The following is a 144,179-nucleotide window of genomic DNA, read 5'->3' on the forward strand; positions in this document are numbered from 1 at the left end:
ACGGTAGACTCGGTTGATGAAATATGAATTCAAATCGCTAATAAAAAAAATCACGCTAATTGTGATGGGCATTCAGGGGGCGGGCTGCTAACACGTGTTATGTCGTGGTGGGCATTCAAAGTGTTAAACGCCATCAACAGGGTCCAAGGGTATACCATAATAAACAACAATTTCTCATTAAGTATTTGACAACATATATCTTCTTGTACTAGTTAATTATATATATATATATATATACTAAAAAAAAGATAAAATTATGTACAGAGCTTTGAAAATGTCTCATTCACTGATCTCCAGAGTCATGGGAACACGCTTGAGAGTAGCATAAGAATCTCATAGGATATGCATCCAAATGCAATGAGGTCTTTTCCAAGGGGGATATGCATTTATTACATGATGTATGTGACATCACTTAAATTGGTATAGTGCATCAAGTTTGACCCGAGAGCTCTTATTTTGAAAATAATCCAACCGGATGTTAAACAACCGTGATGCTGCTTGTTTGGCGACCATGGTAGTGGTACAATCTGCACACCCTGGACTAGGAAGAGTCGGACTCGTATAACGACTTGCTTACAGTTGCCTAACAACCACTACCCAACATTAGGCCCAGAGTCACCCCAGCAACAATGAAACCATGCGGGTGGTGACGCTGCAGACAGAGCAAACGTTAACACTACACTGTTGTGTAAACGGGCCTTTCAGAGGCAGTAACGTTAGCAGAGTCCGTCAGTCGAGGCTCTGCAGATTGATTGAAAATTGTATTAACAGATTGCAGAATGGGTACAGTACAGCTCAATACACACAATTGTTAAGGGGATGCAGACCAGAGAAAGACTTTCGTCTTGTTTACATCAGGGTCCCCCATTTTCAATTCATCAGACGAAAGTAGTGATGCACCGATGTGAAAATTGTGGCCGATACCGATAACCGATATTAATATTGCTGTTCTGGCCGATACCGATATTTACCGATGTCGATATCTCTGTATAGAAAACACTTTTTTATGATAATCAAATAAAGAGCTATTTTCCAAAACGCATAATTTTTTTACTTTTGTAACTTATTTTCAGAAATGACTGATATTTTGAAACTATTTAAGGCCAAAACATGTATATAAAAAAAAAAAAAAAAAAAAAAAAAATTTAATATCGGATATCGGCCCTATCTTGATATCGGACCGATACCGATGTGTAAAAAAACGGCCATATCGGCCGATATTATATCGGCGGCCGATATATCGTGCATCACTAGACGAAAGTACACCCAGTGTTTCTGTGCTGTGAGGCGGGGTTCGTCCATTGACTGTACACAATAACGTTATCGTGTCGAATGGCTGAACGTTAGCTAGCTCCATAGCTAGCACGCTAGCTAGCTGATGGCAACAGACTGCTTCGTTATCGAAACATTAAGCTAGCGGTAGCTTCAACATTAAGCTAGCGGCAGCTTCAACATTAAGCTAGTGGCAGCTTCAACATTAAGCTAGCAGTAGCTTCAACATTAAGCTAGCGGCAGCTTCAACATTAAGCTAACAGAGGCTCCAACATTAAGCTAGCGGCAGCTTCAACATTAAAGGAAAACTCCAACATTTTGGGAAATTAGCTTATTTAACATCTTCCCTGGAGTTAGACAAGAAGATACATACCTTTTTTGTATCCGTGCGTGCATTTAGCTTTGGGAACAGTCGCTCCGTTAGCGTAGCTTAGCTTCATTACTGGAAGTGGGGGGGGGGGGGGGGCAGAGCCTGACAGGGTCTTACAGGGTCTTACAGTCACCAAATACAACTCCAAAACGTTCCTGTAAACATGTTGTGACCCGTGTATTCACCACGTGGAGAAATAAAAAATAATTGAATTAGACAATTACGTTTTATAAGCAAATATACTCTGAACTATTTTTTGCCTAACCACTCGAGTCTCTGGGCGCAGTCAGTGGTTTCAACGTGAAGCCCCGTTTGTTGATATTCTCATTCCTTCAAAGGATCCGAACCGATTAGGGCTGACATTCGAAGCTTTTTTTGGCAATCGAAGCTTCGGGGCCGAGCTTCGATTTTAATTCGAAGCTTCGAAAAAAATTTTTAAAAAAAAAATTATATTTTTTTTAATGTTTTTATTTTATTTTTTATTATCTTATGTTGTGGGACTTGTACAGCACTTTCGTAAACTGTTGTTTTTAAATGTGCTCTATAAATAAAGTGGGTTGGATTAATTAATTAAGTAGCCCCTTTCGTGACTGACGCATCCAACAAGGTTTCACTCGGCTGTGTGATTTAATTCAAGGTGGATCGCTGTTGTCGTTTGAACAACTTCAGATTTCATGGGAACTACCAATCCTAGAGCCATATGAAATCCGCGTTCACGGAATCGCGGACGGAATCGCGGAATTGACCAATAAAAATGGAATCAACTGCAAAACGTGGAATATTGCAGAATTTGGCCTAATCTGGACTGAAATTCCGTTTTTGGGTGGAACGCTTGGTGCACACGCGACCGGGGAGGCGGACGCTAGAGCGGGTTACACACAACACAGGCAGTCTCCCAAGCGTCTCGCTGCTTCGGTGTTTACATCGTCAAGAAGCTAATAAATTCCCCAATAAGCCCTCAATTCAGAGCAGAGCAGTATCCTAATGACTTTTATGCCTCCGGCGATAAGGTGTTTTGCTAATTCTGTCAACGTTCCGTTATGTAACGTTAGGACATGATCGCTTCTTGCTAAATCTAGTGCACCCATCCATTTGTTTAATGCAAACGAGTCATTATACACTGCCCTTTATAATCGAAATAAACTTAAATAGCTATGAAACGTTTTACAGTACATAGGACTATAGATGGAAATGATAGCTTCTTGCTAGATCTGGTTGATTGATTGAAAACTTTATTAACAGATTGCAGAATGGGTACAATACAGTACAGCTCAATACACACAATTGTTAAGGGGATGCAGACCAGAGAGAGACTTTCGTCTTGTTTACATCAGGGTCCCCCATTTTCAATTCATTTGTTTAATGCAAACGATTGTCATTATACACTGTCCTTTATAAACGAAATAAACTAAACTAAAGGTGCCTAAATTATGCATTACTATATTTCATCACAATAAAATAGATATAGCTATAGCTACTGACATTGTGATAATGTCAGTAGTAGCTAGCTGTATCTATTGTTTACACTTGAAATGTGTATTTTTATTTTGTCACAATATTATTTGAAAAGTATTGTGTAAAATGTAACTGTATTTCTGAGTTGCAGCACTTAAAAACATTAAATGGACTGTTATATCATATTCAATTGTAGACATTTATTCATTCCCACTTATTAGACACTATTTCTGGTGGTAAAATGAGCATAAAAAGCAAAATACAGAATTCTGAAATATTAAAACGGAAAAAACGGAATTTGGGAAAAAATTAAATGGAATTTGGAAAATAATAAAACGGATTTCATATGGCTCTAACCAATCCCCCAAATCAAGAATGTTTAAGATGAATGAAGTAAGATTTTGATTATTTGAAATATGGCCTGTGTAGACTAAACTATGCACAGAATTATGTCAGTCTACAAGGTCCGGATTCTACATGGTCCGGCAATGTAGACCTTGTAGACTCCACTACAGACGAATTATCAGTGAATGTTCATGCATTTTTAAGAAGGGCAACTTCCACAAAAAAACAAAGAACTCACCAAAACATCTCAGTAGCACCTTATCTAAATGTTATATTTCACGTTGGTAAACAAGCCAACGAGATGGATTCTCCGGCGCTGCAGCTGGGCCCTATTCAGCATGCCCTCATGCGAGAGCAGAGACAGAGCAGAAGAAGAGCGTGTCGCGGATGTCACGTTGGTAAACAAGCCAACGAGATGACGCGCTGTGAGAGACGGGGTTGCCAAACACTGCGACTGTCGTTTTTTTTTTTACATGACTATAAGGTACCCGTCACACGGCGGGAAGACCTCTCAGTGGCACATGCCAAATGTAAAAACTGCCCGCAAATGGCAGGTGGCGGGGTCCAATTTCGCTCCCTGCTGGTATTGATAATATAATACTAACTAGTGCACGCTCGGAGCTAACCGGAGCTAACACAAAACGTTTATTTTGTACATTATCTAACGTTAACACGAACCTAAACTAACTTTAGGTTAGTTGTAACGTTAGTTTAGGTTCGTGTTAACGTTAGATAATGTACAAAATAAACGTTTTCCGCTGCTATAAACGTCGCACTTTTATTTTGAAAACCCCAGAAAGGAAGTCATTATATTTGCTTTACCATCCCGTTCTGTGTTAGCTCCGAGCGTGCACTAGTTAGTATTATATTATCAATACCAGCCATTGGATTACCGTTTTCTAAATTGGGGAGGCTTTTAATCGTCAAGGTAAGAGGATTTTAAGTCATGGTATCCATAAACTTCAATCGGTTCGGATCCTTTGAAGGAATGAGAATATCAACAAACAGGGCTTCACGTTGAAACCACTGACTGCGCCCAGAGACTCGAGTGGTTAGGCAAAAAATAGTTCAGAGTATATTTGCTTATAAAACGTAATTGTCTAATTCAATTATTTTTTATTTCTCCACGTGGTGAATACACAGGTCACATCATGTTTACAGGAACGTTTGAGTTGTATTTGGTGACTGTAAGACCCTGTAGGGAACGTCAGGCTCCGCCCCCCCCCCCCCACTTCCAGTGATGAAGCTAAGCTACGCTAACAGAGCGACTGTTCCCAAAGCTAAATGCACGCACAGAGACAAAAGGTATGTATCTTCTTGTCTAACTCCAGGGAAGATGTTAAATAAGCAAATTTCCCAAAATGTTGGAGTTTTCCTTTAAGCCAGCAGCAACTTCAACATTAAGCCAGCGGTAGCTTCAACATTAAGCTAGCGGCAGCTTCAACATTAAGCTAGCGGCAGCTTCAACATTAAACTAACAGTAGCTTCAACATTAAGCTAGCAGTAGCTTCAACATTAAGCTAACAGTAGCTCCAACATTAAGCTAGCAGTAGCTTCAACATTAAGCTAGCGGTAGCTCCAACATTAAGCTAGCGGTAGCTTCAACATTAAGCTAACAGAGACTCCAACATTAAGCTAGCAGTAGCTCCAACATTAAGCTAGCAGTAGCTCCAGCATTAAGCTAACAGTAGCCCCAACATTAAGCTAACAGTAGCTCCAACATTAAGCTAGCAGTAGCTCCAACATTAAACTAACAGAGGCTCCAACATTAAGCTAACAGAGGCTCCAACATTAAGCTAGCAGTAGCTCCAACATTAAGCTAACAGAGGCTCCAACATTAAGCTAGCAGAGGCTCCAACATTAAGCTAGCAGTAGCTCCAACATTAAGCTAACAGAGGCTCCAACATTAAGCTAACAGAGGCTCCAACATTAAGCTAGCAGAGGCTCCAACATTAAGCTAACAGAGGCTCCAACATTAAGCTAACAGAGGCTCCAACATTAAGCTAGCAGAGGCTCCAACATTAAGCTAGCAGTAGCTCCAACATTAAGCTAGCAGTAGCTCTAACATTAAGCTAACAGAGGCTCCAACATTAAGCTAGCAGTAGCTCCAACATTAAGCTAACAGAGGCTCCAACATTAAGCTAACAGTAGCTCCAACATTAAGCTAGCAGTAGCTCCAACATTAAGCTAGCAGAGGCTCCAACATTAAGCTAGCAGTAGCTCCAACATTAAGCTAACAGAGGCTCCAACATTAAGCTAGCAGAGGCTCCAACATTAAGCTAACAGAGGCTCCAACATTAAGCTAGCAGTAGCTCCAACATTAAGCTAACAGAGGCTCCAACATTAAGCTAGCAGTAGCTCCAACATTAAGCTAGCGGCAGCTTCGCACGACTGATTGATTGAAAACGTTATTAACAGATTGCAGAATGGGTAAAGTACAGTACAGAATACAGTACTCACGCAGTTTCTTCCACATGGCATGGTGACAGGCGACAAATCCTTTCCGAATAGCCGAGCAGACCTCCTCGTCGCACTTGGACCAGAAGCCTCGCTGCTTCTTGATAAACTCCCACAGATAGTCCCGCGCGAACTGCGCCGCCTCCCGGCCTCCGTGGCCGTCGAACACGGCGAAGAAAGCCACCGAGCGCCGGGGCTGCTGGTTGTTGTTGTCGGTCTCGGCCTCGGTGCCACCGGCAGGGCTGCTCCGCCCGGTCAATGGTGGCGTTTCTGTTTGTGTTACACTCTGGTCGTCGTTTTGAATGAACTGCGTGGAGGTCGCAGCTGCTGTCGCGGACGCGGGCACGGACACGGGGTATGTCAGTCCATCTGTGGTGGTACTACAGTCTGAAGGCGCGCTTCTTCCAGCCGCCGCAGAGGGGATGGTTGAGTTATTCTCCTCCGTCCTCTGCTCCTCTTCGCCGGACTCGGGCTCCACCACGACCTCGGTGACATCCTCCATGTATTTCCTGCCTCCTTGGTCGGTAAATACACTCACTCGCATTAACAACGCGTTTTCCATGACTAAGGAATGTGCGGTATTACTGCCAAATGTCGGTATCTAATAGCATACAAAACACAACACGGCAGCAAGTATATTAATAAAGTAGAGTTTAGTGCAGCGTAGTGCCCAGTCTTTGTTTATTTTCAAGCCGTGTAGGGGCATCACGCTCAAACGCACTTACGTCAGAGCAGAGCCGTAACTTCTTCTTCTAAAGTATTCCAGCAGTCTGGACGCCAATACGCATTACTGCCCCCCAGTGGTCAATAGAAAAGCCAGAGAAAGACGTTTGTCTTGTTTACATCAGGGTCCCCCATTTTCAATTCATTGTTATTGATTGTTATTTCCTGTTGAGCTCTTTTGGGAAAATGTTACCTCTCAGCTCTCAGATATTTTCTCTCTGACCATACCTGTTTCTCCTTCTGTGCTGTGAAAAGACTGATTCTGGCTGGCCTCACAGCCGCCAAGAAATTGATCGCCTCACGTTGGATACACCCAGACAGGCTCTGCCTGAAGGTATGGATTCATATAGGGGTGAGTGGATCCTCAGTGGCTCACCTTCAGATGGTGCAGAACGCCGCTGCTCGTCTTTTAACTGGCACTCGTAAATATGACCACATCTCACCGATTTTATCTTCACTCCACTGGCTCCCAGTGCACTTTAGGATTCATTTTAAAATTATTTTATTTGCTTTTAAAGCTCTTCATGACCTTGCTCCACCCTACCTCTCTGAGCTGTTGCAGGTCTATACACCTTCTCGCTCTCTCAGGTCAGCTGACCAGCTGCTCCTAGTAGTGCCTACAACTAGGCGTAAGCTCAGGGGGGACCGTGCTTTCTCCGTTGTCGCCCCCAAAATGTGGAATGAGCTGCCACTGCAGATTAGGCAGGCCTCCTTAAGACCCACCTTTTCTCTCTGGCTTTCGACACCATGTAGCTTGTTGATTTTATGATCTTATTGTCTTACTGTGTTGTTGTTGTATCGTTTTGTTACTGTGTCCTTTGCTTTTAAATATTTCTTTTAAGTACTCTGATCTATTTAAATTTTTATTGCTGCCTATATTTACCTAATGTTTTTTTCTCTGTTTTGGTACTCTTGTTTTTTTTAATCTATTTTTAGTGCTGCTAATAGTTTTTAATATGCTCCCTCTGCACAGCACTTTGTGCCCCTGTGGCTGTTAAAGCGCTTTATAAATAAAGTTGGATTGGATTGGATTGGATTCTCACTTATCTGGATATGATCTACTTGGAGATATCTACGGCACGTGTTGTGGGGGTCAATAAGACTAGTATTGCTATCTGGATGGCTACTGTGGTGAAGCTAAAAGAGCGTATATAGCTGTTTGCTGAATACTGTATTGGGTATGTAACTTGTTAGGGTCCTGGGATGGGTGGGGGGGGGGAGCGAGCGAGTGTCAAGTGCCCACATACTGTATATAATTTGTTATTGTCCTGTGATGTCTTGTTTATTAGTATTGTTACTGTTTTGTGTTGTATTGTCTTGTGTAAAAAAAAAAGAATAAAAAACATTTGATCACAAAAAAACATTGTTATTTCAAAAGCTTGATGGTTCTTGCCCCGACAAAACAAAGATTTAAAATCAAAAGAAGAAAACACCATATCAATTAATACTTTAAACAGTTGTTCTCTCTCTACTTTGTATGTTTCACAACTCTCAAATAAAGGCAATCTCAACATAACAAACAGAACCAAACAAGGAATTAAATAAGGCTAAGTAGCTGAATGGGAGTTGGCTACCCAGGATGGGCTAGGTCGGAGAAGGGGGGGGGGGGGCAATTAAGGGGTACAAGGGCCTTGGGCTTGGTGGAAGGCTTTAAGGCCTACTAAGGGGCACAGCAAACAGAACCTCACTCTCCAGGTCTATAAATCACAGGTGGAACCTCACTCCCCAGGTCTATAAATCACAGGTGGAACCTCACTCCCTCTAGGTCTTTAAATCACAGGTGGAACCTCACTCCCCAGGTCTATAAATCACAGGTGGAACCTCACTCCCCAGGTCTATAAATCACAGGTGGAACCTCACTCCCCAGGTCTATAAATCACAGGTGGAACCTCACTCCCCGGGTCTATACGATGATATAAATCTGGGTTTAATGCATTTTCTCCTGGCTTCAGAATTGGAGTCACCACTGACTGCTTCCACTCTGCTGGTAGACTACCTGTCTCTCACACCATATTGAATAAAGCTCATATCCCATCCAACACAATATCATATAAATGTTTGAACAGCTCGTAACACAATCCATCTTTACCTGGAGGAGTATTAGCCCCGGCCTGAGCTGCGTCTTTCAGTTCTTTGCATGAAAAGAACACATTTATCAGATCACAACTGTCTTCACTATATAAAATGTTTGCATCTCACGTTGTATATTATTTTTATTAGACATAAAACATGTCGCTTATTCTTATTCTTATTATTATATCATGTGCGCAGGTTGGTGGTGGTGCTCCACTTATGAAAATAGGTGTGGTTATGATACAAGCTAACCACCACAGAATGAACCACATCATCAAAACGTCCCGCCCTAGGGCTGTCAGGTGGCGTAGCGGAGATTGCGTTCGTCACCAACGCTGGAGACGCTGGGTTCGCATGTTCGAATCCAGCTCCTGGCGTTGTCACCAGCTTGGCTGGCCGTTCACACTAATACAATTGGCAGTATTAGGGGGTGGGGAAAGCTGGCGGGTGGGTCCTGGGCGTTGTGGACAGCGACCCCTACAGTTCGGTCGGGGCGCCTGCTCAGCGATGGTAGGATCTGGAGAGAGGTAGTGCAGCCTCCCACACGTTACACTCTCCCAGTGAGAATCTGCGCGGCCAGGCTGTCTGCCGGCTGGCTGCACATGCGTCGGAGCCTAGGAAAGCATGTGACAGTCTCCGGCATCTCGGACCAACAGTAGGGGAAAGTGCGCAACAACCAGGAAGGGGGTTGGGAATTGGCATAACGACTGGGATGGGATGGGAGAAAAATCGGAAAAAGGAGGGGGAAAAAGATAATAATAAAAAAAAAAAAGTCCCGCCCTATCCCGCTATGCCGGGATGTCCCTTACATACAGAAGCCGGGATGAAACCAACCCGGCAATTTCACTAGACCCGAAGACGGCAAAATGCTGCATCAGATTTGACCCCCCATTCCACCTTTGTTCCTTTCACATAGGACGGCATGCCGGCATAATGGGGTACGATTCCCGGCTTTAACAGGCAGTGTGAAAGGGGCTCATGATTAAGCTTCCATTGTTCTTTCCGTAACACATCACCTCTCCTCCTCAAGCCTTCTGCTCCCAGTGAGGTGGTGTTATGAACAGCTTGAAACACTTTGACACACATACCTGCTTTCTCTCTATTGCTTACAGCCTCACATACTCCATCAGTCAAGCATTCTAGACCTAACATGTTTATCTGACGTTCTATTTTTCTCTTTTTTATACACAAACACAATTTTTTGCTAAGATAAGATAAGATATTCCTTTATTATTATTGATCCCCTTGGGGAAATGTAATAAGTCTTTATTTGTCATGCAGATTAATAACACACACACACATGCAAGATGGGCAGCATACAGAAACACACACACACATGCATTGAGTCACAGATGAAATGTCTCTCTGCACTTGACCCATCCCGTCGTAGTCAAATAGTGCAAACAAAGGTAGCGATGAGGGTCTGTATGCCCTATCGGTTATATTATATTGTACATTACAATAAATATAGGGAATAGAACATTTTAATCTGAATATATTCTATGAGTAGGAGTAAAAGTAAACTGTATACACAAGATGCAGTACACACAAGATACCCTAACTTGTGTATAGTCTTACCCTAAGACTTACCCTAAGACTATTGGAATAAGCCCCCATGTGGATTATAGATACTGTTGGAGTACCGTGGATATATACCTGGACTTTGCTTCATGGCCAGGCAGCAGGCATGAGCTATGAGAACTATGTGCTGCTTGATGCCTTCCCATAGCTGTGCCCAGAACATTTGGACATTATTGATTGATTGATTGATTGATTGATTGATTGATTGATTGATTTATTGGTTGATTGATTGATTGATTGATTGATTGATTGATTGATTGATTGAACATTTTATTAACAGATTGCAGAATGCGTACAATACAGTACGGCTCAATACACACAATTGTTAAGGGGATGCAGACCAGAGAAAGACTTTCGTCTTGTTTACATCAGGGTCCCCCCTATTAACTGATGGACGAGTGTTGGGAGAGGACCTGGGGATTGGCTGATAACCACCCCTGGGTGCCTCCCCCCAGCTCTCTGCTAGACTTCCCATAGGTACGTGATGAGATCATGGAGACATACCTGGTTGTTATAGTGGAAGCCCACAGCCAATATGGCCGACCTGTCCTGGTGGAAGGCTCCAAACGTGAATGTGCATACTCCTTTCTGCGACGTTGGCTTGAGTTGCATCCTCCAACTTCGTCCTCTACACAGCCATCTATTCCTCCACTGCGGGCGGAGAGGCTACTGATCTGGGCTCCTCAACGCACCATCTACCCCCTCAACCCCCTCCTCAAAGCACCATCTACCCCCAGTTTAGTGCCTTTTGTTACCTCGCTGTATATAGTTGCTGCTACTGATAGCATTCAGTGTTGACCCAACAGAATCACCCAGACTGGGACGGAACCAAAATAGTTTGTCACTAGTTTGTCTCTTATTGTCATGGTTCTACCATGTCAGTGCTCCTGCCTCTCTCTGTTCTCCTCCCGACTCTACCGCTCTCATTATCGCTAACTTGTTTCAGGTGGTGTGTCACGGGGCAGCTGATCTACTGTCTGAAGGCAGAGTGCATCAGGGTATATAAACCCACCCCAGACGTAGAGAAGCTGTCAGATCGTAAACTCTCGTACCATGTTAGTCACGTTACTATGTTCTTGTCCTCTACTCTGTTGCTTAAGTTGTTCGCCTTGTCGTCATCGACCTTGTCCTAATCTCTATTCTCATCCTCTCTCCTACCCTGTACGGTTAAGACCTGGAGTCACTGACCTGCTGGTGAAGATCTGGAGACACTGGCCTTGCTCACAACCTTATCCCAGTGTTTCCCAAAACTTAAATTAAAAAAATTATAAAAAATTAAAAAGAAAAATAATAATAATTTATAAAAAAGCTGTAGATGTGTTGATTCAGTTAGATTTCATTGTGCCATAGATGAAATATTATACCCCTTCTAGCATGATGTCAGGTCAGTCGAATTTTTTAATAAGTCAGTACAAATTAATCAGAATGTTGCTCAATGTTGTGGGTTAAGGTTGAGGGATGGAGGGAGGGGGTAAGAAATGGAGAGTTGAAGGGCGGCTACGTGGCGTAGTGGGCAAGGCGCTCGCCACGAAATCTGGAGACGCTGGGCTCGCCTGTTCGAGCCCAGCGCTCCACATTTGCTTTCAGTTTAGCTGGTCGTCCGTACTAATACACATTGGCCGTATTAGGGGGTGGGAAACTGATGGGTGGGGATTGGGCGTTGTGGACAGCGACTCCTACAGGTCGGTTGGTGCGCCTGCGCAGTAGAATCAGGAAGTGTCGGGGGCAGCGTGAGCCTCCCACGCGTTACTCCTCGCCACTGAGAGATCGAGCTGCGCAGGTGAAAAGATGCGACTGCTGTTACCTCAAGTACCGGAGGGGACTTGTGCTATGTATGACTTAGTCCACATTGCAGCCGGCTTGTGGGAGGCAAGAAACAGCGTTCGTGACAGGGGAGGGTTGAATTGGATGATACGAAATTGGGATGGGAGAAAATATAGAAAATGGGAGAAAAAGCGGATAAAAAAAAAGGAAATGGAGAGTTGAAAAAGGGGTGAGAAATAGAAAGGATAGTAGAACATGTTTGTTCATTTAAAAGAGTTACAACATTTTATGTAGCTTGAAAGCTCACGGTGTTCCATTAAAGATACCAATTGTACACCACAGATACCACACATTTTTCTATGAAAGAGAGACATCGAGAGGTTTTGTTTCAGATTTTTATCATCAATTACTAACGGCCTCGTATGAAACCCTCCATCTAGACTCTGTCTGGAGGAGGGATATACCAGACCTGGAGACAGACTTTGACTGGCAAGAGGCCTGGGTAAATGTACGACTTGCATCAAGGAACCCGGACCATCAACAAATCAATCTTAACTACATTCACAGGACATACTTAACTCCTATAAGACTGAACAAAATGGGTCTTAAACAAGACTCCAAATGCTCCCTATGTACAAATGGGGACGAAGGGACATTTATGCACATGTACTGGGACTGCCCACCAGTTAAGATATTTTGGAAAGAAGTGACCCAGCAATTATCAAATCTCTTGGATCTGGATATACCTGTACACCCCTCTGTATTACTGCTGAATGATGTCTTTGAACATGCAGTACCTCCACAGCTAAAGAGATTGGTTTTATCCGGTATCACAGTGGCTAAAAAGCTGATAGCATCACGATGGTTTCAACCGGAAAAAATGTGCCGGAAGGTCTGGACTCTTACATATCTCGATGTGATTTATCAAGAAATATCTACAGCAAGAATTTTGGGTCTCAATGAATCCAAAATGACTATGTGGTTAGAAGTGGTGGAGAGAATAAAAGCTAGCATATAATGGTAGTGTCTGGTTAGGAACAAGTTATAATGGTTGGATTATCCAATGGGGGGTCCGGGAGGGGGGGGTACGAGCTAGAGCATATGTGTGTAGGTTTTTAGATAACAGGTATTAGGGGTATATCCTGTATAAGACATTTGACTAAATGGTAATTTCATTGGATATGCACTGTAATTAATGCTTGTATATCTTATCGTGTGTTGTCATGTTTGTTTATATGTTTGTTTAAAAAATAATAAAAAAAAAAAAACAAAAAAAACATTTTATGTAGATATATTACGATGTGGTGAGCAACTTAACATTACACTCTGATTATTGCTGTGATGTACTTTTATAATTAAATAAATACATTTCATATACATTTGAAATTCATGGTTTGTTGTGTTCTTTATCAGTAGTTTATAAATGTATGTTATGGCAATACTTTTTTTTTTATCTACTTTTTTCTCCCCCTTTTTTCTGTATTTTTCTCCCATCCCAATTTAGTCGTTATGCCAATTCCCTTCCCTCCCTTCCTGGTCATTGCCCGCAAGAAGGGTCAAAGTATGGGAGACCGCAACAATATGTATCGGTGTGGTGCTAGTCAGCTCTGGTATGGAGGGTATTGTTGTGGAGAAATTAAAGACGCCACTGTCATGTTAAGAGTCATCTCCAGAGAATGTTTTGTAAAAGGAATGTTGGTAACCAAAGAGACAGCATTCTTTTTTCCAGTGTAAGCGCAGTTAACAGACAGTTTGAAGTTGCTGAAATGACAAAGGGTGAGAGACGTAATTACATTTCTCAATATTATCATTTTATTCCCCTGTCTTATCCTTGTTATTATTTAACTTTTGAATTTCATTTTTATTTCTACACCCCACTATCCGCTGGGTGCATACTATGACCTTTATCATGTTTTGTAACAGATTACAGAAATTCAAGAAGCCTATTGGAACGTTAGATTTGATTACAGTAATATATCTGCATTATTTGATCCCACTTTATGCTTTTCTCTTGCTGCTTGTTTTACACAGATTTTATGTCTTATTTTTTACTGATGTAAAGCACTTTGAACTGCATTCCCCTGTATGAAAGGTGCTATACAAATAAAGTTTATTATTTTTTTTATCCACTTGTTCTCCTATTTCTTTTCTATTTTTCTCCCATCCCAATTCCACTGTGCCAATTATTCCCTCCCCTGTCTTGAACGTTGCTCGCATATGCCCCCCACTGGCCGGTTGTAGGGAGGATAGAAGCCTTGCATCACGTGTCACCTCCGGTACACGAGGAGGCAGCCTGTCACATCTTTCCACCTGCCAGCGCGGACTCTCATTGGCGAGGTGTAACGTGTGGGAGGCTCACACTACCCCCGCCATTTCCTGTCTCTGCTGTGCAGGCATCCCCAACCGACCTGTAGGAGTCGCTGTCTACAACGTCCAGATTACCACCCATTGACTTCCACCCGCTAACTCTGCCAATTGAGTTAGTATGACGGCTGGCCCAAGCCGGAGGCAACGCCGACAGCCGGAGTCGAACCCGGTGTCTCTTGCGTTGGTGACTAGCGCAATGTCCGCTGCGCCACCCAGCCGCCCCACTACAAATAAAGTTTATTATTATTATTATTACTTTTTGCTACACAGAGCTTTTTCATGAACGCGCCACACGCGCTTCCGCTGGTGTATCAGTTGGTCCAACGGTGCCGTGTCGGTCCAGCTCTGTGTCGGTCCAGCTCTATGTCAGTCCAGCTCTGCACCCCAGGCAGCGCTGCCATCGCCTTGTCATTATTTCTTTCTTTATGTTCCCTCGCCCCGTCCTTAGCTGTCTCCCCACGTTCATTTTCTTTCCCTACCCCTTGCCCCATTATCCATGTTTACTTAGCACAATTTTATTTTGTTGATCTAGTTCCTTGTGTGTTTCCCCTTATCGCCTTGTCTGCTTGCTCGACACGCGGTGGTTCACTAGTGTCGCGGGGATAGGTTTTGTGGTCGTAGCAGCGGTACCGGGCGCCCCTGTTAATATCAGGCGCTGGGGGTTTGTGCATGCCGTTGTGTAATCATCAGCGTTTGATTGAGTGCATGCTTAGCCCCGTGGCGAACTATAGTATACACAGCATGAGTAAGTACCAACCAAACTCCTTAGTGTGTGACTATCGGGTGTCTGTGTGTGCGGCCAGATTTATTTTGTTTAGTTTGTTTTGTTTACATTTATTTATGATTTAGTATCAGTTAGATTTCCCCGTTTTCTTTTATTTCCTTATTGTCATTTTAGCCTGAAAGTTAGGAGATTTCCTACCAATCCCCAATCCATATTGTGTTTTTTCCACTTGTGATAAAAAGATTGACCTCTGTTACACCTTCATCTGTTTTGTTGTTGTGTTACTTGTGTTACTTGTGTTACTTGTGTTGTTGTGTTATTGTGTTATTATGTTGCTGTGTTACTTCTGTGTTACTGTGTTGCTGTGTTACTGCTGTGTTACTGTGTTGCTGTGTTACTGCTGTGTTACTGTGTTGCTGTGTTGCTGTGTTACTGTGCTGCTGTGCTGCTGTGTTACTGTGTTACTGTGTTACTGTTGTGTTGCTGTGTTACTGTGTTGCTGTTAGGGATGCACCGATATGAAAATGTTATGGTTTGTAACCGACCTCAAACGCAACGGCACAGACAGGTAGTTCAGAGTTAGCCAAATACCAGGGCGTATTTATTTACAGAGTAAAAAAAAGGGTAAAGTACTATTATCAAACAAACAGGGAGACTGCCTTCGGCAGAGTCATCTGCGGCTCTGCAGAATCCTCCTGGTGATAGCGGTGGGGAATTGGCATGTGACGTTGTAGCGGCTCTGCAGATACTCCCAGCTTTAACTCAAGGTGGAAAACGGAGAAAGAGAGATGTATCAGAAACAGTCCAACGAAACACAGAGGCAGTGTGGTTCCCTCCTCCCTTAGCTGTGTCCAGAACCAATTGACAGTGACAGTCTTCAGTGTTCCCCACAACACACAACTTAGCTGAGTCCGTGCAAACAAAACGAATTCTTCAGTGTCTCTTCTAAAAAACATCAGAATAATCCAGAGGGGTTTGGTTCCACTCACCCAAGCGCAACGCGTAAAGCGGGTAAAACGAGGCGCAGCTCCAAACGGGGAACAAGGTTCTCAACAGCGGTTCTCCACAGAAAGGTCCTGGAGAGAAAGTAGACCAGGAACAGCAACGGGGAAAAAGCAGGCAAATGCAGTTGTATTCCAGAACGACCCGACAACGATAGAAGGAAGGTCCAGGTATATAAAGCCCTCTGGGGCGCTAATCACAAACTATGACAGCTGCGTGATGAAAGTGGCAATCGCTCAAAAAGCGTGTGGCGGGGAATGCACCAATCAGCACCGTACCTCAGGAGAGTGTGTGGCGGGGAACGAACCAAACCTCACAGAAAATTTGCCACCGATACCGATACCGATTGTTCAAATAACACAATCGGCCGATACCGATACCGATATTTGTGGCAAAAAAAAAAAAGTTATATTTATTTTTTAATTTATTTTTTTTGTAATTCTTTATTTTTTTGTAATATTTTTTAAATTTTTTTATGAAACTACTGTATATTTGTGTTACAAATTGTGCTCACCGATATGAACATAGGCCTCTTTACTTACTTAAAAAAAGGAAACATCAAGAAATAGCACTATCTCTCTCCCAGTATGGTCTGCCGGGCTGCAGCTAGATACTAGTTCTCCCAGTATGGTCTACCGGGCTGCAGCTGGATACTATTGTCTCAACCAGAGCTCTCAACCAATGAAATTTTGATTGACAGTCGATTCTGCCAATTACGTCACACACCGCTTGCACCCGCCTCTGCTGTTACCACCAATCGGCAAGCGCGTATACATTTTTTACTTCCGCTTTTGTCCGCCATTGATTTTGACAGGTGCTCTACAACAACAACGTTACATCCCCGTGGCCGACGTTTAGCTTTTTTTTTAGCTCCGCAGGATGACTAAACAAGCCATAATGATTTTACTGCAACGAATGTTATAATAAAACAAAGCCTTTCTATACATGTGTCTGATTGAAAACTTTATTAACAGATTGCAGAATGGGTACAACTCAGTACGGGCTCTGAGCAACGGAAGGAACTGAGCTATGAATTGAGTGCTATGCTTGCTACGTGCTATGTTCGGGTAAATAATATGCTGATGTTATTGAACGTGTAACACTAACTATATAACGTTAATGCCACAAAACTGATGCATTTGTTAATCATAAGTAGTAACTTTGATGCAGTAGCTTGTGTGTGTGTGGGCCGGGGGCGGCGTTGTGCAGGTCGCGACGCGACTGAACTTTTGTTTGCCATTTGACGCGACACAAATTGACGGATTTCTTTTTTTTTTTTTTTATTATTATTGCAAAACTAAAATTAATTAAAAGTCAGTACTCAACACATAATCATAATGAAACTAACAGACAAGGTGGCTAAAATGACATGCAAGTACAGAACAGAAAACAAAAAAAATGTCTAAATTGACGGATATTTATCGGCTACTGCCATCGGCACATTCGAGCTTATCGGCAGATAGGCCGATTGCAGTCAACAAGGCACTTATCGGCCGATACCGATACCCGACCGATACATCGGTGCACCCCTAGTTGCTGTCTTGCTGTGTTACTGTGTTACTGTTGTGTTACTGTGTTACTGTGTTACTGTGCTGCTGTGTTACTGTGTTACTGTTGTGTTACTGTGTTACTGTGTTGCTGTGTTGCTGTGTTACTGTGTTACTGTGTTACTGTGTTGCTGTGTTACTGTGTTACTGTGTTGCTGTGTTACTGTGTTGCTGTGTTACTGTTGTGTTGCTGTGTTACTGTATTACTATTGTGTTACTGTGTTACTGTGTTACTGTGTTACTGTGTTGCTGTGTTACTGTGTTGCTGTGTTGCTGTGTTACTGTTGTGTTGCTGTGTTACTGTGTTGCTGTGTTACTATTGTGTTACTGTGTTACTGTGTTACTGTGTTGCTGTGTTACTGTGTTGCTGTGTTACTGTGTTACTGTGTTGCTGTGTTACTGTGTTACTGTGTTACTGTTGTGTTGCTGTGTTACTGTGTTACTGTGTTGCTGTGTTACTGTTGTGTTGCTGTGTTGCTGTGTTACTGTGTTGCTGTGTTACTGTGTTACTGTTGTGTTGCTGTGTTGCTGTGTTACTGTGTTGCTGTGTTACTGTTTACTGTGTTACTGTGTTACTGTTGTGTTGCTGTGTTACTGTGTTACTGTGTTACTGTGTTACTGTGTTGCTGTGTTACTGTGTTACTGTGTTACTGTGTTACTGTGTTGTTGTGTTACTGTGTTACTGTGTTACTGTTGTGTTACTGTGTTACTGTGTTGCTGTGTTGCTGTGTTACTGTGTTACTGTGTTGTTGTGTTACTGTGTTACTGTGTTACTGTGCTGCTGTGTTACTGTGTTACTGTGTTACTGTTGTGTTGCTGTGTTACTGTGTTGCTGTGTTACTGTGTTACTGTTGTGTTGCTGTGTTACTGTGTTGCTGTGTTACTGTGTTGCTGTGTTACTGTGTTGCTGTGTTACTGTGTTACTGTGTTACTGTTGTGTTGCTGTGTTACTGTGTTACTGTGTTGCTGTGTTACTGTGTTACTGTTGTGTTGCTGTGTTACTGTGTTGCTGTGTTGCTGTGTTACTGTGTTGCTGTGTTACTGTGTTACTGTTGTGTTGCTGTGTTACTGTGTTACTGTGTTACTGTTGTGTTGCTGTGTTACTGTGTTGCTGTGTTGCTGTGTTACTGTGTTGCTGTGTTGCTGTGTTACTGTGTTGCTGTGTTACTGTGTTACTGTGTTGCTGTGTTACTGTGTTACTGTGTTACTGTGTTACTGTGTTGCTGTGTTGCTGTGTTGCTGTGTTACTGTGTTACTGTGTTGCTGTGTTACTGTGTTGCTGTGTTACTGTGTTACTGTTGTATTACTGTGTTGCTGTGTTACTGTGTTGCTGTGTTGCTGTGTTACTGTGTTACTGTGTTGCTGTGTTACTGTGTTACTGTGTTACTGTGTGTCATGTACAAAGGTCTAAGGACCACACAGAATAATGACTGGAGCTGGCTGCACATGAGCAAAAGCAGCCTCTCTCAGTAAATGCTTTCAAAACAATGTCCCAGGTAGGTAAAAAAGACACAACACAAGACGTTTTCCAAATAGTAAATTATGTATTTAAATGGAGGTAGGGATTTAAACCTCCTCCATGGTGCACAGGGGAAAAGGTAGGGGAGGACAAACAAGATATACATATAATACAAACAAACACTAACCACACAACCACCTGCCACGTGGTTGGCAATCTGGGAACAAAGAAAACCCCACTCTAACCATGTAGCTCACAGTGTAGGATGAATCTAAAATGGCCAACAATATACATACCCCACACAGGGTTTGGTCCACGCAGGCAGCACATAATCAATAGTCCATACACAGTGGCAATTGGTATAAACTAGCACAATGATAATCCCACACAATAGTGGCAAGCAGAGGCAACCTCACTCCACTTGGTCACTGGCAAATGACACAGTGAGGCACCCCGACGTGTGTGTCCTGTCAGCTACTTGTCCACCCGTCCCTCTCGAAGTGATTGCCCTCAGCTGTCACTCATTAGGCAATCAGCACTCTTCAGTGTAGGGACGGGCAGCACCTGACAGGAGGAGAAGAAGAGACAGCATCAGCTCTCATGTTCACACACACACACATACAAAACATAACATAACACTAATTATACTAATCTGATGTTCACATGGTCTTCCAAATACAGTAATAATGATAATGACCAACCCACGTACGTCACACTGTGTTACTGTGTTGCTGTGTTACTGTGTTGCTGTGTTGCTGTGTTACTGTGTTACTGTGTTACTGTGTTACTGTGTTGCTGTGTTACTGTGTTACTGTGTTACTGTGTTGCTGTGTTACTGTGTTGCTGTGTTACTGTGTTGCTGTGTTACTGTGTTGCTGTGTTACTGTGTTACTGTGTTACTGTGTTACTGTGTTGCTGTGTTGCTGTGTTACTGTGTTACTGTGTTGCTGTGTTACTGTGTTACTGTGTTACTGTGTTACTGTGTTGCTGTGTTACTGTGTTGCTGTGTTGCTGTGTTGCTGTGTTACTGTGTTACTGTTGTATTACTGTGTTGCTGTGTTACTGTGTTACTGTGTTACTGTGTTACTGTGTTACTGTGTTGCTGTGTTACTGTGTTGCTGTGTTGCTGTGTTACTGTGTTACTGTGTTGCTGTGTTACTGTGTTACTGTTGTATTACTGTGTTGCTGTGTTACTGTGTTGCTGTGTTGCTGTGTTACTGTGTTACTGTGTTGCTGTGTTACTGTGTTACTGTGTTACTGTGTGTCATGTACGAAGGTCTAAGGACCACACAGAATAATGACTGGAGCTGGCTGCACATGAGCAAAAGCAGCCTCTCTCAGTAAATGCTTTCAAAACAATGTCCCAGGTAGGTAAAAAAGACACAACACAAGACGTTTTCCAAATAGTAAATTATGTATTTAAATGGAGGTAGGGATTTAAACCTCCTCCATGGTGCACAGGGGAAAAGGTAGGGGAGGACAAACAAGATATACATATAATACAAACAAACACTAACCACACAACCACCTGCCACGTGGTTGGCAATCTGGGAACAAAGAAAACCCCACTCTAACCATGTAGCTCACAGTGTAGGATGAATCTAAAATGGCCAACAATATACATACCCCACACAGGGTTTGGTCCACGCAGGCAGCACATAATCAATAGTCCATACACAGTGGCAATTGGTATAAACTAGCACAATGATAATCCCACACAATAGTGGCAAGCAGAGGCAACCTCACTCCACTTGGTCACTGGCAAATGACACAGTGAGGCACCCCGACGTGTGTGTCCTGTCAGCTACTTGTCCACCCGTCCCTCTCGAAGTGATTGCCCTCAGCTGTCACTCATTAGGCAATCAGCACTCTTCAGTGTAGGGACGGGCAGCACCTGACAGGAAGAGAAGAAGAGACAGCATCAGCTCTCATGTTCACACACACACACATACAAAACATAACATAACACTAATTATACTAATCTGATGTTCACATGGTCTTCCAAATACAGTAATAATGATAATGACCAACCCACGTACGTCACACCTCCCCCCATAAGAGCGAACCCGCAGGGTTAGCAAAACATTATCACTTATCATTAACCAACATCAGATTAGCACTAACAGAACAAAAATAAATAGAAATCACCCTCCATACAGGCCACATGCCCCTATTTTGGGTCCACACGGTCAACCACCACATCACCCAATACCAGATGCATCAGCCGTCGGACGTGGCTGGCACATTCCTCATACCGAGGCCATGACGGTATACTGTAGTCAACCATACGCAAATTGCTCAATGGTGTTCGCACTCCCAACATCAACACCGTGCGTCCTGTAAGGCACATTAGAACACAACACAGCATGTGAAACAACAGTCCTGTCACATCTCAACTCCGACGAGACGCGGGCAGGACTTTTCATTAGCCTATTCACATGACACCAGCGTGTCCTCCTCCGCCGCCCGAGCGTATGCAACATATACTTAGTGGCAGACACCTTTCCTTTTACCACATAAGGTCCTGAGAACCGGGCAGTGAGCACCGTACTAGGTGTGGGCAGCACAATAAACACCTCATCCCCCGCCTCAAAATGCTGCGCCACCGCCAATTTGCAAAACTAATAATGACCTGATAATGACCAACCCACGTACGTCACACTGTGTTACTGTGTTGCTGTGTTACTGTGTTGCTGTGTTACTGTGTTGCTGTGTTACTGTGTTACTGTGTTGCTGTGTTGCTGTGTTACTGTGTTACTGTGTTACTGTGTTGCTGTGTTACTGTGTTACTGTGTTGCTGTGTTGCTGTGTTACTGTGTTACTGTGTTACTGTGTTACTGTGTTACTGTGTTGCTGTGTTGCTGTGTTACTGTGTTACTGTGTTGCTGTGTTACTGTGTTACTGTGTTACTGTGTTACTGTGTTACTGTGTTACTGTGTTGCTGTGTTGCTGTGTTGCTGTGTTACTGTGTTACTGTGTTACTGTGTTGCTGTGTTGCTGTGTTGCTGTGTTACTGTGTTACTGTGTTGCTGTGTTGCTGTGTTGCTGTGTTGCTGTGTTACTGTGTTGCTGTGTTGCTGTGTTGCTGTGTTGCTGTGTTGCTGTGTTACTGTGTTACTGTTTGATTGATTGATTGATTGAAAAGTTTATTAACAGGTTGCAGAATGGGTACTGTTACAAAGGATCAGATTAAACCGAATATATATATTTATTGATTGATATATATTGCATAGTATTTGTATATCGTTTGATATCCCTTGTATATTCCTTGTACATATACACGGAATATCCCTTTAGCCTACTACAGACCATAATATTTCATTCTCCTATTGGACAGCGGTCCACAGGCGCCAGAGCCATGCCTCCGGAGTCAGGTTCAAAGTCACCGTCAAGACATGTCTGTGCATGCCCGGCCTTGCCCAGGGATACGAGACAGAAATGTCGTTGGCACTAGTTTGTTCACCGTGCATATAAATATGGCGCAGGTGAATACAGAAGCGCTTAGTCTAAGAGTTACCCAATAAGTTGAAGCCTCACCCACGAGACTCCGTGCAGTGAAGTATGGCCTGTTTGGCCCCAGAATAGAGCATTGAGACCGCGTGCGAATTAATAACTGAATTGTCAGAGTTTGGCGCTATACCGTCGAGTGCGACATATTTCTATTAAGTCAGTAATAGTCTATTTGTGTATAGTGTATCGTGCGGCTAAAGTTCTACAGTGACCAGCATCACCAACGCTTCCTCGTACCAGCTAGAGTTCTTATCCAGGCTGGGCTGCTTTCATGGCGCTTTCACCCGAGGAGACCTAGACGAGAACCGTGTGGACATGTACACTGGATTAATCTACCCGACGACTACATAGCCCTTTGCGGCTGGATTATATTTGTTTTGGTCCTGTGATTTATGGAGCGGAGAATCGCCGACGCCTGCACGTGTTGGATTTACCCTGTGAGGAGCCAAGTCGAGTCCGCGCCTCAGAGAGCCTGAGGCCGGCTAGCTTTCTTCACTGTGGAGCTACAGTCTACGGAGAACAGCTGTATTCGTCTGTGGATCAAGAGGCTATTGCACCGTCTCCTGTACTTGGAGTCTCTTTAGTCATCGTTGACCAGACTCTCTACTACCGACAGATCCTCTACCCCTGCTGGCTTACAACCAGGGGGACCCTTCCAGTATCTCCCGCTATATATTACTAGTGTACCATAGATATAATTCCCTAAGATTCAGGTTGTATAATTACCTCCTGCGTAACCAGAGAATGGACATTCATTGTTGATTTGCCTACGCACATTCCTTTGCCTTACAAGTGCATTCAAAGTATAATAGAGAAGTATTATGTACCTTTTGCTGCAATAAATACTTAAAGACAACTTTGTGTAGAACCGGTTCATTGTGGGAAGTGTTCATTATATTTATATATCATGTACTGTATGGCCAGTAATTAAAGTACATAAAGCGGTAGTGGTTTAATGATACCATACTTATCAATACAGTCAGGGAATTGTACCCCTCAGTTACAATTGGTCCTTCGAGCCGGAGGGTAACTAGTGTAATATTAATATAGTGGTATTAATATTGACATGGCCTATGATGAACACTCCACAAAACGGTTCTCCTAAAGTAGATCGCCCGCAGCGTAGACGGCAGACACCTCAGTACTTAGAGGATTACGTTGCCAATATACTACCTAGCCTTCTACAGACGGTAAACGCGGAAAAAGTAGATAGTAAAATTATGTCCGACCCTATCGCCCAGGCTACCCCGCCAATAGAGGCCCTAGTGGGTTCTAACGTAACTGACCAAGCTCACGGTAGGGACCAGGAGGGACCTGACACGACTTTACCCCCCGCCAAGACCGAAGAAGTAGTCCCCGGAGAGCTCCAGGATAAAGACAGCCCTCCAGGGATGGAACTCTACCCGCTACAAGAAGAGGAGAGCACCCCGGAGATGGATCTCCAGGACTCGCCACAGGAGAACAGATCTCCAACGAGTACTGCCAGGAGCGGATCACCTCAACCAGCGTCTTCCCCCAGCGAGGCGGACAAGATGCTGGCACAGGCATTCCTCGCCAGCCTAGCAGCCTCAACAGAGCGCGATCGACTCCAAGCACAGACGCTTAGTGAGCGCGAACATTCTTCCATGGAAAGAGAACGCCTTCAGGCGCAGCAACGGAGCGACGAAGATCGTATACGTCTAGAGATTAGACGCCTTCAGACGGAAGAGAATATGGTAAGGGACCGGGCCGAAGCCCAGCGCGCCGCGGCCGAAGCCCAGCGCGCCGCCGCCGAAGCCCAGCGCGCCGCTGCCGGTGCCCAAAGAGAAGCAGAGCGCGACCTCGCTCTCACCAAGCGCGAAGCCGAGCGCGACCGATTACAAGCGCGGATAATGGAGCAGCTGATCACCAGGGCAACACCCCCTCCCTCCGCACGGGGTTCCAGGGCCTCGTCAAGACAAGGGTCAAGGGCACCCTCCCCTACCCGATCAAGCGACCCTGAGCCCGACCACCAGAGAGAGCCTATACCCCCCTCCGAACTCCTTCCCCGACCGGTCCACGCGAGACCCAGCTACAAGGAAGAAACGGTCTACACCGCGGAGAGGCTAAATAGACGACTACAGGATCTAGAGGACCTGCCAGAGGAAGACGAAGAGGGAGAGGAGGAGAGTCAAGCCCGACAGCAGCACAGTACTCCACAGGACCAGGAGGTCCAGTACAGCCCAGGCTCTACCCCCGCGGCTCTGCGCTACAGACCCCCGACTCAATTCACGGGTGAGCTTGACGCACGACCAGCCCCGAGGAATAGCACCTGGATACGCGGGCCATGGTACCCAGCAGGTACCAGCCCACCAAGAGGCGTAAGAGGAGACTCGCCTAGGAGTCCTCTCTTCCAACGCTCACCGATGTGCCAGCCATCCATGGCATCATACATTGGCACACCGACGTTTCCGGACTTCACCCACGAGAACAGAGCACAGTACACGGAGCTACGAATGTGATTAGAGACAATGATGTCCGATGTAGCTGATGAACCGTACAAGTATGCTATCCTACTGAAGCACCTCAAGGTGCCCCGAGCGCACAATATAGCGCTGGCCTATGCCACCTCTACTACCCCATACACAGCGGCTCTAGCAGCACTCGACCAAAGATATGGACGCATATGGGACTACGTAATACAAGAGATAAGGCATATTGACCGCCTACCCCCAGCCACAGACAATCGCTCACTAGATGACCTGTCTATCAAGGTACAATCCCTGGTAGGGATGCTGGGGGCGCAAAGAGAAAAGGGTATGCACGAACTGTACGCGAACTCTAATGTCGAGAGGATTTTAGAGAAGCTTCCGCCCGCCCGACAAGAGCGCTTCAGGCGGCAAAGAGACCACCGTGATCCTAACGGTCCCGAGCCATCCCTCCTAGACCTAGCCGACTTCCTGGCGAGAGAAGTCAACAGCCTACGGTTGGATACGTTCATGCGGAGCACACCAAGCTCCAGAGAGGGACCTAGGAGAGCAAACGATGGCCGAAGATTGGTGACCGTCATGCACCAATCAGAATCAGTACCGAGCAGCAAGAACCACAGTACCCCCTCGATGAAAGAGAAGTGGAAGATGGTGTGCCCGTACTGCGAAAAGGAACACTGGTTGTCACAATGTGACACGTTCAAGAAGATGACCGCCTCCTTGGTATACTATCCTCCCGAGCCCCAAGATGGCGATTTAACTCGTTGCTGCTTAACAACAAGGAATTCATTACACAACTCAAAGAAGCTCTTATAGTATTCCAACGGGAGAATGCAAACTCGGTGCAAGACCCCAGAATAATATGGATGTCGGTAAAGGGAATGATCAAAGACTTCACGGATAGCTTTTCCTCCAAAATGCGCAAGAATCAAAGCACAAAACTGGATGAGCTGGAAACGCTTTACTCAACGTTATTTAATTCTCTGAAATACAACAACTCAACTCGACTAGAAAATCAAGTTAACGTACTAAAAATAGAGATCAATGACATATACAGACAACAATCGGAAATACAAATACGCAGCACAAGACAACAGCAGTACTCCCATGGTTCCAAACCCAGCCACCTATTAGCCATGCGATTAAGAATTAATGCAACATTTGCAGATATAACTACCATTAGAGCACAACAAGTACTTGTAACAGATCCTGTAAAAATAAACGATACATTCAAAGTATTCTACTCCGATTTATATAAATCAGAAATGACCTTCGATCAAAACAAAATGGACACATTTCTTAATCAAATTATTCTCCCTAAACTTTCAGAGGATGACGCTAAACAGTTAGAAATACCGATCACACTAGAGGAACTCAAGAAGGCCATAACCGCAATGAAAAGTGGTAAGGCTCCAGGAAGAGACGGTTTCCCATCAGAAATATACCTTTCTTGTTGGGACATAATTGGCCCCTTATTACTAAATATGATCTTATACTCAGTCAAGGAGGGGAACTTCCATAAAATTGACAATATTGCACTCATAACAGTCCTCCTTAAAAAAGACAAAGACCCCAACGAGTGCGGTAGTTATAGACCTGTAAGCCTCCTCGGAACAGATATCAAACTGTACTCTAAGGTATTAGCCATCAGATTACAAAAGCATATGACGTCTTTAGTTCACCCGGACCAAACTGGCTTCATAGGAGGCCGCCTGATCACTGAGAACATAAGACGTATACTGCACGTACTTGATGCCGACAAGGAGGACACCATACCTAAGGCGATGCTGTCCCTGGATGCTATGAAGGCCTTTGACAGGCTGGAATGGTCGTATCTGTGGGCAGTGCTAGAAAGGATGGGGTTAGGAAAAGGATTCATCGATATGATTAAAGTATTATACAAAGACCCATCGGCCATGATTACAACAGGCACAATCATCTCTGAAATATTTCCGGTATCACGCTCTGCCAGACAGGGTTGTCCTCTTAGTCCCGGACTGTTCAATCTATCATTAGAGCCTTTAGCACAATATATAAGACAATCCCAATCCATAGAACCTATCGTAATCAAGGGCACACAACAAAAAATTTGTTTATATGCGGACGATGTAATATTGTTCATGAAAAACCCCAACACCACATTGCCTCATCTGCTCAAGTTGATTGAGGACTTTGGTGATTTATCGGGATTTAAGATAAATTGGCCGAAGTCGGCTTTCCTTCCACTTAACACCCCTGCAAAAAAAGATACAACCCTCCCAGGACAGATACCGATGGTAAAACATTTCAGATGCTTGGGAGTGGAAATATTCCCTACCATAAGACAAACGGTGAAGCACAACTACACAAAAATCCAAAACAAAATCAAAGACGACCTTGATAGATGGGCAAAACTTAAGAACACAGTACAAGCACGGATATCAATAGTTAAGATGGATGTACTACCTAAAATCAACTTCTTCTGTTCAATGCTACCGTTACCCCCTCCAGAGGGTTACTGGAAAAGATTACACTCCTCCACATACAAATTTATTTGGAATAACAAACCACCACGTATAAAAAGATCCACCGCACAGAGAAATAAAGCAGATGGTGGCATGGCATTTCCAGATTTTTTCCTATATTTTAAGGCGTACTCATTAAGTCCATTGACAACATGGTTTGACTCCCAAGCATTAGCATCTTGGAGAAAAATAGAAGAAAACATAGTAGCCCCACATAGACTGAAGGACATAGCATACACTAAACTACCAATCAAGCACTGTGAACGAAAATTTGGTCCCATAATTACTCATGCGATCCGGATATGGCGTGAATCACAAAAAAAAAATCCTAACCCACAAGAATGGCACAATCATACTCCCTTATTCAATAACAATGCTCTCTTAATTGGAAAACGACCTATAAGATTCCCTATATGGGAAGAGCAAGGCATACACTCATTAGGGGATGTTTTTAACAAACAGGGTTTTTGTAGTGATAAAGAAATACGCAAAAAATGTAATCTCACCAAGTCCACATGGCTTTTTCACAAACAGTTAGAGCTATGTTTGAAGTCTCACAGTGTTCCATTAGACAGACCAATTGAATACCACAGATACCACAAATTCTTCTACTCAAGAGAGACATCGAGAGGTTTTGTTTCAGAATTTTATCATCAATTACTAACGTCCTCGTATGAAACCCTCCAACTTGACTCTGTCTGGAGGAGGGATATACCAGACCTGGAAAATGACTTTGATTGGCAAGGAGCCTGGGCAAATGTCCGACTTACATCAAGGAACCCGGATCATCAACAAATCAATCTTAACTATATTCACAGGACATACTTGACTCCTATAAGACTGTGCCGAATGGGGCTCAAACAAGATTCCAAATGCACCCAATGTACAAATGGGGACGAAGGGACATTTATGCACATGTATTGGGACTGCTCACCAGTTAAGGCATTCTGGAAAGATGTGACCCAACAAATATCAAAACTCGTATCTTGGAATATACCTGTACACCCCTCGGTATTGCTGTTGAATGATGTTTTTGAGTTTGCAGTGAATCCACAGCTAAAGAGATTGGTTTTATCGGGTATCACAGTAGCCAAAAAGCTGATCGCATCACGCTGGTTTCAACTGGAAAAAATGTGCCGTAAAGTTTGGTTTCTTACATATCTCGATGTAATTTACCATGAAATATCTACAGCAAGAATTCTGGGTCTCAATGAATCCAAAATGTCAATGTGGTTAGAAGTGGTGGAGAGAATAAAAGCTAGCTTATAATGGTAGTGTCTGGTTAGGTGCGAGGGATAGTGGAGGTACTTCTCAAGGTGGGGTCCGGGAGGGGGGGGTTCGAGCTGAGCATATGTGTGTAGGTTTTTTTTTTTAGATAACAGGTATTATGGGTATATCTTATATAAAACAACTAACCAAAAGGTGATCTCATTGGATGTGCCCTGACAATTAATGCTTGTATATCTTATCGTGTGTTGTCATGTTTGTTTATGTTTGTTTAAAAAAGAATAAAAAAATAAAATACAAAAAAAAAAAAAGATGACCGCCGACGAGGTGAGTCAATGGATAAAGTCCAACCGACGCTGTTACCGATGTGCGCGCAGTCACATGGCAGCCGATTGCCGCTTAAAGAAGAGGTGTAATCGGTGTGACGGAGCCCACCTAGATGTCCTACACGACAGTAACAGAAGAAAGCCTGCACCCTCAAGCAGCACAAAGGCAAGTGTTATGTACATTGACCCCGCCAGCAGCGGGGGCGCCCGGGTGCTCTTAAAGGTGGTCCGCGTAACACTGAGTTACCAAGATAAGGTCATGGACACTTACGCCGTCCTTGACGACGGGTCAGAGAAGACCCTTCTCCTCGCGTCCGCTGCGGCCCAGCTGGGGCTGCGGGGGAGCGAAAACCAGATGACGATTCGGACAATAAGAAGAGATCTAAAGACGATAAAGGGCGAGAATGTCTCCTTCACTATCACAGCAAGCGGGCAGCCAGAGAGACGGTATAGGATTACTAATGCTTTCACCAGCCAAGAAATAGGCCTGTCGCAGTACACCTACCCCATCGCCAAGCTGATGGATAAATATGTGCACCTGCGTCAACTACCTATACCGCTCATAGACGGTGCCACCCCGACCCTGCTGATAGGCTCCGACCATGCAGACCTCATCGTCCCGATTGACCGGGTCCACACAGGGCCCAGAGGCTGTCCTGCAGCAGTCGAGACCCGCCTAGGATGGACATTACAAGGCCCCCTCGCTAAGTCTCTTAACCGAACAGCAGCCACTAACTGCTTCCACTCCAGAGTGACAGAAGAAGACACCACCCTCCTACAGCATGTCGAGAGGCTATGGACACTAGAGACAATGCCCTCTAAGAACGAAAAGAAAGACATTCGTTCCAAGGAAGACATTTACGCTATAGCACTCCTCGAGCAGGGGACAAAGAGAGTCAAAGTCAACGGAGTGATGAGATACGCAACTCCACTCCTGAGGCGAGAGGGTATGCCTACCTTCCACGCCCCAAAAGAAGCGACGGAGCGGTATCTATTGAACACAGAGCGGCGCCTAGCCAGAGACCCCGCTCAAGAGACTGTGTACCGCGCTGAGATTAACAAGCTAATCACAGCGGGACACATAAAGAAAATCGACATTAAAGAGGCCGATCAGACGACCGAATCATGGTACGTGCCGCACCACAAAGTCCACCACAACGGCAAGGATCGTATTGTGTTCAACTGCAGCTACCAGATCGGATCACAAAATCTGAATAAAGAGCTCTTGCCCGGCCCAACACTCGGCCCCTCTCTACTAGGCGTGTTACTACGTTTCCGCCAAGACAAGGTGGCCATCAGCGGCGACATCAAAGGGATGTTCCTGCAGGTGAGACTAGTGGAGGAGGACAAGCCCCTGCTGCGGTTCCTATGGAGAGAGAGGATCGGGGATGAGCAACCAGCCATCTATCAATGGGAAGTCCTCCCTTTCGGAACCACATGCAGCCCATGCTGTGCTACGTTTGCACTGCAAAAACACGTCGCAGAGGACCCAGCAGCTGATGAAGAGGTCCGACAAAGTGTAGGAAATAGTTTCTACGTGGACAACTGTCTGCAAAGCGTCTCGACGCCAGAAGAAGCCGAGGCCCTTCTACTCAAGCTCCGCGCCTCCCTGATCAAAGGCGGCTTTGATCTCAGGCAGTGGGCCAGCAGCGACCCGCAAGTATTGCGCAGCCTCTCCCCCGAGGACAAGGCAGCAAGCAGCGAGACCTGGATGGCGACCATCCCAGGAGAAGCCCAAGAAATGACATTAGGACTAGTCTGGCGCTTCAAAACAGACTCGCTCCATTATAAACACACACCCCTGACCAAGGAGCAGGGAAGGTCGACTGCACTACCGACCACCAGACGGAGTGTATACAGAACACTCGCCAGACAATATGACCCGTTGGGATGTATTCTACCTTACACCACCAGGGCAAAGATGATTGTAAGAGCGTTATGGGACAAGGACCAGGGCTGGGACGACCCCATACCCGAACACCTTGCATCCACATGGAGAGAGTGGGAGACGGAACTCAGCTCACTCCCAGGTGTCAACATACGCCGCAGCTACTTCCCACCCACAGTGAGGCCGGAGACGTGCCAGATGGACCTGCACGTCTTCAGCGACGCCTCCGAAGTAGCCTACGGTTCGGTGGCCTACTTGCGTGCCCGAGAGGAGGGAGGAGAAATACATACTGCTTTCATCCTGGCTCGCTCAAGAATAGCCCCACGAAAGCAACAATCTATCCCGCGTCTAGAGCTCTGCGCAGCCCTAGCAGGAGCGCAACTCGCCACGTTAATCCAACGTGAACTCACCATTCCGGTGCAAAGAACAATCTTGTGGTCAGACTCCATGACAGTACTCACATGGATCCGGTCTGATTCGTGCAGATACAAGGTCTTCGTGGGAGTCAGAGTCACAGAGATTCAAGATTTAACAGAAGTAGCAAGCTGGAGGTATGTGGACACAAAACACAACCCAGCTGACGTCATCACCCGGGGAATGTCCCTGGATGACCTCACCCGTCACAACCTATACAGTGACGGGCCAGAGTTCCTCAAGCTCCCGGAAGAAGAGTGGCCTACACCCACCCCACGGGAAGCGAGTAAAGAGGAGGCCGAAAACAAGAAATCTATGTTCTGTGGATTGAACACACTCGTCTCCACAGACCCCGACATAGACGATTGCCTCACCCTAGAGAGTGCGCAACTAAAGACATTCCTGTGGCACCACCCAGAGGTTCAGCTCACTACTGACATTACAGCAGCTGACTACAAAGAAGCAGAACTTCTTCTACTACAACGAGCCCAGAGAGACTCGTTCCCCGATGAGCTAGACTGTCTACAGGGAGCAAAGCCCGTCCCATCAGACAGCAGACTGCTCCACCTAGCCCCCGAGAGAGACGCCCATGGTCTCATCAGAGTGGGTGGTCGTCTGCGGAGAGCTCCAGACTTACCGGATGACGTCAAGTACCCGATAGTCTTAAACAGCCGACACAAGGTCACAGAGCTGATCATAAAGAAATACGACGAGGATGTGCATCACGCCGGGGCAGAGAGAGTCTTCGCGGAGATCAGACGTCGTTATTGGATACTGCAAGGGAGAGAAGCAGTGCGGCGCTTCCAGCGAACCTGTCTAGACTGTCGTAAGTGGCGAGCGCAGCCCAGTATACCCCGGATGGCTGACCTACCTCCCTGTCGCCTCCGACTCGGCGACAAGCCTTTTCACTCCACCGGTATGGACTGTTTCGGCCCGCTGTATATAAAGAAAGGAAGAGGAACCGAGAAGCGGTGGGGTATTGTATTCAAATGCATGACCACCCGAGCGATGCATATAGAACTCCTTCCAACCATGAGCACAGACTCATTCCTTATGGCCTTCCGAAGATTCACATCGCGGAAAGGCAAACCGTCTATATTATTGTCTGATCACGGGACAAACTTCAAAGGCGGAGAAAGAGAGCTGAGAGAGAGCTTCCAAGCTATGGGCCCAGAACTCAAGACCCACCTCGCTCCATCCCAGATTGACTTCCAGTTTAATCCCCCGAACGCACCTCACTTCGGTGGAACTTGGGAACGAGAAGTACGTTCAATAAAGACAGCCCTGTACGCCGTGCTTGGGGCCCAGACCGTGGCGGAAGAAGTCCTAATGACAGTCCTCACGGAGATCGAGGGAGTATTGAACTCAAAGCCCCTCGGTTACGTCTCAAGTGATGTAGCAGATGTCGACCCAGTCACCCCCAACACACTCTTGATGGGGCGGCTGGACCCCGCGCTACCACAGACAATGTACAGGCCTGAAGAAGTGAACGGCCGAAGAATGTGGAGGTACAGTCAAGTATTGGCTGACAAGTTTTGGAACAGCTTCCTACTCCACTATCTACCGTCTCTACAGACCCACCAGAAATGGGTGAAAGAGAGAGACAATTTGACAGAAGGAACAGTCGTCATGATTATCGACCAGTCACTACCCCGAGCTATGTGGCCGGCTGGCCGCGTAAGCAAAGTGATCACCGGTGCCGACGGAAAGGTCCGAGCAGCCGAAGTGCTCGTCCAAGGACGGATCTACACCCGACCCGTGGCGAGGCTAATAGAACTGCCAAGGCTCCCCGATACTATCGATGACGACCATGACCCCATGACTTTGTGAACTGACCGACCCCTCACAACAGACATTGAGTAGTGGACAGTGCGGTTAATCTGTCTCTGCTTAGCTAATTAGGTGGGACTAATTAGGGTGCGGCTGTTACAAAGGATCAGATTAAACCGAATATATATATTTATTGATTGATATATATTGCATAGTATTTGTATATCGTTTGATATCCCTTGTATATTCCTTGTACATATACACGGAATATCCCTTTAGCCTACTACAGACCATAATATTTCATTCTCCTATTGGACAGCGGTCCACAGGCGCCAGAGCCATGCCTCCGGAGTCAGGTTCAAAGTCACCGTCAAGACATGTCTGTGCATGCCCGGCCTTGCCCAGGGATACGAGACAGAAATGTCGTTGGCACTAGTTTGTTCACCGTGCATATAAATATGGCGCAGGTGAATACAGAAGCGCTTAGTCTAAGAGATACCCAATAAGTTGAAGCCTCACCCACGATACTCCGTGCGGTGAAGTATGGCCTGTTTGGCCCCAGAATAGAGCATTGAGACCGCGTGCGAATTAATAACTGAATTGTCAGAGTTTGGCGCTATACCGTCGAGTGCGACATATTTCTATTAAGTCAGTAATAGTCTATTTGTGTATAGTGTATCGTGCGGCTAAAGTTCTACAGTGACCAGCATCACCAACGCTTCCTCGTACCAGCTAGAGTTCTTATCCAGGCTGGGCTGCTTTCATGGCGCTTTCACCCGAGGAGACCTAGACGAGAACCGTGTGGACATGTACACTGGATTAATCTACCCGACGACTACATAGCCCTTTGCGGCTGGATTATATTTGTTTTGGTCCTGTGATTTATGGAGCGGAGAATCGCCGACGCCTGCACGTGTTGGATTTACCCTGTGAGGAGCCAAGTTGAGTCCGCGCCTCAGAGAGCCTGAGGCCGGCTAGCTTTCTTCACTGTGGAGCTACAGTCTACGGAGAACAGCTGTATTCGTCTGTGGATCAAGAGGCTATTGCACCGTCTCCTGTACTTGGAGTCTCTTTAGTCATCGTTGACCAGACTCTCTACTACCGACAGATCCTCTACCCCTGCTGGCTTACAACCAGGGGGACCCTTCCAGTATCTCCCGCTATATATTACTAGTGTACCATAGATATAATTCCCTAAGATTCAGGTTGTATAATTACCTCCTGCGTAACCAGAGAATGGACATTCATTGTTGATTTGCCTACGCACATTCCTTTGCCTTACAAGTGCATTCAAAGTATAATAGAGAAGTATTATGTACCTTTTGCTGCAATAAATACTTAAAGACAACTTTGTGTAGAACCGGTTCATTGTGGGAAGTGTTCATTATATTTATATATCATGTACTGTATGGCCAGTAATTATGTTGGGTAGGGGACACACACACATTTTACACTGTACATTGGAATATTGACAAAGCCTTACTTGGTCATTTACTGTACAACTAGGTTAGGACATTTGTAGGGGCCAGTTTCGAATTGCAGTCTCACGTAGGTGTTTTTTGAGAGTGTTTTTGAAAGTGGGTAGTGATTCACATTCCTTTACAGCTTTAGGCAGGGCGTTCCACATTGATGTGGCATAATTGCGAAACGTGTTTAGTCCCTTGTTTGAGCCGAATCTGGGTTTTACATGATTTGTGGAGCTCCCTCTGGTGTTGTGATCGTGGTATTCACTGACCTTTGGGAAGTATTTTGACATGTACATGGGTACCTTGGTCGCGTAGTGTATCTTGTAGACCAGGCCCATTGCAAGTTGCTGTACTCTGTCGTCTACTCTAAGCCATCCTAGGTTGTCAAAGTGGGCAGGGGTGAGGTGGGTTCTAGGAGTCAGGTCAAGTAGTAGTCTGACTAGCTTGTTTTGAGATGTTTGTAATTTGTTTTTTAGTGCCTTTGAGGTGCTTTGGTACCATGAGGTGCAAGCATAGTCGTAGTACCCTTGAATGAGTGCTCCTGCTAGAGTCTTCAGGGTATTCTTGTTTACCAGAGAGGAGATCCGGTACAAGAATCGCGTTCGTTGGTTGACTTTTTTTATTACATTGGATGCCATTTTGTCACAGGAAAGATTAGCCTCTAGGATGGAACCCAGGTAGGTAATTTCATCTTTCCTTGTGATAATATTGTCACCCACTGTAACCGAGAAGCCGTCGGTCTTGCTGAGTTTGTTATTTGAACCGAAGAGAATGGACTCTGTTTTGCCCATGTGTAATGATAGTTTGTTGTCGGCGAGCCATATGCAGATTTTGCCTAGTTCCGAGCTGAGGGCTTTTTCAACCTGTAACTTGTTCTTGTCAGAGACCAGCAGGGCTGAGTCGTCCGCAAACAGGAACAAGTTGCAGTCACAAGCTGACGACATGTCATTTGCATAAATTAGGAATAGTAGCGGTCCTAGTATGCTTCCTTGTGGAACACCACAGCTCACTGTGAGGGGGGGGGATAGGGTACCGTTTACTTCCACCATCTGTTCCCCCCCCTCCAGGTAGGATTGTATCCAGCTCACTGATAAACTATCAAAACCAATTGCTTTTAGCTTGTCAATCAGAATGGTGTGATTGACAGTGTCGAAGGCCTTTTGTAGGTCCAGCATGACCATGCCGCAGTATTTGCCCGCGTCCACCTCTTGTTTGATGTGGTCGTTCAAGTAGAGAAGGCATGTGTCAGTGGAGTGGGATGTTCTGAAGCCAGATTGGAATTCGTAGATTAGATTTTTTTCCGCGAGGTACTTTTCGATCTGTTCGTATACTATTTTTTCCATGACTTTCGAGATGGATGTAAGGATAGAAACAGGGCGGTAGTTACCAGGGTCTAATTTGCTGCCCTTTTTGTGCAGGGGTGTTACTCTCGCAATTTTGAAGTCCTTGGGGACGTGTCCCTGTTTTATGGAGAGGTTTATTATGTGTGTGATGACTGGGGTGATGGCTGCTGCTGAGTCTCTGAGGAATTTGGAGGGGATGTTGTCATGGCCAGTGGCCTTGTTTGGTTGGAGGGCGCTCAGTTTTTTGAGTACCTCATCTGTAGTTACCATTTCCAGTTTGAAGTCGTCTTTGTGGACGCCTAGGTTCTTGTAGTATGCTACTATGTGTTCTACCCCATACTGCCCTGAGTGGGAGGGTAGTTTGTTTACCAGTGTTGTGGCTATGTTTGTGAAGAAAGTGTTTAAGTAATTGGCTACATCCAGCTTGTCTGTGATGAGCGTGTTGTCCGTCTTTATGTTTATGTTTGAGAACCTGGTTTTGAGTTTTTTACTGCAGCCTAGTTGATTGTTGAGTAATTTCCAAAGTTCACGTGGTTTATTTTTGTTTTCCTCGGTTTTGTCATTGATGAAATTTTTTTTAGCAGTTTTGATCATGGAGTTTACGCCATTTTTTAGTCTGTTTCTTTCTAGTTTGAGTTCAGTCACGTGGTCTTGGAGTTCACTGTTCGTGCTTTTGGTAAGCTTTGACTGACTTTTACGAAACTCAGAGCATTTTTTGTCTCTGGTGGTTCTTAGGGGGGCCATGTTGTTTAGTATTGATGAAAATTTGGTTTTGAAGCCAAGCCAAGTTTCTTCAACCAGTGTACCATTGAGTTCATCTGACCAGTCCAGACTCTCCAGTTCAAGGTTAAAGGCCTCGCTAGAGTAGGTTTTGAGGTCTCTAGATGTGACTGTTTTGTGACAGCCAGCCTTTAGTTTTAGCTTTTTGCGGGTACAGAATATCATATAATGATCACTTAACCCACATGCTATAACCCCTTTATTGGAGATCTTAGACTTGTCAGAGGTCAGTATGAGGTCAATGGTAGTCTGAGTTGATTCACATATCCTTGTGGGTTGGGTGATTAGTTGGCTGAGGCCGTGCAGATCACAAAACCTATTGAAGGATTTGAAGACGGGTGCATCTTTTTGTTGCATATCCGTGTTCCAATCCCCAATAAGAATTTTTTCCGCATCCTCAGCTCCAGCTAAGCACACATCCAGAGTATGATAAAAGCCAGTTTGATCTGGCGGTCTGTATATTGTGCCGACTAGAACAGATTTTGCCCTTTCAAATAAAATTTCCACCCATACGGTTTCAATTGTCTCATGATGAAGGTCAGTACGGGTAATGGATTTGGTGTCCTTATGTATGTACATACAAACACCACCTCCATACTGGTTTCTGTCATTACGGACTATAGTATAGTTCTCTAATTCTATTTCAGGGTCTGTTACAGATGGATCAAGTTTAGTTTCAGTAAAGCATATTAAGTCTACCTTACCGCTCATAAACAGGTTTCTTATTTCGTCCAGCGAAATAGAAACTTGTGTTACTGTGTTACTGTGTTGCTGTGTTACTGTGTTACTGTGTTACTGTGTTGCTGTGTTACTGTGCTGCTGTGTTACTGTGTTACTGTGTTACTGTGTTGCTGTGTTGCTGTGTTGCTGTGTTGCTGTGTTGCTGTGTTGCTGTGTTACTGTGTTACTGTGTTACTGTGTTGCTGTGTTACTGTGTTGCTGTGTTGCTGTGTTACTGTGTTGCTGTGTTGCTGTGTTACTGTGTTGCTGTGTTGCTGTGTTACTGTGTTACTGTGTTACTGTGTTGCTGTGTTGCTGTGTTACTGTGTTGCTGTGTTACTGTGTTACTGTGTTACTGTGTTGCTGTGTTACTGTGTTACTATGTTACTGTGTTGCTGTGTTGCTGTGCTGTTGTGTTGCTGTGTTGCTGTGTTGGGAATCTGAAATGTGTTGGTAAATTCTGTAATGTATACCATGTTGATACAGTGGTTTCTTGGAGCACCGGTCCCACAGTTTGGTGGAGACGGCAACCAAGTTTCATTTAATGGCTGGCGGACCCCATTTGAGACAGTGCTGAGAGCACAACCGCTGAATGCCCAACAAGTGGTAGATTACATGATAAACGCATAGGAGGGTGAGGCTAGGAGGGACATACTGGTGTTACCTGAATCTTGAAGGAGTGTAGTAGCACGCAGTAGAACCTAATTATATCGTACAGAGCAGGAAGCAGCCGAAGGCATTAGAGCATTTAGTCTAAGGGCCTTGTCCAGACTAAAACGATTTTGATCTGTTTTGTTTTTGTTTCGTTTTAAGGTTTCCGTAAAAACGAAAATGTCTCAAGATAATAAGTGCATGCCACAAATTTACTAAATAAATGTCTTTCCTGTTTCTTTTATTTTGAAAAACCCCGACCGGAAGTGTTATAGTGTCTGTTGTTAACAGTTGGGTTCACGCTGATCCTGTCTATCAGTGGAGAGAGAGACGGAGGACGCTCAAACAATCCTCGCAAATGGTGTGGCGGTGTAGAGAAACGCAAGAAGACGGTCCTACGATCCACAAGACAGCTCGCTAATGTTAGCTAGCTTGCTGGTAGCACATTGAGAGATTGCTCAAACAAGATGCCTAAGAAGAAGAATAAGTCTCCATTGGAGATAGAATCAGAGTCATTTAAGAGATTGATCGATGACATGAAGGGGAGTGAGCGGTGGTGGAAGGTGCACGAAGCAACTTTTGGAAGCTTTAGTTTTAGTGGTTGGCCCCGGCCCGTGGAAGACTGTCCAGGGTTTTGGGTGGATCTAGATGGGAGCAAGTGGAGTGGGGACTTGAAAAACAAGTGGAGCTGGGAGGAGTGGAACTTGCTCATGGAGAGCTCTCTTAAGGAGGGGAAGAACGACAGCGATAGGGGTGAGAATAGCCAGGGCAAAGGAAAGGAGTCGGGTGGTGACAGTATGGAGTATAGTGGGGAGGAGAGTGAGGGAGAAGGGTGGGAAAAGGTGGAGAAGAAGAGTAGGGAAAGTGAGGTGAAGGGGAGTAAGAGGAAGAAAGAGAGGGGAGATAGCTTGAGTGGGTCAGAGGATGAGGGTAGAGGAAAGGGTTTTACAGAAGGGTTGAATGTAGTGGTGCGATTTGAGGGAGAAGATGGAGTTAGGAATATAGAGCCGGGTCAGCTGTCAAAACTCATTAGAGCACAGTTAGGAGAGGTAAGGTACGGAAGGGTGTTGGGGGATGGGAACTTGTTTATAGGGTGTGTAAGTTTAGTGCAGGTAGAGAAGGCAAGGGAAATGAGGAGCATTGGAAAAGTGAATGTCTGTAGAGTAGTGAGAGTAGGGGAGAAAAGGGATGGTGGTTGCAAGGGGGTAATTAGTGGAATTCCAATCACGGTTAGTATAGAGCAGCTGGTAGGGGATTTGAAGAGTAACAGGCGTAATGGGAAAGTTAAGAGTGCAGAAAGGATGAAGAGAGGAGCAGATAGGATAGAGTCGGAGACAGTAGTTATTCAGTTTGAGGGTGAGGTTGTTCCTAAAGAGGTGTTTGTAGGGCATATGGTGTTTAGGGTTAGGGAGTTTGTTCAGAATCCGCTGAGATGCTATAGGTGCCAGGGCCCTCATTCATCAACGTGGACGTAGAAAATGTTCTATTTCCACACGTAAGCACAGAATGTAGAATCAGTGCACGCACAGGAAAATCGGGATTCACCACACATGCGTACGCAGGTTCTACGCACACCTGTCATGATGAATATGACTTTGATCCTACGTTTGAGCTTGTGCACTGTTTCAAGTATTTGCATACCAGAACCGCCCCGATTAACCATATACGGTAATGGAATACCCCCATGAAATGTGGAAAAATGGACTAAGCCGAGGGAAGCGTGTTATGAGAACGGTGATGTCGGATATGATATCTATTAACCATTGCTGCCTGGGCAGCGCAAACACTAATAAAGACCGTGCTGGAATATGACTGCCTTTTCCTGTGTTGTTTGATTAATACCCAGGGATTAAAGTTCTCCTCAATTTTATTCCAAATCGCGATGGATTTTCCGTCAATTTTCTACCTGCTGCATATGATTTCTAGAGGCATACTACAATCTATTTTGATGTCAGTATTGGGTAGCCTATATAAACAATAATACGAGAGCATATACAAGAACAATGAATCTCACTGCATGTATGATGTAGCCTGCCTTTCAATACATGAACTTGAATCCCATCATGTTTGTGTGCGGGACTCACAAGGCTGTTGTCACAATGGGTGGTACCGGTACAGTAATAACAGTCCACACAATATCACGTTGGACCATGCCATAGCCTATGTTCTATTAGGACATGATCTGTGACGACAAATGTTCTAGAATGTTTGATTAAGATATCATACTCTGACAGCATGCCTATGATCAACAAAAACGCGAACTTGAATCCCATCATATACATAGTCTGTCCACTATCTGGTGTCATTGCAATGCGTTTTTTATTCTTTCTTATACAGTAAAAAGGGGGAAGAACACTATATCGTGGGTGTTCATATGACTTGTATTCTGCTTACAGCTTCGAAATTCCACTTGTTTCGTTTAACGTAAAGCCTTTTAAATATAATCAAAACGTTCCCGTGTTTCTGCGGTCTGTGCGCAAAATAATAACGAGTTGAGCTACGCGGAGCCAGTACACCCAGTACACCCCGTATATTCCGATAACGCTATATAAACCATGCTGCATTCATTCTGAGAGAAAGATCTATTATTCCAAATGCTATTTATAGGGTTTTGACCATAATTACACTACTGTTGCTATTTCACAATGAACTATAATGGATTACGGGGGTCATACAGAACACGCGCCAGTGTCTTTATTTCCGCCTTGAAACTAATGCAGAACTGAGGAGCGCTTATGCGTAGTAACGATATTCTACCACTGGGCGTCAGCTAAGTGTGCTCCGACCTGTGCGTACACGTAAGCACGGAGTCAAGTTCAAGTTGAAATTGATGAATCCCACTCTTTGCTTAGAAATGATCGTACACACAGGTTAAGCACAAATCTGTGCGTAAGACACGTTGATGAATGAGGGCCCAGGAGTTTGGCCATATAGCCATTACGTGTAGGAGGAAGCTGAGGTGTGCGAGATGTGGCGGGGAACATGAATATGGGAAGTGTGGAGAGGGAGAGGGGCCGATGTGTTGTAGCTGTGGTGGGGAGCATAGTGTAGCGTTTAGGGGTTGTGAGGTGATGAAAAGGGAGGTAGTGGTTCAGAGAGTGAGAAGGGAAGGTAAGATGTCATATGCAGAGGCAGCTAGGGTGGTAGGTCAGGGAGATCAAGGTAAGGGACAGGGGGTTGGGGAAGGGCATTTGGCAGAGAGGGTAGTGCAGGAGGTTAAAAAGAGGATGTGGGAGGAGACATTTAATATTGTGGCCTTTGTGGCAGGGGTTGTTAATGCTACGGCTTTGGTTAAGGGCAAAACGGAGAGGATTAAGGTGATAGTTAGAGTGGCAATTCAGCATTTGGGCATGGAGGGTCTGACATGGCAGGAAGTGGTTAGGGAATTAGAGAAGGGGATTGTGAGTATCCAAGAAGTCCAGAGTCAGCTTGTAGGAGGCAAGGAGTGTCTCACAGAGGGGGGCTCAGTCAGGGAGGAGCAGCAGTAGCTGCACTTCATGGTGGGGAAGGGGGGAAATGGACACTGTAGGGCAGGGGTGCCCAACCGTTTTTGAACCAAGATCTACTTTTTAATTTAGTCAAGTCAAGTCAAGTCAAGAGTTTTAATTGTCACGGCATACAGGTATACAATGAAATGCGGGTGGTCTTGCCCGCAACGATGTGCAATACAGTGGTACATATAATAGAATCAAAAGAAGAAACAACATTGTGCAGTAACAGATAGCAGGTAACATGGAGTGACATCTCGGTATCTGTACATAGTTATTTACAGCGCATGTGTGACATGCTAGTTAGCTTTGGTAGTGCAATACACTGTTCCTGTTATTCTAATTTAAAGTGTCCTTTCCTTTGGCCATAAGTGTGCGTGTGTGCGACATGAGTGTGTGCCCGCTCATGTTAAAGTGTTAAGTGGCTGCTCGTGTGTGAGCGTGCACAGTGTGCGTGTCGTGTGTGTGTTCATGTGTGCTTGTGTGTGGACAGTTCAATGTTCTGAGCACTCAATGTACATTGTTCATGGCTCTGATGGCCTGGGGGAAGAAGCTGAGCCTAAGCCGCTCTGTCCTAGTAGCTGGGATTTGCAGGCGTCTGCCTGACCTCAGCAGCTGAAACAGGCTGTTATTGGGGTGGTGAGGGTCTTTCATTATCCTGCAGGCTCTGGATTTGCACCTCTTGTTGTATAGAACCTGCAGGGGGGGTAGTGCAATACCCGTGGTACGCTCGGCTGAGCGCACCACTTTCTGTAGGGCCTTCTTGTCCTGTGCCGTGCTGTTTCCATACCAGGCAGTGATGTTTCCGGTCAGGATGCTCTCTACAGCTCCTGAGTAGAAGGACTGGAGTATCTTCCCCGATACTCTGAACTTCCTTAACTGTCTCAGGTGGTAGAGACGCTGTTTCGCCTTCTTTACTACTGTGCCTATGTGTGTTGACCATGTCAGGTCCTCTGAGATGTGGACCCCCAGGTACTTGAAGCTGCTCACCCTGTCCACGGTAGCCCCGTTTATCATCAGTGGTGTGTGTGTCTCCTGCTGTCCTCTCCTATAATCCACGATCAGTTCCTTGGTTTTGCCAATGTTCAGGAGCAGGCTGTTGTCCTGGCACCAGCGTTCCAGTACCTCCACCTCCTCCCGGTAGGCCTTCTCGTCGTTGTCCGAGATCAGCCCCACCACCACTGTGTCATCTGCGAACTTCACTATGGAGTTGGAGCTGAACTTGGCCACACAGTCGTGTGTGTAGAGTGAGTACAGCAGGGGGCTCAGAACACAGCCCTGGGGGGACCCGATGCTCAGGGTGATGGTGTTGGAGGTCTGACCCCCCACCCTGACCGCCTGGGGTCTTTCGCTCAGAAAGTCCAGTACCCAGGCGCTCAGGGCGGAGCTCAGACCTAGCTCGATCAGCTTGTCCACCAGTCTGGTGGGGACTATGGTGTTGAACGCTGAGCTGTAGTCAATGAACAACAGTCTCACATAGCCCCCCTTCTGACGGTCAAGGTGCGAGAGGGTGCTGTGCAGTACCTGGGAGACCGCGTCGTCGGTGGACCTGTTTGTCCTGTATGCAAATTGCATAGGGTCCATATCACTGGGGAGGGAGGCACAAATGTGGTCCTTGACCAGCCTCTCGAAACATTTCATGACCACAGAGGTGAGTGCCACCGGTCTGTAGTCATTTGGACATGCTGGGGAGGGTTTCTTCGGCACAGGGATGATGGTAGACCTCTTGAAGCAGGCAGGGACCACTGACTCCGCCAGTGATTGATTAAATATGGCGGTGAACACAGGGGCCAGCTGGTTGGCACAGGTCTTGAGTATACGTCCTGTTATGCCATCTGGGCCAGCAGCCTTCCTGGTGTTCACCTGCATAAATGCTCTTCTCACACTGTGTTCCGACAACGAGAGAGCGTCCCCCCCCCTCGCGGTTGCCCCCCCCCCTCCACAACAGCCGGCGCGCCAGTGACGTCACTAGCCGGAGAGCCAGCAGCGCCACTGTCTACACCAAACCGAGCGTAGAAGGTGTTGAGCTTGTCCGCGAGGGAGGCGTCGTCGCTCCCCATTGACGGGGCGCTGACTTTATAGTCAGTTATTGACTTCAGTCCCTGCCATAATCCTCTTGTGTCGTTTTGTGCCATTTGTGTCTCCAGTTTGTCAGCATATGTCCTCTTAGCAAGTTTACCACCTAGCCGAGAGCTACCAGCCAAAATTGTATATTGTAAGCTGTCATTTGAGGCTTTATAAAAGCAGCATAATGAACACAAATCTGTCAGTGCCGAGTCCGACCTCATCTTAAATAACAAACAGCATTGCTTGTTGTAGTTAACAAGGAGAGGCAGAGTTGATTTTGCAAAAAAAAAAAAAAAAAAAAAATTATAATCTAATTTTATTAATCGAGATCTACCTGTCGATCGCAATCGACTGGTTGGGCACCACTGTAGGGGATAAAGTGTTCCAGAAGATGGCGGTGAATGCGGTAAAAAAGAAGAGGAGGACTTGCAACCGTACTACTGGCATAGTATAAGAACTGAGGAGGGCAGTAATACGCCGGAAATTCTAAAGAAGAAGAAGAAGAACTTGTGTCGGCCGGTTCTTTGCTTTTCGAGCTAACGTAACGTCATTAGTTTCCAAAGGAGAGGAGAGAAAGACCGCGGCTCACATGCAGCTCAAACTACCTGTTGGAATAAATTAATTGATTGATGTTTAACTTGTCCCTGTGTGTGTCCAGTCATTTCGACTAGGAAACGTCATAACGTTACCTCAGGATACCACTGTCTATTGTATTTAGTTGGTTAGCTATTTAGCTAACAGCTTTATTTACTAAATTATGGAGGCTTTTTAATCGTCAAGGTAAGAGAGGATTTGTCATGATCAACTGAAGGCGTATGCTATGGAACAATATGTGCTTGGGTTTTCAGAAAAAAAAGGCCAGCTATGTGACACTAATCTCTAGTTATCTTAAGTTTAAGTCTAGCTTCTGTAACACAAATGCAACTACTCTGATGCCATTGTTGTTTAATAATAACTCCTGATGTTTAATAAACACTAGCCAGCCACTTTTCTGGGTTTGCATGCGGATTAAGGGAGATGTGTCATCGGTTCAGGAGAAGACGCGTATCGCTTGTAAAGATGGTGACGCAATGGGGGGCGTCTTCAGGCGTCTTCAGAATTGCGCACTCTGGGAGCTGGTATCAGAAAGTATCGTCTTCAGGCTGCCAGAACGCAGTTCCGTGTGGCAGAACAGTGGAAACGGTCAAATACTTTGCTGGACATGGCCTAAGTCTGAGGGAGTTGTTTGCCGTTTTAAACCTTCTGATTACCAGACGACCGCTCTACCTCCTGAGCCACTGTCTAACCCTAACCTTCTGATTACCAGACGACCGCTCTACCTCCCGAGCCACTGTCTCTAACCTAACCTTCTGATTACCAGACGACCGCTCTCCCTCCTGAGCCACTGTCTAACCCTAACCTTCTGATTACCAGACGACCGCTCTACCTCCTGATCCACTGTCTAACCTATAACCTTCTGATTACCAGACGACTGCTCTACCTCCTGAGCTACTGTCTAACCCTAACCTTCAGATTACCAGATGACCAGCTCTACCTCCTGAGACACTGTTTAACCCTAACCTTCTGATTACCAGACGACCGCTCTACCTCCTGAGCCACTGTCTAACCCTAACCTTCTGATTACCAGACGACCGCTCTACCTCCCGAGCCACTGTCTCTAACCTAACCTTCTGATTACCAGACGACCGCTCTCCCTCCTGAGCCACTGTCTAACCCTAACCTTCTGATTACCAGACGACCGCTCTACCTCCTGATCCACTGTCTAACCTATAACCTTCTAATTACCAGACGACTGCTCTACCTCCTGAGCTACTGTCTAACCCTAACCTTCAGATTACCAGATGACCAGCTCTACCTCCTGAGACACTGTTTAACCCTAACCTTCTGATTACCAGACGACAGCTCTACCTCCTGAGACACTGTCTAACCCTAACCTTCTGATTACCAGACGACCGCTCTACCTCCTGAGCCACTGTCTAACCCTAACCTTCTGATTACCAGACGACTGCTCTACTTCCTGAGCCACTGTCTAACCCTAACCTTCTGATTACCAGACGACCAGCTCTACCTCCTGAGCCACTGTCTAACCCTAACCTTCTGATTACCAGACGACTGCTCTACCTCCTGAGACACTGTCTAACACTAACCTTCTGATTACCAGACGACCGCTCTACCTCCTGAGACACTGTCTAACCCTAACCTTCTGATTACCAGACGACCGCTCTACCTCCCGAGCCACTGTCTCTAACCTAACCTTCTGATTACCAGACGACCGCTCTCCCTCCTGAGCCACTGTCTCTAACCTAACCTTCTGATTACCAGACGACCGCTCTCCCTCCTGAGCCACTGTCTAACCCTAACCTTCTGATTACCAGACGACCGCTCTACCTCCTGATCCACTGTCTAACCCTAACCTTCTGATTACCAGACGACTGCTCTACCTCCTGAGACACTGTCTAACCCTAACCTTCTGATTACCAGACGACCGCTCTACCTCCTGAGACACTGTCTAACCCTAACCTTCAGATTACCAGATGACCAGCTCTACCTCCTGAGACACTGTTTAACCCTAACCTTCTGATTACCAGACGACAGCTCTACCTCCTGAGACACTGTCTAACCCTAACCTTCTGATTACCAGACGACCGCTCTACCTCCTGAGCCACTGTCTAACCCTAACCTTCTGATTACCAGACGACTGCTCTACCTCCTGAGCCACTGTCTAACCCTAACCTTCTGATTACCAGACGACCGCTCTACCTCCTGATCCACTGTCTAACCCTAACCTTCTCATTACCAGACGACTGCTCTACCTCCTGAGCTACTGTCTAACCCTAACCTTCAGATTACCAGATGACCAGCTCTACCTCCTGAGACACTGTTTAACCCTAACCTTCTGATTACCAGATGACAGCTCTACCTCCTGAGACACTGTCTCTAACCTAACCTTCTGATTACCAGACGACCGCTCTCCCTCCTGAGCCACTGTCTAACCCTAACCTTCTGATTACCAGACGACTGCTCTACCTCCTGAGCCACTGTCTAACCCTAACCTTCTGATTACCAGACGACCAGCTCTACCTCCTGAGCCACTGTCTAACCCTAACCTTCTGATTACCAGACGACTGCTCTACCTCCTGAGACACTGTCTAACCCTAACCTTCTGATTACCAGACGACCGCTCTACCTCCCGAGCCACTGTCTCTAACCTAACCTTCTGATTACCAGACGACCGCTCTCCCTCCTGAGCCACTGTCTAACCCTAAACTTCTGATTACCAGACGACAGCTCTACCTCCTGAGACACTGTCTAACCCTAACCTTCTGATTACCAGACGACCGCTCTACCTCCTGAGCCACTGTCTAACCCTAACCTTCTGATTACCAGACGACTGCTCTACCTCCTGAGCCACTGTCTAACCCTAACCTTCTGATTACCAGACGACCGCTCTACCTCCTGATCCACTGTCTAACCCTAACCTTCTCATTACCAGACGACTGCTCTACCTCCTGAGCTACTGTCTAACCCTAACCTTCAGATTACCAGATGACCAGCTCTACCTCCTGAGACACTGTTTAACCCTAACCTTCTGATTACCAGATGACAGCTCTACCTCCTGAGACACTGTCTCTAACCTAACCTTCTGATTACCAGACGACCGCTCTCCCTCCTGAGCCACTGTCTAACCCTAACCTTCTGATTACCAGACGACTGCTCTACCTCCTGAGCCACTGTCTAACCCTAACCTTCTGATTACCAGACGACCAGCTCTACCTCCTGAGCCACTGTCTAACCCTAACCTTCTGATTACCAGACGACTGCTCTACCTCCTGAGACACTGTCTAACCCTAACCTTCTGATTACCAGACGACCGCTCTACCTCCCGAGCCACTGTCTCTAACCTAACCTTCTGATTACCAGACGACCGCTCTCCCTCCTGAGCCACTGTCTAACCCTAAACTTCTGATTACCAGACGACCGCTCTACCTCCTGATCCACTGTCTAACCCTAACCTTCTGATTACCAGATGACTGCTCTACCTCCTGAGCTACTGTCTAACCCTAACCTTCAGATTACCAGATGACCAGCTCTACCTCCTGAGCCACTGTCTAACCCTAACCTTCTGATTACCAGACGACTGCTCTACCTCCTGAGACACTGTCTAACCCTAACCTTCTGATTACCAGACGACTGCTCTACCTCCTGAGACACTGTATAACCCTAACCTTCTGATTACCAGACGACCGCTCTCCCTCCTGAGCCACTGTCTAACCCTAACCTTCTGATTACCAGACGACCGCTCTACCTCCTGAGCCACTGTCTAACCCTGACCTTCTGATTACCAGACGACCTGCTCTACCTCCTGAGCCACTGTCTAACCCTAACCTTCTGATTACCAGACGACTGCTCTACCTCCTGAGCCACTGTCTAACCCTAACCTTCTGATTATCAGACGACTGCTCTACCTCCTGAGCCACTGTCTAACCCTAACCTTCTGATTACCAGACGACTGCTCTACCTCCTGAGCCACTGTCTCCCCACCGGCCACAAGGATGATTGGATAAGCCAGCCAGAGCCTCCACCCCAGCGAAAAGAATGACCAGAACTACAGCGCCTTCAAGTTGGAACTCCCTCATTTATCAAGTTTTCTTATAAAGTATTCTATTTTCGTTCTTAAGCACAGAATTTAGAATGTGTGCACGCACAAAAAAAACTGGATTTATCACACGTGCGTAGTACACAGGTCCTACGCACACCTGTCTTCATAAATATCACCTTGCTCCTAAGCTTGAGCTTGTGCATGGTTTTAAGTATTTGCATACCAGAACCGCCCCGATTATCCATATATGGTCATGAAACACCCCCATGGGATGTGAAATAATGGACTGACCCGAGGGAATTACGTGTTATGGAGAAATACGAGACAGGCTGACAGACATGTACACGTACGGTGATGTCGGATATGATATCTCTTAAAGACCATATTAACTAATAAAGCCCATGCTGGAATATGACTGCCTTTTTCCGTTTTGTTCGATTAATACCCAGGGATTAAAGTTCTCCTCAATTGTATTCCAAATCGCGATGGATTTTCCGTAAATTTTCTACCTGCTGCCAGTGTTGGGAAAGTTCACTTTCTACATGAACTAGTTCAGTTCACAGTTCACAATTTTTTAAATGAACTAGTTCAGTTCATAGTTCATAATTCAAAATGTTGAACTAAAGTTCATGGTTTCAAAAATGAACGAATTTAGTTATTTTTAGTTCTTTTTTGATATATATATTTTTTTGATATAGATTTTTCACGTACAGTTACTTACATTACAAAAACACACATTGGGACAATGGAGGGGGGGGTCCTCCAGTTCATCTCTATGCCATCATCCACACCATAAGCAAGCAAAAACAAAACAAAAAGAAAAACAAGCAAAAAAGGAAAAGCAAACCAAGACAGGCACTGTACAGTATTGCACTTGCCTCGAGCCCATTCACATGTAGACATATATTTATTTTTTCCTATCCTAGGTCTGTCCATACAATGGGGCACTGGGCCTTTAGAAGGATCCGAGAAATTGCAGCAGGAAAATAGTCTAATAGTGGGGCCCACACCTCCTGAAAGGAAGCGTTGTTGCCTCTATGCATTTGCACAGTGTCTTTCATGGGGTAGGAGCACACCGAAGATCTCTCTATACCACATTTGTAAAAATGGAGGCTTATCCTTAATCCAGTTTATCAGAATGCATTTCCGGGCCGAAAGTAGAAGTTTATCAAATAGTTTGAATTGTAAAGGGTGTCACCCCTCCTACCCAACCCCCCCCCCCCCCCGAACCACCTCCAATGTACAGTCCCGTCCCCCCACCTACCCAACCTCCTCCAATGTACAGTTTCTATGTCAAATGTATATAGGCCTACTCTCTTTTCTGGACTCTTTTTGTATCACAAACAGTACTGTATTTGCAAATCTGGTATGTCATAAATGTATAGATGTAGCAGTACTGTCTATCTGTATGTCATGTATGTCCTGATTAATTGAAAATGGGGGACCCTGATACAGTGCAGCTCAATACATACAATTGTTAAGGGGATGCAGACCAGAGAAAGACTTTCGTCTTGTTTACATCAGGGTCCCCCATTTTCAATTCATGACTGAGCTGTACTATACTGTACCCATTCTGCAATATGTTAATAAAGTGTTCAATCAATCAATCAATCACTTGGCCCCAGAACCTGGATAAACACTTAGATTCCCAAAAGTAGTGATAGACTGTAGCCTGTAGGTACCCAGGTCTGTTTGACATTTCGAACATAAAGGAGATATTGAACGGCCCATTTTGTTAGTTCTTTTTTCAATACGTTGCTGCAAACTATTATTTGTAAAAAATATTGAACCACACAGACAGCAATCAGAATACTGGCATTTCCATAACGCTTTGCCACCGCGCATTCAGTCCACACTGCAGCTTTCATCTCTACAGTATATTTTCAAAAACATGAGGAACAACTTTGCTTGAATTGTCTTTATTATGAAAACTAAAACAGGACGTTTGCATATTCTCAATGTTGCTGTCGACGTTGTCGCGTCGATGTGGGGACTTGCTTCTTCAAACCGGGTGGACAAAGTTTACAGACAAACGTTAGATTGTTTCCGTCTGAGTCAGTACTGACTTTAACGTTAAACTATTTTAAATCCCCAAGCGCCGACATCTAGAGGTAGAGTTCTCTGAGCGAGTGCTGCTCTCGACCTGCTGCTGCGCAGCTCTGGGCTTCTGCTCGCAGACGCAGATTCAGCTGTTGTTGTGATGAGTCTGATGACGTAGCAGGGGGTGTACAGGCGCGTTGCCAGATCGGTTGGTTTTCCACATAATTTTAAAGCCTGTTTACGGTGTGTTTTCACTGGGTTTTCGGCTGAAATACATATGAAATCTGGCACATATTTGAACGCCGTTATAACAGATGCTGAGAATGAACGCACTTTTGAACTCCGTTACACAGCGCTGAGAATGAACGCGTTCTCAATTACGTTCATTTAGCGGATAATCAGTACGTTCAGTTCACGTTCGCCCAAAATACGAACGCGTTCATGAACGATCGTTCATTGAACGCGTTCAGGTACATCACTGCCTGCTGCATATGATTTCTAGAGGCATACAATCTATTTTGATGTCAGTATTGGGTAGCCTATATAAACAATAATACGAGAGCATATACAAGAACAATGAATCTCACTGCCATGTGTAGAATACAAACATGAACTTGAATCCCATCATCATATTTACATAGTCTGTCCACTATGTTTATTACTTTGTTATTTCCCCCCCCCCCCTATCTATGTAAAGCGACCTTGCATGGGTCTCTTGAAAGATATAAAATGAAGCTCTATTATTATTATAGTGAAGCTTTTACCACTACCCCATTCAAAAAAGTGCTGATTATCTAAGGGATTGTAATATCTAGTCCTATAAACTCAACTGATAAGCTGGAGAAATCCAGTGACTGCTGTGAAAGTGCAGCTGACAACAAGGGAAAGACCATGTGACGGCTTGGAAAGACAGCTGACAGGAAGGAAAGACCCCAACGGGGCTGTCATGGACTAGCTATCCATGATGGCAGGCTCCGTCGCTTAATTAAGTGCACAAAAGCCACCCCTCATTGCTACGAAAAGTCTAAAGAGAAAAACACCCCTAGAGTCTGCGAGAGACAGAACCAGAGGCGAACCGGACCGCGCAGTGCACAGTGCGCCACACGCCGAAACACAAGCCCCCCATAGCCGGCACGCGCCAACGAGGAAGTGTCCTGCACGGAGCAGGTCTGGTTCTCCTCCCACCAGCGAGGCGAGCCCAAGATTCCTGCCGCAGAACCCATTGGAACCGCCCGCAAAACATTTGGGTCAGTATGAGCGCTTAGTAACGTTTCGCCTCAAAGCCGTTTCTGGCCGAACTAGTCATCGAATCTTTAATATTTTTTTTTATTCGTATTCAGAGGTATTTCGTCGAGATATTTCGTCAAGTAATGTTTTAAAAAAAATATGAGAAATATGGTAAAAAACAACATTTATCCGTTTTTTTCGATGAAAAAAAACGTTGTAACGTTTCGCCTCAACGCCGTTTCTGGCCGAACTATTCATCGAATCTTTAATATCTTTTTTGATTCGTATTCAGAGGTATTTCGTCGAGATATTTCGTGGAGTAATGTTTTAAAAAAAATAAGAGAAATATGGTAAAAAACAACATTTATCCGTTTTTTTCGATGAAAAAAAACGTAACGTTTCGCCTCAACGCCGTTTCTGGCCGAACTAGTCATCGAATCTTTAATATTTTTTTTTATTCGTATTCAGAGGTATTTCGTTGAGATATTTCGTCGAGTAATGTTTTAAAAAAAAAAATGAGAAATATGGTAAAAAACAACATTTATCCGTTTTTTAGATGAAAAAAAACTTTATATCAAACAAACACAGATTTGAGTGGTTATAATTCATAAATATGAGTAATCTGTTGAGAGATATATTGAGATTATGCTATTACTGTTAATCATGGGGAAAAAAAGGTTTTAAAAATAGTAAACAGTTAAAATTATATGGCTTTAAACATGAGCCATGATTTCATGACCAGGCCCAGGGTGTGTCAGCAGTCCTAGGGAGGCATAAGGGTTAAGGTGCCAAAGAGGGAGTTTGAGGACCATCTGAAAACAACTCACACAGACAGCAAAAGATATGAACAGAGGGAACTACCACCAGACATGCCACCAATTCCTCAACCAGAACACCAGCTGGATGACCAAGGTGGAGGGAGGTTGAGGAAGCAGTGAGGAAGGCAAGGGCAGCTTCAGCTCCAGGACCAAATGGAGTTCCATACCGGCTGTATAAAAACTCCCCAAATATCTTATGCTATCTGTGGAGGAAAATGAAGGTGATGTGGACAAAGCAAACCATCCCAAAAGCGTGGCGAAGAGCAGGGGGAGTAGTAATCCCCAAGGAGAAGGATGCCTCAAACATTGATCAATTCCGGCAGATCGACCTGCTGAATGTTGAAGGGAAGGTCTTCTTTAGCATTGTTGCTAAAAGGATGACAACATACCTGAAGCAAAACAACTTGATTGACACATCTGTGCAGAAGGCCGGCATTCCTGGTTTCTCAGGATGCTTGGAACATACAAGCATGATATGGCACCAAATCCAATCTGCCAAAAGGGAAGGAAGAGACCTGCACGTCTTATTCCTGGACCTAGTCAACGCTTTTGGATCCGTCCCCCATTCTCTCATCTGGACAGCCTTCAACTTCTTCCACATCTCAAATACCATCACAAACCTGGTGAGAAATTACTTCCAAGATCTGCAATTCTGTATCAAAACAACAGAATACACAACATCATGGCAATCTTTGGAAGTGGGAATAATGGCTGGATGTACCATCTCCCCACTAGCCTTCACCATGGCAATGGAAGTGGTCATTCGAGCTTCCGAGTGGGTTGTGGGAGGAGAACGTCTGCAATCTGGACAGCGTCTACCTCCTATTCGTGCCTACATGGATGACATGACCACCTTGACCTCAACCATAGCATGCACCAAACGTCTGCTGGGAAAGCTTCATGCCAACATTACATGGGCACGGATGAAGTTCAAACCCAGCAAATCCAGGAGCATATCCATTGTCAAGGGAAAACTCGTGGACCAGAGGTTCCACATCAAGGATACACCCATTCCTTTGGTGTCAGAACTGCCAGTCAAGAGCCTAGGGCGATGGTACAACGCGAGCCTCAAAGACTCAGACCAGAGTGATCAGCTGAGGGAAGAAACCATCAAAGGCCTTGTCAGCATAGACAAGACCTTGCTCCCTGGAAAGCTGAAACTCTGGTGCCTGCAGTTTGGATTGCTCCCCCGCCTGATGTGGCCTCTAACGGTCTACGAGATCCCCATGACCAAAGTCGAGAAGCTGGAGAGGACAATCAGTTCATACATCAAGAAGTGGCTTGGCCTCCCGCGTTGCCTCAGCAACATCGGCTTGTATGGACACGGGGCCCTGGAATTGCCTGTCTCTAGCCTCATAGAGGAGTTTAAATGCACCAAAGTGAGGCTGAACATGACCCTGACCGAGTCTCAAGATGAAGTGATCCGAGCGGCTGCTCCCAGACTGGCAACTGGGAGGAAATGGATCCCATCTGAGGCCGTACAGCAAGCAAAATCTGCTCTCAGGCATGGAGACATTGTAGGACAGGTGCAGCATGGAAGAGGTGGGTTTGGACTTGGGACAAGTCGACCCACATGGCACAAGGCAACATCAATCCAGAGGAGAAAGCTGGTGGTGGCTCAGGTTCGGCAACAAGAGGAGGCAGACAGATGCGCAAAGGCAGTCTCACAGTCCAAACAGGGCCAATGGACTAGCTGGGAAAACCTGGAGCATCGTAAGCTCACATGGAAGGATCTTTGGGAGATGGAAGGAAGCCAAATCAGCTTCATCATCAGAGCCACCTATGATGTTCTCCCCACGCCCAAGAACCTAAACCAGTGGTTTGGAGAAGATCCTTCTTGTGTGCTTTGCTAAACCCCCGCAACACTGAGGCACATCCTCACCGGCTGCAAAACCAGTTTGTCCCAAGGGCGCTACACCTGGAGACACAACCAGGTCCTAAGACAACTGGCAATCACCCTGGAAGGAAGGAGAACTACCAACAATGCCCTCCCTCCCCCAATGCCTAGACACTCAAACACCACTTCTTTTGTAAGAGCAGGACAGCTCCCAGCAAAGCCATCTGCAAGAGTGGAGGCAACCCTCCTGGACACTGCCCGGGATTGGAGAATGCAGGTTGACTTGGACCAGAAACGAATCTTTCCGCCTGAGATAATTACAACTAACCTCAGGCCGGACCTGGTCTTGTGGTCAACCTCCCAGAAGTCTGTATTCATTGTGGAACTAACTGTACCATGGGAGGCTGCAGTTGGTGAAGCATATGAACGTAAACGACTGAAGTACTCCGACATAGCAGCCGAGGCAGAACAACGCGGCTGGCGTGCCCAGGTGCTTCCGGTGGAGGTTGGTTCTAGAGGATTTGTTGCCATGTCCACAACCAAGCTTCTTAAGGGGATGGGAGTGCGAGGACAGGCATTCCGACAAGCTGTCAAAACACTGTCAGAGGCTGCCGAACGAAGCAGCAGATGGCTATGGATTAAGAGAAAGGACCCCAATTGGGCTGCAAAATTACCATCGAGGGGTAAAAGCAGAGGGGGGCACACCTGGGACGCCAGGTGTTGCCGTTGAGCCCTTCGGAGGTGTCGTGGGCCTGTCAACGAAACACCAATGAAGGAGGGTGCCCACCTGAAGACCCCAGTGAAGCTTTTACCACTACCCCATTCAAAAAAGTGCTGATTATCTAAGGGATTGTAATATCTAGTCCTATAAGCTCAACTATTGTTATTATTATTATTATTATTATTATTAAAATACTGTCTTTTACGGTTAGTCTCAGTGAAGTTTCAACGGAGCGAGGTAATCTATTCTAACCAACAAATTGAAGTAGAAAGCATTTCGTTGTGGCCAATCTTATTTGGAAACATGACACAAAATAATAGTATGTCGCTTTTTATTTGAAACAATATTTAATCGCGTTTGTGGTGTTCTGTAACCCCTTTCGTGACTGTGATGCACCGAGTGAATCCACAGTCACTTGCTCCTCAATAGGAAACCAACCTAGATTTACCCTGAAGGACTGGTTCTAACCGAACCGTTTGTTATACAAGAATCACAGAGAAATGTCAAAGGTACTCACATTTGCACGAGGGTTTCGGACAGAGATACGGGATGATTTGAAAGCTCGGCGTTGCTAATAAACATTTTAATTTTTTTTTATAAACTGGTCAACACAGCATTATTTCCGGCGTTGGCTGCCTGGTGTGATCACAGCGCATGTGCATCATGCACACAACGCCGGAAATAATGCAGTGTTGACCAGTTTATAAAAAATATTTAAAATGTGTATTAGCAACGCCGAGCTTTCAAACCATCCCGTATCTCTGTCCAAAACCCTCCTGCAACTGTGAGTACCTTTGAAACGTCTCTGTGATTCTTGTATAACGAACGGTTCGGTCAGAACCAGTCATTCAGGGTAAATCTAGGTTGGTTTCCTATTGAGGAGCAAGTGACTGTGGATTCACTCGGTGCATCACAGTCACGAAAGGGGCTAGGTGGTTGATGGTGGTTGAGAAATGAGAGAGAGAACCCTTGTAAGTTATCTCTATTTATACACTGTGGAGCGCAGTTCTGGAAGGTTCTAGCCTGTTCTAACCGGTTCTACTATATGACATCATACTGAAGCTTAACTTGAATTACACTATGACACGGCGGCAGTTACAGGTTCTGCGTCTGCCCCCCCTGCCAAACAAGCAAGCCAACCTCTTGTTCGCGCATGGGCCCATTATAATTACACTACTGTCGCTATTTCACAATGAACTATAATGAATTACGGTTCATACAGAACACGCGCCAGTGTCAGGAGTAATGCACGAAAGCTTATTTCCGCGTTGAAACTAATGCATGAACTGAGGAGCGCATATGCCGTAGTAACGATATTCTACCACTGGGCGTCAGCTAAGCATGCTCAGAGCTGTGCGTCGACATAAGCACAAAGTCAAGTTCACATTCAAATTGATAAATCCCACACTTTGCTTAGAAATGGTCGTACGCACGGGTTAAGCACATATCTGTGCGTACGCCACGTTGATAAATGAGGGCCCTGGCCCTTAAGTGGCCCATCACAGAGAAGTTCAAGGACTGCCTATGGCAGAATCAACTCCTTAATTAACTCTCCTCTGCCCGTGGCAGTAGTATCTCCCTTCCTCCACGTAGCCATGGAACGGGGGATGATATCTGTCACATATATATATATATATATATATATATACAGTAAGAATAAATATATATATACAGTATATACAGCATTATTGTACATGCTATCATACAGAGTTATAAGGGTTATATGCAGGTGTATAAGTAGGTATATAGGAGGATTATATGCAGGTATATTCAGTCAGATATGGATATGTATATATATGCTGTAAATATAAATACATAATGTATCTATGCGGTATATACAGCACTGTTGTACATGCTATCATACAGAGTATATGGGTAGACTATATAGTATGAGGGGGGTAGTTAAGATTATTATGATTACTATGTGTAGGGCAGTTGTAGACAGTGAAAGCAGTAGGTACTAGGTAGGTATAAATTGAGTAGGCAGCAGAGTTCAGAGTCGTACAGTGTGGGTAACAGCGCCTCGGGTGTAGGAGTCAGAGTTCAGAGTCGTACAGTATGGGTAACAGAGCCTAGGGTGTAGGAAATGGAGTTCAGAGTTTATATGGTATGGAGGGGGGCAGTCAACGTGGCCCAGAGTTCAGAAAGATGACAGCTGAGGGAAAGAAGCTGTTCCTGAGTCTGCTTGACTTGGAGTGGAGGTTCCTGTACGGTCTCCCAGAGGGGAGGAGGGCAAACAGTCCATGCTGCCTTCCTCAGACACCGTTTGTGATGGATAGACTCCATTGCAAGGAGTGGTGTACCGGTGATGCGTTGGGTGGTTTCCATACCTCATTTTTGCATTCTGTATTTCTTTTTTTTACGTTTGCTTTTTTGTACCTCATTGTCTGCATTTTACTTCATTGTACTTTAGGTTGTACTTTAGTTTGTCTATTGTATATTGTATATTTGTATAGTGCTGGCACTTTATTCTTCGTTTTTACTGTATGAAGCACATTCTCAGGGGCTCACACAGAACCAAGCATTTACACTGTAATGTACATGTACTTTATTTAAACGTGACAAATAAAACAAAACTTGAAACTTGAAACTCTGCAGTGCTTTCTGGTCAGAGGCAGTGCAGTTGCCTTACCAGACTGTGATGCAGTTGGTGAGGATGCTTTCTATGGCGCACCAGTAGAAGTTCACCAGAATCTGAGGGGACAGGTGGGCTTTCCTCAGTCTCTTCAGGAAGAAGAGGCGCTGGTGAGCCTTCTTGACCAGTGACGATTCTGACGAGGGGTTGAGCTTCTAGGACATAGTAGTATTCAGTGTGTGTATAGTACATACTGTAGTAGTACTCAGTGTGTATAGTATATAGTAGTATTCACTGTGTATTGTACATACTGTAGTAGTACTCAGTGTGTATAGTATAATATTCACTGTGTATTGTCCATAGTAGTACTCAGTGTATTGTACATAGTAGTACTCAGTGTATAGTATATAGTAGTACTCAGTGTATATAGTACTGTAGTAGTATTCAATGTATATAGTATATAGTAGTATTCACTGTGTATTTTACATAGTAGTACTCAGTGTATAGTATATAGTAGTACTCAGTGTGTATAGTACATACTGTAGTAGTACTCAGTGTATATAGTAGGATTCACTGTGTATTGTACATAGAATTACTCAGTGTATAGTATATAGTAGTACTCAGTGTGTATAGTACATACTGTAGTAGTACTCAGTGTATATAGTATATAGTGGGATTCACTGTGTATTGTACATAGTAGTACTCAGTGTATAGTATATAGTAGTTGTAACTGAGGGGTACAATTCCCTGACTGTATTGATAAGTATGGTATCATTAAACCACTACCGCTTTATGTACTTTAATTACTGGCCATACAGTACACGATATCTAAGTATGATGAACACTTTCCCACATATGAAATCAGGTCCACACAAAGGTAATAGTCAAATATTTAATATATAGCAAAGGGTACATATAATAGTTACTTATTACATTTATGATTTGAATGCACTTGTAAGGCAAATGAGTATTCGTAGGCAAATCAACACTGAATGTCCAATCTCTGGTTACGCAGGAAGCAAGTATACAACCTGGCTCTTAGGGAATTATAACGATGGCACTTAATGATTATAGCGGGATATACTGTAAAGGGTCCTGCCGGTTGTAAGCCAGTAGGGGGGGTAGGAGAGCCGTCGGCTGTATCCCGTCTGGTCAACGATTTCTAGGGAGAATTCAGGTACAGAACACAGTGCCCGTAGAATCTTGATCCGCAGATGAATACACTTGGGCTCTCTTGTAGACGATAGCTGTAGCTGTAGCTGTAGGTCCACAACGGAGAAGAAGCAAGGCGACCTCAGTCTGGTCTGAGCGCCGTCTCACCTTGGCTCCTCTCGGGGTAAATCCAACACTCACCGGTGTTGGCGATTATCCGCTCCACAAATCAAAGCACCAAAGCAAATAGATATTCCATGCCGTATAGGCTCAGCAGTCGTCGGGGTAGGTAATCCAATGTGCAGGTCCACTCGGTCCTCGTCTAGAACTCCTCGGATGAAAGCACCACGTGTGGTCTGCCCAACCTGGTTAAGACTCTAGATAACACGAGGAAGCGATGGGGGTGCTGCTCACTTTAGAACTCTAACCGCACGATGCACCATACATAATAGACTATTATTACTCAATAGAAATACGGTGCCAAACTCTGGCAATTCAGCTATTAATTCGTACGAGGTCTCACTGCTATTCTAAGGCCAAACCGGCCATACTACACCGCACGCGGTATCGTGGGGTGAGGCTTCACGTCTTGTTACTTAGTTGGGTAGAAGGGTAAAGGACTAAGAGGAATTCTACATTTCTTGCGCCATATTTATATGCACAGTGGACAAGTAGTGCCGCTCTGCTTTCGGTAGCCGTATTCCTGCGCGGAGCTGGGGCTAGTAAGGGCATGTCTCGTCGGTACCTTTGAACTTGAACGCCAGGGGCTTGTCCCTGGCGCCTGGTCCTTTTGTCCAATAAGAGAATGAACCATTATGGGCTGTAGTAGAATAAAGGGATATTCCGTGTATATGTACAAGGAATATACAAGGGATATCAAACGATATACAAATACTATTCAATATATATCCATAAATAAATATATATATTCGGTTTAATCTGATCCTTCACAACAGCCGCCCCCTAATTAGTCCCACCTAATTAGATAAGCAGAGACAGATTAACCGCACTGTCCACTACTCAATGTCCGCTGTAAGGGTCAGTCAACTCACAAAGTCATGGGGTCATGGTCGTCATCAATAGTATCAGGGAGCCTTGGCAGTTCTATTAGCCTCGCCACGGGTCGGGTGTAAGTCCGTCCTTGGACGAGCACTTCAGCTGCTCGGACCTTTCCATCGGTACCGGTGATCACTTTGCTTACGCGGCCAGCCGGCCACATAGCTCTGGGTAGTGACTGGTCAATAATCATGACGACTGTTCCTTCTGTCAAATTGTCTCTCTCTTTTACCCACTTCTGGCGGGTCTGTAGAGACGGTAGGTAGTGGAGTAGGAAGCTGTTCCAAAACTTGTCAGCCAGTACTTGACTGTACCTCCACATTCTTCGGCCGTTCGCTTCTTCAGGCCTGTACATTGTCTGTGGTAGCGCGGGGTCCAGCCGCCCCATCAAGAGGGTGTTGGGGGTGACTGGGTCGACATCTGCTACATCACTTGAGACGTAACCGAGGGGCTTTGAGTTCAATACTCCCTCGATCTCCGTGAGGACTGTCATTAGGACTTCTTCCGCCACAGTCTGGGCCCCAAGCACGGCGTACAGGGCTGTCTTTATGGAACGTACTTCTCGTTCCCAGGTTCCACCGAAGTGAGGTGCGTTCGGGGGATTAAACTGGAAGTCAATCTGGGATGGAGCGAGGTGGGTCTTAAGTTCTGGGCCCATAGCTTGGAAGCTCTCTCTCAGCTCTCTTTCTCCGCCTTTGAAGTTTGTCCCGTGATCAGACAACAATGTAGACGGTTTTCCTTTCCGTGATGTGAATCTTCGGAAGGCCATAAGGAATGAGTCTGTGCTCATGGTTGGGAGGAGTTCGATATGTATCGCTCTGGTGGTCATGCATTTGAATACAATACCCCACCGCTTCTCGGTTCCTCTTCCTCTCTTTATATACAGCGGGCCAAAACAGTCCATACCGGTGGAGTGAAAGGGCTTGTCGCCGAGTCGGAGGCGACAGGGAGGTAGGTCAGCCATCCGGGGTATACTGGGCTGCGCGCGCCACTTACGGCAGTCTAGACAGGTTCGCTGGAAGCGCCGCACTGCTTCTCTCCCTTGCAGTATCCAATAACGACGTCTGATCTCCGCGAAGACTCTCTCTTCCCCTGCGTGGTGCACATCCTCGTCGTATTTTTTTATGATCAGCTCTGTGACCTTGTGTCGGCTGTTCAAGACTATCGGGTACTTAACGTCATCCGGTAGGTCTGGGGCTCTCCGCAGACGACCACCCACTCTGATGAGATTATGGGCGTTGCTCTCGGGGGCTAGGTGGAGCAGTCTGCTGTCTGATGGGACGGGCTTTGCTCCCTGTAGACAGGCTAGCTCATCGGGGAACGAGTCTCTCTGGGCTCGTTGTAGTAGAAGGAGTTCTGCTTCTTCGTAGTCAGCTGCTGAAATGTCAGTTGTGGGCTGAACCTCTGGGTGGTGCCACAGAAATGTCTTTAGCTGCGCACTCTCTAGGGTGAGGCAATCGTCTAGAACCGGGTCTGTGGGGACGAGTGTGTGTGTCAACCCACAGAACATAGGTTTCTTGTTCTCTGCCTCCTCTTTGCTCGCCTCCCGTGGGGTGGGTGTAGGCCACTCTTCTTCGGGGAGCTTGAGGAACTCTGGCCCGTCACTGTAGAGGTTGTGACGGGTGAGGTCATCCAGGGACATTCCCCGGGTGATGACGTCAGCTGGGTTGTGTTTGGTGTCCACATACCTCCAGCTGGTTACTTCTGTTAACTCTTGAATCTCAGTGACTCTGACTCCCACGAAGACCTTGTATCTGCACGAATCGGACCGGATCCATGTGAGTACGGTCGTGGAGTCTGACCACAAGATTGTTCTTTGCACCGGGATGGTGAGTTCACGTTGGATTAACGTGGCGAGCTGCGCTCCTGCTAGGGCTGCGCAGAGCTCTAGGCGCGGGATAGATTGTTGCTTGCGTGGGGCTATTCTTGAGCGAGCCAGGATGAAAGCAGTATGTATTTCTCCTCCCTCCTCTCGGGCACGCAAGTAAGCCACCGAACCGTAGGCTACTTCGGAGGCGTCGCTGAATACGTGCAGGTCGATCTTGCATGTCTCTGGCCTCACTGTGGGTGGGAAGTAGCTGCGGCGTATATTAACACCTGGGAGTGAGCGGAGTTCCGTCTCCCACTCTCTCCATGTGGATGCAAGGTGTTCGGGTATGGGATCGTCCCAGCCCTGGTCTTTGTCCCATAGCGCTCTTACAATCATCTTTGCCCTGGTGGTGTAAGGTAGAATACATCCCAACGGGTCATATTGTCTGGCGAGTGTTCTGTATACACTCCGTCTGGTGGTCGGTATTGCCGTCGACCTTCCCTGCTCCTTGATCAGGGGTTTGTGTCTATAATGGAGCGAGTCTGTTTTGAAGCGCCAGACTAGTCCTAGTGTCATTTCTTGGGCTTCTCCTGGGATGGTCGCCATCCAGGTGTCGCTGCTCGCGGCCTTGTCCTCGGGGGAGAGGCTGCGCAGTACTTGCGGGTCGCTGCTGGCCCACTGCCTGAGATCAAAGCCGCCTTTGATCAGGGAGGCGCGGAGCTTGAGTAGGAGAGCCTTGGCTTCTTCTGGCGTCGAGACGCTTTGTAAACAGTTGTCCACGTAGAAACTATTTGTCACACTTTGTCGGACCTCTTCATCTGCTGCTGGGTCCTCTGGGTTGAGGCTGCGCAATACTGGGGGGTCGCTGCTGGCCCGCTGCCGGAGATCAAAGCCGTCTTTGATCAGGGAGGCGCGGAGCAGCGCACGACGTCGCCAGTCAATTTTCTTTATGTGTCCCGCTGTGATTCGCTTGTTAATCTCAGCGCGGTACACAGCCTCTTGAGCGGGGTCTTTGGCTAGGCGCCGCTCTGTGTTCAATGGATACCGCTCCGTCGCCTCTTTTGTGGCGTGAAAGGTGGGCATTCCCTCTCCCCTCAGGAGTGGAGTTGCGTATCTCATCACTCCGTTGACGTTGACTCTCTTTGTCCCGTGCTCGAGGAGGGCTATAGCGTAGATATCTTCCTTAGAACGAATGTCTTTCTTTTCGTTCTTAAAGGGCATTGTCTCTAGTGTCCATAGCCTCTCGACATGCTGCAGGAGTGTGGTGTCTCCTTCTGTCGCTCTGGAGTGGAGGCAGCTAGTGGCTGCTGTTCGGTTAAGAGACTTGGCGAGGGGGCCTTGTAATGTCCATCCTAGGCGGGTCTCGACTGCTGCAGGACAACCTCTGGGTCCTGTATGGACCCGGTCTATCGGGACTATGAGGTCTGCATGGTCGGAGCCTATCAGCAGGGTCGGGGTGGCACCGTCTATGAGCGGTATAGGTAGTTGACGCAGGTGCACGTATTTCTCCATCAGCTTGGCGATGGGGTAGGTGTACTGCGATAGTCCTATTTCTTGGCTGGTGAAAGCATTGGTAATCCTGTACCGTCTCTCTGGCTGCCCGCTTGCTGCGATAGTGAAGGAGACATTCTCGCCCTTTATCGTCTTTAGATCTCTTCTTATTGTCCGAATCGTCATCTGGTTCTCGCTCCCCCGCAGCCCCAGCTGGGCCGCAGCGGACGCGAGGAGAAGGGTCTTCTCTGACCCGTCGTCAAGGACGGCGTAAGTGTCCATGACCTTATCTTGGTAACTCAGTGTTACACGGACCACCTTTAAGAGCACCTGGGCGCCGCTGCTGCTAGCGGGGTCAATGTACATAACACTTGCCTTTGTGCTGTTGGATGGTGCAGGCTTTCTTTTGTTACTGTCGTGTAGGACATCCAGATGGGCTCCGTCACACCGACTACACCTCTTCTTTAGGCGGCACTCGGCTGCCATGTGACTGCGCGCACATCGGTAACAGCGCCTGTTGGACTTTATCCAGTGACTCACTTCTTCAGCGGTCATCTTCTTGAACTGGTCACATTGTGACAACCAGTGTTCCTTCTCGCAGTACGGGCACACCATCTTCCACTTCTCTTTCATCGAGGGGGTACTGTGGTTCTTGCTGCTCGGTACTGATTCTGATTGGTGCATGACAGTCACCGATCTTCGGCCATCGTTTACTCTCCTAGGTCCCTCTCTGGAGCTTGGTGTGCTCCGCACGAACGTATCCAGCCGTAGGCTGCTGACTTCTCTCGCCAGGAAGTCGGCTAAGTCTAGGAGGGATGGCTCGGGACCGTTAGGATCACGGTGGTCTCTTTGCCGCCTGAAGCGCTCCTGTCGGGCGGGCGGCAGCTTCTCTAAAATCCTCTCGACGTTCGAGTTTGCGTATAGTTCGTGCATACCCTTTTCTCGTTGCGCCCCCAGCATCCCTACCAGGGATTGTACTTTTATAGACAGGTCGTCTAGTGAGCGATTGTCTGTTGCTGGGGGTAGGCGGTCAATATGCCTTATCTCCTGTATTACGTAATCCCATATACGTCCATATCTCTGGTCCAGCGCTGCTAGAGCCGCGGTGTATGGGGTCGTAGAGGTGGCATAGGCCAGCGCTATGTTGTGCGCTCGGGGCACTTTCAGGTGCTTCAATAATATTGCATACTTGTGGCGTTCATCAGCGACATCCACCATCATTGTCTCTAGGCACATCCGGAGTTCCGTGTACTGTGCTCGATTCTCATGGGTGAAGTCTGGAAACGTCGGTGTGCCAATGTATGACGCCATGGATGGCTGGCTCTGGAACCCCTTGTGGAGGGAGGGGGTGTTGCCCTGGTGATCAGCTGCTCCATTAGCTGCGCTTGTAGTCTGTCGCGCTCGGCTTCGCGCTTGGTGAGATCTGCTACTCTTTGGGCACCGGCAGCGGCGCGCTGGGCGTCGGCCCGGTCTCTTGCCATATTCTCTTCCGTCTGAAGGCGTCTCAGCTCCAGACGTATGTGCTCTTCTTCGCTCCGTTGCTGCGCTTGGAGTTGTTCGCGCTCGCTAAGCGTCTGTGCTTGGAGTCGATCGCGTTCACCCTGAAGTCGATCGCGTTCACCCTGAAGTCGATCGCGTTCGGTAGAGGCTGTCAGGCTGGCGAAGAACGCCTGTGACAGCATCCTCTCCGCCTCGCTGGGGGAAGACGCTTGTAGAGGTGAGCCGCTCCTGGCTGTACTCGTTGGGGAGTCCTGGAGCTCTATCTCCTCGGCGCTCTCCTCATCTTGTTCCGTGCAGAGTTCCACCTCTGGAGGGTTGTCTTCCTCCCGGAGCTCTGGGGGGACTACTTCTTCGGTCTTGGCGGGGGGTAAAGTCGTGTCAGTTCCCTCCTGGTCCCAACGTGAGCTTGGTCAGTTACATTAGAACCCACTAGGGCCTCTGTGGTCGGGGTATCCTGGTTGATAGGGTCGGACATAATTTTACTTTCTACTTTTACCGTGTTTACTCTTTGTAGAAGGCTAGGTAGTTTACTGACAGCGTAATCCTCTAAGTACTGAGGTGGCTGTCGTCTACGTTGCGGGCGTTCTACTTTAGGAGGACCGTTTCGTGGAGTGTTCATCATAGGCCATTTCAATATTAATACCACTATATTAATATTACACTAATTACCCTCCGGCTCGAAGGACCAATTGTAACTGAGGGGTACAATTCCCTGACTGTATTGATAAGTATGGTATCATTAAACCACTACCGCTTTATGTACTTTAATTACTGGCCATACAGTACACGATATCTAAGTATGATGAACACTTTCCCACATATGAAATCAGGTCCACACAAAGGTAATAGTCAAATATTTAATATATAGCAAAGGGTACATATAATAGTTACTTATTACATTTATGATTTGAATGCACTTGTAAGGCAAATGAGTATTCGTAGGCAAATCAACACTGAATGTCCAATCTCTGGTTACGCAGGAAGCAAGTATACAACCTGGCTCTTAGGGAATTATAACGATGGCACTTAATGATTATAGCGGGATATACTGTAAAGGGTCCTGCCGGTTGTAAGCCAGTAGGGGGGGTAGGAGAGCCGTCGGCTGTATCCCGTCTGGTCAACGATTTCTAGGGAGAATTCAGGTACAGAACACAGTGCCCGTAGAATCTTGATCCGCAGATGAATACACTTGGGCTCTCTTGTAGACGATAGCTGTAGCTGTAGCTGTAGGTCCACAACGGAGAAGAAGCGAGGCGACCTCAGTCTGGTCTGAGCGCCGTCTCACCTTGGCTCCTCTCGGGGTAAATCCAACACTCACCGGTGTTGGCGATTATCCGCTCCACAAATCAAAGCACCAAAGCAAATAGATATTCCATGCCGTATAGGCTCAGCAGTCGTCGGGGTAGGTAATCCAATGTGCAGGTCCACTCGGTCCTCGTCTAGAACTCCTCGGATGAAAGCACCACGTGTGGTCTGCCCAACCTGGTTAAGACTCTAGATAACACGAGGAAGCGATGGGGGTGCTGCTCACTTTAGAACTCTAACCGCACGATGCACCATACATAATAGACTATTATTACTCAATAGAAATACGGTGCCAAACTCTGGCAATTCAGCTATTAATTCGTACGAGGTCTCACTGCTATTCTAAGGCCAAACCGGCCATACTACACCGCACGCGGTATCGTGGGGTGAGGCTTCACGTCTTGTTACTTAGTTGGGTAGAAGGGTAAAGGACTAAGAGGAATTCTACATTTCTTGCGCCATATTTATATGCACAGTGGACAAGTAGTGCCGCTCTGCTTTCGGTAGCCGTATTCCTGCGCGGAGCTGGGGCTAGTAAGGGCATGTCTCGTCGGTACCTTTGAACTTGAACACCAGGGGCTTGTCCCTGGCGCCTGGTCCTTTTGTCCAATAAGAGAATGAACCATTATGGGCTGTAGTAGAATAAAGGGATATTCCGTGTATATGTACAAGGAATATACAAGGGATATCAAACGATATACAAATACTATTCAATATATATCCATAAATAAATATATATATTCGGTTTAATCTGATCCTTCACAACAGTAGTACTCAGTGTATATAGTACTGTAGTAGTACTCAATGTATATAGTATATAGTAGTATTCACTGTGTATTTTACATAGTAGTACTCAGTGTATAGTATATAGTAGTACTCAGTGTGTATAGTACATACTGTAGTAGTACTCAGTGTATATAGTATATAGTAGGATTCACTGTGTATTTTACATAGTAATACTCAGTGTATTGTACATAGTAGTACTCAGTGTATATAGTACATAGTTGTACATATTTTCCAATCCTGCATCCAGTGTTGGATCACATCACTACCACCCCTGCAGGACTTAATATAGCAGGAGGTGCAAATCCAGAGCCTGCAGAATAATGAAAGACCCCCACCGTCCACCCAAACAAGAGTCTGTTCAAGCTGCTGCGGTCAGGCAAGCGCCTATGCTTGCACATACGCAGCAAGAACAGAGAGACTAAGGCTCAGCTTCTTCCCCCAGGCCATCAGAACATTGAACACTGAACTCTCCACACATGAGCACACACATACACACACAACACACATTCTGCATTCGCTCACACACAAACGGTCACTTTAAACAAAATGGAAAGGACACTGGAACAAGGAAAATAAAGGTCATAGGAAAGAACTGATGTGGTTCTTGTATAGTATAGTATAGTTTAGAAATAGCAAGTATAGCATAAGGATATAGAGTAAAAACTGTATATTGTATAGTAGTGTACATAGGACCCAGTGCCTTAATTCATAGCTAACATTGTATTGCATTATCTCAGGACTTTAGCATGTCTATTTTATCATGCCTATTGTATGTCTATTTTATTACCTTACCTGTTTATTATGTCTCTTTTATTATTTAGTATTATTGCACAATCAAAGCGGGCATGGCCACCCACATTTTACTGTATGCCCTGGTATGTATGTGACAAATAAACCTCTTGAATCTTGAATCTTGTTGTAGTACTAGGACTCTGACTCGAGTCCGAGTCCTGGACTGATTTTCAGGACTTGTGACTCGACTTGGACTTTAGCACTGATGACTCGGACTTGGACTCGAGCATTGACTGCATTCGGACTCGGAAGGTGCAATATAGGTGTAATAGGCCCTAATCATTTGGCATAAGATATTGATGGCTAGTGCATTTGTTTGGCTCTCTTTGAAATGGTGACCACTGTGTCATTTATGTTTAATGTAGACTTTTTTTTTTTGTATGTCAGCTCTTTGACTGCCAGAGTGGAGTGGACTCAACCTCGATGACTTGGACTCAGACTACTAGGGTAATGGGGACTCGACTCGTGGCTCTTCTTCTTTGGTGACTCGGACTTGGACGGACTCGAGACTCGACTCGGACTCAAGATTTTGTGAATCGACTACAACACTGCCTGCTTCAAGACCCATCTATTCTCCACTGCCTTCTCTTAGCCCCCCCCTTCTGTGTTTGTGTCATGCTTGTCTGTTGTTTGACTCACTATACCAGCACCCCTTAGTGTAAAGTGACTAATATACATTTCTCTTTATTATTATTATTATTATTATTATTATTATTATTATTATTATTATTATTATTATTATTATTATTATTATTATTATTATTATTATTATTATTACAAACATTACCAACGTAAACACACCTTTTATAGTTACATAAAAGTTACACAAATTACAGCTATTCAAAACACTTATACCTGTTAGTCTTGTGTCAGTCAACTAGAGAAAGAAAACATGTCCCCCTCCCCATTATTATTTTATTTAAAATTTTTGGTGAAGGGCTATTAGTTTACCTTTGGATGTACCTTTGGATGTTGGCATCCCCCCCCCCCCCCAGAACAAACTAAAATAAACACTGTGCGCGCGCACACACGCACGACCAGACTGCGGAATAACGTCATTGCGTCACGCGAGGAGCGTCGGGGTCGGGACGGAGGGACGGAGGTACAGAGAGAAGCTGCAAGAGGCGAGAGAGGATCGGGGATGAAGGAGAAAGATGGACATTTGACAGCGCGGACGGGCTTGTTGTTGTAATTCAGTAGAAGTGCAATTGTTTGTAGTCTGAACTCTCTCGAAGCAAAGGTTGTATGAAGAGTCACAGAGTAAGAAGGGCTTCTTTAACCACAGTTAGGTAGCGAAGGTAGACAGTGGGAGTTGGAGTCGGGGCTGTTGCTGCTGGGGTTTGGAGAAGGAAAACAACATGGCTGCGGTGGAGCTCGAGTGGATCCCAGAAACACTCTACAACACCGCTATCTCGGCGGTGGTGGACAGCAACAGTCGCTCGAGAAGAGACATACGATCTCTTCCGGAAAACATACAGTTCGATGTGTATTATAAGGTAAGAGTTGTCATTTCCTTTTGCGTCTAACTGTTATTAGCCAGCAGTAGCTAGGTCAGTCAGAACACACAGCTAGCTAACGTCTAACTGTTATTAGCCAGCAGTAGCTAGGTCAGTCAGATCACACAGACACAGCTCGCTGATAACAAACTATCATTACACCTGGGCAAAACAGAGTCCATTCTCTTCGGTTCAAATAACAAACTCAGCAAGACCGACGGCTTCTCAGTTACAGTGGGTGACAATATTGTCACAAGGAAAGATGAAATTACCTACCTGGGTTCCATCCTAGAGGCACATCTTTCCTGTGACAAAATGGCATCCAATGTAATAAAAAAAGTCAACCAACGAACTAGATTCTTGTACCGGATCTCCTCTCTGGTAAACAAGAATACACTGAAGACTCTGGCAGGAACACTCATTCAAGGGTACTGCAACTATGCTTGCACCTCATGGTACCAAAGCACCTCAAAGGCGCTAAAAACAAGATTACAAACATCACAAAACAAACTGGTCAGACTACTGCTTGACCTGACTCCTAGAACCCACCTGACAACCTAGGATGGCTTAGAGTAGACGACAGAGTACAGCAACTTGCAATGGGCCTGGTCTACAAGATACACTACACGACTAAGGTACCCATGTACATGTCAAAATACTTCCCAAAGGTCAGTGAATACCACGATCACAACACCAGACTCCAGAGGGACCTCCACAAATCATGTTAAACCCAGATTTGGCTGAAACAAGGGACTAAACATGTTCCGCAGTTATGCCACATCAATGTGGAACGCCCTACCCACAGCTGTAAAGGAATATGAATCACTACCCACTTTCAAAACCTAACCCAACCCCCTCCAATGTACAGTAAATGCCCAAGTATGATTTTGTCAATATTCCAATGTACAGTTTTGCTTGTACAATATATAATCATACTATATATAGGTTAGCTAGATAGATGTAGCTGTTACTCATAGAAATTTAATAATGTTTTCTATGTCCTTTTTCTATATGTATATTAGACTATCAAAATAACAGTTTGGTGCCATTACAGATTCTACCTTTAAGAACATAATATGACTGCCACCACTTACATTTCGAGTCATTTTGAGTCTGAAAAAGTGCCCATAAACCAATAAATGAACATACCATGTCAGCCTTTAGCCTCCACATATAACACTTTTTGAATACTAGCTCATTTAACGGCAAGTGTTAAGACTTTATTCAAGATTACAGTGGCTATGTTGTAACAACTTCAAAACATGAATTTTCGCCCTACACTACCAAGATGAGCTTGGCTTGCTCCCAGCTGTTTAGACCTAATGTGCACTCACTAAAGTCAGTCTTTCTACTCGTCAACAAAAGGCAAACAAAAACTTAATTTGAGAGACACATTCATACAAGGTGGGTCCTCCTGGGTAACACTCCCCTGGGAGGAGATATTTTTTGTGAAACCAGGTTGTCATCAAGGTAATGTTTGGGGGATAAACCAATCCTAACCCAGTAGGGGTGGAACGGTTCACAAATCACGGTTTGGTTCATATCACGGTTTTGGGGTCATGGTTTTCAGTTTGGTACGGTTCAGCAGGGAGAAAGAAATGCTGTTGCTAATTCAAATAGTATTTGGTAAAAATAAATAAATATATACAGTACCAGTCAAACGTTTGGACACACCATCTCATTGAACTGAATGAGAATGTGTGTCCAAACCTTTGACTGGTACTGTGTTTTGCCTTCAATGTTAAAGGTGGCTCTCATAAGGGGGCGTGTCTCATTCCAATGTAATGAAAGAGTTGTGGGCAGTGTTGTAACATTGCTCTGGGGGTCCATCCCTCCTTGTAGGCCTATGTAGTGGATGTGTTGAATAATTCTTTGGCAATTCTGCCTCGTGTCTGTTCCAAGTTTGGAAATGACCTGTTGCTGAAGTGACTATGGGAGAATACTAACTCTGTGGCTCGACATTATGCACTGACGTAACAAACTACCTGCGACTACGGTTGAATAACAACATTATGGATTTCATTGTGGATTTTGCCACATACGCCTCATGCAATGCAATTTTCACACTCAGTCGTTGTTTAATCGATTACTATCGTAGACAAACACCAATTCTCTAATTCACCCAAAGCCTAATAGCCATTTCCAAAACAAACTGACACAGCTGCACTCGCCACCTAAAAGGTAATACTAATGTTAACTGAACTTAGTATTCCTAATTCCTAGTGTTGTATGACAGTAAATGGACCTGGTGGTGACTGTTAAAGAATATAAAACTGCAACGTAGCGTAGACCTATCCTTTGTGAATTAATTGGCCTATCTAACTGTAGCTGTTGCTTCCCTGTTCGAGTTGTGATTAGAGGATCTCTTTTAATTTCATCTCACAGTTAAGACATGTCTGACAATAGCCCCTTTCGTGACTTTCGGTTTGCAAGCCTGTGGCTTTTGTGACCGGAGTCACTTGCCCACCCGCCCCGATCACCCAGTAGAGAAACGACCAAGCGTCGTCAAGGGGCTCGCGGTGTGTCAAGAATACATCAGATCTGAATTTCAAAGATACCCAGCGTACAATATGGGTCTAACACAGCTTCACGATGGGGTCTGGAAGCTCGGAGTTGCTAATAAACAGTTTAAAACATTGTTACTCGACGAGTGGTATTTACAGACCGAACGTCCATCTCCGCCGTTGGTGTCACAGCGCATGCGCACCATGCCGCGTTCACGTTACTGGGAAGAAGCGGAAGAACCAGAGGACATCTCGTTGCTACAACTAGGAAGCCTTCACGCTTTGACTCTATATATATATCTATGGATGAAACGCCCACATCCATACTTCCGCAATTCGTGACGCGAAGTGGGAGATATGGGGTCTATAAAAGAATCCCATATGTCCTAGTAGGAATTACCACTAGGAGGCTGACGTGAATGGTTTTTCTCAGTCGGAAACTGGTTCTTCCGCTTCTTCCCAGTAACGTGAACACGGCATGGTGCGCATGCGCTGTGACACCAACGGCGGAGATGGACGTTCGGTCTGTAAATACCACTCGTCGAGTAACAATGTTTTAAACGGTTTATTAGCAACTCCGAGCTTCCAGACCCCATCGTGAAGCTGTGTTAGACCCATATTGTACGCTGGGTATCTTTGAAATTCAGATCTGATGTATTCTTGACTAGAGTTGTTCCGATACCGATACTAGTATCGGAAATGCCGCCGATACTGCCTAAAATGCTAGTATCGGTATCGGCGAGTACACGTAAATTCTAGCCTCCGATCCCATGATGTAATTTATCTCCTGCCGAGTCCTGCGGAGAGTGAGGATTATAAAATGAACATGTTTTAAAGTGTGATGCTGTGTCATTTTAACAGCCGATACACTTTCTTAAATTCCATTGTCCCCGACAGTGCGGTGTGACGGGGAGCTCGGACGGGAATCGGGATGTGTTTGGCTGGTGTTATGATAGCATTAGCTGGAAAGATAGCTAGTTGGAACAACATCCGCTTTTAACGTTACATCAAATCAGATGATCGCCTGTCCTTTCTCCAGGACCTAACACTGTCCGTGACCGTCTATCAACAATAATGCACCCACGGTGAATTGTATTTAAGTTAAGTAGCTACGGACTAGCGTTAGCTGACTATTACTAACGTTATCTTAATGTCGATGCGGGAAGGCGAGCTAGGTCAGTTAGCTTAGCTTGATAACGTTACCGTGTCTAAAGTTGGTGCTATTCACATAATCCAGCAATAATGGCTGCAGACCTGCAAGCAAAGTACAGCAAGTGCCAAAGGATAAGAGTCTGAGGCGGAGTTTCAAAAGAGAATGTTGAATATTTATTTTGCATCAAAAACCACAACATGAACGTTCTATCTGCCACTAGTTTACAGACTGAATAGGGTATATCTGCAGAGCCACTGAGTAGCGAGTGCAACACCGTTTAATGTCCGTGTGGATCATTGGAGTAGGGTATATCTGCAGTGCTGCAGCCCATACTCATTGATTAATGATACTAATACAAATCTATACAATCACCTGTTGTTGAATAAATACCATACGTTCTAGTTATTACTAAAAAACAGTATAACAGTATCTGAAAAAAAAAAAAAAAAAAAAAGTATAATTTATATAATTTTTTTTTAATTTTTTTTTATGCACTGGTATCGGATAAATATCGGTATCGGCCGATACCCAAAGCTTAGGTATCGGAATCGGATCGGAAAGGGAAAAATGGTATCGGAACATCTCTATTCTTGACACACCGCGAGCCCCTTGACGACGCTTGGTCGTTTCTCTACTGGGTGATCGGGGCGGGTGGGCAAGTGACTCCGGTCACAAAAGCCACAGGCTTGCAAACCGAAAGTCACGAAAGGGGCTAGTCTGACAATGACTATGATATGTAATTGAAATCCAAAATTCAGTCAGTTTTCCAGTATTTCATGTAGGGCTGTACCGAATGTCATTTTTTAACATTCGAAGCTTCTATTGAAGTATTCGAACGAAGCTTTGAATGTCTGTAAACAAAAAAAAATGTATCCTCAATTTGAATGAAGTGATTAATCTGATTAAATTAGTATAATTTTTTTTTTATTAAATCAACTTTCTTTAATGAATATAACTCATCAGTTTCTTCAACAACATAAATAATCCAATAAGGGCACGGTTGGTACGAAAGTCTTATAGTATAATATTAGTGTAGCCTAAACTTTATCTGCAACTGTGAAGAAAAACCCAATTGGTTTAAACGGATTGAATAGATATACAAAAAAGATTTAAAAAATAATTTTTTTAATTTTAATTTGTTGGAAAATCGAATGTCAACATTATGATCGAAGCATTCGCTACAGCCCTAATTTCTTGTTTGATGTCTTGATACACCTTTAGTTTGTCTAATTGTCTCAGTTTGAACTAGCCCAGCTTTTTCAACAAATCGCTGTCCAAGATGATTATGTAAACCTGGCAACTAGGGTATAAAAATGATTGAGCATTGAGCAGTGCTCAGAATCGGTGAGTAATGGACCATTTAGAGAACCGTGGTAGGTGTCAATCTTTTACTGTGAACTGTGCGTCACACTAGGTTCTAGGGCTGACCTTCGAATTTTTTTTGGCAATCGAAGCTTCGGGGCCGAGCTTCGATTTTAATTCGAAGCTTCGAATTAAAAGAAATCGTATTAATATTTTTTTTAATAATATTTTTATTTTTTTTATCTTATGTTGTGGGACTTGTACAGCACTTTGGTAAACTTTGTTGTTTTTAAATGTGCTCTATAAATAAAGTGGATTGGATTAATGAATTAAGTAGCCCCTTTCGTGACTGTGACGCAGCCAACACGGCTGTGTGATTTAATTCAAGGTGGATCGCTGTTGTCGTTTGAACAACTTCAGATTTCATGGGAACTACCAATCCCCCAAATCAAGAATGTTTAAGATGAATGAAGTAAGATTTTGATAATTTGAAATATGGCCTGTGTAGACTAAACTATGCACAGAATTATGTCAGTCTACAAGGTCCGGATTCTACATGGTCCGGCAATGTAGACCTTGTAGACTCCACTACAGACCAATTATCAGTGAATGTTCATGCATTTTTAAGAAGGGCTACTTTCACAAAAAAACAAAGAACTCACCAAAACATCTCAGTAGCACCTTATCTAAATGTTCTATTTCATATATGGAGATTCATATTTATTTATGTATTGCATGCATTTCTACATTTTATTTCCTATTTTGTTTATTCATCCCAGTATCTTTCTTTCTTATGTGTGGAATTCTACAAGGCATTTACATTTAGTCATTTAGCTGACGCTTTTATCCAAAGTGACTTACAAGTTCTGTACGACAGGTCATCAGGAAGGATACAACTCTATCAGCTGAGTAACAATATTCATCAAAGTGTTGCGTGTTACAGTGTAGGTTAGTTTATTGGGACAAGTGCATGACAGTAAGGTTAGTTAGGGTTAGATTTATTTTATTTTATTTCAGATAATGGTTGAAGAAGTGCGTCTTTAGTCGACGGCGAAAGATTGGACGGGATTCGGCTGTCCTAACTGGGGTGGGTAGTTCATTCCACCATTGTGGGGCAAGGACTGAGAATAGGCGTGTAGGTGGTGTATATGTGTTTGAGGATGATATCCTTCAAACAGGCAATAGTGATTTAGATTAAATTATGATATAATTTGGGCAGTGCTGAGCTGGGTTCCTTTCCTCCAGTGTATTTGTTCCCCGGCCCCACCCAATGGCCCCATGCACACACACACACACACACACACCGAAGTAAAAAGTTAATTATTTTTTTATATATACTTCGATTTTTTTTTAATGTTCGAAGCTTGTGCCATCGAACGAAGCTTTGAAGTATTTAAGACAGCCCTACTAGGTTCCCAGTTCTGAATTGGGATTGTCCGTTACAACAGTGGGCATGTGTCTGCCCCAGTCCAGTAACAGCAATGAAGTAATTCAATATAAGTGGATCTTCATCACATACTACTCACAATTTCTTTTGCAAAACAAACACTTTGGATTTCTGTGGCTCATTCAGTTGGAAAAACATTCAAATACGCTCCTAGTTTGCCCTGAAATCACACGGTTCACCTCTTGGATTCTGACCTGTCATTGACCTTGCATTGCAGCGAGAGAGGAAGTAGTAGAGCTGGGTGATTAATCAAGTTTCAATTTACATTCTTCCCATGATCAGGAAATCAAGTTAAAACAATTATTGTGCCACATGCCATGTTTCTCAAATTTTGTCTTGTGTTGTAAATGCAGCGCACCCTTCCTTCATAGCAGTGCGCTCCACCACCACCTCCAAACACAGACGGTAGTTTCAGCTCATGTTGAGAGGGAGGAGGATGCCACTGCGCATTTCTCCAGTTATTTAGAAACGTCCTTGGTAAATTGTAGAAGAGTAAAACAAATTTAGTTGTTTCAAAATCAATGAGTAATCTAGTGATTTTGATATCAATGATTTTTGCCATAATGGAGCAGCCCTACAGAGTAGCATCTGGGGAGTATTAAGCTCATGTGACCTGACCCAGCAGGCCTACGGATCTCTGCTCTGGAACCCAGCGGGCCTACGGGTCTCTGCTCTGGAACCCAGCGGGCCTACGGGTCTCTGCTCTGGAACCCAGCAGGCCTGGTCTCTGCTCTGGAACCCAGCATGCCTACCTCTGCTCTGTAACCCAGCGGGCCTACGGGTCTGCTCTGGAGCCCAGCGGGCCTACGGGTCTCTGTTCTGGAACCCAGTGGGCCTACGGGTCTCTGCTCTGGAACCCAGCGGGAACCCAGCGGGCCTACATGTCTGCTCTGGAACCCAGCGGGCCTACGGGTCTCTGCTCTGGAACCCAGTGGGCCTACGGGTCTCTGCTCTGGAACCCAGCGGGCCTACAGGTCTCTGCTCTTGAACCCAGTGGGCCTACGGGTCTCTGCTCTGGAACCCAGCGGGCCTACGGGTCTCTGCTCTGGAACCCAGCGGGCCTACAGGTCTGCTCTGGAACCCAGCGGGCCTACGGGTCTCTGCTCTGGAACCCAGCGGGCCTACGGGTCTGCTCTGGAACCCAGCGGGCCTACGGGTCTCTGCTCTGGAACCCAGCGGGCCTACGGGTCTCTGCTCTGGAACCCAGCGGGCCTACGGGTCTCTGCTCTGGAACCCAGCGGGCCTACGGATCTCTGCTCTGGAACCCAGCGGGCCTACGGATCTCTGCTCTGGAACCCAGCGGGCCTACGGATCTCTGCTCTGGAACCCAGCGGGCCTACGGATCTCTGCTCTGGAACCCAGCGGGCCTACGGATCTCTGCTCTGGAACCCAGCGGGCCTACGGATCTCTGCTCTGGAACCCAGCGGGCCTACGGATCTCTGCTCTGGAACCGAGTCCAACTTTCTGCTTAAAGTGCTTTTCATCCGATCATAGTACATCCCGAAGATATGTAAAATACATATTTATATGTAGAAAATCTGCGATATACTCCTTTTAAGTACATTATCTAGTGATGCACGATATATCGGCCGCCGATATAATATCGGCCGATATGGCCGTTTTTTTACACATCGGTATCGGTCCGATATCAAGATGGGGCCAATATCCGATATTAAAAAAAAAAAAAAGATTTAATCTTTTTTTTTCTTTTTACATGTTTTGGCCTTAAATAGTTTCAAAAATCAGTCATTTCTGAAAATAAGTTACAAAAGTAAAAAAATTATGCGTTTTGGAAAATAGCTCTTTATTTGATTATCATAAAAAAGTGTTCTTTTTTTTGTATTTTATTTTTTTATTATTTTTTAAACAAACATATAAACAAACATGACAACACACGATAAGATATACAAGCATTAATTGTCAGGGCACATCCAATGAGATCACCTTTTGGTTAGTTGTTTTATATAAGATATACCCATAATACCTGTTATCTAAAAAAAAAAACCTACACACATATGCTCAGCTCGAACCCCCCCCTCCCGGACCCCACCTTGAGAAGTACCTCCACTATCCCTCGCACCTAACCAGACACTACCATTATAAGCTAGCTTTTATTCTCTCCACCACTTCTAACCACATTGACATTTTGGATTCATTGAGACCCAGAATTCTTGCTGTAGATATTTCATGGTAAATTACATCGAGATATGTAAGAAACCAAACTTTACGGCACATTTTTTCCGGTTGAAACCAGCGTGATGCGATCAGCTTTTTGGCTACTGTGATACCCGATAAAACCAATCTCTTTAGCTGTGGATTCACTGCAAACTCAAAAACATCATTCAACAGCAATACCGAGGGGTGTACAGGTATATTCCAAGATACGAGTTTTGATATTTGTTGGGTCACATCTTTCCAGAATGCCTTAACTGGTGAGCAGTCCCAATACATGTGCATAAATGTCCCTTCGTCCCCATTTGTACATTGGGTGCATTTGGAAATCTTGTTTGAGCCCCATTCGGCACAGTCTTATAGGAGTCAAGTATGTCCTGTGAATATAGTTAAGATTGATTTGTTGATGATCCGGGTTCCTTGATGTAAGTCGGACATTTGCCCAGGCTCCTTGCCAATCAAAGTCATTTTCCAGGTCTGGTATATCCCTCCTCCAGACAGAGTCAAGTTGGAGGGTTTCATACGAGGACGTTAGTAATTGATGATAAAATTCTGAAACAAAACCTCTCGATGTCTCTCTTGAGTAGAAGAATTTGTGGTATCTGTGGTGTTCAATTGGTCTGTCTAATGGAACACCGTGAGACTTCAAACATAGCTCTAACTGTTTGTGAAAAAGCCATGTGGACTTGGTGAGATTACATTTTTTGCGTATTTCTTTATCACTACAAAAACCCTGTTTGTTAAAAACATCCCCTAATGAGTGTATGCCTTGCTCTTCCCATATAGGGAATCTTATAGGTCGTTTCCCAATTAAGAGAGCATTGTTATTGAATAAGGGAGTATGATTGTGCCATTCTTGTGGGTTAGGATTTTTTTTTTGTGATTCACGCCATATCCGGATCGCATGAGTAATTATGGGGCCAAATTTTCGTTCACAGTGCTTGATTGGTAGTTTAGTGTATGCTATGTCCTTCAGTCTATGTGGGGCTACTATGTTTTCTTCTATTTTTCTCCAAGATGCTAATGCTTGGGAGTCAAACCATGTTGTCAATGGACTTAATGAGTACGCCTTAAAATATAGGAAAAAATCTGGAAATGCCATGCCACCATCTGCTTTATTTCTCTGTGCGGTGGATCTTTTTATACGTGGTGGTTTGTTATTCCAAATAAATTTGTATGTGGAGGAGTGTAATCTTTTCCAGTAACCCTCTGGAGGGGGTAACGGTAGCATTGAACAGAAGAAGTTGATTTTAGGTAGTACATCCATCTTAACTATTGATATCCGTGCTTGTACTGTGTTCTTAAGTTTTGCCCATCTATCAAGGTCGTCTTTGATTTTGTTTTGGATTTTTGTGTAGTTGTGCTTCACCGTTTGTCTTATGGTAGGGAATATTTCCACTCCCAAGCATCTGAAATGTTTTACCATCGGTATCTGTCCTGGGAGGGTTGTATCTTTTTTTGCAGGGGTGTTAAGTGGAAGGAAAGCCGACTTCGGCCAATTTATCTTAAATCCCGATAAATCACCAAAGTCCTCAATCAACTTGAGCAGATGAGGCAATGTGGTGTTGGGGTTTTTCATGAACAATATTACATCGTCCGCATATAAACAAATTTTTTGTTGTGTGCCCTTGATTACGATAGGTTCTATGGATTGGGATTGTCTTATATATTGTGCTAAAGGCTCTAATGATAGATTGAACAGTCCGGGACTAAGAGGACAACCCTGTCTGGCAGAGCGTGATACCGGAAATATTTCAGAGATGATTGTGCCTGTTGGGTCTTTGTATAATACTTTAATCATATCGATGAATCCTTTTCCTAACCCCATCCTTTCTAGCACTGCCCACAGATACGACCATTCCAGCCTGTCAAAGGCCTTCATAGCATCCAGGGACAGCATCGCCTTAGGTATGGTGTCCTCCTTGTCGGCATCAAGTACGTGCAGTATACGTCTTATGTTCTCAGTGATCAGGCGGCCTCCTATGAAGCCAGTTTGGTCCGGGTGAACTAAAGACGTCATATGCTTTTGTAATCTGATGGCTAATACCTTAGAGTACAGTTTGATATCTGTTCCGAGGAGGCTTACAGGTCTATAACTACCGCACTCGTTGGGGTCTTTGTCTTTTTTAAGGAGGACTGTTATGAGTGCAATATTGTCAATTTTATGGAAGTTCCCCTCCTTGACTGAGTATAAGATCATATTTAGTAATAAGGGGCCAATTATGTCCCAACAAGAAAGGTACATTTCTGATGGGAAACCGTCTCTTCCTGGAGCCTTACCACTTTTCATTGCGGTTATGGCCTTCTTGAGTTCCTCTAGTGTGATCGGTATTTCTAACTGTTTAGCGTCATCCTCTGAAAGTTTAGGGAGAATAATTTGATTAAGAAATGTGTCCATTTTGTTTTGATCGAAGGTCATTTCTGATTTATATAAATCGGAGTAGAATACTTTGAATGTATCGTTTATTTTTACAGGATCTGTTACAAGTACTTGTTGTGCTCTAATGGTAGTTATATCTGCAAATGTTGCATTAATTCTTAATCGCATGGCTAATAGGTGGCTGGGTTTGGAACCATGGGAGTACTGCTGTTGTCTTGTGCTGCGTATTTGTATTTCCGATTGTTGTCTGTATATGGCATTGATCTCTATTTTTAGTACGTTAACTTGATTTTCTAGTCGAGTTGAGTTGTTGTATTTCAGAGAATTAAATAACGTTGAGTAAAGCGTTTCCAGCTCATCCAGTTTTGTGCTTTGATTCTTGCGCATTTTGGAGGAAAAGCTATCCGTGAAGTCTTTGATCATTCCCTTTACCGACATCCATATTATTCTGGGGTCTTGCACCGAGTTTGCATTCTCCCGTTGGAATACTATAAGAGCTTCTTTGAGTTGTGTAATGAATTCCTTGTTGTTAAGCAGCAACGAGTTAAATCGCCATCTTGGGGCTCGGGAGGATAGTATACCAAATGTACCTTTAAGGAGTAAATAACAGTGATCTGATCAGTGCGTTGGGTATCATTTCCACTTCATAATTATCAAATAGTCTCTGTGATGCAAAGACATAATCTATTCTGGATAGTGTCTTATGTCTCGCAGATCGACAAGAGTACTTTCGGGTCGTGGGATTAAGTAACCGCCATAAGTCCTTTACACCTGTAATCTTTGACCAATCCTTTAATGCCTTCGATGAATTCTTTTGTTCGCTGGAAAAGGCGAGGTAAGATTTGTCTATCCTTGGGTTCCAGATGGCATTAAAATCCGCTCCTATTATAAATGAGTAATCGGGAATGTCTAACATTGCATTGGTTAGTGTAGTGAAGAAATCTTCTTCGTACAAATTTGGGGCGTATACCGCTATCAACGCTATTTTCCTGTTCTTATGTTCAATCTTAGCTATAGTTATCCGACCTTCTACATCAGACCATACTCCCTTTAGTACAATATTCAACTTACGTTTAACGACTATTGCTACACCCCGAGTTCTCGTACCAATAGAGGAGTGACTGATATTATGGTATATGTTGTCCGCTAATTTACCTATGTCTTTCCCTAGAATGTGTGTTTCGCTTAGCAGAGCAATGTCCACATGTTCTTTTTTCATCAGTGTGAGCACGCTTTTGCGTTTGAGTTGGTTATTTATTCCCCCGGTGTTCCATATCATTATATTCAAACTAGCCATAGTCTATACATGTTGCATTGTAATTTTTGGTAATGCTTCTAGAGTGCGAGGCAATAATAGATATACATCCCACTAGTGAGGTCCCGTTGAGAGCCGAGCTTAAAAACATACATATATACAAATAAAAATCCCCTACCCTTCCCTCCCACCGAGAGTCGTACAGGATTGTGTTCCATGAACACAACCTTTGCGTATGACTCTCCCTTGCACCACCGGATATCCCAGAATGATCCAATTATCCTTAACATTCCTATGTATACCATAGGATCTAACACTCTAAATTCTACCATAAGTAGAATGTCGACTGTGGCTTGGCCACTTACCCGTAAAAAATAAATAAATAAAAATTTAAATGAGATAAACTAAAAATAAAGACCAAAAATAAGCTTCAATTGTCATGCCTTAATCACTTACATTTTATATGAACTTGTAATTTATAGTAATTTATAGTAACCCATGAATAATATGAAGGTATTGAACTGAAGAGAGAGCCTCGATAAATCAGAGAAAGCGGATGAAAAAAAAAAAAAAAAAAAGGAAGAGAACATTAACTTAGATCTTAAAAGAGCATTGCTATGCTTAAACATCTAAAGTATTAATTGGAGAAGTAGTGAAATTATTTCCCATTAATAAATTTTTTTTTAAATACGTATATGCAGCATTTCCCCCGACTGGGGTGGGCGATGATCGTTGTGTAGAGTGATCTTTCAGCCGGCCGGCTATGATGGCTCTGTGGTTCTGCATCTGGATAGCTGTTGATTATTCCCCCGAGGGGCTTCTGGTAGAATGAATTACCACGTATTGCTGATATTCCAGAATGCTCCATATATCAAAGAATGCTTCGATGTTCTAGATTATTCCAATATGTCATTTTTACATTGTGTGAATGTTCCAGTATGTTCTGGAGTGTTCCAATCTTAAATCCAATATGTCCGCAATAATATAAACACGTCGGGGAAAGCATTCAAAAACTCTGAGCACGTAGGTCTCTCTGTCCCAAATCCTCGGTTATTAAAGGTTGTACTATATGGTGACCTTGCATAACTGAGATTTAAAAGGCCATTTATACACTATTCTGCTCCTGTTCAGACAGGAATTTGGCTGCATCTTCAGGCGAGTTGAGGAGAACCTTTGCTCCTTGTTTGTCGACGACGCGAAGTATTGCAGGGTATATTAGTAGGGGTCTGTATTTCCCCAGGTATAGTTGAGACATCACCGTCTTGAACTTGGCACGCAGTTCCACTACCTCACGACAATAATCTTCAAAGCAGTGTATTGGTACCTCCATGTATTTCAGATTGCCTTTCATCCTGCGAGTTTCACGCATAATCATTTCTTTTATTCTGACTTGGCGCAGTATAACTAATATCACTCTGGGCTTAGCGTTATTGCCAATGGAGCGGGGACCCAATCTGAAGCACTCATCCACCTCCGGTATTTTAGGAAGGATTCCTGTTCCCAAGATTTTCTGTAATTCTGTGGCAAACTCTTCAGGGTTTTCACATCTCACTGATTCGTCCAGACCGACAATACGAATATTCAGCCTGCGTTTTTGATATTCCATCTCGAATATTTTGGCTTTCTGTTCTTTATTGATTCGCGTGAGCTCCAACGTTATTTCGCTGAGCTCCGTCTTGATTTCATTGTAGTTCCCCTTCATCTCAGCAGTTAGGTTAACTGTGTTAGCCTCTACTTCCTTGTAGATGTGAGTGAAATTGATTTCGTGGGCTTCCACTACTTTCTCCAGAGCCTCGGTGCGTTTATTCTGTGCGTCGGCGTCCGCTCTCAGCGCATCAATTTTGCCTTCAATAGATTCTTTAATAGCATCTACTTTTTGAGTTATTATCTTCTCCGACAGTTGTGATTGGTGGATCATTTCCTTCATTATTGTCTTCCCCATTTCCTCCATTTTCCGGATGATATGTTCGGTATCTGCGGAGGTGTTTGATGGGGATGAACTTGAAGCGGCCTCTGTCAAGTCAATATTTTCTGCTGTCCGCTGTACGAATCCTGGGTCCCGCGGCGGGACCTCTTCGACTGGTTTTGCACTCGTTTTATCTCTCTTTGGTGACATCTCGATTCTTTTGGTCAATATAGTTAGTTGATAGTCTCAGTTGATATATGCGTCAAGTTTTAAACGCATTAATGGTATATAAATATGTTTTTAAAACGAAAAAAAAAATAACGGGTGAGCAGCTGTGTCACATGCGACCTACTCCATTCTAAAGCTAAACCGGAAAGTGTTTTCTATACAGAGATATCGACATCGGTAAATATCGGTATCGGCCAGAACAGCAATATTAATATCGGTTATCGGTATCGGCCACAATTTTCACATCGGTGCATCACTAACATTATCTGAACCATTACTGCAATAAACCTTAAAAAAAATGCTGCACCATAATCATCATAAGCATGTAACGGAAGGAGAGACCACTTTTCTGGTTAAAATAGTGCAGTGAGTGCAGTGTGTAAACTGTGGAATTTTAAGGTTAATTCTACTTCTGAATACACTTGACACCCGAATGGCCATAATCTATACATGATAACAGAGTCAGACATCTTCCTACTGGCGTGAAAATTACCCAAAAAGTTCTATATGGAATGACGGCATCAGCTGTGGTCACTATAGGGGCTGTAGGGGCATGGCATTCACAAACTGCCTTGGGCCTAACAAAATTAATAGTTGGTTTCAGGTTGGTTGTCAGTTTGGCCATGGGTAGGTAGGGAATTTATTTTATTTTATTTTTTTATTTTATTCTTTCCCATGGCGACTATGGATAGGGAATTTCTTTATTTAATTAAAATGTTCACAACAACATGGATGCATGTACTCTGCCAGCATGTTTAATATCCATAATACTAAATGTTTGACTAAGATTTCTATGAAACTTTATTCTTAAAAAAAAAAAAAAAAAAAAGGATTTTTTTTTTTTTTGTATTTTTTTTTAAAAACTCATAAAATATATTGGGTCGCACCTAAATCGGCAGGGTCGGTCGGCAACCTGAAACCAACTATTATTTTTGTTAGGCCTTGCTAAAGAGACCTGTGGTCTCCGACAGCACAAACCCAGATGATCGTACATGCAAACATTGTTGCCTAGAGGTCAAAAACCTCAGAATTTCCTTACAAGGTAAAAAATGTAATGACATTGGAATGTTTTCTATCCTTCACCCTATTTTCAGAACTGAATTCGATTCATAAATATATGCAAAAAAAAATCGAATATCGAGGCTATTTCAAACATTCACAATGGAGAGATGGTATATGTAACGCACTGATGTTGGACTGCAAACGGAGATCCTTTGATACAAACATTCAGATCGATATAATCTTGTTGAAGTGATGACAAGTCAGAATAGAGGACCGTTTTTTATAGAATAACGTTTCAAATTAAAATCTTGTTTCATGCTGTGGTTTTAGAACTACAGCTGAAGTCCTTTTCTGGTGGTTAATCTGGTCGTTGGTCAGGTTGCAGTGACGACACTGAGGTAAACAAAAGGCAGCCTCACGTAATAAGTCTCTTATCTTCCTCACAAATGAACCGGGCTAATAGCTGAATGTTAATATCATGTGTCCGCTGAGTGGGGGAGACCAGAGTTCTATTCCCGATTCAAGACATCCGTTTTTTATGTATGGTAGGAAAATAATTAACATTTGGGGTTAACACAATGGCGCCCGACCACGGAGATGTCCGTGTTTCGAATCCAACTGTTGTTTTGGATTTTATTCCTTTTTAATAACCTACTCGCTGTCACAGAGCAGCACTGCAGAAGTACCCTACTCTTTGAATTCGAAAAAGAGCATTACCGGCCGCGTCTATGCCGTCTACAACGCTGTTCGGTTTCCGGGTTCCTCTGATTGGCCGCTGAAGCACGCCCCCCGAGTGACGCGCGAACAGCCAGCCTTCACCGAGCGCTCTAGTTCTAACCAACTCGATGGAGATCAACCCCGAGGTTGGAAAATCACTTAGATTTCGTAAATATTTACCCGTTTCTCATACGGTTAACGATTCAGAAACAATCATTGCTCATCTCCGTGTGTTTATGTCGTTGCAGATGCTCAACAAGGTGGGTTTGATACGCAGTCATGGCGGCGAAAGTGTCTTTATTATTTTGATTAGTTAACGTTATCATTAGCAGGTAAGTTATGAAGTCATTGTTTATCATAAAACCAACAGCATGACTGGCTCGTCTATTCTGTGCTAGATCAAGACACTAGTTCAATAATGGATGACGGTGAAAGCATACACACCACCGAGAACGGTTAGTACTCTGTAGATATAACGTCAGCTAGCGAGGTTGCACACCTATATCTTCTACTTTCATGAATTGTTTTCTACTCCTACTCTGCTTTAAAAAGATAATTCCGCACCGTCATCCATTATTGAAATAGTGTCTTGATCTAGCACAGAATAGACGAGCCAGTCATGCTGTTGGTTTTATGATAAACAATGACTTCATAACTTACCTGCTAATGATAACGTTAACTAATCAAAATAATAAAGACACTTTCGCCGCCATGACTGCATATCAAACCCACCTTGTTGAGCATCTGCAACGACATAAACACACGGAGATGAGCAATGATTGTTTCTGAATCGTTAACCGTATGAGAAACGGGTAAATATTTACGAAATCTAAGTGATTTTCCAACCTCGGGGTTGATCTCCATCGAGTTGGTTAGAACTAGAGCTCGGTGAAGGCTGGCTGTTCGCGCGTCACTCGGGGGGCGTGCTTCAGCGGCCAATCAGAGGAACCCGGAAACCGAACAGCGTTGTAGAAGGCATAGACTCTTACCGGCCACACCCAGAGGTGCTATAGATAACATTCAGCCACTAGATCACCAGCATATAATTTATCCAATTGGGTGCATTCCACGTGAGGGGAAATGGGAAGTAGGGAGGGGATACATGCCTGCAACAAAACAACATACATTTTGGACCCACAATTTTTTTTATGATAAATTCATTAACCAATAAATGGGTGTTATTATCCAATATCACACGTGACACATATGAGACACCCGTTGGTTCGTTCATCAGAATATTGACCCCTGCCAAAGCAAGACCTATGGTTTAATATGAGCTGAATTAGTCGGTTCTAGACAGCCAGCCTTCGTTTATTCAACGGATTGGAATAGACTAGAATTTAATTGTTGATTTTGGGTTTGATTCAATCCAATGGTCTTCTATGGCAACTTTGCATTGTGGTATCAGTAGTTTAGTTTTGTATGCTAATCTCTCTTAGGAACTTAAAGCCCCAGAACCCAGAATTAGCTTTTCCTGAATTCCAATGTTTAATTAGCCATAGCTTGTGAAATATTTTCTCAATTCTCACAAGTAAAACCTTATTTTGAACTTCTGTACCTTCACATCATTTGAAAAAGCAAAGTTAAACATTCTGAATTTCTAAATATGCCCCTCAAGTATATGCCTGGTGGTCACATATATTCTGACCCGCCCCCACCCCAGATGTTTAATCACTCATTAGTAGTCAGTAGGCTACTTGTGATTTCTTTTGAATGAGTGAATATCCCTGCTGGACAACAACACCACCAGGTCCAGAGGACAGAGTGCTCCCTGCTCGCCAACAAAACCACATTCCGAAAAACAGCCTTGACTGGGGCTCAAACCGGCAATCTTCCGATCATGAGCTCTACCCATGTAGCCGCTCTGCAGGACATTCGTGTGTCTATACTTGGGCTGCACAATTAATCACATTTATATCCAATTATATCCAATAGTGCAATATCCACATCGCAGGAGGCTGCAATATTTCATAAAGATGAAATGTGTCAATGCCATTCTGGATGTTGTGGTGGTGCACAAGATGTGCACAAACAATGTGATTTACAGACGTACGGTAGATCTTTGTTTCATACAGACTCTCGCAAAAATTACATCATAATTTTAATCCTTTTTTAAATGAAAAGTAAAGTAACAACAAATAATATCAGTCCCCCTAATATATCTAATCATATCGCAACTAGACGCATGCACTCAGTAGAGTGCAAATGTCCACTGGGCGATATGCCTATATCCTGGAGTCAATAGACTGCTTGTGCAGAATGTTTAGAATGACCATTTCTCTTCCATGTTGGAAGAAACAACGGTTGCTATATTCAAAACAACATTGCTATTATCTAGTCTAACCAGATTGAATATCCGTCAGGCGGTTTGTTTGCCTCTGAACATCACAAGGTGGACGCCAACTAGGACACAAGTAGTCTAACAAACCTGGGACATGCAGGAGGAGACGCATGTTTCCTCTCTCTCAGAACAAACAAACACACCTACAATACACACCTACAATACTAAACACACACAGAGCCCATCTATTACCATTAATTATCATTACTGGTATCCAAACGCACACACAACAAACACAGCCTGCAGGAGAAAGAAAGAAAAAAGCCCAGTTGTTTTGACGGGTCACTAGGTCACCAAGCTGACAAGACGGTAGCCTACATGTTGCATATGGCCTACCAAGCATCTTTGGGTACCCGGAAAAGCGCTATATATACGTCTGATATATTATTATCATTATTATTACCACGTGTTCTGGAAAATCCTGACATATTGGTGACAATGAAATAACTACCGGTAAGTAGTAGGGGTGGGACGATACATCGATCCAGATCGATACATCGATGTAATTATCAACAATCGAATCGGATCGATGCGATGTAATAAGATCGATTCATATCGATACTCTTATTTTGAAAATCCTGTGGCGAGTCTCATATCCGCCCAAGAACAACAGCAGTAGCTCCGTGTGTGTAGATGTTACAGCATAGCATTCTCCCTTTCTGTGTGTGTGTGTGCGCGCGTCTTTGGAAAGACCAGATGAGGTCAGAGGAGTTTGATGTTTAAATGTTATTTAAACATAAACAATATAATACATAATAAATGTAGGCCTATACATGATCATGCAACATCAACAAATTGTTGTAGGAACGGTTTGGGAGAGGGAGGTTGTGAGTTTTGAGTTCCAAAAAATGTAGCTTAAAGTTTAAAGCTCAATATATCAAACGTGGCACTTTACAGTGAACAGGAGGTCTATTTGTATTAAAAACAATAGATTGATTTTCCTTTAAATGTCTGGAAGAGCTCAAAAATACAAATGTCAAATGATATTTTCATTACCTTTTTTTTGTTGATCTAAATGTTACTGATTGTGTTAAATGGGCATATGATATCATCTCATATCGATCGCAGGCACCTGAATCTAATCGTATCGTATTGTATCGTGAGAGACTTTGTGATATCGGCAAATATCGTATCGTTGTCCAAAGAATCGATATCGTATCGTATCATGATGAAACTGGTGATTCCCACCCCTAGTAAGTAGCTGTATTAACACAGCGTCAAATCATCATATTCACTGATTGCTAATTGTTGGCAACATGTTTAGCTTGGTGTTGTTGCACATCTAAAATGTATTTTGATAACCTAAACATCTGATTCAGCCCAAAACCTGAAAGGAGCATATAGCCACAATTCACAGACACAGCGCGTTGCAAGGTGGGTGGATGAAAGAGAATGTGAAATCACAATTTGAGGATTGGCAGCTAAATGCCCCTAGAAGCATAACCTGTGAGATAGGGCTGGGCGATATGGAAAAAAATCATATCGCGATAACGATATGATAATTTTATTTTATTTCTCGATATCGATAATTATCGAATTGTTATAAGTATAATTTTTTTTTTTTTTCTTTTTTTTTTAACAACAGATGTATGTTTATTTTGCAGCAATTCTTTGTCATTGCCGCCATCTTTAGTGTTACATCCCCTCACACTCCAGTTCTCAGGCTGCAGCTGGTTTAAAAGCTAAAGTAAACCGGCTTCTCTGCTGGCTGTGGCTCCAGAGGAGTTGAACAGTTCTGGCTCTGCTAGTTTATTTTCGATCTTTTGGCGCTTTTTTGGTGGACAAACCACTGCACATGTGCACTGTGACTCGTGACTGGAGTCTAGTTCTGCTAGCACACATAGCCTACTGTGTACAGACGGTTTCAAAATGTATTTTAAATTAGAAAGCAAACAAAATAAATGGACAAGAGAAAAAGAAATCTGAATTTTGGTCAGTATTGTCATTTGGACAAGCAAAGCCATTACTTTAAGTTGCAGGCAAGAAAGACAAGTCTGTCCACTGTCTCTGGTTTTAAAACTGCCCTGTTGCAGGTAAAAAAAAAAAAAAAAACGATTTTTCGATTTTTATTTTATTTCGATATTTGATATCGATTATTAAAATATATCGCGATAATTATCGTTATCGTTATATCGCCCAGCCCTACTGTGAGATGTGGCTGAGCATAACATAAATGGTAAATGGTCTGCATTCATATAGGGCTTTTATCCAAAGAGCTTTACAACTTGTGCCTCACATTCACACACCGACAGCGCAGGCGACCATGCAAGGTGCCAACCTGCTCATCGGGAGCAGCTGGGGGTTAAGTGTCTTGCTCAAGGACACTTTCGACATGCTGTGTCGGGAGGAGCCGGAATCAAACTGGGAACCTTATAGGGGTGTAACGGTACACAAAAACCACGGTCCGGTACGTACCTCGGTTTGGAAGTCACGGTTCATTCCGGTACAGTGGGGGGGAAGTTTGCAGAACGTGGCTTTCCATGTTCCACTCGGGGGTGACGTAGTGTGACGTTACTGTTAAGTAGCTCGGGATGTCCACCCATCGGTAGTGAGAGCGATAGCAGATGCCTTGGATAAGTCGTGGACAACTGTAGCGTGTGCTTGTTTATACAGAGCTGGTATGACTTGCTGGCTGAAATACGGATGAGAGGTAACTACGTAGCGGCTAGCGGGGCTCTATTACTTTTAGCATGTGCTTAAACCCTGTGTTCTCGACAACGGAGTATGGTCGCAGATCTGCTGCTATAAAAACACCTATGGCGTTTAGGGATGGGTACCTTTCACATTTGAACCGATACCGGTACCGGTACCTGTGAATCGATACCGGTACCCAACGGTACCTTTTTTCTGTACTTTAGTCTCAAGAAATTTAATTTACCTACCTCAGTCGTAAAAAAAATCCAAACTTCAAATAACTACAATTTCGACAGTTTTCGGCTTGTCATTGCTCCGACTGCTTTGTTGTTGAATCAAGTCAAATCCTAGGTAAGCATATATTGTGCGTGTGAACGTTGACATGAAAAGAAAAAAGTAAAAAAAAAAAAAAAAAAAAGGCTAGCCATACCACTGATGAAGGACATTGTCCGAAACATGTCTGCTTTTGATTCAGGCTGCCAATAAAAAACATTGAACCTGTGAGTGCTGGTCCGGCTACCCTGCTTTGATATACTGAACTTGATGGGATTACAGCACCCAGTGTGAGAACTTGTGAGCACGGTCTAACTTGACTATAGTGCGTGTGAACGTTGACATGAAAAGAAAAAAGTAAAAAAAAAAAAAGTAAGTAAAAAAAAGAATTAATAAAAAAAAATCTTTTATTTTTTTTTTATTTTTTTTTCCGGTTTCTCACTTGATTCGATACTCGGTAGTACCGACGTGTTTCGGTTCGGTACCTCAAAAGTACCGAATTCGGTACCCATCCCTAATGGCGTTTGTTATTGCTTTGGCCCGGTTTGAATTAATAGCGAGATGCTGCTTGAATGCCACAGGGAGCTGGGTTTGCACTGTCTGTTTCTTCCTTGTACCAGTGATATTCACATTCGGGTGATGCCGTTTCAAATGCGTGATAAAGTTCGACGTACTGCCAGCGACATACCCGATCTCAGTTGAACAATGCCGGCACGTAGCTTTAGTGCCATCCACCTGTCTTTTGTCCATTGCTGTAGTTAACTGGGAATCCGAAATGATCCCAAACGGGAGACTTGAATGTTGTGGGAGCATCTTCTAGCTCTGGCTTGTCAGTTAGTATTGACTCGCCATACTAAGGCTAATATGCTATGCTTAATTACAGCTATCGCTCAGCGTGGCTGCGTGCTGCATGGGATGAACAAACAACATCTGGTTAGTTGTGCACATTATATTTGGGACGGGGGGATTTAAGTTCTGCAATAAAAGGTTCCCTACCGTTGCAATCGTTCGGTGCACAGCGCGTACTGTACCGGAGGACCACATTGAGGCGGTACAGTACGGATACACGTACCGTTACACCCCTAGAACCTTGTGATTACCAGACGACCACTCTAACTCTTGAGCCACTGTCGCCCCACATAAAAGAAGGTAGCTGCCAACGTTACTGTGAAAGAGACAGAGGGAGAGAGAGGGAGTTATGCCATAGCATAACATTAGCCGCTACTGTGAAAGCAAGTGAGTGAGAGGGAAATGGAGAGAGAGGGAGGAGGAGGAGGAGGAAGAAGAAAGAGAGCCACAAGTAGCTAGCTAGGTTAATACATATCAGATGTAGCAAAGCTGGTGACGTTAACATTAGCAAGCTTGACACCTGTGTCTGACTGACTCCACTCATTGTTCTGAGGCAAAGACCTCATCTCCTGAGATGAATCCACACTGTCCTTCTCACACCTGTTCTTCTTCCTTGGGCAACTTTACTGGACCAGGCTGAGGTCCTTCATGCTCAGAGGGTTTATATGCTACCCTCGGAACCGGGGGTTCGGGTCCGAAAAGTCACTTGTGTGTCGGAACAACCGCCCACCTCGGCAGCAATAGAGCAGATGAAGTGGGGGCGCTGGGCTTGGAGAGTGCCCCAGGTGCCCCTCTTCCGGGCCTCTTCTCACAACCATGTCTGGCACTGTGCTGGACACCACGTTGACCATTTCCACCTGGAGGACTTTGGATCAACAAGCCTGACCCCGCAAACCAGCTCGACTCCGTCCAGAGAGAGAGAGAGAGACACACGGCCAGAGAAGAAAACGCAGTGCAGATGATGGAACTGGAACAGCATTTTCTGCTCAGCATGAAGCGCGCTTGGAGGCGTGGGAGCGTGAGAGAGATGCTGTTATGATGACATGCTTGGGTGTAGAGTTCCCACAGACTATCCCTAAGACTTTGATGGCGGAGTTAGTTTCGACGCGGCTCAACTGATGTTCCGATACAGACGGAAGATGCAGGAACACGGTGTATAAACCAAAATGTGGGACTCTGGCGGCGATGTATATTTTTCACCTTTTTTAGAAGCGTAGTATTCCATTGGCTGCTGTGAGAAAGGGCCCATGATACAGCAGAGAGATACAGGAGTGATACAGCAGAGAGATCAGAGTTTTTGTTGGTATATTTTTCAACACATAGCAGCTGTTTTGCACATAGCAACCTCTGCCTCTTCCATTGCCATGTACAAATCTAAGATATTCCTTTATTCACTAGTGGGGAAGTCTGGTGAGTGTAATAATTACCTTCATGTGATAATTAAATCTAGTTGAGAATACCATGTCAGCGATTTCCTCCCTTGTAATGAGGTCAATATTCGACTCCCAATCAGCCGTTTAGAAATTGAACTATAAAATGTTTTATCATTAACACACTGTATTAACAAATTATGGTGCTGCTTGGGACCAGATTCCTGTGGATTGACAGGTGTTCTTCAGAAGAGGCTTACTTAAACTTAAGGAAATTACTTAAATGGGAATGATGCTCATTTTAAGAATGAATATGTCTTTGTGAACATGCACAACTCTCACCTAAAGCTAGAATCAGAGAGAACCCTCCAATCGGTGATGTCACTGGGTCTGGGATGTAAAATCTGCGACTGCTCCCTAGACAATGAACGGGGCCCTGACTTTATGAGGCCATAAAATGTTTGTCTGAGCTCCGACCCAAATTGCATTTATATTCTAGCATTGCTAGACAGTGTGAACCATTACAGATGATAAATGTATCAACAAAAACAATAATTTATTACTGGATCTTGTAAACAAGTCACAGTAGTAGAACAGTAATATACTTTCCCAGTGTTTTACTTACTCTACCACTGCACAGAAAGGCATTTTCTTTTGAAATTGGTTACCAGTGGTTATAGGCAGCCATACTGGAAGAAAGCGAACTGCCCAAACATTCAGTACAAGGCCTCTATTAAAGCCTTATTTGGGTCCAACCTCACATTTGATCAAAATGTTTTTAATGTGCCTTGACTTATTACGGGTGCAAGCACTGCCTTCATCATTAGACCTGTACTGGGAGAGGATTCCTTACCACAGGTGCAAAGAACAGTTGTAGTTAAGCTTGTATATCGAACTTGTTAAAAGTAATGATCTCCTAAATCACTGAAATGTGTGATTAGATAGACATATGTACAGCAGGTATATTGCAGTTGCTTTGCACAATGCTTGTCCAATGGTCTGTACGACTGCAATGCATACACTAAAACTTAGAACAGATTGTTGATGATGAATTTAAAAAAATGTCGTAACTAAGTGTGGGTATGCATGCATCTCTAGTTATATGAAATAGTACACATGGCCAAAACCGGTTCACCTTTGCCTTTCATAGGCCAGACCAGACCAGTCATGGTTACTGCTCGGCTTGAGGGAGAACCACACCGGCACAGGGTGTTCTCCTCGGTCGCAAATAGATCCATCTATGCTCTGCCAAAGTGCTCCCATATCTGAGTGGCTATCGAAGGCATAGGCACCACTCCCCATCTGAAAGACCCCCCCTGGGACATGATATCTACTCCTCTGTTGAGTAGACGGCGAATGTGCGGAGGTAATTTCCATCTTTGGACCTTTGCGATCTCCCACAGGAGACTGACCAGCTTGTGCCTTGCACACAGGAAGGAGCAGACGGGATTCAAGGAGATCACCCTGAGGACTGTGGCCACCGATGTCATTGTTTTAGCCGTTGCGCATGTGATGGATGTACCGTGATGAGTTTGTATTCCTACAAATGAGTTTCTGATCTTGTTAGGCCAGTGAAGTGAAGCAAATGCCCTCCTTTCGTTCCCTTCTCTCACAGGTATTGACACATATTTTGCTTCCAAGGGATCTCCCCAAACGTTATTTCTGATTTTGAGTGTTTTACCATTCTTGCGTATGATCGCACCAACAGCCAGCAGGACATCAGTCGGGCATGGATTGAATGTTTCACTGGAAAAATAAGAGGAATGGAACAAATCCCTCCCAGTTGGGATGCTCTGGTGGCTCTAAACATGCCATCTCCAGCAGATCAGGGTTTGTTAGTGGTCTAGCCTTCCCCTTGCAACTGAGTCATCAATTCAGCTATTGGCTTTAAGAAAATATACTGAGGACTCTGCAAATCCATAAAAGCATCACTTGCAACTCTCTGTCAATGGGAAGTAGACTATTTCTATTCATTACCAACAATGACAGGGTTTTTCCTAGAAAGAAAATCTGAAAGGGGCGTCATCTTATTTTTGCGGCCTTTTTAAATGTCATTATACATTTCACAACAACAGATCACGTGTGTGTTCCCCAAGGGAGGGGCGTCCCTAAACGGAAGGCTTCTGCTTTCAGGGCTGATGGCTTGCTCTGTCAGATGGAACACCACATGTGTCTGAAGCGATTTTAGAACTGATCCAAAGCAGTAAATGATGTAAATGCTATTTCACTTTTTCAAGCTTGAGAAATAGGAGATGCAGTGAGAGTGAGTGTCTCTTAGGGATGCACCTGTACCGATACTGGTATGGGATATTGGTCCGATACCAGGCTCAAATAGAATATCTGTATCAGAGAATTTCTCCAATACTAAAATCTGATACCAAGAAACACAAAATCAAAGCAAAGTGACTTGATTTGCTGCATTCTTTTTTTTTACACATTAACTATATCGAATGGAGAAAATGTATCGTATCTTAAAAATGTCTGTCCAAGTATATACTATATAGTATACCATACTGTTCATTAAAAGTAATTGATCGGATCACTACTCTGTATCGGCCGATACTCAAAGCCCAGGTATCGGGACTGAAAAAGCTGGATCCCTACTCGGTCACACAGGTTTTCCTTCACACCACCACTCTCTTCTAGTGATTAACATGTCAAGGTAGATAATGATAGACTGCATGCAAATTAGGCCACTTTGTGACATAACAAAGCACACTTTTCAAAACTTCCTGAGAACAAACTAGGTGGCGCTCATATAAAATAATACAAATACAACTGCCTATTTCTACCTTTTAAAATAAATATATAAAAAATTATATGCATGAGTTGCCAGTGATTTTGACGGTGCCTTCTGTTCCACCAATTATTGTGCAAAATATATGCTTTTGAATTACAGTCTGACTTTTTAATTCATCGGTTTTTCAGATCCCTACATGATATTCTTTATTCCTTTCACAGTGCATTCTGACCGAAGGGGGTCTGGTGGTCAGTTTGATTTTTGTTTCTGACCTCTGACCCCTAATGACAAGTACCGTATTCACGTATTGTGCCAAATGTAAGACAGGGTTTTTCCTAGAAAGAAAATCAGAAAAAGGGGCGTCGTCTTCTTTTTGCGGTCTTGCCTTTTAAATATCATTATACATTCACAACAACAGATCACCTGTGTGTTCCCCTAGCGAGCCTCTCTGTATCTCCCTCTCTCACACACAACCTGCAGTGACGAATGCAAAAAAAAAGATTAAAAAATAAGCATGCCTGCACATAAGCAGCAACAGGCTCCTGGAGAGATGGAGAGACACAGCCGACCAGTTAACAAACAACAGAGGAGGAGTTACGATGCCACTTTTAAGATCATGGTGATCAACGAAGCAGAGTCATCAAATAACTGTTGAGCATCTGAGAAATATGATGTTACAGAATATGATAGAAGATGGTGAGCTCAAAAAGCTAAAATGCTGTCAGAGAAAAGCATGCCGCTGTCTGCAAAATGGCCCTTCAACAACAGCCTATTGTTTTAGTCGATGTGTTTTTATTTTATTTTATAAAATATGATTTTATCAAAAGATGATAAAAAAATAACGGCCTACATTCATTGAATATAACTGTTTTATTATCATTATTTTCTAATGACATTATTTTCTTTATAAAAACAAGATTTGGTGGTTTGGCACACGGTTGGGCAACGTAAGTGTCACAAGTTTCATCTTGGTGACCCCTGTGAACGTTTTCCTGAAATGAGCCAATGTCTCTTGGCCCAGCTAAATAATAATTTAATAATTTAGGACCTGCTCAGAGGTCATTAATCGGGATGCATGTATGCGATTCGTCTCTGCGATTAACCCATCCCGTCGTCCTTCCCCCCCAAGGGCAGCCGGGAGCAGACAGGCGCAACGTGAGCCGCGCCAGGGGACCAATCCAAGTGCTCCTGTCCGTCTTCGTCAAGAACACCACAGCGTTAGCGATCTTGTTGTTGTGCATGTTTTTCCATTGGGTTTATCTTATCGGGGGGGGAAACCCTTGCGAGCACGGGGAGAACATGCAAACTCCACACAGAAAGGCCTGGGAGATACCCCACCTGGGTACCTGGCATCACCTGGTCCCCAAGCGGGAATCGAACCCTGGACCTTCTTGCTGTGAGGCGACAGTGTTTAACCACTACACCACGTGCAGCTGTAATAGAATCAAATACATACTGCTCTTGCTGAATTATAACAAGCAGGCTATTGTCCTTTAGGGAAATATGATCACTTGCATGGCGACAGAACTTCACGGAGAGCCCTGGCTATAGTGGCAACACAGCCTTACAGTCGAATGCTCTCCAGCGGTGTAATGGCAGAGTCCATGTGGGGGCCCTTGTGCTCAAATGAAGCCACCTGCTCCATGTTCATTTGATCACTCACGACCCTGACTGACTGCCATTGTGCTCCCATCGACTGTCATGATCATTGTCCTCCATAAATGGGTAGTCCCCTCTCTCACCTTACCTCTCTCTCTCCCCCTTTTCTCTCTCTCTCTTGCAGCTTTACCAACAGGGCCGGCTCTGCCAGCTGGGAGGGGAGTTCTGTGAGCTGGAGGTGTTTGCCAAAGTCCTGCGGGCTTCGGACAAAAGGTAAGAACACAATGGGGCCGGGCCTTGTCTGAAAGCTCATACCAGCCACACTGACGGTGAATTGTCGCGCATTATAGGTTCCAGAAACATTCCTAATTGTTTTTTTATCAACATCATCATTGTCAAAATGTTCTTCTGACTGTTAGGAAGATAACCAGGCCATAGCCAGTTATTAGATATTAATAACCAGGTTATTCGTAAAGACGTTTGCCACCCTGAAATCCTACCTCCCACAATTGATTATCAAGACCTTCACATGTCGGACTAATTTGCCTCACAAAAGGTTTCTTAGGCTACACTACTGGTAGATGTCAACTGCAAAAAAAAACGTATTGTGTCAAATTCAATAACTGCTTGTCTGTCTATACGCCATTCGCATACATTTTGACAGATGTTTGAAAGAGACCGTCCAGATTTTAAGAGAATTGCCCTATTGTTTGAGCCACAGTGGAAGAGGCACTGTCAACTAGGGCTGGGCGATATGGCCTAAATATGATATCACGATATTTTCTGACCTTTCGGCGATACACGATACGCATCACGATGTTTTTCTTTTTTTCCCCAAACAATTCATTATGAGGCTTACCAAGACAGTATTTGAGTTTGCAAGCTAACATTAAAGACAAAATAAAATACCCATGCATTTAGCATTTTTATATTATATATTAGATTTAGATTATTGGATTATTAGATTATATATTGCATATATTTAGCAATGAGATATTATATGATTTAGATATGAAATATGATGAATTGAAAATGGGGGACCCTGATGTAAACAAGACGAAAGTCTTTCTCTGGTCTGCATCCTCCAGTCCACTGTTGACTGTTGTTGTATTGAGCTGTACTGTATTGTACCTATGCTGCAATCTGTTAATAACGTTTATATTCATTCAGTCGGCAAACAGAATTATTTTGATTGACAGTCGCGTCTGCCAATTACGTCACATCGCTTGCACCCGCCCTGCTGTTCTTAGCACCAATCGACTTCCGCCATTGGAGAGCTCAATGAAAACAACAATGGCAGCGGTAGCTCGCCGCGGCCGACCGTAGCTTTTAGCTCTGCAGAATGACTAAACGACTGGAGGCATAATGATTTTACTGCAACGGATGTTATAATAAAAGCCTTTCCATACATCTGTCTGATTGAAAACGTTATTAACAGACCGCAGAATGGGCACAACGGAGTCAGCACGGGCTGAGATATGAACGGCTAATGCTTGCTATATCTAGGTCGACCTCGGTCGTTGCTATGTAAATACGCTGATGTTATTGAAAGTGTAACTATATAACGTCAATGCCACAAAACGAATGCCTTTGTTATCATAAGTAGTAACTTTTGATGCAGTAGTGTGTGTGTGGGGCGGCGCTGTTCAAAAGTGTCAACGTGTGGACCAGATTGACGCAACACAAGCCTCTTGGGCAAAACATCACGATATCCACGATACGTTTAAAAAGTGTATCGTTAATGAACTGTACCCGATATTTATATAATATCGTCATATCGCCCAGCCCTACTGTCAACATTGCATTCATCTTTGCAGTAGCTTAACAATCTTGGCATAGCGGGTGTACAGGTAAAAGCACTCCACCTACCACCATAGAGACCGGGGTTCTTTCCCGGTAGCGATACTTCCGGCTTGGTCAGACGTTCCTACAAACACAATTGGCAGTGTTTGCGGGTGGGAAGCCGGAGGGGTATGAGTCCTGGTCGTTGACTGGTCGGTCAGGGCACCTGTTCTGCAGGGGGGGATCTGGGGGAGATAGCGTGAACCTACTTGTGCGTTATGCTCTCCCAGTGAATTGACAATGAGTTTAATTCCACCCACCGGCCCCTCTGATGTTGTTGCAGTGAATGTCTCTCTCACTCTCTCACTCACCTCCTCCAGCCCAAGTTATTCGAATGTGCAGCTGTCAACCCAGTCCACAGAGGAAAATGATTTAATGTGATTTGACGGCTTGTGTGTGCTTCTTTAGCCATATATATATAAATAGTAGATTACATTTGTTATATATTGTGGGCATGTTTGGTCTGAGAGAGAGACAGCAGTCTAGGGCTGCAACGATTAGTCGACATAATCGACGACGTCGATCATAAAAACTTGTCGACGCTGAATTTTTGCGTCGATGCGTCGTATATTTTTTTTATTAAAAAAAAAAAATGCACTACCTATCTTTGTGAAAGTGGCTTCTCAGCTCTGGTCCAGCTGAAGACAAAGCAGAGGAACAGATTGGGCATTGAGCATGACCTCAGAGTTGCTTTGTCTACCATCACCCCAGACTTTGAGACTCTTGTCAGGAGCAAACAACATCCCCAGTTATCCCATTAGTTCCCTGGGATGTTAAGCTAAGAAGTCTGCTAAGAAGGATACATTATTATTATTATTATTATTATTATTATTATTATTATTATTATTATTATTATTATTATTATTATTATTATTATTATTATTTTATTTCATTGTGTTTTTAGCCCTAGTTGCACTTTTGTTGCAACCCCAGTTATCCCATTAGTTCCCCCAAACTTACTGTAGGTCTGTTATGTTAAGCTAAGAAGTCTGCTAAGAGCCCGGAAAAGGAGCCGCGCCCACAGGAAGCAGAGATGGAGGGTGTGACAGAAATAATCGTTAGATTAGTCGACTAATCGAAAAAATATTCTACAGATTAGTTGACTAATCGAAAAAATTATCGACAGATTAATCGACTACCAAAAGAATTGTTAGTTGCAGCCCTACAGCAGTCCATTCTGACTTTAGCGCACTGAGAAAGCGAGATGGAGCGAGAGAGGGGGCGAGAGAGAGATGGAGTGATAGAGAAGGAGAGGAGGCGAGAATGAGTCGGAGAGAGAGAGAGATGGAGTGATGGAGAGGGGGTGATATAGAGGGAGAGAGAGGAGAGTGAGAGGAGAGAAATGTGTGTGACAGTATTGGGTATTGGCAATCTCACAGGGTGACGATAGGTCGGAGCACATCGCCCAACTCTAGTCCAAGCTGTTGTGTGCTTTGTTACTTTGGTTTCAAATCAGTGACTCTTCCAGTAAACACCTCTGTCTCCTTGTGTGGTGAGCATGGCACTGACTAAAAGCACCCTTCTCTCTTTATCTGCAAAACCTGATTCTGCTCCACAGGCATTCAGTCAGGCTAAAACAGCGTATTGGAGATGATTCCAATACTAAATCAGTTACCAAAATCAGTCACCTCTCTAATGGAGAAGAATTGATTATACCTCAATAATTTCTGTCCCAACGACCTCATACTAATGGTTTGTGTCTATACTGTTCAGTTTAAGGCAAGCAATGGATTGAATCTGTACTTGGCTAATACGACTCAATCGTTATCTGCAGTGTAAAATTGGAATTGGTGTATTACTAGTTTTGTGTTCCTTGTTTTGGTTGTGTGATGCAGGTTGTAAAACGCTTTGTATTGATGTACAACACAAACAACAGCATTCATTCTAAACTATGGACCCATACTACTTAGTAGGGGTGTAACGGTACACAAAAACCACGGTTCGGTACGTACCTCGGTTTTGAAGTCACGGTTCGGTACGGGTTTTCGGTACAGTTGGGGAAAGTTTGGCTTTCCATGTTCCGCTCAGGGGTGATGTAGTGTGCAGTAACTAATTGTACTTGTAGGGCTGTCAACGAATATTCTATATTGAAATTAATAATCGACTTAAAAAAAAATTATATTACCGGTAGATTGTGAAAAAAAACAGCCCCCGGTGGGCGGTCGTTAGTGATAAACATACTGTTGTATTCGTTCGGTACACTACACAGCTGTTCGGTACAGTACGGTACACACTGAAACGGTTCGGTACGGATACGTGTACCTTTACACCCCTACTACTTAGTGTTTTGTGGGGAAATCAATAAGAATCAAATCAATAGAACAATAGAAAATTACAACACTTCATTTTTTTTTTTAAACTTTGGCCATTTCCCTGGCTCTTTTATACGTTTATCGCATTTATACTTGGTCAAGTTCGACCGACAGAAGCAGGCTGAAAGGGTTCAGATGGGGGGGGGAAGACACTCTGGGAAAGGCACGGCTGCAGTCCGGGATTCGAACTCGCTCAGCCCCAGATCCGTGACGAGCGCGGTTGTCCACGGCGCTGAAATAGCACTCGCGGTACGTGGTGAGCTACTGGAGCTCCCCTACAACACTTCATTAATCTAGCGGTCGTACTGTTCACCACTGTTGAATGAATGTAGAGGAGACACTGTGTGTATCTATCAGATGGTGATCATTACTGTGTCATCAGTGTACATATGGGCAGCGGCGCAGTCTTGACAGTGCAGTAATGTTAGCTGGCTGCATGACGTGAGGTGGAGGTGACCCAAGGCGCACAGTGTAATCTAGCTGGAGCAGTTAATAGCTGTGTGCGTGTGAGCATGTCTTCTAGCATGCATACATGTGTGTATTTATGACTGATCCAATTGTACGTGGAGAGCCAGGGTAATACAGTAATGATATGAATGAGACGCCTACGCTACATTGGTGTTCCCCAGGAATCATGTACACATAGCTGCCATTGGTAAATGTCATAGGGCCTTCAAGCTGTCATCGTCCCTGTGATGGCCAGTCCCTATTGGATATTGCATCAGAGAGTAACCTTTTGTGACATGACTGACATAAAGGAAGGATATTGTGTGACGTTGAAAATCATAGGAAGGTAATAAATCTTTATGATATGATGACTAAGAATTATATTTTAGTGCAGTTACTTTAGGGATTACGTTTGAATCTAATATAATCTAATAATGCATCAAAACCACTGCCTGTGTAGATTCCTAGTAAATCGAATCAAATCAAATTGATTTGTAAGGCCCGACGACACACAGCCCTACAGATTACATCACATACATTTACAATTTAGTCATTTAGCTGAACGCTTTTATCCAAAGCGACTTACAGATTGTGAAGAACAAGTCACCAGGAGGGGTACGTCTCTGGCAGCTAAGAGTCAGTGGCGTTGTTCGTCAAATAGTATCGATATTGAGAGCATAGTAGTATAGACATATTAGCATGATAGTTAGTAGTATCAGTATAGTAGTAGGGTACATAATAGTAAAGAAAAGACAGTAATAAGGTTTATATATAATTTTATAAATTATTCTTTCTTACATACAAAGGTTGTTTTTTAAAAGTTGCCTTTCTGAATCTGTGTAGGAGTTACTGTTGCACCTACATTCTCTTTGCATAGCGAGTGTCAATGAATGGATCAACATCATATTCTTTCCTGTCTGTTGTGTTCTCCCTCTCTGTAGACACCTCCTGCACCACTGCTTCCAGGCCCTGATGGACCACGGTGTGAAGGTGGCCTCGGTCCTGGCCAACTCCTTCAGCCGCCGCTGCTCCTACATCGCAGAGTCCGACGCTCACGTCAAAGAGAAGGCCATTCAGTTTGGCTTCGTGCTGGGTAAGTGGCGAGGGGGGGTGGGGGGGGAGAGCCGAGGGGCCGAGCACACCTGCAGCCACCAGGGGAGCTGTTTAGAGACGTGTGGGAAATGTGTTCCTGTTTGTTTTGTCCAGTGGAGGTAACTCTGTGTTTGTACCGCAGGTGGCTTCTTGTCTGACGCCGGCTGGTATGGGGATGCAGAGAAAGTGTTCCTATCGTGCCTGCAGCTGTGCACGCTCCACGACGAGGTCCTGCATTGGTACCGGGCTGTGGAGTGCTGCGTCAGGTCAGTCGCAAGTGTTTTCATATCTGTGTGTAGGAGTTATGTACCGTATTGTCCTGCATATACGATGTAAGATGAGGATATAAGATGAAATGATATAATATTTAAATATTCTGCCACAAATGACACCTGAAATGGAGTCTCATATTCACACTCTAGTCTAGATGTTGAAGGTTAATAAAAAAAATAAAAATTTACTTGCCACCGTCACCTACCACGACCCCACTTTGGGTCTCGATCTGTAGTTTGAGAACCGCTGGTCTACATCCTCCCCAGACCGACAGTAGGGCAATGCGCGCAATGACCAGGAAGGGAATTGGCATAACGGCTAGGAAGGAAAGAGAGAAAGGCAAAAAAAGAAAAGAAAATGCATTGTGGGACATGCACCAGAACCACTGTGAGCACTGCTGTCGGGTCTCTCCGCCCAGCGCTCACCTGCCAACGTTTCCTCCTGGTCTCCGCAGGCTGCTCCATGTCCGGAACGGCAACTGTAAATACCACCTGGGGGAGGAGACCTTCAAGCTGGCCCAGTCCTACATGGACAAACTCGCCAAACACGGCCACCAGGCCAACAAGGCGGCGCTGTACGGCGAGCTGTGTGCCTTGCTCTTCGCCAAAAGCCACTATGACGAGGTAGGTCCAGCTGGCGGGGACCGGACTTCCCTTCTGAGCAGATTGTGACTTTGTGACGGGGTGGTGCGTTTTCACTTCGCCTCATGTCAATGATGTTCGTTTACTTACATTCCACTGGCAGTTTGGCATTCAAATTCATATCTTTATGTGTACATATTCCTTTATTGATCAACAATGTAAACAATATAATTAACTCTGATTATAGACATACGATAAGAATAAACAGTGTAAACAAAGGTGTAGATGGGGGTCTTTGTGCCCTATCGGTTATAATATACGTGACAATAAATATAGGCAACAACAACACTTTATCTGAATATACCACATATCACAAATATACCACATTTGAGATTCTGCTGGGAGATAATTCACCCAGGAATTGTAGACCAGTTTTACACCAGCTTTGAACCATTCTTCTCACCCCCGGTCTCCCAGGCGTACAGGTGGTGTATAGAGGCTATGAAAGAGATCACACCAGGGCTGCCTGTCAAAGTGGTGGTGGACGTCCTCCGACAAGCCTCCAAGGTAACACTGTTCACGTCGCTGCATGATTTGTGTGGAAGCGTTTTCTCCACTCAAGGACACTGTAGTTTTTCACACTACAGAGTAACACGAGCGCATTGAACACACTGGACTTACAAGTATCTAATAACGGCCCTATGAAAACTGTTTCTTTTCTTCTTTTCTTTTTCTTTCTTTCTTTTTTTATAAATAAAATGCAGGCTTTCCCTAAACAATGCTATAGGGGTTATTACTATGTACTATGAAAAAAAACATTCTGTGAAAGCTTGAGGCCAGCTTATTATACCTTATACACCGTACTTAAATAAATAACTTATTTGGAACTTTTGTTAGCTATTTTATTGAAAGTTGCAGGAAATTATAGCAAATGGCTTTCTTTATTACAAGTTATTTTGCCTCCCGGACCAGCCTCTAGTTGCAACTCAACACCGTCTTCTGTAATTATTTGTTTTTCAATTTCAAGAAAAAGAAAATGGAACCCTATTTTATTTTTGCCATTTTTTTTTTTTTTATTATTATTAATTCTGTGTCCATACAGGCCTGTGTGGTGAAGAGGGAGTTCAGGAAGGCTGAGCAGCTGATCAAACACGCAGTCTTTCTCGCCAGGTGAGATGTCACTACGTCTATGAGATAATCTGTCACCATCTAATGCACTGACCTCCTTCTGTTTACATGCTTTCTGATTGCATCTCTTCTGTGTTGCAGGGAACATTTTGGACACAAGCATCCCAAATACTCAGACACGCTGCTAGATTATGGGTTTTACTTACTAAACGTAGACAACATATGCCAATCAGTCGCTATTTACCAGGTAGGACGATCATTAGCGACTATTCAGCTTTCATCTGTCTGTCCATAACACATATCTGTCCATATAGCATAACGTATCATCAAATAATGAGTGACAGTGGCTCAGGAGGTAGAGCGGTCGTCCGGTAATCGGAAAGGTTCCCGATTCGATTCCCCTTCCTCCCGGGCAGCACGTCGATGTGTCCTCGAGCAAGACACTTAACCCCTAACTGCTCCCGATGGGCAGGTTGTCACCTTGCATGGTCGCCTCCGCCATTGGTGTGTGAATGTGTGAGTGAATGGGTAAAATGCGAGGAACAATAATTGTAAAGCGCGTTTGGATAAAAGCTGCTATATAAATGCACCATTTACCATCTAACATTATAAAAAAATCATGTTTACCTTTATCAAATAAAAGTTTGCATCCTTGCGACGCCCATGTTTTGACGTGTGCCCCCCCCCCCCCCCCTGCAGACGGCCCTGGACATCCGACAGTCTGTCTTCGGGGGGAAGAACATCCATGTTGCCACGGCCCACGAGGACCTGGCCTACTCCTCCTACGTGCACCAGTACAGCTCCGGGAAGTTCGACAACGCTCTGTGAGTATGGCCCACAGTCGGGGCACTATTCCTGGCCAGCTAATTACCTTACAGACACCAGCTCCGTCGCCAGGCCACAAGACTGTGACTCGCATACATGCTAATGGCTCTGCTCCAGGGGCGTATTTGACGCCGGGGACAGCGGAACGTGTCCCCCCCACGTTTTACCGTCCAAAGAGCTGAGTCTGACTACCTGTTCTATTATTATGCAAAGAGCAGTAGATGGGGGTCGCATTCTTGCCCTGCAAGGGCCAAGTACCCACTCGCTAAAGTACTTGTCTTTGCATAATAATAGCTCGGGTCGTCAGCCTAGGTGTGTGTTAAAATACGTCAAACATGAATGAATGAATGAATGAATGAATGAATGAAAACTTTATTTAACAGATTGCAGAATGGGTACAATACAGTACGGCTCAATACATACAATTGTTAAGGGGATGCAGACCTGAGAAAGACGTTTGTCTTGTTTCCATCAGGGTCCCCCATTTTCAATTCATATAGAAATAAAACATATTGTTTACACTGTCTTTCTTCTATTATAACCCTCCCAAATCATATTCAGAAAGTATCACAGAGACTTCTATTGACCAAGGAATTAGTTATTATTTCGCGGTTTATTCACATAACGTTATATTGTTTACACTGTCTTTCTTCTATTATAACCCTCCCAAATCATATTCAGAAAGTATCACAGAGACTTCTATTGACCAAGGAATTAGTTATTATTTCGCAGTTTATTCACATAACGTTATATTGTTTACACTGTCTTTCTTCTATTATAACCCTCCCAAATCATATTCAGAAAGGCACACACACAACATATTCCAGTTAACGGTATATTTTTTTAATGATTCGTTATGGCGTAATCAATACTTCCATGCGTATAAATTGCGTTCGCAACCTCCGTGTTTTGGGGGTAGTCATCAGAAACCTCGGATCCGGGATTCGCTCCCATCCGTCGGGCAAGAACTGTGGGTTTTCAGCCTCTCTCTCTGGAGGTTAACGGAGTTTCTGGAGGAGTTTCTGGAGGAGCTTGTCGCGGCTCATGCGCATGCGCACGCTCAACCAATCAGAGAGGGGCTTCGCTCAACCAATCAGAGAGGGGTCTGCAGAAATAGAGTTCAACCAATCAGAGAGGGGTCTGCAGAAATGCGGCTACGGGCCCTAACCCCCCCCCATCGACGTCACTCGCCACGCCCCCAAATCTGTCCCCGGCACACATTGAGAGAGAGTTACGCCATTGCTCTGCTCCCCTGCTGTTACTCGGGGGCTTAGTATTCGCATGTATCTGCGTTCTTTGGGTGCTTACCATTTAATATTAGTAGTAATAATAATTAATTATATTTATTTCTATAGCACCTTTCATACAAGTGCTTCACAGCAGTCATATAGACAAAAAAAAAATATATAGGCATAAAGATTAGCATAAAATTGGTATAATTATAGAGAGAATTGTTATTAAAACCTCCCGGAAAATGTGTCATTAAAATAGAATAAAAAGATTGTAATACATTTCTTATTGATTAAGATAGATTTCTGACATTAAAATATATAACTATATATATTAGCAGGTTTCTGACTAAATAAAAGCAATGCATGAAGTGCAGACATAGAATGAGTATAAAATGGACAGAATAAGAGCAGTGCAATAAAATAAGAGATCAATCAGCATAAGATAAGACAGAGTAAAATAGTGCAGTGCTATAAAGTAGTTTCCATCTACAGTACAGTATCACAGTCTGGAGGCACTGATAGCAGGGGGGCATGTCCAGAGGATATGGATGACCTGGAAATGACACGGTGTTGTTGGAACTTTGGCTGGTGTGACATTGTGACAGTAGGAATGACCGTAGGATTGTGACACATGAATGCTAATTTGTGCACAAGAACATTTAATTAGATAGATTAGATTAGATTAAAATGTATCGTCTTTTGTAAGTATTTGTATGAAGTCATATGAATCTGATTGACTCTTGCTCAGTCTGGTAGCGGCCATGCAGGCCTTATAATGTAGGGAGTGTGTCTTGGGTATGGTATGGTTTTATTTCTTAATCCCAGAGGGGAAACATGATCTGCCACCAGAGCGAATACACATATACAAACATGGAAGACACAGTTACATGATACAATACACTACAGGAGACGCAACACAAAAGGAGAGCCTCTTAACACGGTGCTATCGGTGTTCGTTAATTGTTTTACCGCAGCAGGTACAAAGGACCTTCTCAGCCGCTCAGTAGAGCATTGAGGCAGCAGCAATCTGTTACTAAAAGAGCTTCGCAGAGCATCGAAAATACTAGACAATGGGTGGCCTTACTGGCCTACAAAAGATAAAATGGTGTTCAGTTTAGTCCTGGTTCGCTTGACTATGGTGATCTCCAGGGAATCAGGAGGAAGGCCAATCACTGAGCCAGCCTTTTTGATGATTTATTTATACGGTTTTTGTCCGAAACAGTGATGCTGCCCCCCCAGCAGAGAACAGCATTGAACAGGACACTAGCCAGGATACCTTGGTAAAATACGTAGAGAAGTGACCTGCTGATCATGTCAAAAGAACGAAGTTTTCTCAGATGAAAGAGCCGAGACTGGGCTTTTTTAAACACAGAATCTGTGTTCTGCTTCCAGTCCAGCTTACCGTCCAGGTGAACGCCAAGGTATTTATAGGACTGGACTATTTTGACCTCCTGCCCCCTATTTTGACCTCCTGCCCCCTAATGATGACAGGAGAGACATTCACCTTCTTCCTACTGAAGTTGATGACCAACTCCTTGGTTTTTTCTATGTTTAATTCCAAGAAGTTGGCATTGCACCAGTGGACAAATGAGTCAATCTCCTTTTTATAGGCTTGGTCATCGCCTTTATTGATTAGACCGATCAGCGCTGTGTCGTCAGAAAATGTCTGCATATGGCACATGGCCTCACTGTGTCTGCAGTCCGCAGTATAGAGCACAAAGAGGAAGGGCGCCAAAACTGTTCCCTGGGGGGCTCCAGTTTTTGTCCAGATGACAACCGATACTATGTCATCCAGCCTGACAAACTGGGGTCGAGTAACAAGGTATTTCGTGCACCAAGAGATGGTTGAGTTGTGCAGTTTAAACTGGATAATTTTATTTGCTAGGATATGTGGCTGGATAGTATTGAAAGCGCTAGAAAAATCAAAGAACATTACCCTAACAGAGCTGGCAGACGATTCAAGGTGGCTATACATTTGGTGCAACATAAAAATCAGTGCATCGTCGACTCCTACACTCTTCCTATATGCAAATTGCAAGGGGTCTAAATAAGGTGCCACCTGCTCCCTAAGGTGGCCCAGCACAACCCTTTCAAAACATTTCATGATGTGACATGTCAGAGCAATAGGTCTCAGGTTAGTGAGGCTATTACGCACATTGTTCTTTTTAGGAATAGGGACAATCCATGATGTTAACCACATTACAGGAAGAGCAGATGAAGACAAGGATAGAGAAAAAAGAGAATGAAAAACATGGCACAACTGGTCAGCACAGACCTTAAGGGTGCGTGGATAAATACCATCAGGCCCGGGGCCCTTGTTTACCTTTATGCGCTTAAACTCTTGACGAACCTCTTCAATAGAGATGACAATAGGGGAACAACTGTCCACAGGACTAGGCTGAGCCAGAGAGGAGAGGATACTCTCCTGCTCAGCAGAGAAATCAAATGTATCGAACCTAGCAAATAACTGGTTTGCAATCTCAGGGCCCAGACAACTGGAATTGTTGGTCCAATCAGTGATTGATTTAATGCCTTTCCAAAGGCCCCTGGTATTGGTATTGGACATTTGTCCACCAGTGGGGATTTGGTGGAGAGACACTCCTTGTCCAGTCTGATAAGGAGTAAGGCCTCTGTGTACATAACTCATAGTGCATTAGCAGTTTTGGGACAAATCCCATTAGCTAGGAGTCAGGACATCTGCGTTCTTATCACTGATAAGCTAAAATCCTATAATACGCCATTATCTATAAAGCATGAGAGAATCCTTAAATGTAGCTTTGTACTCGAGCTAACTAAAAGTCAAGGACTAGTACTCTTATACTAGAATACTTTTGTAATCTGTACTCTGTAATATACTCAAACGCTACGGCACTGCCTTTTGGGGTGAACAACCATTACCTCATCACTTTTATTAACCAGTCACCTAGCAGTAGGGCTGTCTTAAATAATTTGAAGCTTCATTGGATGGGCATGGGATTCGAATATGAAAATAAAATCAGATTTGTGTTTAGTTTGTCTAAGATTTAAAAAGGTTTAAACTTTACAGCACTGACAAAGTTGAACAAAGTGCTGTACAAGTCCCACAACATATAAAAAATATATATATATATATATATATATATATATATATATATATATATATATATATATATATAAATAAAAAGTAATAAAAAAAAGAAATCCGAAGCTTCGAATTAAAATCGAATCTCGGCCCCGAAGCTTCGAATTCCAAAAAAAAATCTAAGGTCAGCCCTACCTAGCAGCAGTACGTATCGAAAGTGAAACTAGGAGTGTTCATGTATAAAACCTAATGTCACTCACGATTTATCATTCGTTCTGCATATCTCCTGTTATGCTGTTGGATCACAGGCTTGTAAACCTATTTTTACTTGTGTGATTAGAATAAACTCATCTGTTGCAGCAATCAAACGAACACGCTTTTAGAGTATGTGCTTTCACTTTATACAGCACAAGTACAGTATAACAAAAATAAGTTTGGCATCTAACTGTAAAGTGCAATAGTAATATACAATGTACACAGGTGATCAAACTGGGTATAGAATATATAAATTTGTACTACTATAGTGCTAATCAGATGTATGTACAGAGTTGTAGTATTAATATGTACAGTGATACAGGTATAAAGACACTACTGTTACAAAGGATCAGATTAAACCGAATATATATATTTATTGATTGATATATATTGCATAGTATTTGTATATCGTTTGATATCCCTTGTATATTCCTTGTACATATACACGGAATATCCCTTTAGCCTAGTGCAGACCATAATATTTCATTCTCCTATTAGACAGCGGTCCACAGGCGCCAGAGCCATGCCTCCGGAGTCAGGTTCAAGGCCACCGACAAGACATGTCTGTACATGCCCGGCCTTGCCCAGGGATACGAGACAGAAATGAGGTTGGCACTAGTTTGTTCACCTAACGTATAAATACGGCGCAGGTGAATACAGAAGCACTTAGTCAGAAGTCCAGAGTTACCCAATAAGTTGAAGCCTCACCCACGATACTCCGTGCGGTGAAGTATGGCCTGTTTGGCCCCAAATAGAGCATTGAGACCGCGTGCAAATTAATAACTGAATTGTCAGAGTTTGGCGCTATACCGTCGAGTGCGACATATTTCTATTAAGTCAGTAATAGTCTATTTGTGTATAGTGTATCGTGCGGCTAAAGTTCTACAGTGACCAGCATCTTTAACGCTTCCTCGTATCAGCTAGAGTGCTTATCCAGGCTGGGCTGCTTTCATGGCGCTTTCACCCGAGGAGACCTAGACGAGAACCGTGTGGACATGTACACTGGATTAATCTACCCGACGACTACATAGCCCTTTGCGGCTGGATTATATTTGTTTTGGTCCTGTGATTTATGGAGCGGAGAATCGCCGACGCCTACACGTGTGGGATTTACCCTGTGAGGAGCCAAGTCGAGTCTGCGCCTCAGAGAGCCTGAGGCCGGCTAGCTTTCTTCACTGTGGAGCTACAGTCTACGGAGAACAGCTGTATTCGTCTGTGGATCAAGAGACTATTGCACCGTCTCCTGTACTTGGAGTCTCCTTAGTCATCGTTGACCAGACTCTCTACTACCGACAGATCCTCTACCCCTGCTGGCTTACAACCGGGGGGACCCTTCCAGTATCTCCCGCTATATATTACTAGTGTACCATAGATATAATTCCCTAAGATTCAGGTTGTATAATTACCTCCTGCGTAACCAGAGAATGGACATTCATTATTGATTTGCCTACGCACATTCCTTTGCCTTATAAGCACATCCAAAGTAAGATAGAGAAGTATATTATGTACCTTTTGCTGCAATAAATACTTAATTATTACATTTGTGTGGAACCGATTCATTGTGGGAAGTGTTCATCATATTTATATATCATGTACTGTATGGCCAGTAATTAAAGTACATAAAGCGGTAGTGGTTTAATGATACCATACTTATCAATACAGTCAGGGAATTGTACCCCTCAGTTACAACTACGGTAGTAAGTCATACTGGCCAGCAGCATTACTAGTAAGAGTAGGTAAGGGATATGTAGTATAGATATAGTATCTACAGATATGTAAAATTATTATGTGCAGGTATGTACAGATGGATGTGGATAGATATATATACGTTGAGAATAAAGTTATATGGGTTATACGCAGGTGTATAAGTAGATGGAAGGATTACATGCAGGTATATTCAGACAGATATATGTATTATATATTAAATATAAACCTAAATGTATGTATACAGTATACAGCCTATATATGGGTAGACTATAGTATGAGGCAGGTAATTATGATTATTATGGTTACAGTGTGTAGGGCTGTTGTAGACGGTGAAAGCAGTAGGTAGGTATAACCCACACTGTGTGTGCTGTTCATTCATAATTGGGTAATAATGTTCTAACCCATTTGGCCCCGAGTCAGTCTTGTAAACTAATGAGCAACAGTGCAGCAAAACAAATTCTTAAACGGAAAACCCTGCGTTTTCTCAGTAGTACTGCTTTCTCAAAGTGCACGACTGGCAGTCCGAGCCAAAACCCCCTTCTCCCGTGTCCTGCCGCTGGGAGGATGAGTGACATGTGTGTGTCTTTCCCCAGATTCCACGCGGAACGTGCCATAGACATCATAACTCACATTCTCCCAGAGGACCATCTTCTGCTGGCCTCCTCCAAGAGGGTGAAAGGTAAAGCAGGCCGCCTGGAGACTCTGGGCTACGGCCGAGTTGGTTTAGGAGACCGTGGGGGTGCGTGAGGTGTGCTCTGCGCTATAGAATTAAGAAGATATTGTGGACGTTGGCTCTGGGCCACATGACTACTGTGCGTGTCTGTTTTTCTTTCTAAGAGCTCTGCTTCTATTAGCCTGTTTTGGTGACTCACTCTGCTAATACACATACTGTAGGCTGGAGCACAACTGCTGTCTGGAATCTTGCCTCATCTCGCACCTCTCATCTACTTCTCTGGCTTTCTTGATTTAACCCCTCATCAGTAGAAATACAATTCCTGAGACGGGTGGTCTGCCCACTCTTTCTTTGAAGGGGAAAACATGTCATCTGAGATGGTGGTTTGTGTGTCTGTGTTGTATGTTATGATTATGTGTGTCTTCTTGTGGATACGAGCCTGTTTGCTGGTGGTCACAGGGTTCTTCCTAGGATTTAATGACAAGGTAATGCTGCTGCTGTAAATCCATCACATCCATCTCTCCCATTGAGGCGATCGATCAGTTGCAAATCAACTTGTTGGGGTGACAGTGGATCCGGAGGTAGAGCGGTCGTGTGGTTATCGGAAGGTTGCCGGTTCAATTCCAGCTTTTCCCAGCACCGTGTCAAAGTGTCCTTGAGCAAGACACTTAACCCCTAACTGCTCCTGATGAGCAGGTCGGCACCTTGCATGGTTGCCCCGCCGTCTGTGAGTGAATGTGAGGCATACGTTGTAAAGCGCTTTGGATAGAAGCGCTATATAAAATGCAGTCCATTTACCAGTCCATTTGTTGGAAAGTATTTGGTGGTGCAGTGCTGAGACTAGATTTCCAGTCATGGAAAACCTGGAAAATGTACTAGAATTCCCAAATATCCTGGGAAATAAATAATCTATTGAATGTTTTTTAGCCCCTCGCTCAGATTGCCTATGTAAACCTAGGTGTGTACTTTGTTTGAAACTCGACTGTTGCTAGCCTAAAAAGGAATACGGAAGGAGGAATAAAACTTGGGTTAAATGTGTCGATATACTAGACCTACTACCGGTAAATTATATGACCGTTTGTGAGCAAATGCTGGCTCGGATTGTCAAGGAAAAGTCCTGGAAAGTGATTTCTCAAAAGAGTGGGAACCCTGAGTGCTGCTGTCGTTTGGGAAGAAGAACGGTGACACACGGCAGCACCTGCTCTCTACCTCTCCTCCTCCTCACTAGGGTTGGGCATCGTTTGGATTTGAACGATTCCGATACCGATTCTCCATTTCGATTCCTGTTCTAAACGATTCTCGCTTCCGATTCTTTGAGGTGCAGGTCAAAACAGGTCACAGCTTATTTCGCAGGAGAAAAAAAAATCTTTTAAAAATCCTTTATTTTTTTCATACTATTCACATTGTCAGTTGAATTGATAGTTTAATTTGGTTGCTGTACTCTAACTAGGGTATTAATTAACAAAGTAATTTATATATATAAAAAAAAAATATATATAAAATTTAGAATCGAAATGCAAAATCTTCTTAACGGTTCCGGAACCGGAAGTTAGGAACCGGTTCCTATTAAAACCGGTTCTCGGTGCCCAACCCTACTCCTCACCCTCTGCCCCCCCCCCTCCCCCAGCTCTGATCCTGGAGGAGATCGCCATCGACTGCCACAACAAGGAGACGGAGGAGCGCCTGCTGCAGGAGGCCCACGACCTGCACCTGTCCTCGCTGCAGCTGGCCAAGAAGGCCTTCGGGGAGTTCAACGTCCAGACGGCCAAGCACTACGGCAACCTGGGACGCCTCTACCAGTCCATGAGGAAGTTCAAGGTCAGTCTTGTTTTTGTGTCATTAACCTTCTGTGTATTGTCGTAGTGAAAGGGTTAACCATTTGGTAGTGCAGCAGTGAAAGGGTTAAAAGAGCACGCCAACATTTTGGGAAATTATCTCGTCGTCTTCTCGAGAGAGACAAGAAGATAGATACCAGTTTCCTCTCTCTGTGTGCGTTCAGTAGAAAGCTATCTGGCTGCACGTTAGCCTAGCTTAGCATAGTGAATGGAAGTGCCGTGGCTCCTCCTCCCCTCAACACCAGCTGAAACTACGGTTTGGGCTTTGGGGGGAGGGGCGGAGCGCACCACTGCATTTACAACACAAGACAAAACTTACCAAAACTCCCAAAATGGATTAATGTGTTTCTAGATAAAGTAACAAGGCGTGTCATGTACTGTATGTGTTTCTAGATAAAGTAACAAGGCCTGTCATGTACTGTATGTGTTTCTAAATAAAGTAACAAGGCGTGTCATGTACTGTATGTGTTTCTAAATAAAGTAACAAGGCGTGTCATGTACTGTATGTGTTTCTAGATAAAGTAACAAGGCCTGTCATGTACTGTATGCGTTTCTAGATAAAGTAACAAGGCCTGTCATGTACTGTATGTGTTTCTAGATAAAGTAACAAGGCCTGTCATGTACTGTATGCGTTTCTAGATAAAGTAACAAGGCCTGTCATGTACTGTATGTGTTTCTAGATAAAGTAACAAGGCCTGTCATGTACTGTATGTGTTTCTAGGTGAAGAAAAGGACGCTTGCCATTTTTGATCAATAAGGTTCTTTAAGCGTAAAGTAATTTGAAAGAAATGCACAAAGTGAGTTTGAGAGGCAAGAGAGCGGCCTGTGTGATTACATTTTGGAAGAACAGACACGTCATTAGACTCCTGGGGGTTTAATTTCCTGCCCTGACGTGCATGTTTCCTTCGTGTGTGTTGTGGCATCTGTGTGTGTGTGTGTGTGTGTGTGTGTGTGTGTGTGCCTTTGTGTGTGTGTGCCTGTGTGTGTTGTGTGTGTGTGCCTTTTGTGTGTCTGTGTGCCTGTGTCTGTGTGTTTCCAGGAGGCAGAGGAGATGCACATCAAGGCCATCAAGATCAAGGAGCAGCTGCTGGGTGAGGAGGACTACGAGGTGGCTCTGTCTGTGGGCCACCTGGCCTCCCTGTACAACTACGACATGAACCAGTACGACGACGCAGAGAGACTCTACTTACGCTCCATCGCCATCGGTGAGAAACAAACCATGCTATCACTAGAGTCCACCTCTGCTATAGCCTATCTCAGTATTCGTCTGTAATATTTAGGCTTGTTTTCACGCCTGCGGTGGGTTCTATCTGGAATATATCTACCGTACTATAAGCCGCGGCTTTTCCCCCCATTTTTCGACCCTGCGGCTTATATAACGGTGCGGCTAATCTATGGATTTTTACAGCTAACTGGGCGCGCTCCCTCAGCTCTGTGACCGTCAGATCAGACTCCTAAATCTGCTGCAGCAGTGCACGTCAACCACGTCAACAAACCATTACGGCAAGAGTCTAGTGTATGAGCAGCTCAGGGCTCCTCTTTCAACATGCTGCCTACCTACTGTACCCCGGCGCTGCTAACTGGCTAACGTTATGAGAGCTAACGTTGCTACCTACTGTACCCCGGCGCTGCTAACTGGCTAACGTTATGAGAGCTAACGTTGCTACCTACTGTACCCGGCGCTGCTAACTGGCTAACGTTATGAGAGCTAACGTTGCTACCTACTGTACCCGGCGCTGCTAACTGGCTAACGTTATGAGAGCTAACGTTGCTACCTACTGTACCCGGAGCTGCTAACTGGCTAACGTTATGAGAGCTAACGTTGCTACCTACTGTACCCGGAGCTGCTAACTGGCTAACGTTATGAGAGCTAACGTTGCTCCCTACTGTACCCGGAGCTGCTAACTGGCTAACGTTATGAGAGCTAACGTTGCTACCTACTGTACCCGGAGCTGCTAACTGGCTAATGTTATGATAGCTAACGTTGCTACATACTGTACCCGGCGCTGCTAACTGGCTAACGTTATGAGAGCTAACGTTGCTACCTACTGTACCCGGCGCTGCTAACTGGCTAACGTTATGAGAGCTAACGTTATGAGAGCTAACGTTGCTACCTACTGTACCCCGTGCTGCTAACGTTATGAGAGCTAACGTTGCTACCTACTGTACCCGGAGCTGCTAACTGGCTAACGTTATGAGAGCTAACGTTGCTACCTACTGTACCCGGCGCTGCTAACTGGCTATCGTTCCTGTTTAAACAAATGTTAATAAATGGGAGCTTCCTCAAACAGCCATCTCTTTCCCGACAATCCCCTCTGTGCACGAACCCTTACATATGGTAATTAAACAAGACTTGACTTTTGGATTGCTACACAAAGTTGTGTGCATGTTCTTTACACTGAAGTGTCAAAGCGAAGCAGGCTCTTCTCTGTTCTCGCTCCACAATGGTGGAACGAACTTCCCACCACAGTCAGGACAGCTGAACCTAAACATATTCAATCAATATCTTCGTACTTTACTATTATGCACTTTGCTACTAAGTAATCTACCTTGCCTATTTTACTATCTACTATGCTAATATGTCTATACTACTATGCACTCAAGACTAGCACTCGGGGGGCCCGACTGGCGCACCGCACAGCACTACGGTGCAACACAGCCGACCCGGGTTCGACTCCCGGACCTGGTGATCTTTTCCGAATGTCTTCCCCGATCTATCTCCCATTCCTCCTCTCTCTCGATCTCTCTACCGGACTGCCCGGTAGCTAAAATCAATAAAAACCTACAAAAACATAACTTGTCCGAAAGGACAAGTAACATTTAAAAAAGATTAGCACTCAAGTTCAACACTATTTGACAAACAATATCACTGACCCTTAGCTGCCAGAGTTGTACCCTCCCTGCTGACTTGTAAATCGCTTTGGATTCAAGCGTCCGCTAAATTACTAAATGTAATGAAGTTTGAAGTCTACAGGCTGAGCATTATCTTTGCTAACGCTAGCAGTGTTTACCCTTAACCCATTTGTCAACAAAGCTACTGACATCAGAGAACAAATGGAATCACAGAATGGATCGCCCGTGTTTTAACATTCACATTATTTACTGCTGTGACCGATCACTACTAATGATTACTTCCCCTAACAATGTTGTAATGCATTTATATATATATAAAAAAAAATGTATAGCTCCTACATTTAGATATGCATCTTTTTTTAATGTTTTAATTTGCGTTAATTGCAGATTAATCACTGCCGATCGTGTTATTATGTTAAATGTTTATAGTTTGACGACATATTTGGGGCAAAATTTAAACCCTGCTATGTGTAATTGACTTTGACGACGGCCTGAAACATCTTTTTAAAATGGACTGAATGAAATAAAAGGTTCTTAGGCTCCTGTATGTTTTGTGCTGCACCTGCTCACAGCCGTTTGAAGAGACGTTGACTTGGTGAAATATTTAAAGGTAACCTGTCTTGGGATCTACACAGAGTGACCCTCTGCTGTGTGTGTGTGTGTGTGTGTGTGTGTGTGTCTGCAGGTAAGAAGCTGTTTGGAGAGGGCTACAGCGGGCTGGAGTACGACTACCGAGGCCTGATCAAGCTCTACAACTCCGTGGGGAACTACGAGAAGGTGTTTGAGTACCACAACGTGTTGTCCAACTGGAACCGCCTGCGGGACCGCCAGTTCGCCGTGGCCGACGCCCTGGAGGACGTCAACACCACCCCCCAACAGACCCAGGAAGTGGTCCAGGCCTTCCTATTGGCCCAGAGCATGGGACCGACACGCCCCTGCCTCGGCTGATTGGCCGACACGGGACACGCGGCGAGAGAGAGGGAGATGGGGGGGGGACAGGCGTAGGACATGCCGCTTTTAACCACACTCACCATTTATTAGCACCACACAGAGGAGGTGCAAGCGTCACCGGCAAGTCACCTGCATATATCCTATAGTCAGACCGCCAATACACACACACACACACACACGCATCCTTAGATACGGAACGAGGCACTAGTCACACATCAGAACCCTCACCCTCATCCACACCACCCACCGTGAGGAGCTCCCCTGCCCTGTGCCGGCCCCACACGTCAAGACTATTTATTCATTTGTCAAAGGGAAAGGAGACAAACTGACCTGAGGGGGGAAAGGACGTATGAAACAAGATGAGCTCTCTACGCCCAGCCAGGACGTCTCTTAATCGACCTCTCTCCCTTTCTCTCTCTTTCTTTTCTTGCCTTTTCTCTTTCCGTTTGGATTTGGATGATTGTTTTTGTATCTGAACCGGTGTAGCTCTGAATGCCATGAGACTTTCGACACGGATCAAACCCTGTCTGCCACGGCCCCGCGCTTTCACTCCTTCTCCACAGTATCCAGACCACAGAGAGACCAGACACATCACCCCCTCCCACCATATCACCGCCGGGCAGGAAGGGGGGAGGGAGGGAGGGGGAGGGAAGAAAATTGTGCTTTTTCCCCCCTTTTCTTTTGTCACTTGTACAGTAAAACAATATTCTAAGTTTAATGTGAGTTGTTCATTGCTTTTTCCAACGATAGAGTGACAAAGACTTTTCACTAGAAGGAGCAACTCTTGCGCAACGCTCACTGGGCCCTACGAAGAACTGCAGAGAGAACTCTTCTTCGAACCGCTGTGGATGGAGAGAGAGAGAGAGATTGTAATCAGTGGATTGTATCGGACCAGTGGATATATTGTTACACGCATACTGGCTTTTGGAGTTGTTGTTTTTATTTTCATTTTTGTTCTTACCACTTTTTCCAGATTAGTACTGACATAGCTTAATTAAAAAAAAGAAAAAAATGCCAATAATTTATATGCAAAAGTGTATTACGTAGCCCTATTGTTTTCTGCTTTCATACCGAGTGAGCCAAAACGTTGTGGGGGAGAGTAAGACGAACAGCTGACTGATATTGTTTAGAAACGATGGGACACAGATATACGTGGACGGCTGAAAAGGCTGTGCGTGCGTGCGGGGCTAGAGGTCTACCTGCTTCTGGTTTAACCTGAACAGGTCTGTGTGTACGTACATGTGTGTAGTACTAGGGCTGGGCGATATGGCCTAAAAATTAAATCTCAGATTTTTTCACACCCCATCCGATATACGGTTCAATCGGTTTTTTTCTCTTAACACATTGCATTGGACGCCAGAGGTCGCTGTGGGCGTATGGCCGCTTGTGACAGCGCTGTAATGCAATGGGGGTAGATGCCAGTGTTTGTAGTGCTAAAACTATATTACATATTATAGCTATGCCTATGGATCTAATAACGACGTCGATTGTCAATGAGTTTCTTCCGGTCAACATGCAAAAAACTGATACTTTTTTCATCCATACATTTCCGTTTTATACCGTGGTGAATGAGTATAGTTTTAGAGTGATCCTGTGTAATCCCAGGAAACTCCGGCAAACAGCTCTTTACTGCATTTCATTATAAATCGTGCCATTTCTCGCCTGATTATTGGATCAATCTGAAATCAACGCTAGATTATCGGTATTCGTTTTTCTATGCTTCGAGCGCCACCAACATACATTACACAGTACATTACAGACACGCTGCGATCGTGGGGAAAAGAATATCGGATCAACGCAAGATTGATAACATATAGTCCTTACCTTGTCTCTGATGTACTGCAAAAAGAATAATCCAATTATCTGATCGCCATTCCAAATATCCACAGCGATCCTGTGTCCAACGTTATCCAGCATTGCACATGAATGGGCGGGCGGGGACCCATGTCGATGCCATCCCTATAAGCGATTGTTTTGCCGGAGTGTTTAGAACCCGCCACAGCTCGGCCGAGAAAACAAACCACATAGTTTCAAATTATGAATTATGAATGGAAATAGCGAATAAAAGAAATAACGAAACAGAAACTAGAATCTTCGTTTTCGGCACTCAACCGCTGGGCCACAGAAACGACAATTCTCGTGAACGGCAACCAAAGGGTTAAAAACTAGAAACGCCAAGGAAATCATTCAAATAAGCTCAGTTTTTATTTGACACAAAAAAATCAAACCAAGATGAATTTCCCTATTGGAATTGAAGTGCAAACCTAACTTTCACCAATCTTCACTTGAAAAAAATAAAATAATAATATATAGATGAATGTCCCTATTGGGATTAATAGTGGAATAACTGGCCTTTTCACCAAACTTCACTTAATTTTTTTTAAATCGTCCTAAATCATGAATTCGAATAAATCGATTAATCGCCCAGCCCTAGTGTGTGTGTGTGCTCATCTGGGCTCTTTGAGCTCCGTCTGCAGACAGCAGCACTCTGGGGCCTCTCAGGGCTCTTTGTCTGCAGACAGGACTCGGGCCTCTCAGGGCTCTTTGAGCTCCGTCTGCAGACAGCACTCTGGGGCCTCTCGGGGCTCTTTGAGCTCCGTCTGCAGACAGGACTCTGGGGCCTCTCAGGGCTCTTTGAGCTCCGTCTGCAGACAGGACTCTGGGGCCTCTCAGGGCTCTTTGAGCTCCGTCTGCAGCAGCACTCTGGGGCCTCTCGGGGCTCTTTGAGCTCCGTCTGCAGACAGCAGCACTCTGGGGGCTCTCAGGGCTCTTTGAGCTCCGTCTGCAGACAGGACTCTGGGGCCTCAGGGCTCTTTGAGCTCCGTCTGCAGACAGGACTCTGGGGCCTCTCAGGGCTCTGAGCTCCGTCTGCAGCAGCACTCTGGGGCCCCTCGGGGCTCTTTGAGCTCCGTCTGCAGACAGGACTCTGGGGCCTCTCAGGGCTCTTTGAGCTCCGTCTGCAGCAGCACTCTGGGGCCTCTCGGGGCTCTTTGAGCTCCGTCTGCAGACAGGACTCTGGGGCCTCTCAGGGCTCTTTGAGCTCCGTCTGCAGACAGGACTCTGGGGCCTCAGGGCTCTGAGCTCCGTCTGCAGCAGCACTCTGGGGCCTCTCGGGGCTCTTTGAGCTCCGTCTGCAGACAGGACTCTGGGGCCTCTCAGGGCTCTTTGAGCTCCGTCTGCAGCAGCACTCTGGGGCCTCTCGGGGCTCTTTGAGCTCCGTCTGCAGACAGGACTCTGGGGCCTCTCAGGGCTCTTTGAGCTCCGTCTGCAGCAGCACTCTGGGGCCTCTCGGGGCTCTTTGAGCTCCGTCTGCAGACAGCAGCACTCTGGGGCCTCTCAGGGCTCTTTGAGCTCCGTCTGCAGCAGCACTCTGGGGCCTCTCGGGGCTCTTTGAGCTCCGTCTGCAGACAGCACTCTGGGGCCTCTCCGGGCTCTTTGAGCTCCGTCTGCAGACAGCAGCACTCTGGGGCCTCTCAGGGCTCTTTGAGCTCCGTCTGCAGCAGCACTCTGGGGCCTCTCGGGGCTCTTTGAGCTCCGTCTGCAGACAGCACTCTGGGGCCTCTCAGGGCTCTTTGAGCTCCGTCTGCAGACAGCACTCTGGGGCCTCTCCGGGCTCTTTGAGCTCCGTCTGCAGCAGCACTCTGGGGCCTCTCAGGGCTCTTTGAGCTCCGTCTGCAGGCAGCACTCTGGGGCCTCTCGGGGCTCTTTGAGCTCCGTCTGCAGACAGCAGCACTCTGGGGCCTCTCGGGGCTCTTTGAGCTCCGTCTGCAGACAGGACTCTGGGGCCTCTCAGGGCTCTTTGAGCTCCGTCTGCAGACAGGACTCTGGGGCCTCTCAGGGCTCTTTGAGCTCCGTCTGCAGACAGGACTCTGGGGCCTCTCAGGGCTCTTTGAGCTCCGTCTGCAGACAGGACTCTGGGGCCTCTCAGGGCTCTTTGAGCTCCGTCTGCAGACAGGACTCTGGGGCCTCTCTGGGCTCTTTGAGCTCCGTCTGCAGACAGCAGCACTCTGGGGCCTCTCAGGGCTCTTTGAGCTCCGTCTGCAGACAGCAGCACTCTGGGGCCTCTCAGGGCTCTTTGAGCTCCGTCTGCAGCAGCACTCTGGGGCCTCTCAGGGCTCTTTGAGCTCAGTCTGCAGACAGGACTCTGGGGCCTCTCAGGGCTCTTTGAGTTCAGTCTGCAGACAGGACTCTGGGGCCTCTCAGGGCTCTTTGAGTTCCGTCTGCAGACAGGACTCTGGGGCCTCTGGGCTCTTTGAGCTCCGTCTGCAGACAGGACTCTGGGGCCTCTCGGGGCTCTTTGAGCTCCGTCTGCAGACAGGACTCTGGGGCCTCTCTGGGCTCTTTGAGCTCCGTCTGCAGACAGGACTCTGGGGCCTCTCTGGGCTCTTTGAGCTCCGTCTGCAGACAGGACTCTGGGGCCTCTCTGGGCTCTTTGAGCTCCGTCTGCAGACAGGACTCTGGGGCCTCTCAGGGCTCTTTGAGCTCAGTCTGCAGACAGGACTCTGGGGCCTCTCAGGGCTCTTTGAGCTCAGTCTGCAGACAGGACTCTGGGGGCTCTTTGAGCTCAGTCTGCAGACAGGACTCTGGGGCCTCTCTGGGCTCTTTGAGCTCCGTCTGCAGACAGGACTCTGGGGCCTCTCAGGGCTCTTTGAGCTCAGTCTGCAGACAGGACTCTGGGGGCTCTTTGAGCTCAGTCTGCAGACAGGACTCTGGGGCCTCTCGGGGCTCTTTGAGCTCTGTCTGCAGACAGGACTCTGGGGCCTCTCGGGGCTCTTTGAGCTCAGTCTGCAGACAGGACTCTGGGGCCTCTCGGGGCTCTTTGAGCTCCGTCTGCAGACAGCAGGACTCTGGGGCCTCTCGGGGCTCTTTGGTGACGACCAGCCTTAACACCCACCTGCAGTTATCTGTCAGCAGACCCATATATTTCAAGTGCTAAGCTATTGTACACTAAAGGGCACTGCAGTGGGGACCAAGAGAGGGAGAGAGAGAGAGAGAGTGTGTGCGTATGTGTCTGTGTTTGTGTGTGTGCGTGCATGTGTGTGTGTCTGCAATGTGCATGCAGGTGTATGTGTCTGTGTTTGTGTGCGTGCATGTGTTTGTGTGTGTGTGCATGTGCCTGTGTGTGTGTGTGCAGCCCGGTCCCTCGTACATGCGGCTCTTCTCTCTCCGCTCCGTTTTGTTACAGACTAGCCATTCAAAAGAATGATCTCTGAAACCTTTCTGGAAAATGTCTGCCTTTTCAAAAGTGTCCCACAGAGTGCTCCTCCTCCTCCAGACATTACACCTTCTGTCTTTAACTGTGAAGTCAACATTGTTTATTATTTCTTTTCTTTTTATATAAATGAGTAAAAAAAAGCCTTGTTCTGGCTTCAGTGCTGCGGGGCGTCTCTGCTGGGCTTCTTGTTGTTCACCCCCCCCCCCCCCCAGCTGAAGTCCAAGCCTTAGCCCTTAAAGGACACTCAGCTACACATTGGTGCTCTGGCTTTAACAACAAGTGCTCCCCCTCCTGCCGCCTGCTTTGCTTCTAAAAACCTAAAAGGCTCTTGGAAATGCAACCCATCTGACGTTACACAACCGCCGGCTAAGCTGATTGGCAAGTGGCACGTAGCGCTTAAAAGCTGCAGGGTTAGATCCTGCCGGTGATAAGACACGCCGACACACCTGTCGCCGGTCCTGGAGGTGAGCGGTCCGTTAAAGCAGGGGTTCTCAAATGTTTTTATACCACAACCCCATTTTATTTAGGATTTTTCTTTTTTTTTATGGCCCCATATCGTATAATTTTAACTTGGAATTAAGGAATATCAAAATAAAAGCTGTTGTTGAACTTGATCATGCATATTTATTAGAAGATTTTATTACAGCACTGTTATCAATACACATTTATAAAATGAGGTATATTTAGCCAAAATATGCTGCCAGAACATAAATAAATGAAATTACTTGCCAAGGCGCGACCCCACTGTCACCTACCGGCGACCCCACTTTGGGTCGCGACCCGTAGTTTGAGAACCCCTGTGTTAGAGGCCCGGCTCCTGAGCGGCCTGGGTCTGAATGAGCGGCTCCTGGGTGGCCTGGGTCTGAATGAGCGGCTCCTGAACGGCCTGGGTCTGAATGAGCGGCTCCTGGACGGCCTGGGTCTGAATGAGCGGCTCCTGAACGGCCTGGGTCTGAATGAGCGGCTCCTGAGTGGCCTGGGTCTGAATGAGCGGCTCCTGGACGGCCTGGGTCTGAATGAGCGGCTCCTGAGCGGCCTGGGTCTGAATGAGCGGCTCCTGAGTGGCCTGGTTCTGAATGAGCGGCTCCTGAGTGGCCTGGGTCTGAATGAGCGGCTCCTGAACGGCCTGGGTCTGAATGAGCGGCTCCTGGACGGCCTGGGTCTGAATGAGCGGCTCCTGGACGGCCTGGGTCATGATTGTTCCCTACAGCGGGGGCTCGGAAAACACTTTTATACCAAGGACTTTCAAAAAGATGCGCATTTGGCCAGTGACCCTCAGGCAGGCTAAGCATTTGACCAGGGAATCAAATGGCATCAATGAAATTAAGCTTAATACAGTTAATAGACTGAAACCTACACAGTATGATCGGAATGCACAGCCTCTTAAAAAAATATGTCCTAATGAATGAAATGACATTTTAAGTTGAACATTTCACCAGGCGCCCCGCCTGGACCCATTTTGAGAGCCACTGGCTTCCAGAATGTAAGAGAAGTGACCTTGTTGGTCACAATACTAATGGAGGGGGGGGGGGGGGGAGACGATGGCCTTGGTGACCAGACTAAAGGTGGACAAAGTTGAAGATGCTCAATAAAGCTGTGATCTCAAATATGGTTGATGTGAATTCCTCTTTCATTCATTGTGAAAGTGAGCAGTCCTTGCCGAGCCTGACGGGATGCGATGAGGGTCTCTGTGCGACGCTGGTTATTGTTTTATTAACTGATTATTGTGGCTTTCCCCATTCCCGCCACTTTTTTTAACACAATTGCAATCGCTTCTGCCCTCGAGGAAGACCTGTCCAATGCCACAATGTACAACAGGTGACGTATGTCTCGCCTCTCGGAAGACAGAAGTTGTTTGTTGGTCCGTGTCGGTCTTGCATCATGCACTCTCTGTAGAATTGAATGGCTGCCTTCTTCCCTGTTGACCTGGGCAGAATGTTTTCTCTAAATCACTCCGTGAGCTTTCAGATGTGCCACGAACACTTAACCATGGATCAAAACAAACCTTTTATAGAACTTTATTCATAAATAACAAGAAGGGGCGGGGCATTCTAAATTCATATTAAAAGCCTTTATATATCATAACATTAAGACAAAGCAGACAATCATCACTGTAGGCTAGAGGCAACAGTAAAGCCTGGTTACACCAGCCATGCATTCAGTAAATGACTAAATGGGTTTAGAAGATTAAAACATTACAAGGTTAGGTGCTGTAGCTTTGTGACAATATTATTATGATCATTCTTAAAGGTACTATAGATAACATTCAGCACTAAAACACCAGCACGTCATTTATCCAATGGGTGCATTTCACATGGGGGAAAGAAGTTGGGAGGCAATGCAACATGTAAACGACATTAAATTTGTTTAATTATAAATTAATAAATCTTTTGGGGGGTGAAGCAATACTTTTATTCTGCACTTTTCTAAAAGCTCTGGATGTATTTTTAAATGATTACTCAACAAACTTGTTTTTTAATAAAAAATAACTCACTTTTAAAGCACTTCACACCAATAACCTATTATAATTTCCCCTGTTGGCAATTCACATTTGTGCCAAAAAAGAAAAGGTCAAGCTCTTATTTTCATTGCATGTTACATTTTGCAGCCAGTTTACAAAGCATTGTTACAAATATGTTGGTTGATTTTCTAAATAGTGGTCAGAGTGTGGTCTCTGCACAAAGTCATCCCTGGCTACAGCAGTCTGCACTATGGCAATGGTCAAAGCAGCATTCTGTACATTTTCATTCATTCCTTTCCATTGGTTACTAACTCAATGAAAAAAGATTTATGTGGTAGTAAATAAAACAAAGATAACATGTTGTAGGCCTATGCGAAACTGTTTGGTGTAGTTGACCTCTGAGTAATAGACTGATATTTACACACTAGACTGATATTTTATCCAATTGATCTTAGTTGACACTCAAAGTAATCCCTCTGAAGAGTTGTGGTTTTATACTTCACACTGGCCAAAGAAGACAAACCAGGCCCTTTTCAGAGAGAGCATAGTCAAGATAGTTCAAAGGTCAGAACCGCAGCTGATATGTACCGGTGCTGGTTATCCCCTCTTACTTACTGCTGGTGTAACTGTAGTTCCTCCTCACAATAGCAGGCCTGCCCAACATGCGACATGTATCTGAATGCTCGTTGCCATCGCTCTGTGGTAGTGTTACAGTAATGGGTTACTCAATACCGTCCTGGGCCCACGCTTCCCACTTTCCATGTACCTCACAAAGGCTACTAGGAATACCTTTCAAAAGAAGCTCTCTTCTCCGCAAACGTTTCCCAGACTATCCCTTAACAGTTCCCCAAGGGGCAGCTTCAGGTGTACATCATAAGGAGCTGTCCGTCTCTGTGGTGCTGAAAAGTCGATCGGTGCCACTTATAGGCCTGTAAGTGATGTCATAATCATTGTTATTTTACGTCAATCTAATATTGCCACTAAATGCCCTAATAAGGCCTGCTAAAAATAATCTGCTAATCTCAAGACTAGACCTTGTGATAGTTTCAATAAATAAATAGACTACAAAAGATAAAACAAAGTATCAATCGGGACATTTAAACCCTGTAGTCTGGAAATTCTTGGAAGCCAAGGATGAAGGAAAATCAATAGGCTAAAGGTGTATTGAGATAAAATATTCCTTTATTGATCCCTTTGGGTAAATCCGGATGTCATAGCAGCATGGGGGAGGGGAGGTACAGGTAATAGTAGAAGACATAAATATAGGCAATGAAATTAGATCTGAATGTAAACATTTTGAAAAATAAACGGTGTAAACAATATTGTAATTGTCGCACAAGATATAGGCTACATTGTAGCGGGAGATCCCCTGATTGCCACTGACTTCTCTGCAGCAGAGATGATCGTGGCCCACATGAAAGACTAAGTCGTGTGGAAATGGATCATGGCTCATTCTATACCGGGTCTGCAGCAGCATGTTAACCCGGACCCATGTTAACCCCGGTCAGTAGCGGCATGCTAACCCCAGTCAGTAGCGGCATCGCCGGCATGTTAACCCGGGTCTGCAGCGGCATGTTAACCTGGGTCTGCAGCGGCATGTTAACCTGGGTCTGCAGTGGCATGTTAACCTGGGTCAGTAGCGGCATGTTAACCTGGGTCTGCAGTGGCATGTTAACCTGGGTCTGCAGTGGCATGTTAACCTGGGTCTGCAGTGGCATGTTAACCTGGGTCTGCAGTGGCATGTTAACCTGGGTCTGCAGCGGCATGTTAACCTGGATCTGCAGCAGCATGTTAACCTGGGTCAGTAGCGGCATGTTAACCTGGGTCTGCAGCAGGATGTTAACCAGGGTCAGTCGACTTCGGTAGGTTTGAGATCAGGCGGGCCGCTGCGTTCTGAATGAGTTGAAGAGGCTTGGTGGCAGTGGCCGGGAGGCCAGCGAGCAGTCGAGGCGGGAGATGACTGTTGATTGGACGAGGAGTTGGGTGGCTTCTTTTGTCAGGAAGGGGCGGATCCTTCTGACGTTGCTCAGGAGGAATCTGCAGGTTCTGGTTGTCGCTGCGATGTGAGCAGAGAAGTTCAACTGGTCGTCGAGGACAACACCAAAGTTCTTGGCGGTCGGGGACGCGGTCACAGCTGCATTCTCGACTGTGATGGAAAGGTCGGTCAGGGGGGAGGATTTGGCCGGCAGGTGGAGCAATTCTGTTTTGCTTAGGTTCAGTACGTTCGTTGATGAAGAACCTCATGGTACCAAAGCACCTCAAAGGCGCTAAAAACAAAATTACAAACATCTCAAAACAAACTGGTCAGACTACTGCTTGACCTTACTCCTAGAACCCACCTCACCCCTGCCCACTTTGACAACCTAGGATGGCTTAGAGTAGACGACAGAGTACAGCAACTTGCAATGGGCCTGGTCTACAAGATACACTACACGACCAAGGTACCCATGTACATGACTAAATACTTCCCAAAGGTCAGTGAATACCACGATCACAACACCAGAGGGAGCTCCACAAATCATGTTAAACCCAGATTCGGCTCAAACAAGGGACTAAACACGTTTCGCAATTATGCCACATCAATGTGGAACGCCCTACCCAAAGCTGTAAAGGAATGTGAATCACTACCCACTTTCAAAAACACTCTCAAAAAACACCTAAGGGAGACTGCAACTCGAAACTGGCCCCTGTAAATGTCCGAACACAACCCCCGCCAACACCCCCCCCCCCCCCCAACCACCTCCAATGTACAGTCCCACCCCCACCTACCCAATCCAATGTACAGTTTCTACGCCTAATGTATATACTCTTTTCTTTCTGGACTCTTTTTGTATCACAAATACAGTACTGTAATTGCAAATCTGGTATGTCATAAATGTATAGATGTAGCAGTACTGTCTATCTGTATGTCATGTATGTCATATATGTTACGATGAATTGGAAATGGGGGACCCTGGTGGAAACAAGACGAAAGTCTTTCTCTGGTCTGCATCCCCTTAACAATTGTATGTATTGAGCTGTACTGCACTGTACCCATTCTGCAATCTGTTAATAAAGTTTTCATTCATTCATTCATTCAAGACAAATACTGTCCACAGCCGCTCCAGTGTAAAACAAAGATATCCAAATGGTTTATTTCTCTTCCACAGCGAAGTCTAAAGCTATTTTCCTAAATATTCACGTTACTACTACAAGGTAAGAAAACTGTATTTTTCCAGTCTCCAAAATCACCGCCGACTCGACACATGAAAATTCCTCCACACTGGAAAGCCGTAAATCAACTTGCCAGCTCTTTCCACAGCAAAACGGTAGGCTTGGCACCTTGGTTGAGAGATGCAGGCTTCAGTCTTTGTTGTTGAGTCTATCCGTTCAGTCCTGTTTCAAGCTACACACTCTGTTCTTCTTCTTCTTCTTATTTGAGTTTCCGGCAGTGTAGACGCATCGTGGCGTATTACTGCCCTCCGCAATTCTTTTTATGGGCTCTTCTTCTTCTCCTTCTTCTCCTTCTTCACCGTCTTTTTCTCCTTCTACTGGACCCCGTCATCAACTACATTGTCCATTGGAGTGCAGCTAATGCTTGTGGACTATATATAGACACAAATGTTCTAGAATGTTCGGTTATGACATCATACAGTGACATCGGATGTTCTAGAATGTTCGGTTATGACATCATACTGTGACATCACAAATGTTCTAGAACGTTCTGTCATGACATCATACTGTGACATCACAAATGTTCTATTATGCCAATTAAGACGGTTCAATGACTATCTAAAGCCAATCAATATTCCTAATGCCGTTTCAATGTAAGGTTATAAAAATAAACATATAAACATTCATACAATACAATAACCTAAATATATAGCTTTGGCTCCTACAAGCGGCATATTAACCGGGGTCAGTAGCGGCAGTTAAGCTGTAGGAATATTTAGCCTAAAGGTACATGCCTAAGTAAATGGAAGATTGCTCCACTTCTGCAAGGTCAATTTGCATGTTCTTGGTATCTAAGGACCTGGGGGTATGTATTTCCAGTGTCAGAAATATTGTGTCTGTTACTAGGCTGAGTAAATTGTAATGAAGAAAAGGAGAATATAAATTATGATTTATGATTTTTACATCTTTGATCATGTTAAATCTGCGGGGTACGAGAAAATGCTCACTGAGCTCATTCACCACCTTATTGAGATCATGTGTACAAAAAATCTTAGCAAATGAATTAAGGGAAGATGATTAAACAGAAGGATTTGTAGATACAGTAATTAATGATAATCGATTTTAATTATAAATTCATATTTGACCTTGAACTTGACCTTGACCTTATTATGGCCAAATCATACATCTATGGATAGGGAAAATGCTCCTCTTTCCAATGGCAGGGTTGAACGATAATTAGCATTTTCCGATAAATTTGTATTTCCGATAAATCGTATAAAACATCGGTAAAAATGAAAATATACACTTTGACTACTGTTTTTGATAGGGTTATGGTCTTTACTCTTGGCTACAAAAAGAAAATATTTAAAAATATTAACCTCTTAACATCCAAGGGCCCACATGTGGACGATTCTTTGCCGACCTCTAGTGGCTCGGGTGTGCATTTCTTTTAATACATTATATAGATAGAATTAAAGCCCTATTTGTTGCCCGTCGATTGCCCTTTCAGGTGACAAAATCCGTTCAGCGGTTCTCGAGTTACATGCCGATATGTGAGGCGTGCCCCAAAGTACGCAAAAGTACACATTACCACCCCCGACTCCCGGGGCTCTAGCTCCGTCAATCATTTGGCGATCTCTTTGGCGAAAATCTTTGCACAGGGTTGTAGCCAATGAGTGTGGCTTTCCAATGATACCCAATGATAATTGGGGATCTAATACGGTCTCTATTGATCGATTTATGATAAAGAAAAGCAGGGTCCCCCTATAGCTTAACAGGTTCCCGGGTCAGTAGCGGCATGTTAACCTGGGTCAGTAGCGGCATGTTAACCTGGGTCAGTAGTGGCATGTTAACCTGGGTCAGTAGCGGTATGTTAACCTGGGTCTGCAGCGGCATGTTAACCTGGGTCTGCAGTGGCATGTTAACCTGGGTCTGCAGCGGCATGTTAACCTGGGTCTGCAGTGGCATGTTAACCTGGGTCTGCAGTGGCATGTTAACCTGGGTCTGCAGTGGCATGTTAACCTGGGTCTGCAGTGGCATGTTAACCTGGGTCAGTAGCGGCATGTTAACCTGGGTCTGCAGTGGCATGTTAACCCGGGTCAGTAGCGGCATGTTAACCTGGGTCTGCAGTGGCATGTTAACCTGGGTCAGTAGCGGCATGTTAACCTGGGTCTGCAGTGGCATGTTAACCTGGGTCTGCAGTGGCATGTTAACCTGGGTCAGTAGCGGCATGTTAACCTGGGCCTGCAGTGGCATGTTAACCTGGGCCTGCAGTGACATGTTAACATGGGTCAGTAGTGGCATGTTAACCTGGGTCAGTAGCGGTATGTTAACCTGGGTCTGCAGTGGCATGTTAACCCGGGTCTGAAGTGGCATGTTAACCTGGGTCTGCAGTGGCATGTTAACCTGGGTCAGTAGCGGCATGTTAACCTGGGTCAGTAGCGGCATGTTAACCTGGGTCTGCAGTGGCATGTTAACCTGGGTCTGCAGTGGCATGTTAACCTGGGTCTGCAGTGGCATGTTAACCTGGGTCAGTAGCGGCATGTTAACCTGGGTCTGCAGTGGCATGTTAACCTGGGTCTGCAGTGGCATGTTAACCTGGGTCAGTAGCGGCATGTTAACCCGGGTCTGCAGTGGCATGTTAACCTGGGTCAGTAGCGGCATGTTAACCTGGGTCTGCAGCGGCATGTTAACCTGGGTCAGTAGCGGCATGTTAACCTGGGTCTGCAGTGGCATGTTAACCCGGGTCTGAAGTGGCATGTTAACCTGGGTCTGCAGTGGCATGTTAACCCGGGTCAGTAGCGGCATGTTAACCTGGGTCTGCAGTGGCATGTTAACCTGGGTCAGTAGCGGCATGTTAACCTGGGTCTGCAGTGGCATGTTAACCTGGGTCTGCAGTGGCATGTTAACCTGGGTCAGTAGCGGCATGTTAACCTGGGTCTGCAGTGGCATGTTAACCTGGGTCTGCAGTGGCATGTTAACCTGGGTCAGTAGCGGCATGTTAACCCGGGTCTGCAGTGGCATGTTAACCTGGGTCAGTAGCGGCATGTTCACCTGGGTCAGTAGCGGCATGTTAACCTGGGTCTGCAGCGGCATGTTAACCTGGGTCAGTAGCGGCATGTTAACCTGGGTCTGCAGTGGCATGTTAACCTGGGTCTGCAGTGGCATGTTAACCTGGGTCAGTAGTGTACAGATGGTTTGCAGACATAGCGTGGTGGTAATGATGTCAGCGACACTAAGGACATGACTGAGCTGTGTTCCATTTCCACCGTTCCTCTTCCCTTCCCTCGACCCTGCTCAGAGGAATAGGTTACCAGAACACTATAGAGGGCTCACTTAAAGGAGGCCAGGAAGGGGATGGGAATGTGAAAGCAGTGAACAGAACGCACCCCAGTTCGCCTGGTTGCAAACCTTGGCAGGTGTCGGTTACAGAGGGAACGATATAATGTAGCCTTGTTGATTATTTGGGTTGTAGACATATTTATAGTAGCCTAGTAACTGTACAAATAGTATTTCATTTCAAACCTTTATTTAAACTCGAAAGGCAACTGAGGTTTCCCTCATTTACATTCACGTCGAGTATACATACAGTTAAGCAAAAACAAAGGCATATAAAATCACACAGCATATACAATAATAATATAATAATAAACTTTATTTGTATAGCACCTTTCATACAAGAATTGCAGCTCAAAGTGATTCACAGTAGAAAAAACACAGGCACAAAATTAGCACATAAAGTGCAGACATAAAATCAGTTTTTCACATTAGGATCTAACATCCCAATAGGCCACCTAACCTTGTTTATGGCCGTTTTAAAATATACAATATTAATAATAAAGATAGTCAAATAGAATAGACAGAGTAAAATAGTGCAATAGAAATTGTCTGAATGACTGTTTAACAGTTTAAAACCGTCTTTACCTTCCCTGTTTGATATCCACAGTTTAGAACCCGACAGTCTTCCCTCCTGTTTGATCCACTTTGACCCTTCGAACCTTCCTCTCAGGGCACAGTTCCCTCTCTCAGGGCAAACCTCCTTCTCAGGGCACAGTTCCTGGGTCTGGGTCCCCCACACAGTTTTAAAACCTGACTGTCTTTCTTCCTGCTTGATACCCACACAGTTCAATACCTGACAGTTTAGAACCTGTAATAAAAGGTTATAAAATAGTCAAATAGAATGGACAGAGTAAAATAGTGCAATCTACAGTACAATCAGCAGTGGAGTCATGGAGTGTACGGCTAAGGTGAAGAAGTACGTTTTTTTTTTTTTAAATATTTATTTTTTGGCGTTTTATCGCTTTATTTCTACTGGGCAGTCCAGTAGGGAGAGACAGAGGAGGATGGGAGACAGAGTGGGGGGAAGACATTCGGGAAATAACGACGGGTTCGGGAATCGAACCCGGGTCGCCCGTGTCGCGGCTGAGCGCGCTATGTGGTTTGCCACTGGGGCGCCCCAAAGAAGAAGTACGTTTTTAGCTTATCTTTGGAAATATTTAGAGATCTAGCTTCCCTAATGTCCATAGGTAGGGTGTTCCATAGCTTTTGTGCATAGTGTGCGGAGGCTGTGTCCCCGATTCTCTTTAGGCTGTGGTTGGGAACCTTCAGTAGACCATTAGTCATAACAATTAGACAAGTAAGGATAACAATCTATTAAAAACAAGTACAACTTGATTGACAAAGGTTGGAGATCAAGGTTTTCATCAACTCTGCAACAGAGCGGAGAATATCAAGCTTTTTTTTTTGATCCACTTTTTCTCCCATTTTCTATTTTTTTCTCCCATCCCAATTTTCATATCGTCCAATTCAACCCTCCCCTGTCTTCGAACGTTGTTTCTTGCCTCCCACAAGCCGGCTGCAATGTGGACTAAGTCATACATAGCACGAGTCCCCTCCGATACTCGAGGTAACAGCCGTCGCATCTTTTCACCTGCGCGGCTCGATCTTTCAGCGTCGGGGGTCTGGGCTTTGGAGGGGCCCCGCCCCCGTCGCTTCTTGATTCTACTGCGCAGGCGCACCAACCGACCTGTAGGAGTCGCTGTCCACAACGCCCGATCCCCACCCTTCAGTTTCCCTCCCCGTAATACGGCCAATGTGTATTACTGTGGACGACCAGCTAAACTGAAAGCAATGTGGAGAGCGGGGCTCGAACAGGAGGCATCCTGTTCGAGCCTAGTCTCCAGCATTCGTTGCGAGCGCCTTGCCCACTGCGCCACGTAGCCGCCCGAGAATATCAAGCTTTATGGACTGTTGGAGTTCATTCCATGAGTTTAGAGGAATCATAACAAAATGCAGATTTACCCTGTTCTGAGCAAACTCAGGGGACCAGCCAGTCACAAGAACGGGTTCCATAGGTTCCAAAATTCCATTCCAATAATGATGTAGTATAAAGAGGTAGCTTACCAATAATGATGTAGTAGGAGTTAGCTTACCAATACGGGCCTTAAAGATTAACCTCTCCATCAGCGAGGACCAACCAACCTTCTCATAAAGGACACAGTGATGAGTATCGTATCTATCATTAGTGATGAATCTGAGGGCAGATTGATATACAGAGTCTAAGGATTTAAGGGTTGAGGCCGCAGCATGCCTATAAATTACATCACCATAGTTATTAGTCCAGGACTGATAAGAAAACTGCTTCGACAACTCTCTTCCTACTAATCAAAGGAAAGCTGGTTCTGTTTCTGTATAGGAAGGCAATTTCCTGTCGCAGCTTGGAGGCAAGGTTGTCCACATGGAATTTAAATGTAAATTTCTCATCAAGCCACACACCAAGATATTTATATTCATCATCATCATCATCATCATCATCATCATCATCATGATGATGGGATTAGACATACGTGAAAAGACAAGACAAACTATACACAGAAATGTTGTTTGGATAACACATTATCATAAAGTTAATATTAACCTAATGATGTAATTTGTGCACGTAGGCTAGTAAACACAATTGCAGCTACGATTCATGTACCTCAGACCACCCTTCTAAATGTATACCTACGACTACGAGACCCCGCCCATGTCCTAGACAGGGTCTTTGAGCGGCTGCCCTCTGGACAACTGGAGGAAGGCAACCTTCACATACTCCAGTCTGCCCCCCCCCCCTGTCTCTCACACTTAACCATTCTCCGCCACCACTTTGATTCATCCTAAACAGTCCTCTGCCAGCTCTATTTGTCTATGGAGATGTTCAACTTCTTTGCAGGGCTATAACTTTTTAAATTGTATTGCTAAATTGACATTACTATGGCCCATTCAACATCAATTATATATCGTTCAGGATGTAGGAACGTTTTACTTTTTCATTCACACATTCATACTAAAATACCGTCCAGAGTATAATATGTTTTAATCGTTTTCTGCTGTATTTCATAGAACGTGAGTTATAGCCATAAATGCATATATTAGATTATCAAATGCCGTTTGACACCGATCAACGTTATTTAAAAATGTTCAATTGTACAAGGTCCTAAACGTCATGACTCATCATCTGCTGGTGACCGGAGGGTGGGGGGGGGGTCGTTTATAATGCAATGACCGACGTTAAATGATTCATGTAGTATGGGTGATATATAGATCAGAGCAGTTTGTATCGAAAATGGTAAACAAAAACGCTGAAACTCACCCCAGTCTCCTCTTACCGTTGGGTGATAAGCGTGGAGCAAAAAGATCGCTATTATGGGATGTTGATCAATGCGATCCATTTCCAGGTTGTATAATACTATATACGTCCAAATAATGTTGTTTATTGAGTTATGGCAACGGATCGATATCCAGTGTGTCAAGATGGAGTCCCACGAGCGATAGCGAGTGGCCGGAGGAATAGGGGGGATACCAAGCACTTCCGGTGACTTCCGGTTGTGGCAACTCGCAGATCGGCCACCAGGTATTGAAGCGTTGGAGAGTTGAGCGGAGATCTACAGCACCAGTCAATACTCCGTGGGGGTGAAATGTGAATACTATGATGAATACTATGGCGGAGAATGACGTGTTAATCAGTCATTGGCGGGAGATGGGTTAAATGATTATTTATTACCAATGCTGGACATTTTACTCTGCTACATGGTCACTCCCTGAACGTCAGCAAAACAAAGGAGATGATTGTGGACTTTAGGAGGTCGGGGGTCAGGGACTACAGCCCCCTCAGCATCGACGGGGCACCGGTTGAGAGAGTGAACAGTTTTAAGTACCTCGGAGTCCACATTTCCGAGGACTTGACATGGACCACACACATTGACAGTGTTGTGAAGAAGGCACGACAACGCCTCTACTTCCTCAGGCGCCTAAGGAAGTTCCAAGTCAGTCAGAAGATCCTTAGGAACTTCTACTCATGTACAATAGAGAGCATCCTGACTGGCAACATCACCTCCTGGTTTGGGAATAGCACTGCACAAGACCGTAGCAGACTACAAAGAGTGACACGTTCAGCCGAACGCACAATTGGAGGGGGGCTTCCCACCCTCCAGAACATTTACAACAAGCGGTGCAGGGGGAAGGCTAAGAGAATTATTAAGGACTTGAGCCACCCGAACAACTGCCTCTTTGAACTGCTGCGGCAAGCGATACCGGAGTCTTAAGGCGAGCACAGAAAGACTCAGAAGAAGCTTCTATCCCCAGGCCATCAGGCTGCTAAACGAACAATAAACACTATGCAACAACCATCAAATGCACACAGCACACACACCCACACACTCACTTAAACAAACAACACACTGCAGCACCCACTCTCCACACTTTAGATCACACAAACACACTTTATATTTATTGATAAAGGATTTGCACTACAACTCGTACACTGTAAATTGTACCTAAATTGCACCTCATCCCATTTCTGCCTTGCACTATATAGTATTGTATATTAGTACACTGCATAGTATTGTATATTATATGGTAACTCAGTTACGTCTATTCTGCATCGAACATTGTACATATGTCTATACTGAACACTGTGACCTCATTTTTTTTTTTTTACTTCTAATTTACATGCTATACTATGTTATTTTATTTCATACTTATCTTGTCTTGCACAGTCTCTGGAGCGTAACAGTAAGAAGCATTTTGTATAAAAGTATTCTGTACTTCTGTATGACAACTATTAAAGAAACTTGAAACTTGAACTTGAAACGTAGCACTAAGCAGGCTCTGGGAAACAGCTCAACTACTAAAGTAGACCTTATTCTGCACGTAGCACTAAGGAGGCTCTGGGAAACAGCTCAACAACTAAAGTAGACCTTATTCTGCACGTAGCACTAAGGAGGCTCTGGGAAACAGCTCAACAACTAAAGTAGACCTTATTCTGCACGTAGTGTTAAGCAGGCTCTGGGAAACAGCTCAACAACTAAAGTAGACCTTATTCTGCACGTAGTGTTAAGCAGGCTCTGGGAAACAGCTCAACAACTAAAGTAGACCTTATTCTGCACGTAGTGTTAAGCAGGCTCTGGGAAACAGCTCAACTACTAAAGTAGACCTTATTCTGCACGTAGCGCTAAGGAGGCTCTGGGAAACAGCTCAACTACTAAAGTAGACCTTATTCTGCACGTAGCACTAAGGAGGCTCTGGGAAACAGCTCAACAACTAAAGTAGACCTTATTCTGCACGTAGCACTAAGGAGGCTCTGGGAAACAGCTCAACAACTAAAGTAGACCTTATTCTGCACGTAGTGTTAAGCAGGCTCTGGGAAACAGCTCAACAACTAAAGTAGACCTTATTCTGCACGTAGTGTTAAGCAGGCTCTGGGAAACAGCTCAACAACTAAAGTAGACCTTATTCTGCACATAGTGTTAAGCAGGCTCTGGGAAACAGCTCAACTACTAAAGTAGACCTTATTCTGCACGTAGCGCTAAGGAGGCTCTGGGAAACAGCTCAACAACTAAAGTAGACCTTATTCTGCACGTAGCGCTAAGGAGGCTCTGGGAAACGAGGCCCTGAACACTGACCTGAGGTTGCAGGAATAAGCAGCTAGCAGATGCCCTGCTACGTATCTGAAGGATGCTGTAAGAAGTAATCTCTCCGTCTGTGGAAATAATGATCTGAATCTGATCTGAAGCTCATCTGAAGCTGGCTCGAGTTATTCCTCTATTTAGAAAAGGAAGCAAATTGGACCAAGGAAATTATAGGGCTTTCTATTTTGAGTGTTTTATCAAAAGTCATTGAAAGAATTATATATGAGCAAATTGATAGTGAAGTATATATTTTCAGACAACGACAAAAACATTGAGGACAGAACTTCTGGTTAGAAGTTGTCCTTTCATCTAGGGAAAACTGGGTCAATCTTATTTGGGACGAATGTCAGACTAAAGGATCGACCTGGTTTTAGAGAAGGAATTTGTGAATTAGCTTTGATGTGTACTCGATAACCACTTGTCTGGAGAGAGTGTGGCACAGAAAGCTCTTATAACTTTGATTAATAATATAATCAAATTCCTTGCAACAAGGATCTCCAGAATTCTTGAACAAGCAGCTATGGAACTTGCGGGTGCTCTTGTACAGTGTTGTTTTGACAACTTGTTGTTCCTAGTTCAGCAGTGTCCCTAAAGTCACAAAACAAGCTAGTCGGGATTTTATTAAGGTTCCTACGAGTCTGAGATTAACCCTCTCACTACGAGTCTGAGATTAACCCTCTCACTATGAGTCTGAGATTAACCCTCTCACTATGAGTCTGAGATTAACCCTCTCACTATGAGTCTGAGATTAACCCTCTCACTATGAGTCTGAGATTAACCCTCTCACTATGAGTCTGAGATTAACCCTCTCACTATGAGTCTGAGATTAACCCTCTCACTACGAGTCTGAGATTAACCCTCTCACTATGAGTCTGAGATTAACCCTCTCGCTATGAGTCTGAGATTAACCCTGTCACTATGAGTGAGATTAACCCTCTCACTATGAGTCTGAGATTAACCCTCTCACTATGAGTCTGAGATTAACCCTGTCACTATGAGTCTGAGATTAACCCTCTCACTATGAGTCTGAGATTAACCCTCTCACTATGAGTCTGAGATTAACCCTCTCACTATGAGTCTGAGATTAACCCTCTCACTATGAGTCTGAGATTAACCCTCTCACTATGAGTCTGAGATTAACCCTCTCACTATGAGTCTGAGATTAACCCTCTCACTACGAGAGTCTGAGATTAACCCTCTCACTATGAGTCTGAGATTAACCCTCTCACTACGAGTCTGAGATTAACCCTCTCACTACGAGTCTGAGATTAACCCTCTCACTATGAGTCTGAGATTAACCCTCTCACTATGAGTCTGAGATTAACCCTCTCACTACGAGTCTGAGATTAACCCTCTCACTACGAGTCTGAGATTAACCCTCTCACTATGAGTCTGAGATTAACCCTCTCACTATGAGTCTGAGATTAACCCTCTCACTATGAGTCTGAGATTAACCCTCTCACTATGAGTGAGATTAACCCTCTCACTACGAGTCTGAGATTAACCCTCTCACTATGAGTCTGAGATTAACCCTCTCACTATGAGTCTGAGATTAACCCTCTCACTACGAGTCTGAGATTAACCCTCTCACTATGAGTCTGAGATTAACCCTCTCACTATGAGTCTGAGATTAACCCTCTCACTATGAGTCTGAGATTAACCCTCTCACTATGAGTCTGAGATTAACCCTCTCACTACGAGTCTGAGATTAACCCTCTCACTACGAGTCTGAGATTAACCCTCTCACTACGAGTCTGAGATTAACCCTCTCACTATGAGTCTGAGATTAACCCTCTCACTATGAGTGAGATTAACCCTCTCACTACGAGTCTGAGATTAACCCTCTCACTATGAGTCTGAGATGAACCCTCTCACTACGAGTCTGAGATTAACCCTCTCACTATGAGTCTGAGATGAACCCTCTCACTACGAGTCTGAGATTAACCCTCTCACTGAGTCTGAGATTAACCCTCTCACTATGAGTCTGAGATTAACCCTCTCACTATGAGTCTGAGATTAACCCTCTCACTACGAGTCTGAGATTAACCCTCTCACTATGAGTCTGAGATTAATCCTCTCACTATGAGTCTGAGATTAACCCTCTCACTATGAGTCTGAGATTAACCCTCTCACTACGAGTCTGAGATTAACCCTCTCACTACGAGTCTGTGATGAACCCTCTCACTACGAGTCTGAGATTAACCCTCTCACTATGAGAGTCTGAGATTAACCCTCTCACTACGAGTCTGAGATTAACCCTCTCACTACGAGAGATTAACCCTCTCACTACGAGTCTGAGATTAACCCTCTCATTACGAGTCTGGAATTAACCCTCTCACTATGAGTCTAAGATTAACCCTCTCACTATGATTCTGAGATGAACCCTCTCACTACGAGTCTGAGATTAACCCTCTCACTACAAGAGTCTGAGATTAACCCTCTCACTACGTGTCTGAGATTAACCCTCTCACTACGAGTCTGAGATTAACCCTCTCACTAGAGAGTCTGAGATTAACCCTCTCACTACGAGAGTCTGAGATTAACCCTCTCACTACGAGAGTCTGAGATTAACCCTCTCACTACGAGAGTCTGAGATTAACCCTTTTACTGCGAGAGTCTGAGATGCTCATGGTAGAAGACAGAGAGAAGCAGATGAAGCTGTGTCTGGTTCATAGGATTGTTTATGGTACCGATATCTCAGTGACTATTTTAATTGTGTCAGGGACACACTTTGTACTCCACTAGATGGAGCTCTATTGATTTTGTGCCTGTTGGGAAATGCAAATAGATTCAAGTCCTGTCTGAAGAAATGGATTAGAGGAGCCTTTTAAAAGGGTTCTGCTGTGTTCCGGCCATTACAGATTGTAATTTTCTTTCATATTTTATGTTTTTTTTAATGGTGATGATGTTGTTGTGTGTGTTCATGATGATGATGATGATGATGAGGATGACCCCATAACATTAGCGTTTACTTTATGTCGTCACAGTTGTGCTGAGGTAAATTTCGCAGAGTTTTCACTTTTCAGTCTCTGCCCCAAAAGGAACCTGGGGTTAAAACCAGACACATGGCCGAGATAACAGTACCGGGTTCGAACCAGTGGGCTTCTGTGACATTGTTTTAGGTATTGACACTGGATAAGGATTATACTATTACACATTTGAGAAAGGTGTGCTTTTGATTGTGACGGTGTTGTTTCTATTGTTGTTGTTGCTCAGCAACCCCCCCCCCCCCCCCCCCCCCCCAAAAAAAGAGAAAGAAAGAAAATAACCACAATTGAAGTAAGCTTTTGTCTTTATTGTGTTTATCCTTGATAACCTTTTAGGAATGTGTATGAGAAGCCTGCTTCAGATGCATGTATTTTTTTTTATAAATTATCAAATAAATTAAATCAATCAATCAATAATGCCACAGCAGAAGCCTGCAGGGAGAGACCGTGTGGCAAGTAGACCGTTGAGTTGCTTTTACCTCTTGCTCTCCTCCATGTCATCTCTGGTGAGGTATTCAACGTGTGCCCATATGCACCATATCTAAAGCGAGAGGGGGAGATCAGATCACACAGTTGTCACGCAGCCATACGCCTGTCAGCAAAGACTTAAATCACACACACTGCGGTTATTGCGGGAGTCCTAGAAACAAGTGTGTTAACCCTTTCACTGCCGCACTACCAAACGGTTAACCCTTTCACTGCAACAACACACAGCAGGTTAACCCTTTCACTGCCACACGGCAGCAGGTTAACCCTTTCACTGCCACACTACAGAAGGTTAACCGTCGGTAGTGTGATAGTAAAGGGTTAACCTTCTGTAGTGTGGCAGTGAAAGGGTTAAGTCTTTTGTGAATTCTTACCTCCACCAAGAGACCTAGCAGCCTCCCAGCAGCCAGCACTAGAGTCCACAGAGCTTGGAGCCAAGAGGGGAGCGACAGGAGATTGGACAGAACACCCCACTGGTACCCGTACAGCCACAGTGGCAAGCAGTGCAATCCACCGATCACCCACACTCCCAGTGGGGTTCGAAACCCTAGCGACACCAGACACACAAAGATCAAAGTTTGTTAGCGGTTTTCTGCCTCTAAGTGTACTTTCCTGATGTGTCACATTAGATTAGATTACATTCAAATGTATTGTCATCATACAGCACAAGTAGCCTACAGTATAACAAAAATAAGTTTGGCATTGCAAATGTAACGGTAAAGTGCAACAGTAATATACAATGTACAGGTGATTAAACTGGGTATAAAATAGATAAATTAGTACTACTGAGTAATAGTGCTAATCAGATGTTTGTACAGAGTTGTAGTATTAATATGTACAGTGATACAGGTATAAAGACACTATGGTAGTAAGTCATACTGGCCAGCAGCGTAACTAGTAAGAGTAGGTAAGGGATATGTACAGATAGATATGTATATAGTATCTCTACAGATATGTAAAAACACACATCCGTCCTTTGCTGCGTTTGTGTCTTAACATAAAACTAGTTTATTTCTTACCGTTTGCCATGATGGCCTGTACCAAATGTGGGCTGTTGGTGAAACTGCTTTTCCACTGGGAGCCACTGGTGCTGTGGTTACATACAAACACACACCATTCCACTGCAGACACTAGCCACCCCCACTAGAGGGAGAATAGAACACAACAGAATAGAGCATTTTCTAGTCATGGTCGACACATTAATTAATTCCTGTGTGTATGTGATCACAGGATAAAGGAACTCACCACCATTATGGGAAATTAGCTTACTGTCTTCTCCAGAGTCAGACGAGAAGATAGATACCAATTTCCTCTCTGTGTGTTCAGTAGAAAGCTATCCGGCTGCAAGCTAGCCTAGCTTAGCACAAATTAAAGGAAGCAGATACGGACCAGCTAGCCCAAAAACACCTCTCCTGGCTAGGCTAGTGGTTCGTATCCACTTCTATTCATTTGTGCTAAGCTAGGCTAGCTTGAAGCTGGATAGCTTTCTACTGAACACACAGAGAGGAAATCGGTATCTATCTTCTCGTCTGACTCTGGAGAAAACGGTAAGAGCTTTTCCCATAATGTTGGCGGGTTCCTTTAACACAAAATAATCTATCATACAAGTCACAAACTGTTATGCACAGGTCTAGATGTGTGCCGAATGTGGTAAGAGGAGCACATACCTCAAAGAGCTGGCTCCACAACATGCCCCTGCTGAGGTTGTCCACCACCACGTCCAGCCAGGCCCCAAACCTGGACGTCTGCCCCAGCCTCCTGGCCAGCCAGCCATCCGCCCCTGTGCAAAGAAGGCAGAATCAATGCAACCAAACGGACTATCCATTATTTTTTTATTGATCGATATTACATGCATTTGTGTTTTTTTCAGGAGTGAAATTCAACGATAGTGTGAGCAGTGAGATGTAGCCTAGAAAATAAGACCATATTACCATCGAGAGCTATGGAGACGGAGTAAAGAGGTATGAAGACAGCTGGTGTCTTGAAGGCAGCCCACGCCGCGAGCACAAGAGCGATCCGGACGTACCCTGGGGGGGAATGGAACGTCACACAAACAGTAGATGGGAATACAATCAAGTAGGGGAGAGTGGGGTAAGGTGAACCACTCGCTGCATCTCTAGGGAAACATCAAATATTTTTGTCATTTAACCACAAATGTGGGAAGAGTCCTTCATTTTACTCAGGCTGTGATGGACGGAAGCACGTGGTGAGCACAATGTTTTTTAAAGATTTATTTTTTAGCGTTTATCGCTTTTTGCTACTGGGCAGTCCAGTAGAGAGAGAGAGAGTGGGGGGAAGACATTCGGCAAATGACGCCGGGTCCGGGAATCGAACCCGGGTCGGCCGTGCCGCGACGCAGCGCGTTACAAGCCGTTACATGGTTCGCCACTTGGGCGCCCCTGGTGAGCACAATGTTACAAAATATTTTCCACACACCTGATGTAATGACTCTTGTATTAATGCAATGAGTGAAAAGATATATGTGTTAATGGTCGACCAAGGTAAAAAAGGTATACAAATTTGAACTAATTACCAAACCGTAGCTCTGATTTACTGTACAGGGCTTTTTCTTTTTTCAAAGTGGTGGCTGTGGGGTCAAATGAGACCAAAGCCTTGGGGTATTAAAACAAAAGATAGAGAGGCAGATCTTTGCCCATGTGTGGATCAACTTCCCTTTGGGAAGGATCAACTAACCCCTAACATGGAGCAAGTTGAGCCAGTGGACCACTTCTCTTTATTAAGTAATATTTTCATATCGATTTTTTTTGTGCATATGCATTGCATTATGTGTAGATTTGTTTCCTTTTTCCCTTGCCAAGAGGTCATTTACGAGGAGCTAGCCAGAATGAAGAGCACGTTCAGCCTAAGAGACTCATCCCCCCCTTGAATATCTGGGAGGGTATAGGTGCACCACAGCTACAGATGCTCCTGGGATCCACTTTGTCTCTTGTATAACTGTATGTCTTCAATACTAAAGATAGATCATACTTTATTTAGATGTTTCATAGGTTCATTTGATCCCTAACGCTGCAACCCCAATAATA

General features: G+C 44.7%; 3 protein-coding genes across 3 annotated transcripts in view; 1 reads left to right on the forward strand and 2 right to left on the reverse strand.

Moving 5' to 3' along the window:
- LOC311245782 (protein phosphatase 1D-like) overlaps positions 1-6,584 on the reverse strand; it is a 26,359-nt gene extending 19,775 nt beyond the window's left edge. The window contains exon 1 of the mRNA XM_084335764.1: positions 5,903-6,584. Coding sequence (XP_084191890.1) covers positions 5,903-6,461 — 559 coding nt within the window. The 5' untranslated portion in view covers positions 6,462-6,584. The remainder of the gene's footprint in view (positions 1-5,902) is intronic.
- A 61,979-nt stretch (positions 6,585-68,563) lies between these two features.
- On the forward strand, positions 68,564-120,409 carry appbp2 (amyloid beta precursor protein (cytoplasmic tail) binding protein 2). Its single transcript, XM_084316530.1, has 13 exons — positions 68,564-68,946; positions 97,003-97,091; positions 102,361-102,512; positions 102,654-102,777; positions 103,239-103,407; positions 103,843-103,932; positions 104,468-104,535; positions 104,635-104,740; positions 105,193-105,317; positions 112,167-112,252; positions 113,874-114,064; positions 115,121-115,286; positions 117,620-120,409. The coding sequence occupies exons 1-13, from the start codon at positions 68,809-68,811 to the stop codon at positions 117,880-117,882; spliced, it is 1,767 nt and encodes a 588-aa protein (XP_084172656.1). The 5' UTR covers positions 68,564-68,808; the 3' UTR covers positions 117,883-120,409.
- A 20,591-nt stretch (positions 120,410-141,000) lies between these two features.
- The window catches only part of LOC311240831 (uncharacterized protein), a 3,787-nt gene continuing 608 nt past the window's right edge, over positions 141,001-144,179 (reverse strand). Inside the window, exons 2-6 of the mRNA XM_084329426.1 lie at positions 143,067-143,162; positions 142,803-142,915; positions 142,155-142,278; positions 141,510-141,682; positions 141,001-141,190 (exon numbers count right to left, since the gene is read on the reverse strand). Coding sequence (XP_084185552.1) covers positions 141,125-141,190; positions 141,510-141,682; positions 142,155-142,278; positions 142,803-142,915; positions 143,067-143,162 — 572 coding nt within the window. The 3' untranslated portion in view covers positions 141,001-141,124. The remainder of the gene's footprint in view (positions 141,191-141,509; positions 141,683-142,154; positions 142,279-142,802; positions 142,916-143,066; positions 143,163-144,179) is intronic.

The sequence above is a fragment of the Notolepis coatsorum genome, assembly GCF_963971535.1.
Source record: "Notolepis coatsorum genome assembly, chromosome: 1".
Taxonomy (NCBI): domain Eukaryota; kingdom Metazoa; phylum Chordata; class Actinopteri; order Aulopiformes; family Paralepididae; genus Notolepis; species Notolepis coatsorum.

Coding starts and splice junctions, on each gene's coding strand:
- appbp2 (XM_084316530.1), top strand. CDS start 68,809: ATGGCTGCGGTGGAGCTCGAGTGGATCCCAGAAACACTCTACAACACC. Junction 68,947..97,002: donor AGTTCGATGTGTATTATAAG/GTAAGAGTTGTC, acceptor TCTCTCTTGCAG/CTTTACCAACAGGGCCGGCT. Junction 97,092..102,360: donor CTGCGGGCTTCGGACAAAAG/GTAAGAACACAA, acceptor CCCTCTCTGTAG/ACACCTCCTGCACCACTGCT.